Here is a 144179-nt window from a genome sequence, read left to right as displayed (position 1 = left end):
ATACCTTCTAAAAATTCAAAAAAAAAAGAAATATGAATATTTTCATCAAATCCATGGGGATGCAGAAAGGTAGAGGAAAAAAAAAAAAGGTGGCTAATTGTGGATCCAGGAGGGCAGATAATATTTCTAAAACCTTAAATGAATAGCATTTACCACTCCCTTGCCACCATCATGACAACTTACTCCCCTGTCTGGGAAGAAGACTTCTAGGCCTTTCCGAACACATCATGTTCCCATAAATCAGTGGCATCAACCGAGTCTGCTTAGACACATAACCTATTCCTATGATGATAACACGAGAAAAATATTGCAAAACTCAATGCATTATTTTTTAAGGGGTATTTATTTATTTGAGAGAGGGAGACAGAATAATGAAAATGAGCACAAGCAGGGAGAGGAGGGAGAAGCAGACTCCCCACAGAGCAGAGAGCACAATGTGGGACTCAATTTCAGGACCGTGGAATCATGACCTGAGCTGAAGGCAGACACTTAAAGGACTGAGCCAACCCAATGCATTATTGATGCACCTTGTCACAAATGTCAATTCAGTAATTACATTCTTTCTTGTTAAAAATTTGGGAAAGTGGGGCATCTGGGTGGCTCAGTACATAAAAATGGCTAACAGACACATGAAAAAATGGGCATCATTAGCCATCAGGGAGATTCAAATCAAAACCACATTGAGATACCACCTTGCACTAGTTAGAATGGCCAAAATCAACAAGACAGGAAACAATTGGAGAGGATGTGGAGAAAGGGGAACCCTCTTACACTGTTGGTGGGAATGCAAGCTGGTGCAGCCACTTTGGAAAACGGTGTGGAGATTCCTTAAGAAATTAAAAATAGAGCTTCCCTATGACCCTGCAATTGCACTACTGGGTACTTACCCCAAAGATACAGATGTGGTGAAAAGAAGGGCCATCTGTACCCCCAATGTTCATAGCAGCAATGGCCACAGTTGCCAAACTGTGGAAAGAGCCTAGATGACCTTCAAAAGACAAATGGATAAAGAAGATATGGTCCATATATACAATGGAGTATTATGCTTCCATCAGAAAGGATGATTACCCAACTTTTGTATCAACATGGACGGGACTGGAAGAGATTATGCTGAGTGAAATAAGTCAAGCGGAGAGAGTCAATTATCATATGTTCTCACTTACTTGTGGAGCATAAGGAATAACATGGAGGACATTGGTAGATGGGGAAGAGAAGTGAGTTGGGGGAATTGGAGGGGAAGACAAACCATGAGAGACTGTGGACTCTGAGAAACAAACTGAGAGCTTGGGAGGGCAGGAGGATGGGGGGTTGGGTGAGCCTGGTGGTGGGTATTAAGGAGGAAGGCATGTATTGCATGGAGCACTGGGTGAGGTCCAAATGAATTTTGGAACACAAAAAATATATAGGGGTGCCTGGATGGCTCAGTGGGTTAACCCTCTGCCTTTGGCTCAGGTCATGATCTCAGGATCCTTGATGGAGCCCCGCGTTGGGCTCTCTGCTCTGCGGGGAGCCTGTTCCTCTCCTCTCCCCACCTGCATCTCTACCTGCTTGTGATCTCTGTCTGTCAATAAATAAATAAAATCTTAAAAATATAGATGGATATATAAATAAAATTAAATTTAAAAAATAAATTAAAAATTTAAAAATTAAAAAAGATTTTTTAAAAATATGGAAAATATATGTTGTAAGAATGAAACAAAGTTTCTTAAAAACTATAAAAATAAATTTGAGGATTTTCTGATTCAAATGCATTGTGGGAATGCCTGTTATGTAATGGTGGGAATATTTGCCCCAAGATACTTGTAAGTACCATGACCCTAACGTAAGTAGTGATTCACTAGCTGTTTTTAACCACTTTCCGTAACACCCCTCCCATGTCTCTGCCAAGACCTGCTGTGGCCCGCCCTCAGCAGAAGATCCCTTTCTTAAAGCAAGAGGCTAAGAACATGACAAAGTGAGTAAGGATGAGGTCAGGGTCTCAAAATGGGATAAACACAATGAAGGCTTCCAAAGTGATGCCCTTAGCTGTGCAGGAAGGAGTATGGATAGAACCACAGCAATAGGACAGCTAATGGACAACAGCCCAACTACCTTGTACTCCCTCTTTGGTGCTTCACAACCCACTGAGGCTGGACATGATTTCACTGTAGGATTCAACACTGATTGTGGCCACAAATCAATCCTAAACAGCTCAGACCACCAAAATATAAATGCTCCAAGGATTCAGATCTCCCATCCAGACATCGTCCCCAGCCAGGTTGTCCTCGTATGGCTTCTTTTGCCCTCTGAGTATGGTTAATAACTATTCTGTGAACAAGAGAGCATGTGATACAATGCCCTGGGAATCTGAGAAAGCCAGGGATGGGTTCAGGCTTTGAGAAGGGAAGGTCTCATTTACATGAGAAAACTAAGTAATTTTTTATTAATGGATAAATGGGATTTTTAAAAGTTTCATTTGCCAGTTTTTGAAACTGACTCCTTCTACCATTTACAACTAGAATTTTAAATACAACTAGTATTTTATTACTAGACTCAAAAAAGCAACGAGTAAAAGTCAATTCCTTGTCCTCTGCTCTATTGTCTCTCAAATCACAACTGTGAAGGGGACAGTGACAACCGGACCCTGTGGACAAAGATGGACAAGACAAGAAGGAACCTGGAAGCTTTGTTCTATCACGAACCATTCAAAGGATTCAATTACTGTTGTAGACTGAATTGTGTCCCCCAGAAAATACATGTTGAAGTCCCAACATCCAGTACCTCACAGTGGAAGCTTATTTGGAAATAGGGTCATTGAGCTATAATTACTTAGGTGAAGATGAAGTTGTACTAGAGTGGGGTAGGTCCTTAATCCAGTGTGACTGGTCCTTATAGGACGAAGAAGAGACACGAGGAAAGATGCACATGTGAAGACACAGAGACACAGCGAGAGTGCCACGTACAAATGGAAGCAGAGGCTAGTGATACGGCTACAAGCCAGGGAACTCCAAGGCTGGTGTGCCATCACCAGAAGCAAGGACAGAACTGTGGAACAGACTCTCCCTCAGAGGCCCCAGAGGGCCCCAATGATGCCAGTGAATGGACTTCAGACTTCCAGAATCCAAAACTACATAGGAAGAGATTTCTGTTGTTTTAAGCTACCCAGTTTACAGGGCTTTGTTGCAGCCATGCTAGGAAACCAACACCAGTGCCTGCCATGGGAATGTTGTCTCCCCACCTGAGAAGGGCTGCTACTGCCTCTGGGTGGGGCCAGCAAGGCAAAAGAGGACCAAGAAACATAAAAGGAAAGAAACATAGTATGTTTCTTATGGAAGAAACATAAAAGGAAACAGGTAATGGTTAGAGTTGTCCTTCTAACTGAGGGAGTAGCACCCAGAAGACCATGGGAAGCTTCGCTGTATTTTTTGACTGTTCCTAGCATTTAGATGGCTTTTTATAAGGGGATGATGAAGGGGATTCATAAGTAAGATCATTTTACCTGCAAAGTGTTTTCTTTTGGGGGGTTCTTTTTTGTTTTGTTTTGTTTTACCTGTAAGATTTTTTTTAATTCTCTGTGATCTTCACAAGTATGGTTTGCCATTGTCCCCACCCTGATCCCCTAAGAAGAGTCATACGGGCAGATGAGTCATCTGAAACCCTGTACCTATGTGGCCTTGAGGTGCTTGTGTATATGTATATTTACCAACATGTTTGCATTTGGGGGCACCTGGGCAGCTCAGTCAGTTGGGTGACTGACTCTTGGTTTTGGCTCAGGTTATGATCTCAGGGTCAGGGAATGGAGCCCTGAACAGGGCTCCATGCTCAGCAGAAAGTCTGCTTGAGATTCTCTCTCCTGCCTCTCCCATTTATGCCTTGTGTGTGTGTGTGTGCGTGTGTGTGTGTGAAATAAATAAATAAATCTTTTTTTTTAAACCATGTTTTCATTTCTTATTTCATTCCATTATGCTAGTATACACCCGTTTTTTTTTGTTTTTTTTTTCATTTTATTTATTTTTTCAGTGTAACAGTATTCATTCTTTTTGCACAACACCCAGTGCTCCATGCAAAACGTGCCCTCCCCATTACCCACCACCTGTTCCCCCAACCTCCCACCCCTGACCCTTCAAAACCCTCAGGTTGCCCCAACCTCCCACCCCTGACCCTTCAAAACCCTCAGGTTGTTTTTCAGAGTCCATAGTCTCTTATGGTTCGCCTCGCCTCCCCAATGTCCATAGCCCGCTCCCCCTCTCCCAATCCCACCTCCCCCCAGCAACCCCCAGTTTGTTTTGTGAGATTAAGAGTCATTTATGGTTTGTCTCCCTCCCAATCCCATCTTGTTTCATTTACTCTTCTCCTATCCCCCTACCCCCCCCATGTTGCTTCTCCATGTCTTCATATCAGGGAGATCATATGATAGTTGTCTTTCTCCGATTGACTTATTTCACTAAGCATGATACGCTTTAGTTCCATCCACGTCATCGCAAATGGCATGATTTCATTTCTTTTGATGGCTGCATAGTATTCCATTGTGTATATATACCACATCTTCTTTATCCATTCATCTGTTGATGGACATCTAGGTTCTTTCCATAGTCTGGCTATTGTAGTATACACCCGTTTATTTTGATGGGAAAATGCTGGAATATGTTGATAGTGATGGGAAATGGTGGCTGGTTTACAGATAAATACTCGAGTTTTAGGAAGAAAAAAGGAATTAAAATCTCTGCCTCAGGATACAGGAGAGCAAGAGCTCCAATTCCCATAGGACACTGCTAAGTCTGTGGTTAGAGCACTTGTTATGTCTTCCTCTAACAATTACCTCAAACCAGTCAAGACAATTCTTGGCACTTTCTTGGTTGCTTTTCCCAGCTTTGAAATAAAATGTAATTTGCATTCCTTAAATATCTAAGCAGTGAGGAAGAGTAATGTGTCTCACAATTAATGAGTTGCATTTAAACGCAGAGAAGCAACTCTTGTCTCCAAGTCTAATAGATTGGGGAGGTCTTATAAATGAAATTGCTATTCAGCAAACATATGCCTTTGGCAGTCCCTATTTGTGGAAAGTCAGTGGGAAAAAAGAAAATGAGGAAAACCAGTTACTGCAATTCGTACACCAAGAAGGCTTGCATTTGGTCTATGAGGAGAAAATTCCCAGGCATAAATGAAAAATTGACACTTACCTGGTTTCACCACCATTTTTGCAGATGAATTTCACAAGAATCAAAGGGCAGAAGATAACAACAAGTGAGGGGAAAAGGGTACATGACAATCAGATAATTCCAGATAATTCTCTGGTTTGGGTTACTCTGCCCCATAAAAACTGTAGGGACATGGGCTTTCTAGTGAATGGGAGAGAGAACTTGCTAATGATTAGTTAAACCAGGTGACTGCACTGTTTTCACCATGCGTGGGTAGATGGCAACAACTCAGTTCTAACACTGGCTACCTATAGTTATCACCAGACTCCACAGGTTTAAGGGCCCAGCCCTCACAAGATGCCCCTTGTGCACCTTCCAGCTTCAAGTTCCATGGGTCCTCAGGCCACCCACATGTCTGACAAACTGGTTACAAATTGGGGGCCAGGGGTTTCCCATGATCCCCTTAAGTGCGATAATTCACCAGAACAAGTCAGAACACTGGAAAGTGCTAACTCGGAATTACAGCCTATTGTGAAGGACCCACATGGGTCTGGGTCTGGGATGGAGTGCAAAGCTTCCAGGGGAAGCAGGCACATCACCCTCGCAGCACATCCATGTTCACCAACCAGGAAGCTCCGCTGACCTTCAGCATGCAGAGTTTCTATGGGCATTTCTTTATACAGGCATGACTGATAGAGTCATTGACCATATGATTGAACTCAATCCCTAGGTGCCTCCCTTCCTCAGAGGGTGAGTTGATCCAAAGTTCCAACCTCCTAATCACGTGTTTGGTCTTTCTGGTGGAGCCATCTTGAAGCTATCGAAAGGCCATGATTCACTTTGTTGGCATAACAAAGACACTCCTGTGAACTCAGGAAGTTCCAGGGGGGATTAGAAGCTTTGTGCCAGGAACCAGGGACAAATAACAGATATATTCTTTTTTTTTTTTTAGACTTTTATTTATTTATTTGACAGAGAGGGATCACAAGTAGACAGAGAGGCAGGCAGAGAGAGAGAGAGAGGGAAGCAGGCTCCCTGCTGAGCAGAGAGTCCGACGCGGGACTCGATCTCAGGACCCCGAGACCTTGACCCGAGCCGAAGGCAGCAGCTTAACCCACTGAGCCACCCAGGCGCCCCCAGATATATTCTTTTTTACACCACACTCAGTTATTCCTCCATCTGATGTAAACATTTTGAAAACATAGTCCACTTGGCCTTCACAACATCTTCTCCCTTACTAAAATACAAAGTGGTTGCCATCTGTAGTAGCAAAGGGAAAGGGACAGGCAGAATCATTGAGCCTGGGCTCCATATCACCTCTCACTTAGGCTTCTCTGAGGACAGACCTAGAAGTGAATCCCTGAGGTTTTTCTATTTATGGTTGTATGGTTCTGGCAGAACCCAAAGGGAAGCAGTTAGTCCTCTTTACTAATCACAAAACTAATAGCAGCTAACATTTATTGAACATTGATTCTTTGCTAGGCATCATCCTTAGCACCTTGTATGCATTTAATCATTCAAGCCTCTCAACAATCTTATGAGATGTTAACCCACCCCCTCTCAATGGACATTTAGATTGTTTCCGGTGTTTTTCTTCACAAAAACAACATTACAATGAAAAACCAAGGGTGAATGCCAAGGTTTGGGTGTCATGATCCAAAACGCCACCCATTTATTATTATGCTTATTTTGTAAGTGAAGAAACCAAGGCATAGAGAAAATAAGTATTATGATTAAAACTTCAGAAAATATGGAAAGACATAAAATAAGTGAATATCTACCTCCCCCTCCAACCTTTAGGTCATCCATTAGAATTAACAACTATTAAAATTTTCTTGTGACTCCTTCCTTACTTTAAAAGTATCATTCTAGAGTGTTTTATTCATCAGGAAGAATATTACGATAGAGGATGATAGATAGCTGATGAATAGAGAGATAGATAGATAGACAGATAGATGATAGATAGATCGATCTTCTCTTTATAAAAATGGGATCATAGTAATGTGTGTGTATATATATATATATAATATATAAATCCCTTTTTTATTTGACTCTATTAACTGGTAATTTCTCCATATCAGCAATACACATTTGCTTTATTCTCTGTAATGACATATGATAATTTACTTAACCCATCATCTCTTGATGGACATTTAGACTGTTTCCAATTTTGTCTTAATAAAACTACATTACAGTGAAATACAAGAGTAAGCCCCAAGGTTTGGATCTCAGAAACCAGCATCCCATTTCTCCTCATCTCTCACCCAAGGATATGGTGGAACCACAGATGTCTTCATACTATTGGCCATGAGATAGCATTGGAGGCTATGCTCTAGAGTGTTTTAAGGATGCTCTGCAAGAAACATGCTGGATCTGTGTTTCTGGCCAGTGCAGGGATGCAGGCTCCAATCAGGGAGCTGTCCCTACTGCCCCCCCCCCAAAAAAAAGTAGAAGGCAAACCTTCCCAATACTGCAGACATCCCAGTGGTTGGCCAAAACACAGAATACTTAAACTGGAGCAAAGCCCAAAACCTAATACAGACATCATACGAGTAGAGAAGCATCCTGTAGAGGCAAAGGTAGGTGTTCCAGGGTCAGAGGCCAGTGCAACTCTGCCTTTCAGCAGTGAAGTGATCTGAACATTAGCTCCATTTTCTGATGTCTAAAAGGCAAGAAGGAATAATAACTTGCAGCATACACAGGAATAATCCATATGAAAATATTTCATAAAATATGATGAAATACCAGCCAGTGATATCTTTCAAATATCCCCTCCCCTGTACCCAAGTACCGGAGATGCTGGTTATGATCTTGTCTATCCAACACTTCACTCACGCACTTCACACCTGCAATCTGGTTCATCCTGTAATGGAGAAGGAGACTAAGCAAAATCATGCCCACTTTACAGATGGGAAAAGTGGGTCAAAGTAGAGAAGTATGTAAGGGACATGTCGATATAATTATAGTTGAAGGCACTTGACTAAGAAAACCAGCTGCCAGCTCAGGGCTCCTCTCAGCTATTCACAAACTTGTTTTCAAGCTGCTGGGGGCATCGGCATACTAACATAAAACCATGTTCTATCATCTCTAGTCTGAACTAAAAGATGTAGCAAAAAGTACCATCATTATCTTTATCTTTGCAAATCTACTTTTCCTTTTTCCTGTGCTGGCTTAATTCCCCCAGAAGCACCATTTTCATCCCATATCATTCGTTGCGGACACAAGGTCTCTGAATGGTAGAGTAACAGTAGAGCAAGCAACCTGATAGATGATGGTCCTATGTTCTTGCCTCTCCTGGCCAGGGTAGCCCATGGCTTGCCAGGAACCACACCCTGAAGCAGGAGGCTCCACGTCAGAGCAAATGAAGCCCCATCTCCATAACACAGGGTATGACCAAAGGATATTGTGTATTAATAGGCTGGATCCGTCTCTGGAGTAGATGAAGACCAGGGTGAGGAGGTGAAAGGATTAATAATGCTGGATGGTTCCCAGGCCCTTAGGATTATGATGAATGAGTCCTATAAAGCACTTAGCGAGACCCTTGCAGTGTAACTATACACACTTTCAATGCAGCAGCAAGAGAACAGACTCATATTTCCGAGAGCAGGTTTCTAGTCCAAGTCCTGCAACCTTATAGCTGCGAGACCTCAAGCCAGTCTCTTCACCTCTCTGGACCACAGTTACTTAACTGCAAAATAGGGGGAAGGATGTCTGACTTGCCTCGAAGGCTGTTGAGAGAATGAAACAAGTCACTCATGTGACAGTGTTTTGTGGAGTCTGAGATGGGCCATCAAGGTGGTTTCGGTGAGATGATGATAGTGATGATTGGTTGGTGGACAGTGTCTTTCCCAGACAGAGCACAAGAATCATGACCATATTCAATTTTAGTGAACAGGTTAGCCATGATGAGAATTTTGTGAAACAGATTGACTCTTCACGGGACTTTCTTTTCTGAAGATGAGACTGTGGTCATAAGCCCATGGTACACTTTTGTAGTGGGAAGAGATTGAAGTCCAGAATTCCCCATTTTTTCAAGGCCCCATCAAGAAGCAATGAGGAGTCTGACGCCATGTCCACTTGGCTAAAGGTTAGGTTAGTGTCCATGAACAACTAGTAAGTTTAGGCACGTGTTTGCATGCCTCTTTCCCAAATCAAATTTTCAGACAAGAGCAAGCACATTAAGGGTGGAATGGCCATAAACTCAAGCCAAATTTTCAATTAAAAGGACATGTCATTAGAACTGTTAGCTTTGAGGGATACCTGGGTGGCTCAGTCAGTTAAGCATCTGCCTTTGGCTCAGGTCATAAATCCCAGGGTCCTGGAATCAAGCACCCCATTGGGCTCCCTGCTCAGTGGTGGCTCTCTTTCTGCTTCTCCCACTCCTTCTGTGGCTCCCGCTGCTTGTGCTCCCACTCTCTCTCTCTGTCAAATAAATAAATAAAATATTTTTTTTACAAAACTGTTAGCTTTGAAAGGAGATTTGTAGACCCTAACTCCCTGGCTTGATATGCAAAATTTTGCAAATTTTAATGAAACTTGAGGAACTACAAGTACACTTATTTCCCGAAGTCTAGAAAGAAGATGAATATCCTTGGTCTAGGAAACAGCTACACACACCATGAATTTTCTGATTGTTCTTCCCTTTACAGAGATAGTAACCCCAAGGCATTAAAGCAATTTTCCTCTGTCAGAATAGAGCTTTGGGGGACAAGATGCCAACTGGTCCCAGGTGTTCAGTTCCTTGGGCCCGGGGTGGAGCCCATGGAGAGCAGGAGACAGCCACCACGGTGAGGTGAGTGAGTAAATTCATATGCGGCATCCCGCGGGGGAGCCAGGGCCAGGTTGGAAATAGATGTCAAACCAGGCTGTCAATCCTGACGCTTCGGCCAGAAAAGGAACAAGGGCAGAGGGCCAGAAAGGGAGGTCAGTCATTGAGGATAAATCCCAGCGTCATACCTGAGGGAGCGTCTTCACAATTGCCAGCACACATTTGCCAATATGATCCCGTTCACGTAAGTGAATTCAGACGATGTAACACTTGGCTAATGGCACAGCTCCAGAAATATGCTCATCTAAATATTTTTAGGGGACACCTGGGTGGTTCAGTCGGTTTAGCATCTGCCTTCAGCTCAGGTCATGATCCTGGAGTCCTGGGATGGAGTCCGTATCAGCCTGCCTGCTCAGCAGGGAGTCTGCTTCTCCCTCTGCCTGCTGCTCCCCCTGCTTGTGCTCTCCCTCTCTCTCGCTCTCAAATAAATAAACTCCCTTAAATAAATAAATAAATATTTTTTAAAGATATTATTTATTTACTTGACAGAGAGAGATCACAAGTAGGCAGAGAGGCAGGCAGAGAGAGAGAAGGAAGCAGGCTCCCTGATGAGCAGAGAGCCTGGGATCATGACCCGAGCCGAAGGCAGAGGCTTTAACCCACTGAGCCACCCAGGTGCCCCAATAAATAAATATTTTTAAATGCTTTCTTTAAAATTTGTAGCTCTACTCTTGACTATGGAATCAAAACATACGATGTGGGTCTAGCAATTATCTAATCAATCTCTCTACCTATTGACCGACTTCCCTCACTCATTCTAAGCAAATGAAGGTCTGGCCTCAAGTATTCCAAGAAAGGCAAACCCACAGCTTTCCCAGGTAACTTTCCTAGAAGTTTAACTGTGTTTACTGAAAGAAACTCCCTCTCCTGGCATCATGATTCTCTATTCTAAAATCACCACGCCAATGTTCTCTTCACCTCCTACGTTTCTCCTTGATCCCTGCTATATTTTCCTAATGACCCTTTTTCATGTAGCTTTTCTAATACACCAAGTTTGCTCTCTTATTTCCAGGGACATCATCAAAAAAAGAGATTATACACTTAGAAAATATATTTGCCAGGAGCTATGTAAATGGTCAAATCTAAACTTAATTTATTTATCAGGCAGGAAGACAGCAGCTCCCTGGCACCTTGCTCAGGACAGGTGTACAATTAAAACAGAAAGGTGCACTGTCCTTGGTCCAGCTGGATGCGAGCCATGGCATAAGCCAGGAAGGTGAACAATGGAGCCCTTCAAGACCTATAATGCATGCATCTTACAAAAAGGCTCAGCACTGAATCTCACCTTCCACCAGGTCATACTTCTGATGTCAGCCACTCAGAGGATGCCCCCTCTAGGTGCCCTGCTCAAAGAAGGAGCTGGAGATGCTGCCAAAAGAGACACTATCTTCCCTCCAAAAAATGGATCACAGCAGCATTTGTACATTGCTACAAGGACTGGGTCATTTCTCTAAGTCAGCTTAAGAAAACTCCTCTGGGGGTGCCTGGGTGGCTCAGTGGATTAACCATCAGACTCGGGCTCAGGTCCTAATCCCAGGGTTCTGGGATCAAGCCCTGCGTCGGGCTCTCTGCTCCACAAGGAGACTGCTTCTTTCTCTCTCTCTATCAGCTGCTCTACACACTTGTGCCCTCTTGCTCGCTCTCTCTCTCTCTCTGTCAAATAAATAAATAATATCTTCAAAAAAAGAAAAGAAAATTCCTCTGGTGCTAGAATGATTCTAGACTATGTATTTAGAAGAAGGAAGCTGCTTCCAGCCTCCCAACTGCTTTCCCAACTTCCCGACATCCCTTCCCCACAAACACACATGCAAATAGAAGGTCCCTGACCAATGTGTATTGGCCTCAGGAAGAAGTATGACACTCTCCGCAGCAGTGGTACCATTTGCATTTTGAATTATTTTATCAGAGCAAGAATTTGCTGAGTGCGGCATACACATGTCAAATATCCCTTGCAAGCGTTCCCTTTACTGTACAGACTGTGCAGATGCCTTTATCGAGGAGAGCACTAACAGAAGTAGTAATATTAGCAGTACTTCTAGCTAATAGCTACCACTTACTGGCTGCCTCCTACATCTTAGATACTGTTCTGAGCACTTCACCTACATAATTCCCAAACTTCACATCCACCCTTCGACTTAAAGTTTTTGCTGCCGCCTCTTCCACTGATGCAGAAATGGAAGCTCGGAGAAGCTTGAGCACACGCATCAGCAGTGTGACAGAGCCAGGATGAGAGCCCAGCTCCCTTTTGGTCCAAAGCCTGGGCTCCTCACACTGTACCACATCCAAGCCCTTCTCACAGTCAGAACAAGGTGGAAAAAGGAACGTGTGTTCCAAGTCCAACGTGTCAGTTAGCTAAATCTCTTTGGATATAATCTATGACCCAACGTACTTGGTTGAAATAGAGTTGGCTTCTTTTCTGACTTTCTTTTTTTCCTTGCAGACATTTTGGCTGTCTTCTCGGAGCGCTTTTACCTTTTCTTAATCCACATTTAGCATGTGAACATTTGCACACAGTAATAGTGCCCCTCATTTGCATGTTACCAAGGCACATGTCAAAATGCCCTTGGGTATATTATCTATCTTCCGTTGCTTGTTCTCTGCTTTGCCAGCTCCATGTCTTTCTTTTCCTTTTTTTTTTTTTCCCCAATTCAGTCGTGTAGAATAAATCATGCTCTTGTTCTAAACTGAAAGTTAATCTGCAGACAGAGGGTTAAGTCATACCGAATGTCAGGAAGACGGGTCCTCAGGAACCCTTCATCTCCTTCCTTTCACAGTATGTTATGAATGTGAAGGTGTGAAAGGTAGCCCCCAGAAGTCTGAGTTAAATTTTTTTAATTAAAAATAACAACAGAAGAGCTACTGTAAGTGGAGAAGATTACCAAGCTATAGTCTATGTTATTTAATAATAGACTCTGCGTCTCCAGGTTATTTTTCATTTTATGAAGTGACACACTTTATAAAATATTGATCTATTTAACATCCTACTTCCCTCTACCTGGAGAAAGCTTATCCTTTTCCTTGCCTAAACTTTCCCTCCCTGGGCTAACCTCACTCATTTTGGGGTGGAGGGGGCGGGGCACTCATGTCAGCTATCACTTCTCCCAGAAGTCTGTCAGCTTCCCAGGTCTGGGTTAGGAGACTCCTCTATGAGTCCCCAAAGCATTGTATCCTCCTCCCATCATGGCTCTTTGAGGGCTCACTCATGATCCTTGTCCTCTCTACTCCTACCCAAAACCTAGCAGATATGAATGTCCATGAAGATGAACCACCCATCTGATAATCCCAACAATGTGATCTTGAAATTCGTGGAACTCCCTAACTCCCTAACTCCCTAACTCCCAGCTCCCTAACTCCCTAACTCCTGCACTGGATTTGGACCACCCGTCCTCATAACACTCTCAGCTCTGTCATCATCCAAAAAGCTTAATCTCCAATATTCTACTCTCTGGCCCTATTTGCCTACCCTCTGAGCTTTCCCACTTCCCTATTCCTCCCATTTCACTTGTCTTCTGGTCTCACAGAGTGTTCCAGGTCCTTGGCTTTCCCATTGTTCACCCAGCAATGCTTTTCCTTCCCCGCCAATCCTACATTCCCAGATGGGTTTTCTGAGCTCTCCTCTGTCTGCTCACTTGCATCTCTCTGTCTCTACCATGTTGCTCAGGAAAATCTCAACCCGGAATCAATGCTCCAATCCCCTTCTCCATCCCCGTAGCCACCCATCAGCCGTACACTGCTGAAAAAATCCAGGATGTTCTCAGGGTTGGCTCTGCTACATATTCATGGCTTCAGAATTTATCTGAGCCTCCAGTATCACCCATCAAACCTTTGACTTGTTTTAGTCAGCAACCTCTTCCATTCCCCACAACAGTTACTCCAAATGTTTACCATTCTATTTGTTAACCCTTAAATTTCTTTCATTCAGTGAATGATCTTTCCTCATCCTTTGTCAGTGAAACCAAGATTATAAAATGGAATCTCCCTCATTTTTTTGCATGCCTATCTATTAATTTATTTACATCCATATCAGTTTTGATACCTTTCCTCCAACCTTAGGAGATGTGGTATCATTCCTCTCATCAGTGGTCAGTCTTACACTCTGGACCTTGCTCCTATCTCCCTGGACACTGTCTCCTCCAAAACCCTTCCCCATGAGTTATCCCCATACTCTCTCTCTCTCTCTTCCATTGGGGAAAATGAAAGAAACACAAGGCATCATCCAGGCCTCCAAATAATTTAAAATCTGCTTAGAGAGACAAGATTAAGAGACACTGGGCTGAATAATAAAGCAGATGGATAAAATCCTGAACCTAATATAGTCTCATGAATCTACCCAATCATAAAAAGCCAATACTGGAAGGGATCATAGGTTATATGATACACCTGTCCAAGGCAGGCATCCAACTAAATGAACCAAGAAAGATCGTTGTCTCACCTCCCATTAAAAACCTCCAGGGACAGAAACTCCAACAAGTTTCCATCCCACATTGGTAGTTGCAGTGCCCTTAAGCGCATTCAGAAGGGATATATTTTGATGGTGAGCCAACCCTTTCAACTTTCTCCTATTTCATAAAATGCCTCATTCAAAAAGACCACAAGGCAATCAACTAAAATTACTTTCTGGAAATGAATAATGTGAAACTCTGGGAAAGTACAGTCAGCCTCAGAACTATCGGAGTTACAATAGATCAATTTCTTTGGAGGATTTCATGGCCTTTGGGAGATAACCTAAAAGAGTAGGGTGACTTTTGCCTGGTAGCTGATGGTAACTTGAGCATTTGTAGACACACACACACACACAAACACACACACTCGCAAGCTTATAGCCCCGACCAGAATCTCTGATGCACCTCCCTCCCCCTGCTTTATCATTTCTCCTGAGGAAGCTCAGCCTGAAGCCTTGAAATTTGCCTGGCCTGCTTGGTGGAAGTCATCCAAGCCTATCCAGTGACTGACAGAGGCTTTGCATCAAGGTCATTAACCCTAGATGGTCAGCCAAAACCAATGCAGGAATCACTAAGCTGATGCTTTCCATTGGCTATGGAGCAACTCTCTTTTCCTCTAGCCTCTAGCATCACAAATAACCACAGATATGCCCTGGAGCTGCAGAGTGAGACCACTGCACAGAGGCAGCCAGAATCCTCTAAAGAAGATTCCTTCCAATGAATGTGAGGGCTTCTGTAATAGTCATTAGCAGAATAGAGCCATGTTCTAGAGTTCCTACTTATAAATGTTTTCCTATAATACAGCCAAACTTTATGTCCAAGATATATATTGCCCACATTTTCTACTCCAAGATATACAACCCCCAGATTTTTCTTCTTGGAAGGATTTAGTCACTGAATGTATGAAGGTTTTAAGCTATTGGAAAACAGTGCAGTATTGTATTTTAGAGAACAGGGAACCAGATTAAGAACAAGACTAAGAATCTAGACCTGTCTCTACCACTAATGGTATGACCATAAGCAAGTCCGAGTCATCTGTAACGATGACCACAAAATAGAGAAAAATTAAAGAACAAGGAGCATGGTGTGGGAAATTAGAAATAAAGATGCTAGATAGATAAGTAGATAGATAGACATATCTATATATATACATATATATGACATTATTACTGTTGCATATTTATAAAATGGACTTTATTTTTAATTTAAAATTTTAATGACAATTTATTCATTTCAAATCATTAGCTCCCCCCCCCCCCCATCAGCTTGAGAAACATCATGGCATGGAAGAAAAGGTACCATATGGGAAGTCCTTTCCCCTCATTTCAGCAAGAAATCCAAGGCCCAGAAAAGCTAAGTGACTTATCCAAGATCTCATGGCTTTTTTTTTTTTAAGATGTTATTTATTTATTAGAGAGATGGAGAGAGAGCACAAGTAGGCAGAGCAGCAAGCAGAGGGAGAGGGAGAAGCAGGCTCTCTGCTGAGCAGGAAGCCTGATGTGGGGCTCAATACCAGGACCCTGGGATCATGACCTGAGCCAAAGACAGAGACTTAACCAAATGAGCCACCCAGGTGCCCGATCTCATAGCTTTTAAGTGGCTGGGTCCAAATTCCAATCCAGGTCTTCTGATTCAAACAAGGTTCATTCTCTATAAAAGGAAAATGTTACAGGTTCTGCATGGTTTTTTAGTCATTCTCTCCAAACTATGGTCCTCCTAGAACATTCTTCCAAATTATAATACCACATGCATTTCATGAGCAAACTCTACCTCAAGTTTGAAGCCTCCCTAAAACCTTCCAAGCTCTACCTATTCTACCAGGTCCAGTGCTTCCAGCCTCCGTGCTGAACATACGTAATTCTGTAAAATTATCTGCATATATGACAACTATTCAAGGAGAATGGAACAGGAAGACTTGCTAGTAAATCAGCTGTAGTTTGATGATTTTGCTGGTAGTCCAGTATCTTATTAGAAATCTGTACTTTGCATTAGGTAGGACAGCTTTGGTGTGGTCTTCAAGAAAAATGGCCACTTTTCTAGACTATAATAGCTAGTTCTCCAGGGAAACAGTTTCAAACAAAATACTTCCATACAGAGGGGCACCTGGGTGGCTCAGTCAGTTAAGTGTTCAACTCTTGATTTCAGCAAGGGTCTTGATCTTGGGGTCATGGGATCAGGCCCTGGGTCACTGGGATCCCATTCAGTGAGAAGTCTGCTTCTCTCTCAACCTCTCCCTCTGCCCCTCCCCACCCACACACACTCTCTCTCTAAAATAAATAAATAAATAAATATTTTTTAAAAATACTTTTGTACAGATATAGCTCACCAACTTACTAAAGCTTACATGAAGTTCTTTGGAATATAATTACCTATTGAAAGAACGGGTTAGAGCAGTATTGTCTAGTACAAACATCATGCAAGTAATTTTAAATTTTCTGGTAGCCACAATTTTTTAAAGTATGAGGAAATAGGAGCGCCTGGATGGCTCAGTTGTTAAGGTCTGCCTTAGGCGCAGGTCTTGATCGCAGGGTCTTTGGATCGAGCCCCACATTAGGATCCCTGTTGGGCAAGAAGCCTGCTTCTCCCTCTCCCACTCCCCCTGCTTGTGTTCCCTCTCTTGCTGTGTCTCTCTCTATCAAATAAATACATAAATCTTTAAAAATAAAAAAAATCTTTAAAAATAAATAAAATATGAGGAAACAGAAGTGTCTGGCTGGCTCAGTTAGTAGAGCATAAGACTTGTGATCTCAGAGTCATGAGTTCAAGCCCCACATTGGGGGTAGAGTTTACTTAAAAAAAAAAATGTAGGGCACCTGGATGGCTCAGTTGGTTAGGCCACTGCCTTCGACTCAGGTCATGATTCCGGAGTCCTGGGATAGCGTCCCGCATTGGGCTCCCAGCTCTGCAGGGAGTCTGCTTCTCCTCTGAAACTTCTCCCCTCTTGTGTGGTCTCTCTCTCTCTCAAATAAATAAATAAAATCTTTAAAAAAATGTAAAAGGAAATAGATGAAGTTAATTTTAGTAATATATGTTATTTAATTCAATATATCCAAAACATTGTCATTTCAAAATGTAATCAATGTAAAAACTATTAACAAGATAGTTTATTCTTTTTATTTTCATACTAAGCCCTAGAAATCTGAACTAGCCACATTTAAAGTGCTCAGTAGCCACACCTTTCCAGGGGCTACTATACTAAACAGAGCAAGGTTAAAGATATCTACTCATCTAGAAGGATATTCGTGGTGTGTTTTTAGGGGGAAAAATGTAAGGAAGAGGATATTAGATAGTAAGAGCTCATGTTTAGGGGAAAAAAAGACCTAGGCATTTCAAGTATGTTTCTGGAGGCTTGTAGGAGCATGAGTTTATACAACAGGCTTTGTTGTATAAAACACTGGTTATTTCAAAAGGCTAGGATTTAAGGTGGCTGTGTTATAGACCAGCTGTTGCTAGCTATTTTACATACATCTTTGTATTGTTTCACTATTACAAAGATCTTACATTAATTTTGTAGTTTAGTTTTTCCTTAACCTAACTAGCAAAAGTTGGAGGGAGTATTTAAGGGAGTATTTAAGAAAAGGAGAATTTTAGTTGATACAGCAATCAGGGCACAAGCTTTCAGGGAAAAAGAAAATTTATATTTTACTCATCCCACATCATGGCAAAAACAAATCTCTTTGGAGATTGTGTAGAAAAATAGTAAGTTGTCATTCAACTCTTAGAATCAAAGAACGTTAGGGAAGCAGAAGTCACCTCTTCCTCTTGCCCCACCAAAGGAACTCTACTACCACACCTTGACGGGTAGACACATGGTGCCTAACCAGATACAGTCAGTGATAAAAAGTCACTCCTTTGCCAGAAATTCCCTTCCATCCCAACTGCCTATCCTCCTCACCAAGGTTCCACTCCGCATTCAAATGAAAGCTCCAAAACTTAAAGAGCGAATTAATAACAGGGCAGAGGTAATAAAATAAAGTTCCAGTCAGACCAAGGCTACAGGATACTCTGAGGGATGGGAGGCAGACAGTAGGGTATCAGTATAGTTCTGAAGGTAGGTAAGGATCACCAAGCCCAAGTCCATCCCAGGAGAGAGGGACCAGGAACAGGCTAGAGAAAGGAGTTCAAAGAAGTCTCAGGCTAGATCCCCAAGATCACCCTCACCACCACTCCTTGATAATTCTGCTGCCTTTCCTTGTAATTCACTAAATTACAGCATCATCTTTGCACAGTGCGAAGTGACATGGAAAACTGCGTCAAGAATCCTGAAAACGCTGACAAAAATGTCCCCTAAATGTACAAATGATGACTCAGATGATTCATGGAAACTAACCGGAAACAACAGTTGTTTAAATAACTGGTTCTTGATTCCATTTGTTTAGGAAAGCAGGCCCCTTAAAAACAAGATAGGATGTGAACCTTAAACTGCTCTAAAAAAAATCTTAATTAAAAAAAGATAGCATGATAGCCCTTTTCTCACTCTGCTGAAATTCTTTTCCATAGTCCTTTCTAGAGGATTATTCTCCATGTCTTGCTATAATCAACCAAAGAGACTTCCACTTACAAATCCATTCATCCAGGGGCCTTATCACATGATGAGCTGATGTCTTTCACTTTGGCTGACTCTCCTAACAAATGTGAAAGAAACTCCCACCATGGTGAACTTGTGAAACTCAGTTTCAGAGTTCTGAAGGAAATAAGTCAGCAGACCCTGGTGATTTAAAAAAAAAAAAAAAATGTCAGCTGTATGGAATCAAGGTCTAAAGAAAAGAAGCATGGAGAGAGAAGCCTACAGAAGATATGGATGAAGTGTGACAGGTGAAAATGCATAATGAGACAGGTAACAGACATATAGTTTGTTGCTCACAATTATAGCTCTCTCTGGCTATGTCTGTCTTCCAGAAAAAAAGAAAGAGAAATTGTACAAATAAAAACGTTATTCGATATATATTATTTAAGACCCCCACTTAGAGAAAGAGCATTATCATTGTCATTGGGGGTCTCGTGATCCCTGTCTTCCAATATCCCCTTCTGGTAGGGTCATTGAGGCAATTTAAATCTTTCATGATGTCAAAACTTGATGATAGCGTGACTTATTTCAGATAGCTCTAGATTCCCTTAGCAGCGCATTATGAATCCATCGCACATTAATCCATCCAAGGTCTTGAACATTTCTATAATCTCAGCCTGTGCAACATTTTAGAGAATAAATGTGCTCTAAAGCAAACCCTATAAAGGCTTTGCTTGTATTTATCCTTAAACCATCTCAAGCTTTAAGGGTTGCCTCTAAATTCTGTTATTGTGAAACTTGTTATCAACGCCATGTTTGTTCCCCTTCTAATCACTTTAATTTCTAGTGTACCAACCTCAATCTATATGTACAGGAGAGCCAGAAAACCCACCATACTGGACTATTCTTCTGCCTAGAAGGTTTGCACAGGGGATGATTTTCTGTTAGAAAGACTTCAAGAGCCTTAGCCTCAATTAAGTTTCCATTTCATGTCAACGTATCATGTCCATATGGAACTTTGAAGCAAGAATCAAAATAGAAGAGTGGTTACAAGAAAATAACACCTATTCAGTAAATTGCTTGCCAGACTAAGAGCATTAATCATCTGTCTACAGCTCTTTATCTTCTTAACTCCATTTGGCGGCAGGGCAGGTTTCTCTATCCTTCTAGGTTCTTTGGCTGGTCTATTAATTAAACTGGCATAAGACAGATTAACAGGGGAAATCAAATTTGATTACATACATACAGGAGTCCCATAAAAAATATGAGACCCAAGGACAAATCAGTCAGTTGAGAGTTACATGCCATCCTGAGCTAAGAAACGGACTAAGCACCTGAGTCTACAAAGGGAAGGAGAGTAATTCACGGAACAATAAGAAGATCAGACGTTAGGCCATTAAGTTGTTTGCCCTGCAATACAGAGGTATTTCAGATAAAAAGTTTTCTTAGGTAATAATTCTCTTTCTGGGCCAAGCCCTCTATATAAATTTTTTCAAGTAGTTAAGAGGAAGTTTAAAGCTTTTCTTGAGTCTACCATGTCTTGAATTCCTTCAGCTCAAAGTAATTCATAGGCCACAGTGGCATATTTGGGGGTCATATTTTGCTGCCCCCACCTCCTTCCCATCCTCTGGTTTAAGAAGAGGTGTCATTTCCCCCAGAAAGCCCCATGAGCTCCCAGGTTTATGTTGTATGCTCTCATGGATTCCCCTAGCAACTTCTCACTTGCTTTTTCATCACACCCCATTATACTATAATTTCCTCTTGTTACCTGTAGCAGGTCCCCTAACCCAGATCAAAGTCCATGGCAGTCTTGTTCTCAGACACATGCGTGGTACCTAGCACAGTACCTCAGACTGACAGTGTGATAAATGTATGAAGAATGCATGGATGATGGGGCACCTGGGTGGCTCAGTGGGTTAAGCCTCTGCCTTCATCTCAGGTCATGATCTCAGGGTCCTGGGATCGAGCCCAGCATCAGGCTCTCTGCTCAGCGGGGAGCCTGCTTCCCCCCTCTCTCTGCCTACTTGTGATCTCTCTCTCTGTCAAATAAATAAAATCTTAAAAAGAGTGCACAGATGAGCCACTTTATCATAAATAACAAACTTTTCACCTGCTGTAATGAAACTAGAAAATGTGTATCCTTGGTGGTTCCATAGCTAGACTGCGCCCATCCTTGGTGGTTCTATAACTAGATCGTGTGCAACGTTAGTGGTTCTCTAAGCCATATGTGGCCACAACCCACATGAACCTCCATTACAACTTCCACTCTTGCAGCACTTTAACACATTCCAGAAATTGATCAAACTTCATAATTCATTAATATAAATGAACATTTAATTGATGATTTCATGGGAAGGCAGGGAAGAAAGTCTACATTCTCACGACATATGCAAACCTTTCTATAAAATCCCCTTGATAGGGGCACCTGACTGGCTCAGTTGAAAAAGTATGTGACTCTTAATCTTGGGGTCATGAGTTCAAGCCCCATATTGGGTGTAGAGATTTCTTAAATAAATAAAAAACTTTAAAAAGAAATAAAATAATATCCCCTGGATACTTTTCTATTCTTTCCTATGAAATTCTCCTGGCACAGCCACTCTGCCCCCTGCTCTCCTCTTCGGCCACCTCTGAAGCTTCGGCAGCTCTGTGGACAAGCCTATCTCCTCGCCCACCCCTTCCTCACTGTCCTTCCAGCTCCACTTTTAGGTGGAAAGAGTCACTGTAACTTACTTCTATTCCATCATCACCCAGCCCAACACAAAAACACTTGATCTTGGGATCCACCCTCATTAGAAAACTGAACTAACTATACATAAAAATAAGTTCTTTTTCCCTAAATCCTTTTTTTTTTGTTTTTTTAAGATTTATTTATTTACTTATGTATTTATTTATTTGAGAGAGACAGAGAGAGAGTGGGCAGGGGGAGGGAGCAGAGGGAGAGGGAGAGAAGCAGACTTCCCACTGAGCACAGAGCCCAACACAGAACTTGATCTCATGACCCTGAGATCATGACCTGAGCTGAAATCAAGAGGGGGACGCTCAACCAACTGAGCCACCCAGGTGCCCCCCAAACCCTATTTTTAGATTACAAGCTTATACTGGGTTAGAGATCATGTCCACTTAACCAGCCAGACCAATTCTGTATCCAATCTACCTGATGCTGTCATCCAAGGGAAGGGTTCCTGCTTTCCCCTGGGGAAGCCTCAGCCCTCTTTTTAATGCCTTCCACCTGATTCAGTCAGACCCAACCAAGTGATCCAGCATAATCTCCTTGACTTAAAGTCACCTGATTATAGTCATTAACTATATCTGCTAAACACCTAGATCAGCGTTTGTTTGTTTTTTTCAGTGGTACCTATACCCAACTTGGGACTTGAACTCACAACTCTAAGATCAAGTGTCATTCGTTCTACTTACTGAGCCGGCCAGGCCCCCTGCAGAAAGATTTAGATCAGTGTTTGTTTGATTGAATAACTGGGGACTAGAGCCTAGCCAAGCTGACACATCAAAGAAGCCATCACACCATAGTAAAAATGAGAAGCAGCAGTATTGTCCCATATTCCATGCTAAACACACATGGTACTCCCTCTAACTTGTCCCAGCCACCCAAACGGATAATATTGTCTTCATTTCACACACACTCTTCATGTGTGTATTGGTTAAAATGCCATCATAAGGCAGTGGCTTGTACTTCGATTCATTTTACAGTTATTAGCCAACTGCTTTATATCAGTACAGACAGGATCACAAATGACAGAGAGGAATCCCTCCTCCAGCATCTAGCTGGGATGGACCTGGGAAAAGGCTCTCTGCTGGCGCCTCAGTATCCCTCCACCACCCGCCAGGGGGCGCACCTCTTGCCTCCTTTCACGGCTCTCCTGCAGGGAGTTCAGAGGCAGAAAATGAGTGCGGACCTGGAGTGCCATTTCTCAGGAGCAGCTGTACGGATACTTGGGACCTGAGACTCTTTGTCAGGGCCTGTCCTGTGCATGAATAGGATGTTTAGCACTATCCCTGGCCTGTACACACTAAATACCAATAGCACCCCACCCCTCCAGTGCAACAACCCTAAAATGTCTGCCAAATGTCTCTGGAATTGGCAGGGGTGGGGGAGGACACAGCAAAATCCAGTTGAGAACCACTGGTGTAGACCAAAAGTTCACACAGATGACTCCTATAAAGAAAGAGACCAATTCAAAAACGGAAGGCAGTAGTCTCTCTCCAGGACAGCAGTGACTCTTTTGGAATACACCTTCAGGCACCCTTCCTCTTTGCTGAGATAATATCTATTTATCCCTCAAACTCCCTATGCCCCACAAGTGTGGGAAGCACTTCCACAGGTCCCCTTTCTGAGGCATTCACTGCTTGGTTTCCCAGCCCGTGCCCCCACATACATGTTCCACTCCAGCATGAGCTGTGTCTTACCCAGGACCCTAGGTCTTCTCTGCACATGATGGTGCCTAAGACTCATGCTCAATTAGTGCCATTTTTACATAATGCTAACTTTTAAATTTTACTGATTGTTTTTGCCCCATGCCAGGCACAGGGTAATTCTTTCTTAAGAAAAAATGAAAGGGGGATGCCTGGGTGGCTCATTTGGTTAAGCTTCTGCCTTAGGCTCAGGTCATGATTCCAGGGTCCTGAGATCAAGTTCTGCATCAGGCTCCTTGCTCAGCAGAGAGCCTGCTTCTCCCTCTACCTGAGACTCCCTCTGCTTGTGATCTCTCTCCCTCTCTCTCTCTCTCTGACAAATAAATAAATAAAATCTTTTTAAAAAATGAATGAAAGTGTTCATTATAAGTGAGGAATGAATGAATGAGTGAATGTTGAGTGGGAAATGTAGAACAAGCTACACATTGTCAATCACAGTCAGAATTGTACTAATTATCTTAATACTGAGAGTATTCCTAAATATAATGTAAAGCCTAACAATTTCCGAAGTATGTAGCCTAGTGTGATATTGTGGGATTTATAATAAATACATATTTTGGTTTTTGTCTCTATAATAAGTATACTTTGGTTCCTTGCTCATAGTTCCCAAAACACTTGGAATTTTCTGAAAAGAAAAATGGGAGCATCTTTTTTTTTTTTTTTCTGAGAGAAAGAGAGAGAGAGCATGAGAGTATGGAGGGGTAGGGGATGGGGCACAGCTAGAGAGAGAAAGAGAGAGAGAGAATCCCAAGCAGGCTCCATACCCAGCAGGAGCCTGCCACAGGGCTCCATCTCACAGCCCTGATACTGCGACCTGGGCCAAAACGAAGAGTTGGATGCTTAACTGACTGAGACACTCATGCACCACGGAAGCATCTTTTGTTATAGTTGGTCTTTTCTCCTCAGTTCTTGAAATCCCTTCAGAGCCATAAAGGTAAAATCAGTGTCTTGTTATTCACAATGAAACTCTTTCCACGATGACTGAGTTTATGTTAGTGAGGTGAATTTTGTTTTCTGCTTGGTGGGGGAGGGTTCTTTCAAATATTTATTTAAATTCTAGTAAGTTAACATACAGTGTAATAGGAATGTTGAAAAGAAAGCCAGAGCTGGTGGCATCACAGTTCCAAACTTCAAGCACAAAAACAGAACAAGGATCAATGGAACAGAATGGAGAACCCAGAAATTGACCCTCAACTCTATGGTCAACTAATCTTTGACAAAGCAGTAAAGAATGTCCAGTGGAAAAAAGGCAGTCTCTTCAACAAACGGTGTTGGGAAAATTGGACAACCACATGCAGAAGAATGAAATTGGACGATTCCCTTACACCACACACAAAAATAGACTCAAAATGAATGAAAGACCTCAATGTGAGACAGGAATCCATCAAAATCCTTGAGGAGAACACAGGTAGCAACCATTTCAACCTCAGCCACAGCAAATTCTTCCTAGAAACATCTCCAAATGCAAGGGAAGCAAGGGCAAAAATGAACTAAGGGGACTTCATCAAGATAAAAAGCTTTTGCACAGCAAAGGAAACAGTCAACAAAACCAAAAGACAATGGACAGAATGAGAGAAGATATTTGCAAATGTCTTATCAGATAAGGGGCTAGTATCCAAAATCCATAAAAAACTTAGCAAACTCAACACCTGAAGAACAAAGAATCCAATCAAGAAGTGGGCAGAAGACATGAACAGACATTTCTGCAAAGAAGACGTCCAGATGGCCGACAGACACATGAAAAAGTGCTCCACATCACTCGGCATCAGGGAAATACAAATCAAAACTACAGTGAGATACCACCTCACACCAGTCAGAAGGGCTAAAATGAACAAGTCAGGAAACAACAGATGTTGGCGAGGATGTGGAGAAAAGGGAACCCTCTTACACTGTTGGTGGGAATGCGAGCTGGTTCAGCCACTCTGAAAAACAATATGGAGGTTCTTCAAAAAGTTGAAAACAGAGCTACCCTAAAACCCAGCAATCGTACTACTGGGATTTACCCTAAAGATACAAATGTAGTGATCCGAAGGGGCATGTGCACCCGAATGTTTATAGCAGAAATGTCCACAATAACCAAAATATGGAAAGAACCTAGATGTCCATCAACAGATGAATGGATAGAGAAGATTGGTATGCACACACACACACACAAACACACACAATGGAATACCACGCAGTCATCAAAAAGATGAAATCTTGCCATTTGCAATGATGTGGATGGAACTAGAGTGTATTATGCTGAGGGAAAGAAGTCAATTAGAGAAAGACAATGATCATATGATCTCTCTGATATGAGGAATTTGAGAAACAGGGCAGGGGGTCATGGGGGGAAGGGAGGGGAAAAAATGAAATAAGATGGGACAAGGGAGGAAGGAAAAACCATAAAAGACTCTTAAGCTCTGGAAACAAACTGAGGGTTGCTGGGTGGGCGGCTCGTTGTTGACATTGGGGAGTATGTGCTATGGTGAGTGCTGTGAATTGGGTAAGACTGATGATTCACAGATCTATACCCCTGAAGCAAATAATGCATTATACATTAATAAAATTAAAAAAAAAAAAAAACAGAGCTACCCTCCAATCCAGCAATTGCACCATTAGGTATTTATCCCAAAGATACAAATGAGGTGATCCAAACGGACACCTGTACTTCAATATTTATAGCAGCAATGTCCACAAGAGCCAACTATGGAAAGAGTCCAGATGTCCACTGACAGGTGAATGGATAAAGAAGATGTGAATATATATGAATATATATATAATGTATTATTATACATATATAATTATATGTTATGTTTATTATATTATATATTATACATATACAATTATATATAATGTATAATAATATATATAATTATATATAATGTATTATTTGTTTCATATATATCTGAAACAAAGATTATATATTAATTAAGTGAATTTAAGTTAAAATAAATTTAAAAAAAAACATACAGTGTAATATCGGCCTGGGAGGTAGAATTCAGTGATTCATCACTTATATATAACACCCAGGGCTCAGGATAACAAGTGCCCTCCTCAATACCCATCACTTGGGATGCCTGGGTGGCTCAGTGGGTTAAGCCTCTGCCTTCGGCTCAGGGCATGGTCTCAGGGTCCTGGAATCGAGCCCCACATTGGGCTCTCTGCTCAGCGGGGAGTCTGCTTCCTTTTCTCTCTCTGCCTGCCTCTCTGCCTACTTGTGATCTCTCTCTGCCAAATAAATAACACGGAGGACATGGAGAGATGGAGAGGAGAAGGGAGTTGAGGGAAATTGGAGGGGGAGATGAACCATGAAAGATGATGGACTCTGAAAAACAATCTGAGGGTTTTGAAGGGGCTGGGGGTAGGTGGTTGGATGAGCCTGGTGGTGGGTATTATGGAGGGCACGTATTGCATGGAGCACTGGGTATGGTGCATAAACAATGAATTCTGTTACACTGAAAAAAATTAAATAAATATAAATAAATAAATAAATAAATAAATAAATAAAATCTTTAAAAAAAATACCCATTACTCATCTAACCCATCTCCCCACCCACCTACCACCATCAATCCTCTGTTTGTTCTCTATCCTTAAGAGTCTCTTTAGGTCTCTCTCCGCCTCTCCCTTTTAAGGAAGTGACTTTTGGAATTAAGGATGGTGCTAGTTGCCTGGGGAGCCAACCTGAATAGAATATTAGAACATCCATTCTCACCTGCTGATTTCTGGGGAGGGGAGAGGGCCTGGAGGTTGAATCAATCTCCAAAGGCCAATGATTTGCCTGTGTAATGAAGCTTCCATAAGCCTTCCCCCAGAAAAGGACAGGGTTTGAAGAGCGTCCAGGTAGGCAAACCAGAATGTTTCCATGTGCCATCATACTGGGCCCGAATTCCAAAGGACAGAGGGTCATCCTATCCTATATATCTCTTCACCTGGCTGTTCATTCATATTTGTGTCCTTTGTAATAAACCAATAATCTAGCAAGCACATTAGTGTCCTAAGTCTCATGAGCCGGTGGCAAAATAATCAGACCCATGGAGGGGGTCAGATGTACAGGTAACACCCCGGACCTGAGACCGTCACCTGGAGTGGAGGACTAAGCCTTTAAGCTGTGGGATCTGACATTATCTCTAGGCAGATAGTTCCAGAATTGAGTTGTAGGACACCCAGCTGGTGTCCCAGAATTGCCTGGTGGTGTTGGCGGGAAACCCCACACATTGTCATTGTCCCCAGAACTGGAACTATGAAATGCATTTTACATTAAAACTTCACTGAACAAGATTTGTCCATCTATAATGATGCAAGGGGCCACTTCACATATTTCCATCTTGAGAGGTCATTATTAGGAACATTAATTACCACATTTCATCGATGGGGGAAGAGTTACATAATATTCAGTCCTTGTTGATACAATATCAGGTAAACAGCCTCTTCTGAGGCGAAAGACACGGCTTCAACACAAACTTCGTCACTTTGGAACCTTTGAACCATAGCAAGAGGGTCACCGAATTTTCCCTCCCCCAAAAATCAGTTCCTATGGGCCCAAAGAGACATTTTTATTTGGTACTTAGCCTGGCTTTTACACAAGGGACTAAAGTGTTATATTATTTGGGCCAAATCCATCAAAACTAATGAGGCCTCCTCACTTGATGGCTCTTCTTCTCCATCATGGACTATTATTGGCGATCTACAAGCCCTCCCCTTCTGAGAGCTGCCCAGGGGCTCAGCCACATAACTCGGGCATAACTGCCTCCCGGTCCTGAAACCAGCCCTGCATTTCTGTGCAGATGGCCATGCTGAGAATCAATTCATCAGATGGCTCCAAAGAGCTCAGTACAATTAAGACTATGCAATCTGGAAAAGTCCCAAGCCCAGACAATCCACCCGGCGCTCTGTGTTCTGGCCTTCCAAAAGTAATTGGCTCAGCCCTGTTCCTCCAGTGGAACAAGGAGTGACCTAGAAGGAGAGGGACAGGCATGCTCCTGTTCCGTACTCAGTGGCCATTCTCAAACTGCAGAAGGAGAGCAGATGGAGAAGTAGCCTCAAATGAATATTCATAAAAGGAAAATCAATTATCCACCTTATGAACCACCTGCCTTATCAACCCAACTTAGCACACAGCTGTGAGAGGCAGGGGGCGTAGACGCAGATCCCAGGTTCCACCTCGAAGGCATGCACAGAGTCCAAGGGCCCAGTGCCAAACCTGGAATTTTGGCACACCTGACCTGAAAAGATGGAATATGTTGGTTGGTGACCTTTAAAACAGGAACCAAAGCCATGGAAAGATGGCAGGGTATAATGGAAAGAGCAAAGCTTTCCAAGTCGGACTAGCCTAGGCTCCAATCCCAGTGCTGACCCTTCTTAACTCCTGCCCTTTCATTCTGACTCTACTGGACAGATTACCCAGACTCAGCCTCCCTGTCCTCACCTGCACAACAGGGAGAGACACCAACTTGTGTCGAGGGTGGGGAGAGAGGGCAGAGGGATCTCGTGAGATGGCAGAGGCAAGCCACCCAGGCATGGCAGGAATGAATGAATAACTCACAGTTCCTCCTGCCCCAAGGACACCGTGACGCAGGGGAGAGACTAGCTCTATGAGCATCAAGACCATGACCATTGGTTGTCTAGTGAGGGATGAAGATGTGTGATTCCTAGAAGTTCAGGGCTCCAACATAGGACTTTTTAGGGACCCAAGACCTATTTAAAGTATTTGATAAGAATATAAAATGTTTCTTGACTATTTTCAGTTGTTTTTTCAAATAATATAGCTTCTGCGCATAGATCCTTTATTCCTGCATCCAGAGCTATTACAAGGACAAGGCCACCAGGGTTTGCCGAGCATTAAAAAATGGAAAGGACCTCAAAATCATAAACTGTGGGGCGCCTGGGTGGCTCAATGGGTTAAGCCGCTGCCTCAGGCTCAGGTCATAATCCCAGGGTCCTGGGATCGAGCCCCATGTCGGACTCTCTGCTCAGCGGGGAGCCTGCTTCCCTTCCTCTCTCTCTCTCTCTCTCTCTCTCTGCCTGCCTCTCTGCCTACTTGTGATCTCTGTCAAATAAATAAATAAATAATTAAAAAATCATAAACTGTGCTTTCGAAAGCATTTTACAAAGTAGCAGAAATGAATGGAACCACAGAGCCAAGGGCAGGGGCCCCCATTTGTCCCAGGGCCCCTTTCTGAGCTCAGGATCTATAGCCCCACAATCACACCCCTGCCTCCGCCCCCTCTCCCCAGGGGAGGCAAAGAATGGTCTCCATCACCCCCAAGCAGGTATTCCCTGGCAATAACCTATCCCTAACCCTCTCAGGAAGCCATCACAAAGCGGATTCAGGCCTCCTACAATGAAAACTCCAGCTTTCAATCTAATTCCTTTAATGTGGAAAGTGGGAGGTGGGGGTAGGGAATAGCAGTTAAAAGGGGGGGCCCAGGGCACCTGGGTGGCTCAGTGGGTTAAAGCCTCTGCCTTCAGCTCAGGTCATGATCCCAGGGTCCTGGGATGGAGCCCCAAATCGTGCTCTCTGCTCAGCAGGGAGACTGCTTCCTCCTTTCTCACTGCCTGCCTCTCTGCCTACTTGTGATCTCTGTCAAATAAATAAGTAAAATCTTTTAAAAAGGAGAGGGGGGGTCCTATGAAGACAACGTCTATTCTTGAGTGCTTACGATTTGCCTCCAGGCTGTTTTTTGTTTGGGGGTGGGGGGTTGCCTGTCTTTTGTTTGTTTTCCCAGTTTGCTGATCTGAGTGTGTGTTTGAAAAAAGCAGGCAATAGAAGGAAGAAGCGAAAGGCTTTGTGGATTCATCACCCCACCAGATAAACGCCCTGACCTTGTGACACAGCAATGCCGAGAAAGAACTGAATCACTCTAATTCGGGGCTGCAAGCCGCTTCCCTTAGCCAAACCGTAACAGGGAGCAAGTCACCGGAGGCAGCTGGGCCCCTCCCTGCCTCTCAGACAGCCACATGGCCACTGCTCTGCAGTCCCTCCCCAGAGCCCTCCAACACGTAGAATTCTGCTAGGACCCCAGAATATCTCACCCTCCCCACAGGAAGCGGGACAAAAGCCTGACTCAATGTCCCACACAGGCGTCACCCTCTCCCAGCTTGTCCATGACAGTCACACCGCCACCGGTGACTGTGGCCGGCCCTCAGCTCCCCCGAGACAGAGGTGGACAGCTTCAAGCTGAAAAGGCAGCAAACAGGAGACCCCTCACTCATTCTCACTGCCTTGTCCACCTAACCAGAGGCGGGAAAGCGCACACACAGTCCAGCCCAGCATCAGAAGCTCTGCCCCGTCTCCATCAGCACCTCGGCCCGCACCTTGGTCATGAACTCACACAACCCCATGCTTGAGGCTGGGACAAAACGCAGAGTTCCCCTCCCACCGGAGTGGTGCGGGACTGCCAGAAAAGGTGGGGGCCGTCTAGGAGGAGGGGGAAAGAAACTGGAGGAAGAGAAGAGGGTTGGTTCATAAACCCCTGGTATTTCGAGTCAAGCCCCCAGGCAGGTCTTTTTTCTACAAGTTCACGACTATCCTCCTCCTCCTTAGCCTGACTGCTACGGGCTTTGAGAGGAGCCCTACAAGGAAAAGTGTAACTGTTTCCCTGCATTTGGCTCTCTAGACAGCCCTGTCTTCGTCTCGCGGCCCTAAGACCACACAGCCTGGCCTCTACGCCTTGCCACGATGTACTGGTCCCCCTCCTCCGTGCTCCTCTCCCTGGCCTTCTTGGCACCCAGGACCCTGCCTCTCCCCTGGCTTTTGCTCCTAGGTCCATATGTTTCTTGGGTCTGCTCACCCGGTCTGTCTCTCAACCTGTCTTAGTCCCCAGTCCCATGCACCAGAAACACCTGCAGAATTTTGGTGACAGGCCTCTCTCCAGAGCAGGAGAAGGAACCCAATAAGCCACTAAGCCGGCAGTGGTCATCATTGCCCTGGTTCTCATCTATGACATTTCCCTGCTGCTATTACTCCCTAGAAAAGAAGGTCATGAGGGCTGATTAAGATAAAGAGAAAAAAAGCAAAACAAATCCTCATGCATCCTGTTCCAGGGAGGGCCTCGTGAAGCAGGTGGAGCTTCCCCAGAGGCCTGCAGGCTCAGCCCGGCGTTCAGCAGCAGAGCCCGGCCCAGCAGCAGCGTCAGCGGGACCCTGGAGAATTCCATCAGGGAAGACAGATGTGCCCCTGGTGAGCGGGTTGGAGCTCAGCAAGTCGCTTTGTCCAGCTTTAAATCTCTGAGGTGTGACATCTTGGCGGACATGGAGATCTCCTGTATTTTCTTTCCTATAGCGACTCTGGACGCGACTGTAGCCGGGGACGCTGTATATATTCAGGCCCTGACAGCCCAGCAGAAGCCCCTTCCCCGCACAATGGGGGCATTCTCCATCGCCGCCTGCACCTGAGCCGGGGACAGAGCTGCCATTCAGGCCCCAGCAGGAAGCCGGGAAGGGGGCCCGCTTGTCTGCCCCAAAGTCGGGAGGAGGTGAGGATCCCAGCATCGCCTAGGTGCACCCGGGTGGGAAGTTGCAAGGTGAAGGGTCAGCTTCCAGTGCTGGCGCCAGCGTCGTGGAAGGCTGCACTGAGCCTCGTTCTCTCTTCCCCGACGGTCACTCCTGGAGAAGATGGAGGACGAGGTGTTGGGCCCCGTCCCCCACACACAAAACCAAGCCCGCGATTCTCTCCCAAACGTGATGTGATTGTCCGTACGATGACTCGGCCGGACATGGCACCGAAGGTGCTGGAAGCCGCTCCCCCTACCCCCACACCCTGACCTGTGTGGTCTTTCTTTCTCCTCTTTCCCTGCTCTCCCCGCCCGGATCCAGAGCTAGTACCTTCTACCAGGAGGAAATCCTTTCCCCATCCTCACGGCTTGGGGAAACCTCTTTTTTCCTTTCCTTTTTTAAAGATTTTATTTATTTACTTGACAGAGAAGCAGAGAACACAGGCAGGGGGAGTGGGAGAGGGAGGAGCAGGCTCCCCGCTCAGCAGGGAACCCGACATGGGGCTCAATCCCAGAACCCTGGGATCATGACCAGAGCCGAAGGCAGACGCTTTTCCGAATGAACCCCTCAGCAGCCCCTTGTGGAAACCTCTTCTCTTGTCGGAGTTGTAACCTCTGCCTGGAATGCCCTCCCCTCTCTCCCTGCCCTTTAGTCCAAGAAGAAATTCCCACTTCCAAGCTGAGCTTCTCAGACCCCCAGTTCCAGGCTTGCTGACCCCTCCCTGCCCCCACCGTGTAAGTCCCTCTCCTAAGGCACTATTTTTCGCCATTATTTGTTAACCTGCACCCTCCTTGGGGTGGTTTATTTTTGTCCTTCCGGACTGTCTTCATCTCTGTGCCCCATTCAGCACAATAAGCATTTTAAATGACTCGAACACACTGACCAAGACATGGTCTCAAATTCTTCAATTCTCTCCTTTGACCAGCATTGCTCAGCCAGAACTGCCTTCCTGTCCTGCTTCTCAGTCCAAGGGGGAAGTCAGGAAGATGCTCATCTCCCCGACTGTTTGCTGCCATCCCTCTCAATTTTTTTTAATATATTTTATTTATTTATTTGACAGAGAGAAAGCACAAGCAGGGGAAGCAGCAAGCAGAGGGAGATGGAGAGGGAGAGGCAGGCTCCCCGCTAAGCAGGAAACTCATCCCAAGGCTCCATCGCAGGACCCCAAGATCATGACCTGAGCTGAAGGCAGATGCTTCATCAACTGAGCCACCCAGGTCCCCCCACCCCTCTCACTTTAGATAACACCCTGGGATGGGCCACAGAAAAGAACCCTTTCTTTTTTAAAGATTTTATTTATTTATTTGACAGACGGAGATCATAGAGAAGCAGGCAGAGAGAGGAGGAAGCAGGCTCCCTGCCGAGCAGAGAACCCGATGCGGGGCTCCATCCCAGGACCCCGGGATCATGACCTGAGCCGAAGGTAGAGGCTTTAATCCACTAAGCCACCCAGGCGCCCCGAAAAGAACCCTTTTTAAACTCTACTGTGAAACCGGGTTTGCTGGCTCAACCTCCCTATAACACCAAGGGGCTGGATGACGCTCCAGGAAGAGCGGAGATCCCCCTGCACAGCAGAAGGGCCTAGAGCCTGACTTAGCAGGAATGTCATCCTCTGTTCTGTGGCCACCAGCCTGACCAGGCCAGCCCACTGCCGGCTCCACAAGCCAGAGACCAGCCCCTTCCCCCATGTGTTGTCAGGAGCCAGGAGCACCTCCAGGGGAGATGGGGGGCATCCCAGGACTGGGACAACAGACCAGTGGCAGCCATGGGAGTATGTTGCTTCATCTGATATTTTTTCCCTTGTGGCTTCTGTTAGCCAACTTCAGTAAGGTTGTGAAGTGCTTGGTGAAATTCCCTTGTGGCTTCTGTTAGACAACTTCAATAAGGTTGTGAAGTGCTTGGTCAAACAAACTAACACCCTTTACTTCTCTGCGGGACTTCTCAGTGCCTTTAACCTGTCAACAAGAGCTGTAAATTTCCAAGAGGCACTCTAGTCTTCAGGCTTCCCAGGCCCCTGTGACCACAAAGCCTCTTCCTGGAACATCACTCCAGGACAGTGCTCCTTGGCTTGTTATTTAGGAAACAATACTTTAAATTAAAGAAAATATAGTAGTTAAATATCACAGGGTACAGATGACCCCTTCTTCTGGAGTCTGTAAATGGTCACCATTTCCCTTCAGGGAAGCCATTATCAAAGAAGAGAGTCCAAACTAGGCTTTCTTCCCCCAAACTGCTGCCTAAAATGACTGTTCATTCCAACCCTAACTTTTTCCTAGATGTGTTCCCACTGCCTCAGCCTTACTACTCATGTCTCTGCTGATGTTCCCCGGCACTTACGTCTCAGGAAGAATTGGAGCCAAAAGTTAAAGGAGAGAGGTAAGGGGAGCCTGGGTGGCTCAGTGGATTAAGCCTCTGCCTTCGGCTCAGGTCATGATCTCAGGGTCCTGGGATCAGGTCATGATCTCAGGGTCCTGGGATCGAGCCCCAAATTGGGCTCTCTGCTCAGCAGGGAGCCTGCTTCCCCTTCTTTCTCTGCCTGCCTCTCTGCCTACTTGTAATCTCTGTCTGTCAAATAAATAAAATCTTTAAAAAAAAAAAAAAAAAGAGGGAGAGAGGGAGGTGAATGGTTAAACTTTTTTTTTAGGTTTTTGTCTGATTTTATGACTTACATACTAATTTACTCTTAATAGAGATTTCTGAGCCCATTTGTAGCTGCAGAGAAATTTTCAGGCATCACCTCAACTTCACACACCGCTGTCGAGGGAGCCCACTAAGGACTCCCATGGCCAGTTGGCGGAGTTAAAAACAGCCAGCCAGACCAGTTCAGCCAGAGAGCAAGCCACCTTGGGAAGAGGGCACGGCCTCCGCAAGGCCATAAGGGAGCCCGAAAAGCGTAGTCTGTGATCACAATCACTTCTACGCACCAGCGACAGATCCTGACATGTTGTGAAACCAGCCGTTACTGCTCAAAAGTGGATTTCATTTTGCAGAGACAAGGAATTAATATGCACGCTCGGTCTTTCCAAACTATCTATCAGGTATGGAGAGCCACTCTGGACACTTCGGTCCAGTAAAGCTCTGCCTAGGGACCTGACTAATAGCTTTACACTTTAGTTTGTGGATTAGATTCAAGGACAGTTGATCCCGCCACGCAGATGAGAATGTCAGAGGGCTCACCTCCCCACTGTCCCCTGAATCCAGTGGCGCACTTAATCCCGCCAAGTCAAATGCAAAGTAAATCGTACCAGCTGGGGAGAGGTAGATGAATTGGAGAAAAGAGCTTTGAAAATGAGGATTAATGTTACCAAGTTTCAATCTTAAAATCCTCATCTCCCCATACCCCACCCCCACCCCAGCGGCCTCCAGCTGCCCTCCTCCACACTCAGTAATCTCCCCACGTGTAGGGCAGTGCGGGGTTCCAGGGAAACACACACGCATCTCTGCAGAATGAAGACCCATCTGCTGAGCACTTAGGCTGAGAAGCCCCGTGTGGGCTCATCCTCATGCTAAGACAAGTCTTCCCATTTAGCAGATGATAACATCAAGACTCACAAAGGTTCACAACATATCCAAGGCGGCTCTCGCAGCATCTAAATCACAGGCAAGGCTAGCGATGGGGAAGAAAATGGACCTCCAACCTCCCTACATCTGAAATGCAGGGTGTCCACTCCCTCACCGGTAGGCTGCCATTGCAGAGTCTGAATATCGCTGAAAATGGAAAACATCATACTGGTTCCTGTTGTAAGCTCCCAACGATGATTATTCTCCTGCATCGAGGGCTCCCTCTTTGCCAAGCATAAGTCTACATAATTTACATCTATTACCCACCTCATCCTCACGACCACCCAACTTACAAGGTCTGAGTCCTGTCCCCCAACTTACAGAGGAGGAAGCAAAGGTCCATCAGGGTCAAATGCCTTTTCAGAAGTTTAAGAGCCAGAATTCAAAACCAGACAAGAGAGGCTGGCTGCAGGGCCCCCACCAAGTCTAAGCTTTTTACCACCTTAGTTCTTACCACCTGCCCTGCTGTGATTTCCCAGCACGTGGACTTCTTCCCCATTAGAATGATAGTTCCTTTGGTGTAGTAACCAAATTCCATTCATCTTGTATCTAAATATCCACGCACACATACAGACAACCTAAGCACTATCTGTGGCACATAGTAAGTACTTAATAAATTTTTAATTTCTTCCAACAATTAACCCTACTCATTTTTTTTTTCTTGTTAGGTTCCCATCTGATAGATAAGAAGTCATATATTATTTTGGTCCCATTTTATAGGAAAGAGGTTAACTCATCTTTGCAAAGAGCTTTCAGAGTTCATCAAAAAATAAAAAGCAAGCTCACGTGGAACAAAATGCCAGAAGTTGTATCTGAACCCAACACTTCAAACCCTCGGGAGGAAGTTTAGGGGGAAAATTGGAGAAACCAATCTGAGATCATCTCCCCAGTGATCACCCACAAACTGCCTGCTGAAAGCCAAAGTCTAGGGAGATTCTCTCCTGCAAGGTTTTGACGGGGACCTGTTTCAATCCTGATGCCTCTAGAACCACCTGGGAAACATTAAAAATACACAGTGCCCAGGCGCTACCCCTGACACTGGCCCTGTCGGTCCAGGGAGGGCTCCAGCTCATCAGGATCTTTTCAAAACTCCCAGGTGCTTCTAACATGTAGTCAGAGATGAGCCCAGATACAGTGCACTCAAAGCAGAAAGGATTTGTCAGTAGAGAGACTGAAAGAACATTCCCAAACCACAGCCCAAAGGACTGAGCCTCACCTGGAAATGGGGTGTTGTGTTCTTATGAAGGCTCTCAGGGCACCTTCACAGCCCTGGAAAGGGCTTCTGCTCACAGCCCCTCTCTAGAGCACCTGGGAACAGCCTGCAGCAGGAACCCCAGGGCACACTCACAAGATAGCAACAATGTCTCCATCATCCATCACTGGACCCCTACAGTGGGAGGGCATGTTGTAGGCTCTCAACAAACATTGGAAAGTCTAGGGCAAAGGTGGTTGACCAGTTCTCAGAAACCCAACAGGAGGAGAATAACTCAGATGCTGAGACTGTGGATACTCCGAAAGCACTTGTGAGTACTTGTTTCAAATATTTCATCAGAGCGGCCAAGGGCTAACTGAGCTCTGCATTTTACTCACGTGGACCAGGATTGTCTGAAATGGTTTCATGTGCAATCCAACTTAAGCTTCAGAGTAACCCTAAAAAGCAGAAACTGGTATTAATTTGAATTTTACAGATGAGAAGACCACAGTTTATAAAGCAACTCCGCCAAGGTCAAACAACAAGTAAGTGATAAGCCTGCAGAGTCTGCGCGCCTCCCACTCCGCTGCCCCCTGGATTCGCTGGATAAGAGACACAGCCATGGAGAGAATTGGAGAAAGAGAGCACAGATGTCCACAGACTAGATCCTCTGTCCACCCCTCACACACACAAGAGTTGCAGGCAACAGCATGACCTTGTCGTGGTTTGAGGAGGAGACTTGTAAATTCTACCAGTCCTCCTAGATTAGGGAGACCAAGATGGGGTCATTGAGGTCACCCAGTTGATTCCCCCTCTCTAGGGAACCTCCAGCCATTCTGGGGATGTAGGAACCAAGCTCTAAACAAGGTTCTTGGGAAAAGGGTCCCTACCTTGCTGAGATCAGCGCCCTCTCTACCAGAGGAATCCACACCGCTGAGACCCCTTGACATTGGGTCCGTGGGCACACCCTGAGAACTCCACTTGGAATCGGCCGGGTCTGGCTCCACCCAAATCTTACACAAATTTCAAGAAGGAGCTCATGTCCCACTTTCTTCATGAACTTCCACTGACCACCCAGGTGTCTTTTCCCTGAGTGAGCATTTCATCTCTTCTTACTGGGTATTTGTGATAACTTGGTATCACTCATTAACTTCCCTCCATGTACGTCTTCCTCCCACACTGTGCTGTAATTCCCCGAAGGCAGCAACCATGGCCTGCATGTCCTTGAATTGCTCAAGGTTACCTAGCATAATACTTCTTGCAGAAAAGATACTTAAATAAATATGTGTTGATTAAGGCATAAACTTCAATAGTACAAGGCACTGGGAAGAACTCAGATCCGAGCTTTAACCCAAGTGCATTTGCAAGCTGCCTACTTAGAACAAGGTCATCCTTAAAGACATCTCTTAGTCAGGACTAATTGCAATGATACTATTTATATACATAAATCAATGTACAGAAAGCACCCAATAGATGCCTGAAACACAGTGTGCCCTCACTAAATGTTAGTTCCCTTTCCCAAAGCTCCCTACCTGAAACTGATGACACCGAAGTGCCAGCAGATGGGACCCAGGCCAAGTTGGCAAATGTACTTCACATCGCAAAGCCTGGAGATCCTGGTCCAGGAGGCTCGACTCTAAGACAAAGTATGAAAGACAAGTTGATTTGACTCTAAAGGGGCCTAAAATGAGGTTTGGGAGATGGTGAAATGCTAACCAATTGGAAATCAGAATTATATCAAGAACCACTTCCAACGCAAAGGTTGACCTCAGAAGGGTGCTGGAGATGAAATCTGTCACTTTGTCACCACTGAAAGGTGAGTGTTCAACCCTGAGGCATCACTGGCCCAGACATTCCTGGTTTAATATCCCAGGGCTAGAGGGCTGGCCTGTTCTAAACCCTGTGGCTGTTTATCACACAATGAAAATGTGCAACTTGGAATAAAAACAAAGCTGTGCATCTGTGGGAAGGAAGGTATGCGTAGTGTCTGTCCTTTGAAGTATCGTTAATGATTGAACAAGAACTCACAGCATATTCTTTCCAGAGCAGCTTCGAGACACTACAGTCTGGAGAAAAAGGCAGAACCTCTGCTGCTCCTATGGGCAGTTGATTTTTGTGCCCACCTGCCTCCTCCGAAGGACGGGAGTTAGCCTCCAGAATCTCCGGCTCACGGGCCAGAGGACAGTCCCCAGTGACACGCTGGCTTCTCCTCGAATGTACCCTGCCTTGCAGGTGCTTGCAAACACTGAACTGAGGGGATAAATATTCCTAAAGTGCTCATGCCCTATGCCCAGTGCTACGACCGTGACAGCTATGGTTCCATCATTACAGGTCAAGAAACCCAAGAACGGGAGAATAAACTAACAATTTACCAAGCACGGGTTAGCACCAAAGCTAGGCAGCCACAAGCAAGAATGAAAACGGCTAAAAGTGTTGAAAAGGGCATTTGCCCATGTCCAATGCAGGTCCCTCCGCTGAGTCTAACACTTCCTCCAGTGAAGTCTGGTCCCTTTACTTGAAGTCTTCCCAGTTTCTGCTGCTGGGAACTCATTGGAGCAGTTCTTCAAGCTCCCTGCCCATTTTATCCACCTTTCACAGATCACCTTTTTGCCAAGGCTTGAGTGACATGACATTCCCAAGATCAAAGAGCTAGCTGGTGGCGGAGCTGGAATGCAAGACTATTAGTCCCCAAAGGACCCTCTCAGTCCGTCACTCCCACCCTTCTTAAAGCACCGCCAACATGAGACTGCTGGGGGAGGGTTACAAGAGCGGGGACAGGTCGAAAAGACTGTGAACTTGTGTCCAATCCTGTGAGTCCGAATTCCCCCTCAGTGGCGTTAGACTGCCCCAGGAGACCACTCTGGCCCCCCTGAGCAGGTGGATGGCCCGTCACCATGACAACGCTGATAGCTCCTCCCCCTTCTCACTCGCATCCACCTCCTGTGACGGTCACCTGGCTTGCCTTCCAACATAGGTAACGAACGTGATGCCCGTCCCAACTGGTGAACACGGAGGCTAGGAAAGGTGGCATCTAAGCACGGGGCCAGCCCTCTCCTCACTGGGAAAGAGCCAACCAGACAATGAAAAGGGTCTCCACGGGACAACTGCGCATTTACACAACGGTCATTCGGGGGGAACATCGGTGCCAGATCCCAAACCTGTGACTGAGTCCAGCGCGTTTTCATTCCCTTCTGAGGCCGGGCCTGCTGCGTGGTTTCATTTAATTGTGTATTTTTATCTTTTGGTATCTGTGGCCAGATGCCTGTAGGCACTTAATGCCCTTTTCCATGAGTTCAAGCTAGAAAATGTACCTGCCATAGCAGTACTTGCTTCGCTGGGCTGCTGACTTATTTTAAGAACTCAGTCTTTCCTGTTGCTCTATTTTTCACTCTGGGGTGTACGCGCGGCAACACCCACCTTTGCAACGTGCGTCCGGGGCAGAGCCCTCCTCTGCGGTGAGAACGTAGCGCCACCTCGTGCCCGCGCGCTCCTCTGCAGCCGAGGTCAACCCCGCCGTAACCTTGACAGTTTCGTGCTCTTCCGGAGAGATTTCACACGCGCTCTTCCCTCCTCACGTAACAGAGCTTGCCTGGCAGTGTTCTACTTATCTTCTCTTAAAGATAAATAAGCTAAGACACAAGACTCCGGCGAGAAAGCTGAGTAAGTTTTCCACTTGCCAACTCGGTGTCGTACTTTCCAAGTTCGGCGGCTGTCATTTATAAATGATGGGCTAGCTCCGGAGCGAGAAGACTCATGCAAGTCCCAGGTGCCCAGATCACAACCGTGGAGGAAGACAGCCCTCCCGCGGGACCTGGTCCAATCGTCTTGGCGTTATTTAAGCCTTTCATACCAGCCTCCCAAGCTCTAGGTGCAGGATTTCCCCCCCAGCTTAGGACAGGGACTCATACACCAAGAGGTAGAAAGTCCATCCTCTGTGGGGACTAAAAGTAGAGATGGAACTGCTCCCTGTCCCCTAAACTCACTGTCCCCCTGCTTCCTCATCAGTGCAAGAACCAAGAACTGTCATCCTAATTCTACCCAATAGCCCTGCCCTTCAAAATCCCAACTCTTTTCAGATATATAGACCAGGTTTTTATCCTTGGTCCCAGGATAGATAACTCGGGGGGGGGGGGGAGGGGAGGGAACCTGTCCTGCACACCGGAAATGGTTAGTAGCATCTCTGACCAATACCCACTAAATGCCAGTAACATTCCTCTCCCCACCTATTATGGCAATCAACATATCTCCAGACATTGCCAAGTGCTCCCTACAGGTGCAAAATCACCCTGCTTGAGAGCCACTACTCCAGAAAGCAAGTACATCAGAATATAACAATAAAACTAATAACAACTCCTATGACTGCTACCAATTAAAAGGCATAAGGCTCTTGTATGCTAAGAGCCTTATGACAATATTCTATTTAATCTTCTGCAATCAAGAAGCCAGTCTGTGTTAACTCTCCAAGGAAATATTTACATTGCAGACTGAAGCTCAGAGAGGTTAGTAACATGGCCAACGTCACACAGCCAGTAGAAGAAGAGCTACCATTTAAAACCAGGCTTTTGTGACTCCAAAACCTGAGCCTGTCACCATCTCCAGATCCTGGGATCATAGATCACAAATTTTTCTGCAACATCTCAGTTCTCAGTTCTCAAGAGTCCTTCTAGAGTATGCTAACACTGTTCAATACTATATCCAGATTTATGTTTAAAGACATAAACATTGTAGCTATTATCTCTAGGAACACCAATCCTAAGTGTTAGTTAGAGGAGTTGTTGTTAGAGGGTCTGGGTCCAAGTTTAGACCCTGGGGCCAGTAACTGACTGTAAGGTCTTTATTTAGGGTCAATTATTTAAGCTCTCAAAGTCCCTGTTTATTCATCTACAAGACGAAAAGGATTAGTTCGATCAGGTTCTCAGCTGTGGCTGCACACTGAAAATATGTGCAGAGCTCGGCCCAGCCGAGCCCAATTTCTGGGGCTTGGGCAGTGACATTTTTTAAGCCCCAAGATAACTAATGTGCAGCCAGAATTGAGACCCCTGGCGCTAGATGAACTCTAAGATACTCAGGTTCTGTGTTTCTGCCTTTAGGCCCAACTCCCCTCAGGCTGGATGCCTTCTTTTCTCCCTTCCCACCAGGGTCATAAGACATACAAAGGCTCTTTGGGGAAGTTTCTTGGTCTCATGAGAACCCTTGAACAATTTCCTGAGAAGCCCTCACTGTCGCAACTGCCATCTGGTCCCTGAATTAACCATCTTCAATATCATTCTGCCCACCAAAACTGTGGACCCCCTCCCCACTGTCTTGTGGTTGCTGTGGGTTGGAAACTCTTCCAAAGGCCTGCAGGGGGCAGGGGAGGGAAAATGACAGAAGACAGCTGTGTCAATGAAAGACTATCCTCTTCCCAGCCTTGTTGAGTGCTTGCCCTGTCCGACTTGAGTAAGGTTAATTCTAATCCCTGTCTTTCACGAGTGAGAGAATCTCCCCTTTCTGGACATGACTCACCACTCCTGTATCAGCTCCCAAAGGAGAGTGACAACATCTCACTCTGCAGGTGCCTGCGAGGAGCTCTGGCCACAGAACGGTGGCTTTGGGCCCTCTGAGCTTTATCCCCTCCTCTGCCTCCTGTCACCCAGCCTCCTGTGAGGGACCCTCTCACCACAGGGGCTTCGCACACTACTTCTAGGTACAACTGGTAATAAAAGAAATGTGTATCCATGAAGTACTCCCCAGATGCCAAGTTCGTCTATTTTCATCGGGTTTCACCTATTTTTCCCAGGTGCCCACATGAGAGGTTATTAGTGTTCACGTTATTTTATTATCATCATCACCACCACCATCATCATCATCACCATCATCATCATCACCATCATCATCACCATCATCATCATCATCATCATCATATCATTACCACCACCATCATCATCATCACCATCATCATCATCATCATCATCATCATCACCATCATCATCATCACCATCATCATCATCATCATCACCATCATCATCATCACCATCATCATCATCATCATCACCATCATCACCATCATCATCATCATCATTACCATCATCATCCTCATCATCATCATCATTACCATCATCATCATCACCATCATCATCATCACCCCGTTTTACATGTGAGGGACCCGAGCTGTCTATATTCACTGTTCCTGCTCCCCAGCCGTGGTCGCTGCGATTGCACCAATTATCCGAACGACGGTGGCGTCCCCCGCTGGCCCATGAGCTCAGCAAGGGCGAAGACCACCTCTGGGGTGGCTCACCACGCACCCGGCCCCTTGCCCGAGGGAAAGTAGGGCTGCAGAGACAGCGGAGAGGCAGCTTCCTGGGAAGAGGGCAGACTCTCAGGAGTGTGGGCCGTAAGGGACACAGAAGAGAGTCCTTAGGGAGGAGAAAGTGGTCAGTGGGGACAAAAGCTGCCAAGACACCAAGGTTTATCCACGCGGCGGGGGGAGGGGGGGCGGGAGGGCGGCGGAAGAGAGAGGCAAGTTGAGTGGGTGGGAGGTGAGGAAGGGGGGGACCAGGGCAGACAACTCACTGGGGTGGAGGGCTTTTATTTCCTATTCTTTGTTTTTTTTTTCTCTTTTTTTCCCCTATTCTTTCATCTGATGCTTTCTGTGGGAGAGACTGGAGCGTGTTAAAAGCTGATGGGAAGGGTCCAGCGGAGAGTGAGAGGCTGGGTGTTCCCGGAGTCGAGGGCAGAGCGGAGATGCCGGAGAGGAGAGAAGGGAGAGGAGGACGGCTGTCTCCGGGGCCAGGGACAGCTCCTCGGTCGCAACCCGAGAGAAGGCAAAAAAGCGGGCGGGGCCGCGCACCTCCCGGTGGGCAGCACCTGCAGGGGAGGCGCGGCCGCCGGGTGGACCAGACGCATCCGGGGCCGCACGACCCTTCAGCCCCTCGGCCCAGGTGAGGAACCGGAGCCTTGAGTGCACAGTGACTCCCGTGCCGCCAGCAGGGGGCACAGCCGGGCCGGGAACCAGGTCCCTCCGCCGCTCCAGCCCGAGCTCGCCCGGGGGGCAGCCTGCGGCCCCCTGCAGTTCCGCGGCAGGAGGCCGGGACCCGGGGTCTCCGCGTGTCTTCGGAACTGAGGTCTGCCAGACCCCAAAGGCCAAAATCTTTCCTGCGCCCGCCGGGCCCCTGCGTTTGATCAGGAAGAGAAAAGACGCGAGGCCCCGGGGACCCCACCGAATGGGACTTTCTTTGTCTGAGCTTGTAGACTCGTTCTGCAAGCCAGGTATGGAGGTGGCGGGACTAAGGGTACCTTTTCTCCGTCCTTCTCTTCAGTCCTCACCCTCCAGACTCCTCCCTCCCAGAGCAACCTAAACAGCACAGGTAGCCCCAGTGCTATCGCGAAGTGGCCGAGCACCTAACCCAATGCCGTCCGAGCGCGTCATCCCCGACTCAGAATTGCAGTCTTTCCATGGAGTCCACCCAAAAGCCCAGCAATCTAATTAGAAGACTACCCAAGAGAGGGCTTTCTGGTGCGGAATAGGATCAATATCCAGGAGATGAATTTTGTTACAATCATTTTAACAAGTGAGGGCATTTCATTGGGCCACAGAAGTCTGGCCAGCATTCACGACTGAGCTGCCGCCTACTTTCTGAGCTGTCCACCCTAAGACTTTTCCATCTGGGGCGGTGAGAAAGGTTGTGTGCCCTGAGTTACTGGGAAGGATGCTGCCGGCCCTCCCACCAAGGATCCAGCCAAAGGGGAGGAGAGGGTCAGCTGGGACCAGAGCATCCCAGGTTCTAAAGCCCTCCTGTCTGTGCCCCAGGTTCCTGCTGGCCTCCCCAGCCAACAGAAAGGGAGGTGGGGGGGGGGGGAAGTGGGGTGGAAAAGCTCAGACACCTGGGCCAGGTGGCCAGCTTCATGCAAATCTGTGTTGGGTTTATAAAGCAACATGAACAGCATCCCGCTTCGTGCCCCCTCTTCTTCTTTAACTTTGTTCTTCCCTCCGTCTGGGTTTCTGCTAGCCATGGGGTCCCATCCCCGACCTTCCACCTCTAGCTGGGTTGTGGGTGGGTGTAAGAAGGTACCAGATCAGAGGGAGGACCCTCCACCTACTTCCCTCCTTCCCTGTCCTGACGCACCACCACCACCCCACCCCACCACCCCTGGGGGCCACACTAAAGAAACTACCTTTATCTTGGACAAATTCAGGAAGCCCCTTTGCCCTCTCTTTCGGGTGGTGGTTTAGTTGGTTTGCACTTTGTTTTGTCTTTTGTTCTGTTTTGTTTTTTAACTTTCTTTGACCAGCCTTCACAGTAGGAAACAAAAACCATGGGAAGCCCCAAACCCTACAATGGCAATGAGGCTTCTGTGACCATTCTACTACACGGTGTGGCAAGCCCTTTCCCCTCCTGGACCAATGCTTCCCTGTCTTCAAAATGAACTGGAGCTAGATGAGCTTGTAAGCTCCTCCTGGCCCTTGCACGCTCACACCCTCTGACCTTGAGTTTGACTTTGAGACAGAACATGGCCTCCTCCCAGGAGGAGAGGGCTCTAGACAGTGATTCCAAAGAGAGGGTGAAAGAGGGTGGGAGCCCCTGTCCCAAGCCAATGGGAACGCAGTCCCTCCTGCTTCCTCCAGCCCTAGGGCTGCTGTAGACTCACCTGGAGAGAATGAGGGCCGGTTGAGCAAAGGAAACTGTGGCCTTAAACCGAAAAGAACATAGAACAGCCAAGGGACCCTGCTAAGACTTGTTTTCCATCTTGTCCTCTCCCTCCACCCAAACTGGACCCTACGATGCCTTCCCTCCCTATCATGTTTGTTTCTGGCGCTTCACAATTTCCTAGCACTTTCAAATTCACTGTTGGGTTGAATGCCCCAAACCGCTCTGAGATAGAGCCCAAATGATCACCTCCATTTCACAGGTGGTGAATGTGTAAGTGGGCCATGAAGCCCCATCAGGAGGGGATGGGGAGAAGGAGGAGGGGACGTAAGAGTCAATGGAAAGCCCTCCCAGACTTTTTCTTCTGAAGTCAAAAGCAGACTGAAGTCTTTACAGGATATTCACCCTGCTTAGCCCTCCCTCACCTTGTCCTTTCATCTTACAGCCTTTATCCTACAGCTCACAATTTAGAGTTGAGAGAAGGAAAGGCCCTATTTTTCTATCACATCTCGCCTCTTGCTGGGGATTCATCATTTGGTCTGGGGAACAGTGGGGATGAAGCAAGTGAAAATCGCTGGTGCGGTCTGCTAACCAGAGGCAGGCAGGGTCGAGAGAATAAAGGAAGCCTTGCTTCTGGCTTAACTGAATGCCTGATTTTGCATCTGTTACTGAGAAATTGTGTCCCCTCAAAATTCTCAGGTGCAAGCCCTAACCCCCAGGACTTCAGGGTGTGACCGATGTGAAGACAGAGTCTTCACAGAGGTGATCAAGTTAAAGGGAGGTGGGCCCTAATCCAAGAGGACTCATGTCCTTATTAAAGAGAGGGAATATGAAATGCCATGCACAGGGGGAATGTCCATACCTGTTCCCGATCCCGTTCCCTCGGTAAACCGTTCTTTCAACAAAAAAGAATGAGACACAGTTTGATGATCCCTGGTCATTAAAGAGCCGGGACAGAGCTTTACTTAGCCATCCTATCTCCAAAGTCTAGAGCAATGGGAGTACTCAATAAATACTGTTAAATCAATTAATTCATCCACAATCATAGCTTATTTAACTTAGGAGAAGCAAAGACACGCCCCATAACTTCCCAGTGGATACTAAATTTGATACAATGTGTCATGTAAACAATGGCTCGGAGGCTTTTTCCACATGTAAAAGACTGACTCAGAATAGAATCAGAACATTTCATTTTTGCGTTTTCCCTTCCAGCCCTTGTCTTTATGCATAACTTAATGCAGGTATGATTTAATGTTTTGTAATCATAAACACAGAACTTTGACATTGGGTTGCGGTTTGTTGTTTTTTTTTTAATGCTTGTCATATTGAAGGCGTTTTCCTCCAGCATTTCATAGTCTTTATCATTATCACTGATAATGGATGCATGAGGTCACTTGTTTTCAAACTGCCAGCTAAAGCAATTTTATTCCCAATGTCCCTGAACTAGAGGAAAGCAGGTAACCGGCAGGCTCCATAGCTCAGTGGTTAGAGCACTGGTCTTGTAAACCAGGGGTCGCGAGTTCGATCCTCGCTGGGGCCTCTTGTTGCTTTCTAAACTTTTTATTTCTTTTAAATACATCCTCCCCTTTACGGAATAGAAATTCCAAAAAGGAAAAACGATTTCTGAAAACGCTACTTCTAGCAGGATTAAAAAAATCACTCCTGAAATGCAAATGATGGGCGTCCTTCCAGTGCGTGAGAGGTGACCCGGAAGAGAAAATCCTGGACCTACAGAAAGAGCAGGAAAAAGAAAGATAAGTCGTCCTCGGCGACCCGGCGCTACCGGGACCTGCGACTCGGTTCTCGACAAAGGAGACGCGAGGCCCCACGGGCTCGTTTTCAACGCCCTGCAAGTCGAGCCCCAGCCCCGCACTAGAAGCTGGAGGGGCGTGCGCGGCGGCTTCCCGGGGCGGAGGGCGGGGCGCGCCTGGGGCGCTGCCGGGGGAGGCGGCGGGCGGGGCCAGCGCTGCGCCTGCAGTGACGCCGTACGGCCGGCGGGCGGCGCTACCGCACCGGCTCCCACTCGCCTACCGGAGACCCGCGAGCGCGAGTCCCGGCCGCCCGCCCCGCCCCGCCCCGCCCTGCCCTAGCGCGGCCAGCGTGGCCGGGGCGGAAGTGGGCGTGGTGGCCGCCACGTGGCAGCCGCGCCCCCGCGTCCAGCCCGGCTCGCAGGGCCTGCCCCTGCAGGGGAGGAGGGGCGCCTCCCGAAAGTAAACAGCCCCGGGCTGCTGGAAAGCGGGCACGTGCGGCCGCTCTACCTTCTCCACGGTTTCCCTGAATTAATTCCGCAGCGTAGCGGAACTGCGGCCACCAGAGTCTTTTCAGAACAGGCGGATTTTCCCCACCCCGGATTCCTTTTCCCGTATTTCGGGACCAGGGGCTGATCACGGACGATCTGCCACGTAGCCGCTAGCGTCCGCGGCCACGGAGGGTCTGCAACGGGGCTGATCTGGACTGGGCTGTCCGCACGAGTACGGTGCGCATCGGAGCTGGACGATACAGCACCGGGAGAACGTCAGTTCTCCCCTACCAGGAATTTTTGGTTACGTGCTGAAATAATATTGTGGATCTACTGGATTAAATAAAATACGTAATTACATTGATCTTACCTATTTTTTTCATGTGGCTACTGGAAACCTTTACATGACACCCATGGCTCCCCTTTGCAGCGTCCGGTTTCCGTTGGATGGTGCTGCTTCAGAGAGCCCACGTCCTGTGACCTTGAGTTCAAGTTAATTCTTAACCTGTACTCCACCAGGTAAACCTGGGTTCAGTCTTCACGTGTGGGTTTCCCAGAGCCAGCACTGTGTTTGGCAAGCAGTAAGGATAGCAATGGTTGAAGTGAAATTAAGTATCTTGCCAACATAATATCTTGCCCACAGGGGCAAGGAAATGTCTTTTTTTTCTCTTCTTTCTTTTCCTTTCTTTCTTTTCATTTCATTTTTCATTTTTCTTTTCTTTCTTCTCTCTATTCTTTCAAGATTTTATTTATTTATTTGACAGAGATCACAAGTAGGCAGAGAGGCAGGCAGAGAGAGAGGGGAAAGCAGGCTCCCCGCTAGCAGAGAGCCCAAGCTGGGTCCTGAGATCATGGCCTGAACTGAAGGGAGAGGCTTACCCCACTGAGCCACCCAGATGCCCCTCTTTTCTTTTCTTTCTTTATTTCATTTCTGATCTGCATATAGGTGACAGTGTTGCATTCAGGTTGTAGGACATAGTGATTCAACTTCTCTATGCTGGACTCAGCACAAGTGTAGCTACCATCTGTCACCATACACTATTGCACTATCATTGACTCTATTCCCTAAGCCGTGTCTTTTATTCCCATGATTTCTTCAGTAACTGGAAACCTGTACCTCCCACTCACCTTCACCCATTTTTGCCCATGCCCCCTCCCCCACCTCCCCTCCAGCAACCATCACTGCGTTCTCTGTATTTATAGGTCTGATTTTGCTTTTTGTTTATTCATTTGTTTTTTAGATTCCACACCTGAGTGAAATCAAATGGTGTTTGTCTTAAGAGAATGTATTTCTGAAGCTGAGTTCGCTTTGGGAACCATGCAACTAGACATTCTATCTTGGCTTGCAAGATTCCAGCTCTGGAACAGCACCCTCCTACTTTGGTTGGTTACTGGCCCTTCTGCAGTCAGGCCAGCTGCTGCTAGGGATGCTGTGGAGGTGAAATGCTCAGAGTGCTCCGAGGAGATGGGCCCCACTGGTGCAAAAACAAGACCTGTAGTGATCCCACAAGGGTCAGCACTTCAATGCCTGAATGCCTTTTTGTAAGATCATTTCAGATCCTCAAATACCATAATACCGAGCCTGCTTGCTTCGAGTTACTCAATCCTCAAGTAACATAGTAGGAAAAAGATGCCTTTGAAGCACCCCAGTCCTCTCCCTCCAGCAGGACCATTCCTTATGCCCCCCCCAACCCTCTCCCCAGCAGGCCTCTAAAAAGAGCAAGTACAAGCATGTATGCCTTTTTCTGAATTTCTCAAAACCTTAACCTCCGAGGAAGCCAAAACCATCTAGGCTATGACCTAAATGATTGTTCTCTCAGCACTGGCCCCTTTGTGACAGCTCACAGGCCTTGCCAGCCAATTTCTAGAAAAGAAAGACACTTTGCCAGAGGAGGATACACTGCTCCTTCCCTGCCCCCCACCCCCAAGCTTCCTGGCATTTCAGGGAGACCTGTTCAGTTCCCTCCCCTAGACCTGCCACCCTCCTGTTCAAAACCTGTGTACAGAAGGCAGCCTAGAACCTGAAGGACATGGTCCTTTGATGCATGAATTCTGAGCACCTTCCCCCCAGGGCTCAAAACACTTCCAGGTCAGACCCTAGTTTTGCCACATGTCCTCAAAGAAAGATTTTACAGAAAAAATGAGACAAGTGAGTTCAAATACTGTTCAAGAGGTCAGTCCAATCTCCCCAAACGAACCGGGATGTCCAGCCATCTTTTGACAAAAGGATCCAGGGTAGAATTCCTCCCGTCTTCATGTTGGTGTCTCATCTGAGAAGATGCTGAAAGTGTAAATATCAGGGCTGGTTGGATCCTGAAGATCATGCCTATCCTAGAGAGTGTTCATAAGAGTTACAAAGATGGGCAAAAGTAAAGAAAAACAAAAGCCATATGCTAGGCCAAAGGAAACAGCTGAAAAAATTATCTAAAAATGATCTTCAGAAAATGATGACCGGTGTTTGGCAGCTCTCTTAAAGGCAGAACAGGAGAACAAGGATGAGAAAGAGGCCTGATGTATTTCGATTAGGCTAGGTTACCTACCATTAAAGACTGCTAGAGAAAATGGAATCTGCTTCTTTGGGAATCTAAAAAAAAAGCTGTGCAGGGTATGTCCAACCGTATAGAAAGCAGCGATGACAGGACCTCTGAAAATCCTCAACACCCCTGGCATTTCACGTTTTTGTTCTTTTTTTTTTTAAATATTTTATTTATTTTATTTGACAGAGAGAGAGGTCACAAGTAGGCAGAGGCAGGCAGAGAGAGGAGAAACAGGCTCCCCACCAATGCGGGGCTCGATCCCAGGACCCTGAGATCATGACCTGAGCCGAAGGCAGAGGCTTAAACCACTGAGCCACCCAGGCGCCCCTCACGTTTTTGTTCTTAAACCAAACTGCCTACACCGTTCTGGATGATTTGCAGGATTTGGAGATCTTCCTAAAAACTGGGATGGTTTCCTCTCTCGGCTCTTTTGTTCCTCAAATACCTGTTTAAAAGCCACCGACCCTCACGGAGGGCCCCGCAGGGGGGCAGGCGCTCCAGACATTGAGAGGGGCTTTGGTTCAAGTCCAGCTGAAGGACTCCCTGTTCCCTCTCTACTGTGGTCTAGGGCGAGTAGCTTAACCGCACGAGACTCACTTTCCTCCTCTTCAACAGACATTACATGGCAACACATAACCAGCAAGGCTGTGAGGTTTCAGATAACGTATATAATCTTGGCACGTAAGAAGTACTCAAAATGTAGTTATGTTCATGACGCTATTGGCCAAGGCAAATTAGGGGAAGCTGGAGTTCCAGACCAGGACCTGCTCCTAGTCAGTCTGTGAGCTCCAGCCTGGGGCAAAGAAGACCGTTTTGTTTTTTGTTTGTTTGTTTTTAACTTATTTGTTTATTTATTTGTTTATTTTTCAGCATAACAGTATTTATTGTTTTTGCACCACACCCAGTGCTCCATGCAATACGTGCTGTTTTAAAGGGGATTTCCTGGGCGCCTGGGTGGCTCAGTGTGTTAAAGCCTCTGCCTTTGGCTCAGGTCATGATCCAAGGGTCCTGGGGCTCTCTGCTCAGTGGGGAGGGAGCCTGCTTCTTTCTCTTTCTCTCTACCTACTTGTGATCTCTGTCAGTCAAATAAATAAATAAAATCTTTAAAAAAAAAAATAAATAAAGGGGCTTTCCTTCCAGGCCTCCTCCTGGACCTGGGAAGAGGCAAGAGAGTGAAACAGGCTCTTAGGCAAACTGTTGAAGCGCACCAGATTTCTTAACGCCGAGAACCACCGAAAGATCAAAGGATACAGGACCGACGGAGCAAATATTGATTTATTACGTTACGTTGTAGGCATTTATGAACCAGGAGAGATGCGCAGTGGGAGTCCAAGGCTAACGACTGCCCGAGCTTAGCCCGGGCAGGCCATGTGGGATCCGCTGCCTCCGCAGAAGCAGAGAAGGAGCTCCTACCCATTCAGACAGCAAGATTCCTGCAGAGAGGACAACCGCTCCGGCCCTAAGTCAAGTTCCCTCTACCTGCCCCACCTCCAGCTCCGCCTCCCATTCAGCTAATGCCCACGTTCTGCAGCCCCATGAGCAGCTTCCACGCGGCGAGGTGGTTCTCCCCTGGCATGTGCCCTGGTCAGCCACCTTGACAGAAGGGGCAGAGGGAGACTTCTGCCAGCTCTCCTCAGCTGTGCTGAGGGCCCACCCCGGCCCCTGGGGGGTTTCGGGCTTGGCTTCCTCTTGCCCTGGGGGCCGGGGGACCACCCTCTGGCTCTCTTCTTGGTACCAGGCCTTTGAGACGCCTTCCTGCTGCTTGTGGGAGAAGCTGGCTTCTTGGAGGGGCCTTTCTGAGACGAGGCCCGCTCCCGGCTGGAGGCTAAAGTTGCATTGGAAAATTTTCTAGCAGCTTTCTCCGACTGCTCCTTTAGCAAGTCCAAGACTGTCTCTGGGAAACAAACATTTATTTAGTGAGAAACAGAAATCCTGGAAAGTAACCCTAAGGGAAACACCACCCAGGATACCCAGGACTACAGGAGGGTTCTTTAACATAAATTCTTTTCAGGAGAACGTGGCTGGCTCAGTCGTAGAGTATGTGACTCTTGATCTCGGGGTTAGAAGCTCAAGCCCCATGACTGGCCTTGACCTAAATATATTGCTTTTAATAAGTTCACTCCAGTGATCCATGGCTCTGGAATAGTTAGTCTCCCTCCTCTATCAGGCCTTCCTGAATCCCCACCCTGCCTCTGCCCACTCTAGGGCCCCTTCCGTCTCCTGGGCATCCTTCTCTACCAGAACCTCGGTGCTAGATTTATTTCTCCATTTGCCTGCACTACATTTAACTCTGGGCTCCTCCAGGTCAGGTTCACTGCTGTAGCCCCAGGGATTAGCACAGCGACCGCTGCAAACTCAGGGCTGAATGAACAGTGCCCGACGACGAACGGATGGATGGACAGAGGACCACGGCTGAAGCACACGTGCACACTCTGCAATGAGATGTAGAGACTGAGCCACAGTCACAGTCCCCATCCACAGCATAAGCCCTCGGCGGGAAACAGACCTCCCACCCTGGGAGGACTAGAGGGTGTTTGCAGAGGGCACCGTGCCAGCGCCTTGAGGCCAGGGCCTGAGCCTGGGACAGAGACAGACTCACGGGCGAGCGGCCTGAATGGGACACGCTTGCTCTTGGTTTTCACCGGCACTGGCTTGTACTTGCACTTGCCGGGCGGTGCTCGCCTGAAAACAGACAGAGAAAGTAAGGATACAAGATTCTGAGGATGGGACCAGGAAGTCCAGGTCATACATTTGCAAGATTTGGATTCAGCTCTCCTTTATCCAGGGGATGGGAGAAATGGAGCAGGAAACCGGAGGAGAAAGAACAGGGACACGGCAGGCTCTTGGGACAGAGTGTAGTGAGGGGTCAAGGGCACAGGCATGGTGACTAAATTGGGTTCAAACTCTGGGGACCACAGGCAAGTAAACCTTGCTAAGCATCAATTTCCACATAGATAAAATAGAAAAAGTAACAGTACCCATCCTTGCAGGAATAAATAAGAACTGTGGGGGGGGGGGTGCATGGCTGGCTCAGTCAAGGGACCAACTCTTGATTTCAGCTCAGGTCACAATCTCAGGGTCCTGGGATTGAGCCCCGCATCGGGCTCCCTGCTCATCCAGGAGTCTGCTCCAGGATTCTCTTGCTCCCTCTCCCTAGGCCCCTCCCCCAAAACACATGCATGCATGCACGCTCTCCCCCTCTCAAATAGATGAATAAATCTTAAAAAAATAAAAATAAGAGCTGTGTACTTGGCATATCATAAGTGACTGATAAGTCATTTGTAAAACTATTTTTGTAAAAGATTTTATTTATTTATTTGACAGAGAGAGATCACAAGTAGACAGAGAGGCAGGCAGAGAGAGAGAGAGGGAAGCAGGCTCCCTGCTGAGCAGAGAGCCTGATGCGGGACTCGATTCCAGGACCCTGAGATCATGACCTGAGCCGAAGGCAGCGGCTTAACCCACTGAGCCACCCAGGCGCCCTGTAAAACTATTTTTTATAAAGATTTAAAAAATGACACTCGGCACAGGGCCCAACACGTAACGAGTGCCCCCACAGATGATGATGATGGTGATGACGATGATGACGGTGATGGGTGATTCCCTTTAAAGAGAATCCCAGCAAGAACTCACGGCACAGTCCCCGGGGACTGCCAGCCTATTAGAATAAGAACTCCGTCACTGCTGTCTCCTGGGTGCATCTTCTGAAATAAAACAGCCCTGGAGACAAGGAGCACTCGCTATTCAGAGCAGACATGGAACCTTCCGGCCAGTCCCCACGGCCTCCTCCTCTGCCTCCCTTGCTCCAGCTCACCCTCATCCCAGGTGGGAAAAAAAAGTAATTTTCTTTATTTAATAGACACTCCCCTAGTGCTTAGGCGCCGCATGAATGCTTCGTACATATAACTCACCGAAACCTTGTGATAACCCCGTCTTACAGGGGGACACTGAGTCACACCAAGATTAAGAAACAGATACAAGGTCACACAGCTAGTTGGTAGCAAAGTCAAGTTTTAAGCCCAGGTTCCAAGGTCTGTAACTCTCAAGTGAGGGCAAGAAGAAAGGATGGAAGGAAGCGGGGGGAAAAAATCACACAAAATGAATCATTTGCTCCTCAAAAGCTGGCGTAGGTGCATTCAGAGCCAGCCAGGCCGGGTACGTAAGCAGAACAGTGTCTGGATCCAGATCCAGACCCTGGAGAAGCTTTGCAGGTCCGTCCGGCTCCACATGATGACCACCGAAGTGAAGGAGAGATGCTGAAATGACCCTGCTCCTCGGTGTCCCTGTCCTGGGCCCCCTCTTGCTAGCTGTCCCTCAGGTGACTAAGTTCCCTTGGCCAAGCTCAGCCAGCCTCCCCGTGGAGTGAGCGCGAGCCCGTCCCCCGGGGGGTTCTGCGAGCACTAAAGGAGAGACCACCTGCTCGGCACCCAGCACAGTGCCTGGCACACGGCGACAACTCGATGAGCGTCAGCCTGAGAGAAAGGTGAGCCCATAGGCATGTCTTCCATGTGGACAGGCTGTAGTTGTTTTATGGCTGCTCTTAGGAGAGAAGGGAGCTCCGTGATCCCCCAGCCAAACCAGGAAACTGTCAAAGGGCAGATAAAGTGATTCGCACAGGAAATCTCTGAGGGGAAAGAGCAGAGCTCCCCATCCGGCCATTGTCTGCTGCCTGAGGCACCTGAACTGGGTGCTGGGTTGGCAGTCCCCCAAGCACGGGAGACGTGCAAACCCGGGAGTGAAGCCAGTCCAGTCCCTAAGTTGCCCTTCGCAATCCCGCAGGTGCCATTCGGAGAGCGCCTCAGGCCCAGCCCCGGGAAGGAGCTTCTTCCAGGAACCCCGAGAACACGGAAACAGAGAGCCTGCTGCCCCAGGGAGCGGCAGCGGGCCAGGCCCCTGAGCCCTGACCCATGCACAGCAGCACCCAATGGCTGAATGTTGTCTGAACACCCCCCCACACCCACGAAAGGACCAGTGTAGCCGCACAAGGAACTGTCTTCAAGCTGATTTTGGGGGGAGACTTGCTTGATCTGGGGCAGAATCCAGAGATAAATCCACGCACTGCCCCAGGATCCGCTGCATCTCCCTCGCAGGAGAGTGAGGACCACACGCTCGACACCCTCACAGATCGGAAGCTGTCCTGTGGCCGCTGTCCGGGCAGTTGGTCAGCCTCTGAGAGAGGCTGGCGAAGAGCAGAGGTCAACGGTATGGAACCCGCCAGCTGAGTAAACACTGCCGCAGAATTCCAGCAAGGGTCAGGACGAGACACTAAGAAACCAGTTTAAGGTATTTGCCTAGACCCTCCTCCACTGTTGCTAGGGACGCAGGCTGGTGCAGCCGCTCTGGAAAACAGCATGGTGGTTCCTCAAGAAGTCGAAAACAGAGCTACCCTGTGACCCAGCAATCGCACTACTGGGTATTTACCCCAAAGATACAAATGTAGTGACCGGAGGGGCACGTGCACCTGAATGTTTACAGCAGCAATGTCCACAATAGCCAAACTATGGAAAGAGCCCGGATGTCCATCAAAGTTGAATGGATAAAGAAGATGTGGTGTTTATATATGATGGACTACTACTCAGCCATCAAAAAAATGAACTCTTGCCATCTGCAATGACGTGGATGGACTCGAGGATATTATGCTAAGAGAAATCACAGAAAGACAATTATCATATGATCTCACTCATATGTGGAATCTAAGAAACAAAACAGGAGCACAGGGGAAGGGAGGAAAAAATAAAACAAGACGAAATCAGACAGGAAGACAAACCTTAAGAGACTCTTAGCCCTAGGAAACAAACTGAGGGTTACCGGAGGGATGGGGTAACTGAGTGACGGGCATTCAGGAGGGCACGTGGTGTGATGAGCACTGGGTATTACGAAAAACTGATGAATCACTGAACTCTACCTCTGAAACTAATAATAGACTATAAGTTAATTAATTGAATTTAAATTTAATATGTTCAAAAAAGTTAAAAATTAAAACTTAATTAAAAAATAAATAAATTGTCCCAGATTTGGCCAGTAGGAGTCCTTCAAAGTTAGCACCTATAGAAGAAAATAATCACAATAATATTAAAAATAAATGCATAAATAAGATATTTGCCCAGGACCTTGAGATCTCAACCAAATCTGGGGGAGAGGGTAACAGCACTTACTCAGGTGGTCAGAACTATACACCCATTGTCAGATGATCCCAGACAGAAGTTTCCAGAAGCATATTAAAAAACAAAAATAAACAGGATCCACAGGTCTAGACTAGTCATCCAAGAATGGCTCAAGATCCTCATTTCCCACCACAAGAGACCATTTCCCAAATTTTTCATAATTCCTAGACACATTGCCCTCTACATTTATTTGCCCAATCTGCTTTTTATCTAAAGCAAAGATTTGCTTCATTGATAATTTCTGGTAATTCCTGGGGAGTCAGAGCTATTTTCATGGTCTGCCATGAAGATAAGGGCTGATACGGATGCACCTAAGAAGAAAATGAGACCAAAGCTCACCTCGATGGGTCCACAAATTTGTAAATCGATCCATGGGGCGCATAGGCGCTGGGGTAGGCGGTGGCCAGGAAGTAGAGCTCCCCTGAGGAAACAGGGACAGGCCATCAGCAGGATGGCAGAGACACAGAGCTGGATGCACAGAAAACCCTCGACATGGGATTAGAGCCCTGAAATGCAGTGAGCCGCAGGAAGGGAGCCTCAGGAAGGGAACCCCAGAACCCCGACTGACAGCTCGGCCCTCACTGGACTGTGAGCTCCTTAAGGAGAAAGCCCTTCTCTGACCCCCAAAGACGAGCTCAGAGTGCACCCAACAGACGTGCATTTCTGTTCACGTTCAGTGAACCAAACCGGCTTCCGCTTTATCATCTCTGCTCTAAGAAACTTCACCTTAACAAATCCCCATTTCCTCTCCCACCTCTTGACTACTACTAAGGATTCTCTGAGAAACCCTGAAATAGCCACTGACAGGTTAAGGACCATTTATCTGCCACTTTCTGTGGCCCCCTCTTGAGTCCACTGGCACCAACCCCCTCTGCCCGCCTCCGGCTCACTTCTCCTTCCATCTGCACATTCCTTCCTCGGTCCTTGGGTCCCTTGTTTCCCCTGACCCCCCCATTCTTCAGACAGTCCTCCTGGCCTTCTCCACACCTCCCAGAAATCACCTCTACCCATGGTCGAGCCCCCGTTTGAACACTCTCTGCTCACAGTCACTACCTCATTCCACCTCTTCTCACGGTTTCCTGTAAGGGACAGGAAAGGATGGGTTGACGAGCCCAACTTCCAAGCTGGAGCCTTCTGACTTTGAATCCTGACAACACCAGCTGCTAGCTGGGTTGTCTCAGGCAACCTCTCAATTTGTGTAACCCTCACATCATTAATTCATCTGTCAAATGGGGCTAATAATACCTCACGTGATTATCAGGGATTAAGTTTGAAAGGGATGGGGCGCCTGGGTGGCTCAGGTGGGTAAGCATCCCACTCTTGGTCTCCGCTCGGGTCATGATCTCAGGGTCCTGAGATGGAGCCTCACACGGGCCTCCGCACCAGCAGGGAGTCTACTTGAGGATTCTCTCCCTCCCTCTCCCTCTGCTTCTCAACCCCCCCCCAAATAAATAGATAAATCTTTTTTAAATTTTTTAAAAATTATGATCGGCATTACTCTCACCATCTAACTTCTTCACGCCCTAATACTTACGCCACTGCACTGAATGGAGCTCACTTGTTGTATGCTTTCCCTCAACCTCATGGAAGTAAATGTCTACGAAACTGCTAATTGGAAAAGCCTAGAACTTCAGACAGCTCGGAGTGATTCCCACAACCTTCTTCCTTGAATTAGTGGAAGACAGTGACCCATGTTTGTCCTGTGCAGAATGTGAGGCCTCCAGTCTTCATGGATCCCCCAGGCACAGTCTCCTAATAAACTCTGGATTTTGGGTCCTCACCAACTATATCGTCACCTTGCGCTGTAAGGGTTCTGAGGCATTAGGATGCACCCCACCCTAGAGCCGATTTACCTCGTCACCTTGCGCTGTAAGGGTTCTGAGGCATTAGGATGCACCCCACCCTAGAGCCGATTTACCTCGTCTGATTGGAAAACCCAGGCACTGTCCATTTGATAAAAAGAGGGGTCTACCAAGTGTCTGCATGTCCATGGGGTGACATCACGCAGGAGCCCCTCTAGACCATGCAAAGAATTCCTGCTCTAATTGAAAACCCCACACTGTGGCGTAGTCCCTCCATAACACCAGTTTATGTGAATTTTATGGCCTAAACACACCATAGACTTCCCATTGTATTTTTAGGGGAAAACAATGCTAGAAGTGAATTTCATCTGTCATGTCCAACTGACAATTTAAAAAATATATTTGAGGACCAAAAACAACTACCCCAAAAATCTGTAATATGCCATGCGAAACAGAAGGCACCCGACGTAAACTTAGTGCAAGCATTAGTACTTGGACCAGCCATCTTGGAAATGTGACTGACATTCAGAAATCCAACCCTTCGGGACCCACCCAGCAAGGGGCGGCCCCACCTCCTGCCCCACCCTCCGCAGTCACTTCTTTATGCCAGCTGTCAGCTAGAAAAACCTGGAAGTACACTGAAGAACTGGAGGTTCAACCAAAAAGGACATGTCTACAGCGTGGTGAGTGATAACAAAATGATGAAATACTCAGATCTAAAAATATGTCCTTAAGTGGGAAAGGCTAGGACAGGAGCAGAAAATGTGAATTACTTTATGCAAACACACCAGACCAAGGAACGTGGGAAGAAAATAACTTGCCTCGGTGCCTGGGTGGCTCAGTTGGTTAAGCATCTGCCTTTGACTTGGGTCATGATCCTGGGGTCCCAGAATCAAGTCCTACCTCAGGCTCCCTGCTCAGCGGGGAGTCTGCTTCTCCCTCTCCCTCTGCCCCTTTCCTGCTTATGCTCTCTCTCTCTCTCTCTCTCTCCCCTCTCCCCCTCAAATAAATATATAAAATCTTTAAAAGAAAAAAGAAAAGAACTAGTCTTGAAAACAGCCTTCCTCGCTTTAGGGCCATTTGGGGCAGTCTGGCTTGGGAACAACACCCTGGCAAGTCCACTTGATAAAATTCAGCCAAGGACACTCAGTTTTGTTGGCCAGACGTACTGACTGGTATTTAAAAGCTGCCTGTTTTCTCCTGTGAGAAGTCGACGGGAACAGCAAACCAAACCACCCAAGCCAAGGTTTCGGAGGCCTTCTGAGGAGGAGCAAGCGGCAGAAGACAGCAGCCCAGGATCCCCAGACAGACGCACCTCTGGGGCTCCAGCCTCCTGGGGGCCCCAGCCTGGAGGGGCTCTGGCAGGACAGATGCCCCACCAGGCCTCGGGCTTTCCCGTCATCCTCCTTCCACGGAGCACCGTCCTGGCAGCCTGTGGTTTCTCTCCCTTTTTACATGTTTGGACTTCCAATTTGGAACTCACTTGGACTTTCTCTATTGAGAACGCTTGAATTCTCTCGAATATCCTCCGTTCCTCTAAAACATTCATCTCAAACGATAAGCTAGGAAAAGGTCCAAGAGCTGACTGGATTTCCATACGTCTTGCTCAAGTGAAGGTCTGGCACAGTCACCCCATGACTCAGAACAGAAAGAAACCCCATACTGAGGAAACCTTCAAGGCTCTGATTCACCCTCACAGAGAAGCCCAGGTCTGGAAGGGGCCCTGAGAGACCCTGTCGTTCTCTTCCGAGACCCCAAGCATGGCTAGATGCAGTGACAAATACCAAAGAGATCACAGGCCCTGTCCTCACACACACACACACACACACACACACACACACACCAAAAAAAAAAAAAATTATCTTTCAAAATGTAACATAACTTAAGTAAAGCTGAAATTAAAAATCCATTTTCTGATTACAGATTTGAGGCAATTTAGCAGAGCGGAGTGTCTGTCTGTCTCTCATACACACACACACACACGCTTTGCTTTGCTGATGCCCTTAATAAACACCTCATCTGTCTAGCAAAGAGCCTCCCACCGAGCTGTCTACCCTTTAACAGCGATCTCTCATGGAAGAAGTTCTCCCTGGCTCACTCCCAGCACTGGCCTCACAGACGCCGGCAGGGTGAGGACAGGCCCAGTGAGGGGCTGATCACCAAAGGCGCTCCCTCCCAGGCAGCATCAGGAGGGTAAACACTCAGCGTCCACCACGTCTGCCCCACTACTGGCCCCATCCACGTTCCTGTGATCCCAGATCAGAATCCAGTCAGGGAGAGGAGGACATGAATCTCCTTCATGGTCAAAAGACTGAAAGACCAAAGTATAGACCCTGATTTGCCCCACACAGTGAGGTGTGGGCCTCGGTCAAGAAGGGGTAGGTTGGCATATTCCGTCTGTTGCCCCAATGGCGAAATAAGTATAATCATTACATTATGGGGACGCTGTAATTATTAAATAACATAATTATTAAATAACATAAAAAATGTAAAGTGCTTAGAACAGTATCCAGGACATGAAAGTTGACTACGGGGCCCCTGGGTGACTCAGTCAGTTAGGCATCCAGCTCTTGATTTTGGCTCAGGTCATGATCTCAGGGTTGTGATATCGGTCCCGAATTAGGACTCTGTGCTGAGTGTGGAGTCTGCTTAAAATTCTCTCTCTCTCTCTCCTCTCCCTCTGCCCCTCCCCACTGTACATCTTCCCTCTCTCTTAAAAAAAAAAAAAATTAAATAGTAGTAAAAATAGAAGTGTAGTTGTTATTTAAATAACAATAGTAAGAATAATTATTATAACAAATGTCAGTTCACAATGCCTGTGATGATTTAAGTTCCAAAAAGCAGAAACAGCATAACCCTGGACATTTGTTACCTGCTTCATCTTCAGCAAAAGAGATGATAAATTTGCTGTAGGTGCTGATCAGCCCTGGGAAGGCACAGGACGCAGTGTTGCCGAGGCAAATGTCCCGTTTCTTCCATTTCTTGGTTTTCCTATCTTCCTGCAAAGCCATAAGTCGACTAGATGAAAAATAAAACCTTTATTATAGGAATCCATACATTTTCACCCTGCAAGATATTCTTCCTCCTTCCCTAGGAGATCAACACCTAGCCTCTCGCAGGAATCAAAAAACTGCTTCAGAGATACCTGGGTCACCCGCTGTCCCTAGCTGGAGCAGCTCATCTTCTATCGTAAGAGGAGTCTGGGGCCCCGAGAAGGTTGCACCGCTACAAAAAACTAATCCAATTTCTATTAGTTTGTGACCTTTGGCTACGTCTTCAACAGCTACGCCTCAGTTCCCTCACCTGTAAAATGAATTTACCGCGGACCAAAGTTGCAAAGGTTAAGTACGATAATATACATGAATAGCTCCCCGGGGTGCCTGGGACACAGTAAGGACCCCAAAACTGGCAGCTGCTTTTGTTATTGTCTATGTAGTCATCTGTCTGACCTAAAAGCAGGTTTTTAGAATAAAAAGAAAGGGAAGATGGGTCAACTAGGGTGTCATAGGAAACTCTTTTTTTCATATGTAACATTTTATAGATTCAGAGATGCTCAATCCCAGTGATTCTAGTGCATGGACTTTGACTAAGAATCACTCACTATCAACCAAGTGATATGAAAGGAGATGGTGGGAACTGTGGGAAAAACAAAGAACCATTAAATCCCAAAGACCTGACAAGTGATGATAAAGGAACTGACCAATTACTGGCTGTTCCCCATCTCTAGAACCAAGTATTGCAGTATGAAAATACTATTATCCTTTCTGACGAAGATGGGGTAATTTGACCCTCACACCTTAAACAGTCAAAACCTAGACAATATAGAGTGACAATTTTTAAAAGACACTGGAAATCAGCCAATGAAGGACTACATTCCCTAAGACATGGGAAACAAACAAGGTAAACCCTGAAACTTTCCCAGCTTACTACCTTGAGAAAGTTTCCAGCACAAGGAAGGAAAACACAGGAAGAGCCAGCCGACTCCTTAAGCTGAAAAGGAGTCCAGGAAGACCTATGGAGGAAGAGTCTGCAGGACAGACTTTGGAGAGAAGAGTGGGGTGCAGAGAATAGGCCCCAGAGATCTGCAAAGTGTCTCCCTTGAGTATCCATCACTGCACTTAACAGCACATACATGTGAGGGAACCACCTAAATCAGGGGAAAGAATGAGAAAGGAAAGTACTTGGCACTTACTCAGGGTCAGGCATAGTGTAAGGATAATTCACAGGGCACTGGGAAGAGTTTCTAGCAAAGTCCTTCTTCAGTATTATCTAAACGAGAAGGAAAAAAGAGGATGGGGAAACAAAAACTATTTGAAAAAAATTATAGCCAAGATTTTTCCAGACTTGATGTAAGATTAAAACTCACAAATCCAATTAGTACAACCAAATCCAAGCACAAAAAAAATGACAAAAACTACACCAACATATATCATAATGAAATTCCACAAAACCAATGATAAAATCTCAAAAGTGGCCAGAGAAACCCTGACATGATAAATATGGAGGAACAAATATAAGGATGACAGCAGATTTCCCATTGGAATTAAGGCCAAGCAGAAGATAATGGACAGGGGCGCCTGGGTGGCTCAGTGGGTTAAAGCCTCTGCCTTCGGCTCAGGTCATGATCCCAGGGTCCTGGGATCGAGCCCCACATCGGGCTCTCTGCTCCGCAGGGAGCCTGCTTCCTCCTCTCTCTCTGCCTACCTCTCTGCCTAGTTGGATTTCTCTCTGTCGAATAAATAAAATATTAAAAAAAAAAAAAAAAAAAAAAGAAGATAATGGACAACATTTTTAAAGAATTAAAGAAAGAATATGTCAACATAGACTTCTATACTTAGAGAAAATATTTTTCAAAAAGGAAGGGGGAAAAAAAGACAGCAAAAGCAGAAAGAATTCATCACTAATGAATTCATTTTTCAAAAAATTGTAAAGAAAGTTATTCAAGCATCAAAAAAAATGACATCGCCAGAAGGAAATATGCACAAAGTAATGAGGAGTATTAAAAAATGGAAACTATATTTGTTTCTTACCACCACTGTAACATATCACCACAACCTGGTGGCTTAAAACAACCCACACTTATTCTCTTACAGTTTTGGAGGCCAAAATCCTGAAATGGTTTCCACTGGGTCAAAATCAAGATGTTGGCAGGGCTGTGCTCCCTTCAGAGGCTCTAGAAGAGAATCAATTTCCTTGCCTCTTCCAACTTCCAATGGTTGTCCTCATGTCTTGACTCATGGGCTCACCACACCGCTTCTGTTGTTACCCTGACTTCTATCTCTTCTGTCTTCAAATTTCCCTCTACCTTCTTCTTCCAATCATATTTGTGAGTATATTTAGGACCCACCCAGATAATCCAGGGTGATCTCCCAAATCAAACACAGTCTCTTTGTGACCACAATTAAACTAAATTATAGATTAATAGCACAAAGACCTCAGGAAAACTTCAGATATTTGGAAACTAACACACTTCAAACCAACTTGTGAGAAGGTACGTCCAAGCAAAATTAGAAAATATTTTTAACTGAATGAAAATGAAAACACAATATATCAAACTTTATGGGATCCTGTTAAAGCAGGACTTGAGAAGAAATTCAGAGTACTAAACTTATGTATTAGGAAAAAATGACAGTCTCGAGGCACCTGGGTGGCTCAGCTGCTTGGACATCCAATTCTTGCTTTCAGCTCAGGTCATGATCTTATAAGTTGTGGGATCAAAGCCCTGTGTAGGGCTTCTCACTCAGCAGGGAGTCTGCTTAAAAGATTCTCTTCCTCTGCCCCTTCCCCCCACTCCTCATTGCTGGCTCTCTGTCTCTCTAAAATAAATAAATCTCTTAAAAAAAAAAAAAAAAAAGGGTGCCTGGGAGGCTTAATGGGTAAAGCTTCTGCCTTTGGCTTGGGTCATGATCCCAGGGCCCTGGGATAGAGCCCTACATCAGGCTCTCTGCTCAGCAGGGAGCCTGCTTCCTCCTCTCTTTCCGCTTGCTTCTCTGCCTACCTGTGATCTCCCTCTGTCAAATAAATAAATAAAATCTTTAAATAAATAAAATAAAAAATAAAACAAAAACAAAAAAAGTAAAGAAAAAATGACAGTCTCAACTCAATGACCATAGTTTCCCTCCTGAAGTGGCATAATGGTATTCGAATATGGACTTGGATTAGCTGTAAATGTATATTGCAAACTCCAGGCAACCACTGAAAAAGAAAAGAAAGTGTAACTGACATGCTAAAAAAGGAAAGAAAATTGAATTATATAGAGTGCTCAGTTAAATCCACAAAAGTCAGAAAAAGAGTGGAAGACAAAAATAGAATAAAGAATAAAGAAAAAAAAAGAATAAAGGCAACAAATAGAAAGCAGTAATAAACATGGTAGATATGAATCCAACTATGTCCATAACCACGTGGAATGTTAATGGTCTAAATGCACCAATTAGAAGACAGAATAAATAATGGGGGGCCCCCTGGGTGGCTCAGTTGGTTAAACCTCAACTCTTGATTTTTGTCTCAGGTCGTAATCTCATGGTCCTGAGATCAGGCCCCCATGTCGGCCTAAACACAGCATGGAAGCTGCTTGTCCCTCTCCCTTCCCCTGCTCTAACTCTCTCTCTCAATCTCTCTCAAATAAATGAATAAATTTATTTTATTCATATAATAAAAAAAATAAAAATTTTTTAAAAGTTTTTTTTTTAGATTTTATTTATTTATTTGACAGAGAGAGATCACAAGTAGGCCAAGAGGCAGGCAGAGAGAAAGGAGGAAGCAGGCTCCCTGATCAGCAGAGAACCTGATGTGAGTCTGGATCCCAGGACCCTGGGATGATGACCTGAGCCAAAAGCAGAGGCTTAACCCACTGAGCCACCCAGGTGCCCTGAATAAATAAAATCTTTAACAAAAAAAGACCAAAGAAATCACCAGACAAGACACAACTATACATTTTCTATAAGAAAACTTTAGGCCTTAATGATTTCACCTAGAAGAAACATTTAAAGAAGAAATAATACCTATTTTAATAAACTCTTCTGGACAAGTGAAGAGGAAGAGACACTCTCCAGCTCATTCTAATAAACCCTGCATTATCCTGACGCCAAAATCTGGCAAACATATTCCAAGAAAGAAATCCCTTTCATGAACACAGATGCAAAATTTTCCAACAACATGTTAGCAAATCCAATCCAACAATATATTAAAAGGAAAATACATCATGACCAAATGGTATTTATTCCAGAAATGTAAGACTGCTTCAATGATTTAAAAAAAAAAAAGCAATCAATGTAATTCACTATATTAAAAACTAAAAATGAGAAAACCACATGATTCTCTCACAAGATGCAAAGATGCATTTGACAAAACGTAACATCCGTACTTAATACAAATTCTCAGTGAACTGGAATGGAAGGAAAACTTCTTCACCTGATAGACGGCATTTACAAGTACCTACACCTAACAGCACACTCACTGGTGAAAATGGAAACCTTCTAACCAACATTGTACTGAGGTTTAAGATGAAGCATTAAGTCAAGAGAGTAACAATAAAAGCCTTGAAATTCAGGAAAAGAAAAAGTAAAAGTATCTATATTCATAGACAGAATGATCTTCTTCATAGAAAATCCAATAGAATCTACACACACACACACACACAGGCCAATCAAGCTAATAAGAGTTTGACAAGGGGGCACCTTGGGGGGGCACCTAGGTGGCTCAGTCGTTGAGCATCTGCCTTTGGCTTAGGTCATGATCCTTGAGGTCCTGGGATCGAGCCCTGCATCAGGCTCCCTGCTCAGCAGGGAGCCTGCTTCTCCCTCTTCCTGTCCCCCTGCTTGTGTTCCCTCTCTCACTGTCTCTCTCTCTCAAATAAATAAATAAAATCTTAAAAAAAAAAAAAAAAAAAGGTTTGACAAGGTTGCTGGATACAAACTCAATACACACACACACACACACTGAAATATATATAATAAATGTGTAGTAAAAAACTGGAAATAGCCAAAACAGAAGAATACATGAATAACTGGTGTTCTATTCATGCACTTGAATATTACAAAGCAATAGAGAGAAGCTGATACATGTGACAACAGAGATTTCACTGATGTTACTGAATGAAAGAAACCATACACGTACAACAAAAGAATGCATATACACGAGTCCATTTAAATTAAGTTCCAGAAGCAAAATTAACGTGATGGGAGTGGTTACCTCTGGCCGACGTGTGTGTGTGAGAGAGAGAGAGAGAGAGAGAGAGGTGGTACTGACAGGCAACAGGCAAGAAAGAACCTGCCAAAGTGGTGGAAATGTTCTACATCTTAACATAGTTACAAGTGTACATATTGTAAAACTTTATCCAACTGTGCTCTTAGAGACTTTGTCTCACCACATGTAGTTTGTATCTCAATAAAAATGCTGAAGTGAAAGAAGATACCAATCCTTTCTTACCCACTCATGAAGTCCCCAAAGATGTAGAGGCCATTGAGATTTGGGGATTCACACCCACGGTAGATGTATCCTCCAGTGACTGACTTGCCCACTGCATGACCATAAGCATAGATTGGCAGAATGTCACCTGTCCCAGAACAAAGAGAGTGTCACAGCTAAAGCTTGAGACCTTCAGGTGCCTGGGTGGCTCAGTTGGTTAAGCATGCGACTCTTGATTTCGGCTCAGGTTATGATCTTGGGGTCCTGAGATCAAGCCCCCTGTCGGACTCCACTGAACATTGAGCCTATCCGGGATTCCTTCTCCCTCTCCTGTTGCTCTCCCCCACAACCCTGCTCAGGCATGCACATACTTTCTCTCTCTCTTAAAAAGAAAAAAAAAAAAATTTAGAGCTTCAATGAGGAAGATGGGGACATCAAATGTAGTTGCCTGATTGAGTGGAGAACGCTTTCTCTCTTGGTCTTTGGAAGGGCAGGCAGCCAAGAGAATCATGCTTATTTTTCTCAACACACCAACCACTATATTTGTGAGCTTCCCGTTTGACTGGCCTCTGCAAGCCGAGAGGAAGCCAAAGACTCCCCCACCTGTGAGGCAGTGACCTGAGAACCCACACACCTAAGTGTATTCCCTGGGTTGACATGGCAGGTACTCAGGCTTAAGGAGCTGAAAACCTTGTGAGGGTCTCTAAGACTCCTTTGCAACTTATGAGGGTCAAAACGATTCAGCACCACTGATTTTAAAAAACGCCTGAAAAGCACATCTTGATGGACTGTACCACCGGTGTGCATATGGAATGCCATCTCAGTGGGCTGGGCCACATGGGAATAAGTGAAAAACACAGAGCCACCAACTTTCCTCTGTTGGTGGTTCTCAAATTAGCCTAAAAACCCTGTGGGTAACTGATGTAAAATAGAGATTCCTTGGTCAATCCCAGTCCCCGAATCCAGCCGAGACCCGAATGCATCAGGTCAACAAGCACTAACCCAACGTATTTCCGGTGCCTGTGAATGGAAGGCCAACCTGGAAACTCGATCCCACAAAGACCCCAGAGTGACCCGCAGGACAGAACTCCCAGGTCACACTCCCCACCTCCACCTCCAACCCCCTCAGTTTGCCCCAGAAATCACCCAGAGAACTTCTGACTTACCCAAAGAGGCATTGTGACAAAGCTTCCTGTCGTAACACTCAAACCCTTCCTTGGCCCTCCAGCCGTAGTTCCCGCCTTTCACGATGATGTCAACTTCTTCAAACCTATTTTGTCCCACGTCCCCACAGAACATCCGGCCTCGGCCCCGGCGCGTGATGGGGTCCCCTCGGTCCACGGCACAGCGCCACATGTTTCTGACCCCATAGGCATACACCGCGGGGTGGGCCCCTGGCTCGGCCACGAACGGATTGTCCGGGGGCACTCGGTACGGTCTGCCGTCTGAGCCTGCCCTGTTCACGTTGATCCGTAACACCTTCCCCAGCAGGGAGCTTCTGAAAGAAAGAAGGCCGGGAAACAGGCACAGGATAAACAGGCAGAAATGGACTGCGGGATCGTTCGCGAGTTTTATTTGTTCTGTTTTCGAAGCCTCCCCGTACTGTTTTCCAGAGCAGCTGCACTATTTTGCATTCCCACCAACAGCATACGAAGTTCTCTGCATCTTCAGCAACACGTGCTGTCTTTTTGTGTTTGGGTTTTTTTTGGGGGGGGGGATGGAGGGAGATAAAGAGCCATCCTAATGGATGGGAGGTGACATCTCCTTGTAGTTTTGATTCACACTTCCCTGATGAGGACTGACACTGAGCATCTTTTCAGACACCTGTTGGACATTTGTTAACCGGATGAGTAAGTTCTGGAGATCTGCTGTACGTCTATCTGTCCCTATAATTAACAATACTGTATTTACACTTACAATTTTTTTTATGCTTAAATTTTTTAAGAGGGTAGAATTTGTGTTAAGTGTTCAAAATTTAAAACCAAATAAAATAATAAAATATAAGATAAAATAAAATAGCACGAGACCAGAGACTGCCCAGGAGGACCTACTGGTAGTCAATGCCAAAGAACTACTAAGAATCACATGGGAACGCAGGATTTTTTAAAGATATATACACGTGTATACAAGATCTATACATAAAGTCATGTCTGTACGAGACACATAGATAGACTTATGCAAAATGTTAAGACTTGGGTCGCCTGGGTGGCTCAGTCGTGAAGCGTCTGCCTGGGCTCAGGTCATGACCCCAGGATCCTGGGATGGATCCCACATCGGGCTCCCTGCTCGGCGGGAGGCCTGCTTCTCCCTTTCTCACAATACCTGCCTGTGTTCCCTCTCTCACTGTCTCTCTCTCTCAAATAAATAAATAAAAGCTTTAAAAACAAGAACAACAAAAAAAAAATGTTAAGACTTCCCAAGTTTTGGCTCAGGGAAAACTAGAAGTCAAAAGTCTGATGGGATCCTGGCCCATACGATCCTGAGCAAACAAGTTGCAGCTCCAATTTTTAAAATGTTTTGATGAGGGGTGCCTGGGTGGCTCAGTGGGTTAAAGCCTCTGCTTTCGGCTCAGGTCACGATCCCAGGGTCCTGGGATCGAGCCCCGCATCTGGCTCTCTGCTCAGCGGGGAGCCTGCTTCCCCCTCTCTCTGCTTGTCTCTCTGTCTACTTGTGATCTCTGTCTGTCAAGTAAATAAATAAAATCTTAAAATAAAAACAAAATGTTTTCGATGAGATCGTTTCTCTCAGGTTGCGTTTAACGCTATGAATTTTTTTTTTTTTTCATATGAAACACTCGTGAATGTGCCTATCATCCTTGTAGCGAGGCCATGCTTATCTTTTCTGGAGCATTCTGATTTTAGTATACGTGCTGCCAAAGTGGGCACTAAGACTATGAATTTTTAAAAGGAGTTGGTTTATTCTTCCTCACAGAGCACTGTGGTCACAGAAAGGACAGAGCTTTCAGGGGGCTCTGCCACTGACTGCGGCCTCTGGGCCTCAGTTTCCTCATTTGTAAAACAGGCTAGAGAAAGATGACCTTGCAGTGTAGTTGTGGTTGTAAGTGCTAAATGAGTTACCTTGACTGTAGCAGGTGACTCAATTCCCAACAGTAGGCATTTGACAAATGTTAGCTCTTGATTTTTTTTTTAAAGATTTCTTCATTTATTTGAGAGGGGAAGGGACAGAGGGAGAGAGACAAGCGGACTCCCCACCTGAGCTGAAATCAAGAGTCAGCCACTTAACCGACTGAGCCACCCAGGCACCCCCCATTAGCTCTTGACTACTTTAACTTCAATATTTTACTACCGGGGATAATGGCATTCAAGTGCTTGCTGTTACAAAGGGCATCAGGATCAAGGGCTTTTTCTAGGTCACTTACTTGCTCTGTGACCTTAGGCAAGCTACTTTACTCCTCTGTGCCTCTATCTTCCCATCAGTGAAATGACTATCGTAATACCTACACTTCATAGGAGTCCTCCCTTCCATCGAATCTCTGAAGTGACTCCCATACCAGGCACTATTTGAGGTGGTGGAGACACATCAAGTAACAAACGGATAAAAATCCCTGCCCTCATGGGATGTTAGAATTACGGTCTTGGGGCACCTGGGGGGCCCAGTCAGTTAACCATCCAACTCTTGGTTTCGGCTCAGATAGTGAGATCAAGCCCCACATCAGACTCTACGGTCAGCACAGAGTCTGCCCGAGTTTCTCCCTCTGTCCCTCCTGCTCTGTCTCGTCGCTCTCAAATAAATAAATAAACAGAATTACTTTCTTCAATATACACAAAGTATTCAAAACAGTACCTGACACACAGTAAGCATTCAACATATACATGTATTAACCACCTTCTCACACGTCTCCAGGGCCTCACACAGAGCCCGGAGCACGGCACTCAATAACATCACTGAGTTGAACTGAAATGCATAAGATCTTGGTGAGGTAAATAATGTCACGCTAGTACATACTGAACACTCTGAATTCATGTCCCCATAGCACTCTGAGAGTTACACTGAGCAACCACAGTATTACTTTCCAGAATACCCTGTGCCTAAAATTCACAGGACAGAAAACCAAATGTTTCTCCCACATGCCTCAACAGAGGGGGCTACGTCTTGCTGTACGTGATTTGGGTTTGACCCTCTGGAGACTCCATCTCAGCAAAAACATCCCAAGGGCTCACCCTAAAGGGACAGGGGCCCAGATCCACCCAGCTTACTTGTTCTGAGCATTTCCAAATTTGCCGAAGGGATCCCCAGCCTGTCCTCCATCCCCAGTGAATATGTACAAGTAGCCATCCACACCAAAAAGAAGTTGTCCGCCATTATGATTTGAGGCTGGTTCTTCTATCTCCAAGATGACTCTGGAAGGAAAAGAAACCGTGCATTAGGTTTTGATATGAGCTAAAACTGCATCCTCTTCGGACACCCAGAAATGACTGGTCCGAGCCAGCCAAGACCTGCTTCAGAGTGTCCAAGAATCACAAAGCTTGGAGCGCTAAGATGTCCCTTGTTCCCCAGTATGACTCCTTCAAGGATCATTTTTCTTTCCTGTCATGATTTCATGAGCTGTAGACACAGCCAGGGTAACAATCACCCTTTTCTGGGCCTTACTCTCTTGCTCTACCAGAACTCTTAACCCCTTCCTTTGGGCAACCCCACAAGAGTTAATCTGTCAGTTAGGTGTCCATTTCAACCCCCCAACCTCGCTCTTTGGGACAAGAGACACAAGGCAGAAAGAACAGGAAAAAAGACAGACTGGTAGGGTGGCAAGACCACGAGCTTGGAGTGACAGAATTAAGTCCTTCATCAGACCACGCATCTAGGGCTCTATGGCTTTGTGCCACAGCTTTCTGTAAGGATAATATCCATGTTCAAGGCAAAGGGCCTGGAATTCAATGATCACACAATAATCAGAGGCCACTATTCTATCTAATACGTTGATATTATCTATAATCATTTCTTAAACCCTGTGGCTGCAAGTCTGCCATCCCCCTACTGATGACTCCCTGGTCAGTATCATAAGCTAGTGTCTCTAAAACCGGAAACGTGTCCCTTTATCATCTCAGAGGACGCACTGGCATTATTTTGGAGCACAGCACAGACTCCCCCATTCTCATGAGCATGTCTCACCTTTCTGATCTGGGGTCAGCTTTGTTGGGATCAGCCTGAGAAAGCTTCATCTCACTTATCCGGATCTTTTCTACCTTCTTCTTGCCCAGACATGAATAGTAAATATAGAACTTCCTGTTGCGGCGGAATCTGGGATGAAAAGCCAACCCCAAGAAGCCTCTCTCATCCCCTACCCAGGGAGTAGTCAACACGATCTTCTTGAGGTCCAAGAAGGGTTGTTCCAGGCGGCTCCCATCAGGCAGGTAGACCCATACCACGCCCACCTGCTCGGCCACAAAGAAGCGATGGGTGCCGTCCCCAGCGTGGACCATGGAGACCGGGTTCTTCAGCCCATTGGCCACCTCGGTCAGGCAGAGCTGCAGGCAGCCCTGCTGGTCCTCGGCCACCACACCCAGGTTGCGGTTGAGATGGTCATTCCTCAGGACATTAGGGAAGCAATAGTCCTCGTCAGGAAGGTTGAGGAGGTGGCAGAAATGGGCACCGTCCTTTTCACGTGAGCCCTGCAGGCGACGGTCATTGGTCAGTAGGGAGATGGCAGAGTGACAGCTGGAATGGAATGCGGAGCAGTAGTCAGAGCAGAGGGCAGGGAGGTTGCGGAGGGGCGTCCGAGGGTTCTCAGCATCGTAGAGATGAGCCGCATAGGGCGAGCACTCCTAGGAAAGAAAAGGAAGCTTGATGGGTAGTCAGACTGGCCACGGTGGGGCTGGTTCCAATTTCTGAGCATGTGGGAGGAAAATGGTCTAGGAAGGAATCAGGATTCTGGAGTTTCTATGACCAACGACTGGTAAAGCTCTTTTCGGGGACCCCAATTTTCTGGCCAGTTAGCGCTCCTGGACGGCAAAAACGGGGAGCAGTCTTTCATGTTCACCATACCTTCTTTAGCATTTTAACTTCGTTCTTGACACTTTAAAGTTTTAGTAAGCGATGACTTTTTTTTAAAGAGTACTAATTTCAGGCCGCCTGGGTGATGCACCCGGTTAAGTGTCTGCCTTGGGCTCAGGTCATGATCCCGGTGTCCTGGGATCCAGCCCCACATCAGCTCCCTGCTGGGAAGGAGTCTGCTTTTCCCTTTCCCTCTACCCCACACCCACCCCGCTCACGTTCAGGAACGCTCATATAAATAAATACAATCTTTTTTTAAAAAAAGAGAGAGAACTAATTTCCCTACAATTCCCTTTATTATAAATGCTGTATCTATAAGACTTTATTTCTTTTTTTTTAAGATTTTATTTATTCATTTGAGAGAGAGAGACATAGCACAAGCAGGGGGAAAGTGAGAAGCAGACTCCTGCTGAGCTGGGAACCCGGACACAGGGCTTGGTCCCAGGACATGGAGATCCATGACCCTAGCCAAAGGCAGATGCCCAACCATCTGAGACACCCCGGTGCCCCCAAGACTTCTTTACCCAAATCTGAAGCACCGTGGCAAAAGTTTCACATTTGTTAAATCTGGATATTAGATACACAGTGTTAAGTATTTAATTTTCTGTGCTTTTCTGTATGTTTGAAATAGTTTACGATTCAAAACATAATCACCAACTGGACATGCGATGTACCACTCCCAGAGATTAGGCATCTAGCCATTTCTTCACTCACTTATAAAACTATTGAAGTGCTTCCTGTATACAAAGCACCACGCTGGGAGTTACACAAATTTGAGGCATGGCTATGGGGCCACAGTGCTCTTTACACAGACACACACAGGAGCCGTGTGCCAAGTACCTGCTACTCAGGGCTCCCGACACTACGACATTTTTTTAGGAGGAAAATAGAATATTGTGGGCAGATAACCAACTCCCGAGAGTAATGAAAGGCAGGCAACTGGGAATAAGTAATAAAGGCCATTTTTAAAGGGTGCACTTTGGGGCCTCAGACAGAGCCCACTGGCCCAAGAATCCCCTTTCCGATCACTGACTCCTCTCCCAGCAGTCGCCAGGGGGACCATCCCCGCCTACCTGTGTCCCCTACCACCTAACAAGGGAAGAGCTGCATTTCTCAGATGTGCCTGAGTTCACTCTTAATTCAGTCCTGATGGGAGGTTGCAGAGCAAGCTCCTAGCTATTAGAACAAAGGGAAGAAAGAATCCTTCTAGAAGATTCAGTGTCTCTCCTTGGATGGCCTGTTTCAGTTCAGTAAGCCTGTCAGAGCTGCTGACAGGAAGCAAAATGAACTGGTCTGAGTCTCACCCCGCTGGCCTGACCACTCTGGAGGAGTGGAAAGAAGAGGGTGGACAGACATTGGGACGAGCCACCAGGGAACAGAGGGGGCCGTGGAAATATAACCAGCATGGCACATGCTTAGGCAGAAATTTATCCGCACAATTGCTTCGACTCAATTATCTCAGGACAGCATTTCTCTATTTAAGGAAAGTAAAGCTCAGAAGAGTTTCCCCTGTGGTGCCAGACTGTTCTCTGCACAGAGGACAGGGAAGGGGGCAAGATGCACTGACGCTGTTCTAATGGGACGTGCACTTGGCCCGGGTCCGAAAACCATGGAGTAAATGGGTCGGTGCTGTTGGGACTCCGTCTTGGCGAGATATGATCCAAAGGGCAGAAGACTCAGAGCCTCTAGATTTGTGCCTCAGCACAGTCTGACCTTTGACAAGTTCTTTAAAACTCCGGACTCCTTGGAGCCCCTGGGTGGCTCAGTGGGTTAAGCCCCTGCCTCTGGCTCAGGTCATGATCTCAGGGTCTTGGGATCGGGCAGGGAGCCTGCTTCCCGCCCAACCCCCTCTGCCCTGCCTACTTGTGATCCCTGTCTGTCAAATAAATAAATAAAATCTTAAAAAAAAAACAAAAAACAAAAAGCTCCGGACTCCTTAACAGTAAAATCAGACCCTAATAACTTCCCACAGAATCACTGCTGGGAATACACCCCGTGCTCGAGGAAAGAAAGAGAAAGAGTCTATTTAAATAAATAGACTCGTGCAGGTTATTCTGATTCCTCAGATCCCTCCAAGAGGAGAGCTGCTGAATTTGACCTTCGGAAACTTCTCCCAGTAGGGAAAGCCGCGGGGAGGGGAGCCCTAGGGAGGGTGGAAACAAACGATCTTGGTGTTGCTCAGAAGAGCCCCAGCTTTGGCCCCCCACGGTTATCCCGGAGTTAATTCTCTGGTTCCCAGCTGAGGGGTGGTGCCTGAGGTAGGAGAGTACAGCCCCGGGGAGATGCCACCCAGGAGGCTGGCTTCTGCGTCGCAATCTGCGGTGCGCCCTGCCCGTGGGGAGAGGGGGCGGCCAGTGCGCTCGGAGCGGTGGCAGCGGGAGGGCCCAGCGGCTGCGCCGACAGGCTCTGCGGGGTCCCAGACCTCAGGTCTGCCTGGACTCCCCGCCTCTTCGCCCCCACCACCTCGTGAGCGCACCCCTTCCCGTGGTAGCCTCTCTCAGCGGCCCTCCTCCAGGGCGACTCTCCCCTGCACCCTGAACCCCTCTTCCCAGAGTTCCGTGATGGGCGATGCCTGCCAGGGATGTGGATTTTGGCCCTTGGAGAGCCAGCAGGAGCAGAACCTCTGTGAGTCACCGTCTCCCAGCGGCTTGAAGCCCTGTCAGCCCAGCTCCAGAATGCTGGGGAGAGCCCCCCGACTCTGCCACCACACTGTCATCACACTGTCATCACACCGGAGACCCCCTGGCACAAATGGGCCCCAGCAGGTGCCACCACTCCCTCCAAGTCCTCGGTAACCACCCCGGCTGGGCACTGCGCCCCGCTCCCAGGGCAGTGCAGGGGAACTCAAGGCAACGCTGCCCGGAGAGCTCCATGGGGGACACCCATCTCCGCCTTCGGGGTGAGAAAGCCCAAGGACCAGCAGACCCCAGGGGGAGACCTCTGGTCTCCTGGTGGAAACCAAACCCAGCACCCCTTCGCTTCCGTGTGCCCATCCAGAGACCAGAGCTCTCAGGTGAGGCAGCTGCCAGGGGAGCTTTCTAAAGGGCCGGTGGCCAAGGAGCTCCCCCAAGCCCCTCGCCCCAGGACCCACGCCACCAAGCCCAGCACCCGCACTTTGCCAAGCTGGCTCCCTCACTACTGTGCAGGGTTTCGCTCAGGCCTACCTGGCAGAGGATGTCCTTAATGTAGCCCCCACACAGCTCATGGCCCCCGAGGTCAAAGTAATCCATGATGTCCCTGTACCGAGCAGCGAGGCGGCGGTCCTTGTGCTGGTCACAGCAGCCGAAAGACTCGTAGTCTGAGCAAAACTCGAGGTGCACCGGGGGCTGGAAGGGGGGCCCGTAATCCAGGCACTGGGGGTGTCCCTGCAGCAAGCCCACCTGGCCCAACCAGAATGTGAGGCAGAGGTGGAAAATGCCAGAAGAGGTAGGGAGTCTGAGGGCCCAGCTGCTCAGAGCACCCCCAGGAGTGGATGTCCTCAGCATTTTGGGCTCTGGAAGACTCTGGTGGCAGGGTTGGCTCAGGTCCGATCCCCTGCTGCGCTCTAGTTCCCTCCCTCCCCCCACCCTGCACTCTCTACCCCCAGGGTGTTTTCTTCCTTCCTTCTATCCCCGCCCCCAAGGAGTTCCCTGAGGTGGTTTGTGAGCGGTGCCCGTTCTGAGGTGCGGGTAGCCAAGTGCCTCCTATGAGAACAGTGAGAGGTGTCCCTGTCCCCTCCAATCCCGCCTAAACATGAAGCTGGTGCGAGTTCTGACCCCTACCGCCGAGTGATTGGGGTGCATGGCCGCTTAGGAAAAGGTTCGGTGGTGTCAATGGCAGGTCTGCTGGGATTCATGAAAACTGCTAAGAATTCCTCGGGGTAGGGGCGGGAGGGCAGGAAATTCACACTTCGTTTACAGTTTCTTCACAAGCCTGAGCTGCTGTGAGTCTCCCGGAGAGTACGCAACGGATTCTGTACTCCCAGGGGATGGAGTGTGCAAGGGGAAGATGCGGACCTTCCCGTAGTGCTGAATGGCACCTCCGGGACTCCGGCAGGGATCTGAGAACAGGGAGAGGCAGTAGGGGGAGGCAGGGGGAGGCAGGGGGAGCCAGTAGGAGGCGGCTCGGGGAGCCATAGGGTCCCCGTGATCTGGAGAGGGCCATCCTTGCAGTGGTAGGAAGAGAGGACATGCCATAAATCCTACATCCACAGCAGGAGCAAGAAGAAAGGAGGGAGCGTGGCCTGGGGGAAACAAGGAGTCAGCAATGGGGGCTACTGGACAGCGTCCTCAGGAATCACAGAACATCTGGGTCTTTATTTGTGCCAACTCTACGCTCTAGGCTTGCTCTGGGGGCACACCTCTGCACTTAGGATACGTTTCAACATTACCATTTAAAAATGTGTTTCACTTTATACCTGTTCCTTGCACATAACAAGGCTTGGATCAATATTTCTTAAACGAGGGGCACCTGGGTGGCTCAGTTGCTTAAGCAGCTGACTCCTGATTTCAGTTCAGGTCATGATCTCAGGGTTGTGAGAATGAGACCCACACCAGGCTTAGCGCTGGGCATAGAGTCTGTGTGACATTCTCTCTCTCCCTCTCCCTCTGCCCTTCACCCTTCTCTCAAAAAATAAATCTTAAATATATATATATATATAATGTATTATATATTACACATTATATTATATATTACACATTATATTATATATATTATGTTATATAATATATATATTTGGAATGAGTGGATGAAGGACATGGAGTCCCAAATTCAAACAACCCCAAACCCAGACAGAGGCCTGAACCTGGGCATAAGCCTGCAGAGGCATCACCAGAGTTCACTTTCCTTCTGGTACCTTCCATGGCTCTACTCCACCCTGAAATTTCCTTATGGGCAAAAATTGCCCTTTGAAATGAAGATGAAATCAAAATTCTTCTCAGCCTAGATGGGCTTCATGGAGGGTTCCTGCTCACCACCCTGAAGAGCCTTTCCAGGGTGTCCTCAGGAGGGCACAAGGAGCCCCAGTCTAGTCAAGTGTGTGCTCACATTGCTGTGGCTTACGAAGGCCCGGTGGCGCCTAAAATACAAACAAACATCATTCTTATAACTAAGGGAAAAGTCAGGAGGAGGGAGTCGTTAAGAATATTTGACAACACATCTCTGCTTTCCTATTTGAACTGTTCAGTAACATCCCTAGTTGAATACTGGTTTTTTGTTTTTTTTTTAAAGATTTTATTTTATTTATTTATTTATTTGACAGAGAGAGAGATCACAAGTAGGCAGAGAGGCAGGCAGAGAGAGAGGAGGAAGCAGGCTCCCTGCGGAGCAGAGAGCCCGATGCGGGGCTCGATCCCAGGACCCTGAGATCATGACCTGAGCCGAAGGCAGCGGCTCAATCCACTGAGCCACCCAGGCGCCCCTGAATACTGGTTTTTAAACATAATACCGCACCCATGAGTCACTGGGGACTGGCTGTTTCCACAGGGCTGTTTGCTGGAAGGTTAGATAATGTCATCGCTCTGGAAGCCTTGGGCGGGAGGAGTGACAAACAGGATGGGCAACTGCAGCCAGCGGACTCAAGCACCACGACCTTCTGGGAAATGGGAGGTACAGCCTGACCCCATGAGGCGTAGAATCAGCGCATCCTCTCATTCCATGTGGGACCTGAAAGTACTTTTAGATCTTTTATTGACATTTATGTCTCAGTTTTGCCTTTGCCACAAAATATACTGAGTTCAAAAGGAATGCCTGCTTCTCGGAAAATAATTCTTAATGACTGTGTCTAAAGAATTATAGTGGGGACGCCTGGGTGGCCCAGGGGTTTCAGTGTCTGCCTTTGGCTCAGGTTGTGATCCCCAAGGGGCCAGTAAAAATCTTTAAAAAATAATAATAATAAATAAAGAAGTTTAGCTCAGTTTGTTGAGTGCCCAACTTTTGGCTTCAGCTCAGGTTATGATCTCATGGGTCATGGGATCAAGCCCCGAGACCTGGTCCATGCTCAGAAGGGGACTTTGCTTGTCTTTCTCCCTCTGCTTCTCCCCCTACTCGTGCGCGCACACACATACTCTCTCTCTCAATAAATAAGTAAACTTTAAAAAACAAAACAAAAAACCTTGGACATAATAATTCCTATCCACCCAGGACATATAAATTCAAATCAGATCTTAGTATTTTAGGCAAAGAGGGATTTTAAAATTACCAAGAGAAGATCAGCTAGTAGGTCCCACCAGACACATTGGCACATAAATTTCTGATTATTAAAAGATGCAGCATTTCAGATGGGACAACATAATATTTTCAATATAATTATATGTGTGATTATATAATAATTATGCAATTATTAATTTATCATCAATATGCTATTATCATGCACAAAGCATTATGCTGAATGAGGAATGTTTGACAGAAAATGGATGCACAAAATACACTTTTTCAAGCAGTTTATGCTCTGAGAAGAAAGGACCAAATAACACTAGGCAGACGATATGAAGGTAACAATGAGGAACAAACTTGCCACTAGGAACCCCAGGAGGGAGAGAGGGCATCAGGCTGGAGTGGCTAAGAAAACCCTCAGGAGGGTTAAGCAGGGTGCTCAGACGAGGCACAGACGGAGAAGACCAGGAAACAAGTTTTGACTGTTACGTGAGCTTCAGAGCTAAGTCTGAACTACAAGTTGGAACCAGACCGAGTATCGGAAATCACCTGTGCTCCAGTCTTGGAAGCAAAGGGAACTTTTTAAAAACTACTGTATTCATTGGGGCGCCTGGGTGGCTCAGTGGGTTAAGCCGCTGCCTTCGGCTCAGGTCATGATCTCGGGGTCCTGGGACCGAGTCCCGCATCAGGCTCTCTGCTCAGCAGGGAGCCTGCTTCCCTCTCTCTCTCTGTGCCTGCCTATCTACTAGTGATCTCTCTGTGTTAAATAAATAAATAAAATCTTAAAAAAAAATACTGTATTCGTTTGCTGGGACTGTTGTAACAAAGTATCACAAACTGGGGCTAAAACAGCAGGTGCCTCACACTTCTGAAGCCGAGAAGACAGAGGTCAAGGTGACAGCAGGGTTGGTTCCTCTCAGGGCCACGAAGAATCTGTTTACCGGTAATCTCGAACCTTCCTCCGCCTGAGGGTACGATACCCCAATTTCTGTCCTTGTGTTCACATGGAATTCTGTTTGTGTGTGTCTGTGTCCAGATTTTCCCTTTTCTGAGGACACAGTTGTTTTGGATTAGGCCCACCTTAATGACCTTACTTTAGCTTATCTCTGTAAAGACCCTAACTCCAAACAAGGTCCCTACTGTGAAAGACTGGAGCTTAGGATTTCACCATATCTTTTTGGGGATACACAGTTCAACCCATTTCAACCCAACACACTATTTCATATAGCAAGGGCGCTTTTTAAAATTTTTTTAGTAATCTTTACACCCAACTTCGGGCTCAGAGTCATGACCCGAGATCAAAGTTGCCTATTCTCTTCCAGCTCAGCCCGCCAGGCACCCCTGGCAAGTGCCTTTCAAAAATATCATTGGAAGGTTCAGGTTTGGTGTTTATTTTAGCATCATGTCATGGAATAAGGCAGAAAAAGTAGATAAAGAAATGTTCTAGCTCAGTCCCTTCCAGATAGTTCACAGTTTTCTCTTGGTTTAATCTCTCTTCTCACCGTATGGAAATGAACAGGTGTGTTTGAGATTAGGGAATGTATTATTAACTCTTCATTTGTATTACAGTTTATAAAGTATTTTCTAATCACCTTTGAACTTCACAAAAATTCTCTGAGGTAAAGGGGGAGATGCTGTATTCCCAATGTACAGACAAGTGAATTACCTCAGAGATGCTCCATGAAATGTTTAGGGTCCTGCTTTGGGTGAATGGGAAAAACGGCAATAAAATTTAGGTATTCTGGAACAACTGGGTGCTTAGTCGTCTAAGAGGTTAAGTGTCTGACTCCTGATTTCGGCTCACGTTGTGGGATCGAGCCCCGCATTGGGCTCCACACTGAGCACGGAGTCTGCTTGTCCCTCTCCCTCTGCAACTCCCCCTGCTTGCATGCTCTCTCACTCTCTAAAATAAATTATTTTAAAAAATATAAATAAAAAAATTAAATTTAGTTGTTCTGGAATGTAGCCCAGACCTTGTTCATTCCATCACGATGTATCAAAACACGAGAGCACAGCAATCACTTCTACTTGTTTATCTTCATTTAGAAAAGACGTGCGCCAGACGCAGCCAGTCAAATGAAGAGTGTTAACGGAAGGAAGACCTGGGCATGTTGGTAAGATTATGTGAATTCTTGGTACAGGCATAAGGGGAGCTTTAAGCAGACAGCTGGCAACTGTCATCGTGGGGCTGACGGGACAGAATTCAGGATCTGCCTCTATTCGCTGAGTTAAAGCATACATCTGTATCTGCGTGGACCCACAGAGAAGGTTCTTTGTAGGACTGAAGAGGAGCAGACTTTTATTTGGTGTATCATTATTTCTTTGGGGAGTATGACTCTTGGATGGAGGAAGAGTTTCACACATCAGTTTTTAAACTTTCTTTTTTCTTTTTAACTTGACTCCACGCCCACCATGGGGCTCAAACTCACAATTCCTAGATAGGGAGTCACATGCTCTAAGCACAGAGCCAGCCGGGCACCCCAAATAGATTAATTTTTTTTTAAAATTTTATTTATTCACTTGACAGACAGAGATCACAAGTATGCAGAGAGGCAGGCCAAGAGAGAGGGAGAAGCAGGTTCCCCACGGAGCAGAGAGCCTGATGCGGGGCTCGATCCCAGGACCCCAGGATCATGACCTGAGCCAAAGGCAGAGGCTTTAACCCACTGAGCCACCCGGGCGCCCCTCAAATAGATTAATTTTAAAAATTAACTTAGTCAGATGTTAGTCATGGGATTTGTAGACCACATCCATCAAGGGTCTGCTTATTTCCTTTTGCAATATTAAAAATACATTCTAATCCAAACCAGCCAAAAAACCCCCTTATGCTATAAATATGGATAAATAGCTAGATCCGAAAAGGCCACATTTACTCCTTCATTAAAGAACAGTTTTGTTTTGTGTTCCTTTTTCAGTTTCTTTTCCCTTTTTTTGTTCATAATAATAAATGTTACCATTTATTGAGAAAAACACTACATCAAGACTCATGCTTACTATTTTTCAGATCACCCCATTTTATAGAATAAGCCTGATGCTCAGTTAGGTGAGGTGCTTTGTTGAATCCAGACCTTTCTGGCTCCATAAAGCTTATTGATTTTTCTGGTTTTACTTCTTTTTGGTAAGTGTCATTGATAAAATTTACACACCACATAAAAAACTCAGTTAAAGCACACAATTAAGTGCTTTTTAGTCTATTCAACAGAGGGAATTATGAAACCATCACCCCAAGCTGGGGTATTTTTCATCACCCCCAAAAGAAACCCTGTACCCTTTGGTTATCACTCCCACCTTATCTTCCCATCCACCTCCCTTCCCCTCCCCTAGGCAATCTCTAATGTACTTTCTTCCATTTCTGTAGACTTGCCTACTCTGGACATTTCATATAAATGGAATCTATACTGTTTGGTCCTTTTCATTGTTCAAAGTAGCCTGAAGTGCACCAAATGCGATAAATCACAATCCTTCCCCTGGGAGCAGGGTAAAGGAAGAGGTAGAGGTAGGGTAGAGGGAGAGAAGCAGACGCCTCCACTAAGTGCGGAGCCCCATGAGGGGCTTGATCTCACGACCCTGAGATCATGACTTGAGCCAAAATCAAGAGCTAAACACTCAACCTACAGAGTCACCAAGGCGTCCTCTACTATATTCTTTATGATGGCAAACCTAAGGTGGATCATTCAGAATCTTAAAGAGGGGCGCCTGGGTGGCTCAGTGGGTTAAGCCTCTGCCTTCAGCTCAGATTAAATCTCAGGGTCCTGGGATCGAGCCCCGCATCAGGCTCTCCGCTCCACGGGAGCCTGCTTCCTCCTCTCTGCCTACTTGTGATCTCTGTCTGTCAAATAAATCAATAAAAAAAAATCTTAAAAGACGAATATAAATTCACTTAACAATACTACAAGTTATGTTTTATCATACAATAGTCAGAAGCAAATTATTTGCAAATGGCAGTGACTGCTATACAGCTGTATTCTCTATACATTAAACAAATGTATTTCTTATGTGGAGGTTATTCCATTATAAATATTATATTTCACAGTACAAAAAAGGAAAAATATGTACTTACAAAGAACAAAGGCACTGAGACTGTTTCTTTAAATATAATTATAATAAAAGAAAATACAGAAAAATATAAAAATAACTTCTTGGCAGCCATATAAACTCCCTCCTAGAAACACCAAACAAATAATACATTCAACAATTACCCACCGAGCTACTATTCTGTAGCTACTCATCTGAAATAACTAGTATTCAATATCAGAGTCCTGGATTTACAATACTGTGATTTTTCACTGACTTCTTTATCCGCTTAATTTTTTTCCTTAAGACTTGATCATCTTGTTTGGAAATAAACCGAAAATATCTGCAATCTAAAAAACAAAATAAACAAAGAGTTTTAATACTTACCAATGCTTCAAGTATATTTCTACATTTTAAAAAATTTTGCTTCAGCTCTGGCACAGTAATGATTATGAAAATGAGGGGATTTGTATGAGGTATACCAGTATGAGCACATTCTGAGAGCTGTCGCCGGTGAAATGTATGCTTCCTACATATGAAAATGTTTCTGACCCGTCATAATTCGAGCACATACTTCATCTGGCTTTCCACCTTGCCTCCCAAACCCTAGTTAAGGTGCTATGTGTATTATCACATACTCATGTATTAAATACGCCTTCTCCAAAAGCAAATTACAATCGCTTCCCTTTCAAGGTTGGCTTGAACAACAGCCCTAGAGGCATCTGTAACAGTAAGAGTTCTCTGTAAGAAAACCCTGAGGTGAAGGATTAGAATAAACTCACAGGTCAGAAGAGATCAGAACTTGGCTAGTCATTTCAGCACCCAGCAAGCAGTGGGGCGGTGGCCATGAGCTCTGAGAAAGGGGCCTCGTGCTCAGCCAGTTCTTCTACCTGCTTATCATAGGCTTACAGTGCTAAGCAGATCACTGGTTAAATACTTCACACATGAATCAAATCTCTGTTAAAAAACCGTAAACTAGATATTACAAGTCTTTTTTTATTTGATAAATGAGACCATAAATCACCTAAGAAAAACTAATTTCATCAGATCTCGGCATGTATCTAACCATCCGTTATCTTTGGGAAATTGCTAGGAAACATATTGCACCTACAGTAACCATTTTATCGTCCCTGAAAACAGTGTGCCAGAATGACTACTATTTTGTTGGCTGGGATGCAGCGGTGTCTGCGGTGTTAAAAACCTGTATTTCTAAACATATTCCTAAACATTTACCACTTCAGCAAAAACAAAATACTTTGTACACAGACCTCTGCTTCTATCTAGAATACTGAAAGATGGAAAGAATTTTGCCCCCACCCTAACACAGAGAAAAAGCCACTTCAACTACAACTACAGTAAACTCCTACCTCCTCACGAGCCACCTGACGTGGAGTCGAGGGGACAGGGCCTGGCTTGCCTTAGCAGAGACGGGAAGACGGGTAGCTACCACACCCAACTCTTACGCATGGAGCAAAGGCAGACCATGACCGGAATTTGAATCCTGTGATATAATGAGCATAACCAGCTCAACTCCTGACCAGACTGACGGAAGCCCAACACTAAAGCCCGAAACAAGAGATGGATCCCGTTTCAGGCATGGTTATGCCTGATGTTCAGAGAGTACTTCTGAATTTATCAAGCACTTCGATGTGACACTCACTTGATGCTCACAACCATCCCGTAAGCAACAAGGACATGTGGTAACAAAGCCCACTCAGAGAAGGCTCCCAAAGGTTAACTGTTTGACCTAAGTGACAGGGCAAGGTGACAGAACTGGAAAATCAGCCCAGGTTTTCAGACTCTGCTCAAACACAGACGCCTTTAGGTATCTGTACTAGATGCCTCTATACTCATAAGGAAGTAGGAAGTCACAGTCTGAATCACATTTTTGTTCCTTGTTGTGCGTTCAGAAATCTTATGATTGCTTTCACTTTTATTTGTCCCTTTCTTCTGAGAAACTGGTACTTTATTAACCTTAGGCACCATCTGAAACACTCACTGAGAATACTAATTCCAAAACAGTATGGACATTCCAAAACATATCTAAAGCCAAGCTGAAGATGCTCTTTAGGATACTCTGAGTTCTCTAGCAACAGACTGCTTACTTGTGAACACGGAAACATTCGCTTCATCGCTGGACAGACCCAGCTGTGGTCCCATCTCTGTCCTCACAGGGCAGTGGCACAAAGCAGTAAGTTTTTACAGTCAAGAGAGACCACAGAAATAAGATCAATTTCCCTTTCTTTTAAGAGGATTTTTAAATAAGTTACAGGAGGTATACTTTTTTTTTTTTTTAAGATTTTATTTATTTGACAGAGAGAGAGAGAGAGAGATCACAAGTAGGCAGAGAGGCAGGCAGAGAGAGAGGGGGAAGCAGGCTCCCTGCTGAGCAGAGAGCCCGATGCGGGGCTTGATCCCAGGACCCTGAGATCATGACCTGAGCTGAAGGCAGAGGCTTAACCCACTGAGCCACCCAGGCGCCCCGGGAGGTATACTTTTTTATAAGGAGAAATGTTTCATCCTTATAGGAAGAGACAACTAAACATAATAGCAATTATACAACAATGAAATCACCAGAGAATATTCTTCTCTTTCTAATACTGTAAGGTAGACAATGTCAGTTGCTGTGAAAACAGTCCGCATCCTCTATCTTAATTGGCTCCTAAAGATACTCAGGTTACAGCATTAAAAACCAATCACCACAATCAACAAGATTAAATCGCTACTTCTAGTTGATGGACAATCGCGACAAGCACATCAGCTGGCCCCAACTCAACATTCATTTTCCCATTCACCAGTTATTTCTCCAGCCTCTAACGTCCTTGGGCACTATACCCAGTAACCTGTGGCACGAATCAATGGTCACACTCTGTAATTTCAAAATCTAAAAGCTATGCCTAGATAAGAAGAAAACAAACCTTCGTACCTTTTCCTAACAATATTCCAGCTACCAAAGCTTTCTCACAGGCCAATGTTTTATCCTCTTTCCAGTCGCTTTTCGCCCAAAAGGAGCTGAAGTGAAAGTCTGGCCACCAGTTTTTCCTGGAGTTCCACTCTTCTTGAACCCAGACAAGGTGATTCCTAGAAAAGAAAAATGTCAAACGGGAAGGTCAGTGATGGGAGGTGGACCATACTGCCAGAATTTGAACATAAGAAAGCCCTTTGTCACACAGCTGGGAAGATGGTGGACATTCAGACTGAGGCTGCCTACCAAAGCAGCCAACCCTCTCTCAAAATGAGAAAGGGGTCCTGCTTGGAGCAATGGGCAAGGAGAAGCGCCTGTGGTACTACAAAAACATCAGCCTGGGCTTCAAGACGCCCAAGAAGGCCACTGAGGGCACCTACACTGACAAGAAATGTCCCTATACATGGGCAGATCCTGGCTGGTGCGGTGACTGACCAAGATGAAGCTGAGAAGACCACTGTCATCTGCTGAGACCACCTCCACTACACGCAAAAGTACTTCTTCAAGAAACACCACAAGAACATGTCCATGCACCTGTCCCCCCACTTCAGGGATGTCCAGATTGGTGACATGGTCACAGTGGGCAAGTGCCAGCCCTTGAGAAAGACTGTGTGGTTCAACGTGCTCCATGTCATAAAGGCCACTGGCACCAAGAAGCAATTCCAGAAACTCTGAGATTGGAATCTGTCCACACCCCCAAAGAAAATAGTTATTCTCCCAGTCACACACACACACACACACACACACACACACACACACACACACACACAAAAGTCTGTGGAAGATGACAAGGAAGATGTTCTCAAAGTACTTTCTAGTGTGGCCATCCATGGTATAGCACATGCATGAAAGCAAATCCTTTTTAGTTCTCTTTGATTTCTGCTTTCCATTTAATTAAACAGCCAGTATGGTATACACAGTGGTTAACAGCACACCTCCTGAACTCAAAATCCTGGATTTGAATCTCCAATCTCCCATTTACTCTGTGATCCTGGGCAAGTTGCTTAATCTCTCTGAGCCTCAATTTCCGTGAAGCTATTAATGGTCCCCATCTCAAAGCATTGTCATTAAACTGGCCCAGGAGTATAGTGGTGTCCTATAAAGACCTTTGCATATTGTCTGGTACTTTCTAAATGTTCAATGAGTGTTAGCTATGATGATTATTACTTAAAAATTACTATAAAACCTTACTTTATATGCTACAAATTACTACTCAAATTAAGATGACATTATTATACAAATATGTGAACACACAGGTTTGACAGTTGAACCCAGACAATGCTAAGTGTTTGTCAATAACTTAATTGAGCAAATATTTATTAGCACCCATGTGTGCCCTGCGGCAGAACTTCTAGAATTAAAAAAATGAATAGTACACTTCTTTGCCTTCACAAATCTTGTGGTTAGTTGGGGGTTTTATGCTGCCGTCGATGTGAAAAGTGGTTCACAGTTATCACACCAAAAACACTTTATAATCAGCCCTCTTCTGTCTCTAAGGTCAAGTCAGATCTGAAGCGTGATACAAGTTCCCATCGATGCTAAAGCTTCTAACCAACTAAAATGGATATGATAAACAAATGAACCTTAACGTTGTCACAAAGTTAATCCCTTCTTCTCACAACTAGGACCACTCCTGTTTTCACTTGAAATGTGGCAATCATGATCACAGGAATAGTTTCGGATATCCAGCTCACAGCGGACTTAACAAACACTTGCTGATGAACACAACCTATGATATCTTACAAGGCCTGTAAAGCCCCACTGAAAATTACTGAGAAACAGCTGGGAGAAAAGCTGCTTCCTATGAGATTTTACAAGATGACGACACAGATCACCAAGAGCTTCATGAAGAGTCCAGCAAAGAGTGGGGGTGGCCACCGTTTGCCATCATTTCCAACTTGAAAATGTACGTCTTCCCCAATACCGCGGTGGTAAGGTACGGCACTTTTTTTGACAGCATAAAAAATCTTGACAGTATTTTTGTATGTTTCACTTGGGAATGTATTTTCTTGCTTCTGATGTACTCAGAACAGCTGAAGACACAGTTTAAGAAATCAAAAAACATAAGCAAAGAACTTTAAACAGTAAAAGGTATCAGCTAAAATACTGGGAAATTATACTGATCTGGGGCGCCTGGGTGGCTCAGTGGGTTAAGCCTCTGCCTTCGACTCAGGTCATGATCCCAGGGTCCTGGGATCGAGCCCCGCATCCCGCTCTCTGCTCAGCAGGGAGCCTGCTTCCTCCTCTCTCTCTGCCTGCCTCTCTCCCTACTTGTGATCTGTCTGTCAAATAAATAAATAAAATCTTTAAAAAAAATTTTTTTTACTGATCTGATCCAGTAATAAACACTGTGTCTTTTACTTACCCCATTAAAGTCTGTCTCAGATATTTTGCCAAGTATTTCCAAGCAGTTATATTTTTAGTGCATCCAGCAAAATCTAAGACTCCAAATAAGACCTCTAATCCCAGTTTACGGTGGTCTTCTTTTTCTGTAATGGGCACAATTAGAATTTACACAAGGTATTGAGGTGCACAGGTTAAAAATATATATTTGGTTGATAAAATACTACTAAGTTGTAAGCCTTCTAGTTTGGTTAGCAGTTTAAAATAATTCATTATGCTCATACTGTCCAGTAAATTATTGAATTCTTACCTATTTCAGTATTTTGAAATTTATACTCTTCAGTAAATTACTGAAAAATTCAGTAATTTAGTTCCGGCTAATGAAGTCAGAGTGGTGGATCTGATTTCTAAATGGGCTACATTCTACTGAGGGATGACACTATTTAAAGAACCTGCCCTCTCTTCTAACAGATGAGGGACTAACGTAGCCCCAGTACCTACTGGACTTAAGCTGACTTCCTTCTATGAAGAAGTATGTGCTTTTCTATACCAAGATGAAATGCAGTAAAGATTAAAATGAGGTGAATTATACAAATTAAAGCCATTTCTCTTGTGCTATTACCTAATATTCTACAGCAGAAGTCAGCACACTTTTCTTATAAAGGGACAAAAAGGGGAGCCTGGGTGGCTCAGTGGGTTAAAGCCTCTGCCTTCGGCTCAGGTCATGATCTCAGGGTCCTGGGATTCAGCCCCGCATCGGGCTCTCTGCTCAGCAGGGAGCCTGTTTCCCTTCTTCTCTCTCTGCCTGCCTCTCTGCCTACTTGTAAGCTCTGTCAAAGGAATAAATAAAATCTTTAAAATAAATAAATACAGGGACAAACAGTAAGTACTTAAGCTTTGTGAGCTGTATGGTCTTTGTCACAACTATACAACTATACAACTCTGCTGTTGTAGTACAAAAGCCATAGACAACACAAAAGTGCTCCAAGAGAACTTGATTTACAAAAACAGGTGGGGGTGGATTTGGCCCACCGGCCATAGTTTGCTAGTCTATAGCTTGTCTGCACAAAGAGATAGAAAACAAAAACTATTTACCTGATTTTCTCAGTAATCTATGGAATTCTAACATCAATTTATGAGATGGTACAATCTGATACAAAATCTGGAAGAAAAAATAATCTTGTAATTTGTATATATTACAAAGGCATTTCTTTACTCTTAAGCAACCTCTATACTCAATGTGAGCTCGAACTCACAACCCCAAGATTAAGAGTCGCACACTCCACTGACTGAACCAGCCAGGTGTCCCAGCTAATGTATTTTTTAAAAGAAGACCGGCGGCGCCTGCGTGGCTCAGTTGGTTAAGCGTCTGCCTTCGGCTCAGGTCATGATCCCAGGGTCCTGGGATCGAACCCCACATTGGGCTCTTGGCTCAGCAGAAGCCTGCTTCTTCCTCTCCCTGCCACTCCCCCTGCTTGTTCTCTCTGTCAAATAAATAAAATCTTTTAAAAAAGAAAAAAACAAATAAATAAATAAAAGGAGACTGAAAGGTAAGAATTTTTCTTGGGGCCCCGTTGGTTAGGCGTCTGACTACTGATTTCAGCTCTGGTCATGATCTCAGGGTTATGAGATTGAACCCACATTACACTCCACGCAATGAAAGATTCTCTCTCCCCTCACCCCCTCTCTCCTTCTATAAATAAATAAATAAATAGACAAATAAATAGTTTTGCTTTTTTAAAGATTTTATTTATTTATTTGACAGAGAGAGAGAGATCACAAGTAGGCAGAGAGACAGACAAAGAGAGTGGAGGAAGCAGGCTCCCCACTGAGCCCAATGCGGGGCTTGATCCCAGGACCCTAAGATCATGACCTGAGCCGAAGGCAGAGGCTTTAACCCACTGAGCCACCCAGGTGCCCCAATAAATTGTTTTTAATACATTCAAGTGTACACTTAAAATAAGTGATTTACTGTATGTAAATGAAATTCCAATAAAGCTGATTTTCAAAAAGTATCAAAGCAGAATTTTCCTGAAAGGGTGACAAAGGGTTTCCAAAATACTGATCCTCTGCCCTCAGCCTAACTTGGGGAGAGTAGTGGGGGAATGGCAGAGGAGGGTCACCCAAGCCTCACATGTCCACCTCAGGGCACACACAATCATTTGCTATGAATGCTAGAATTTCAAAGTTGGAAAGCATGACCTAAGGATGTTTCAAAACTTACTTTTTTTTCTCAATCTCTACACCCAACATCGGGCTCAAATTCATGACCCTGAGATCAGGAGTTGCATGCTCCACCAACTGAGCGAGCCGGGCACCGCAGGATGTTTTAAAGTAGATCCCCAACCGTGTTCAAACATTGAAATAAACATTTTATACCTTAAGCACACTTATCAGTTTCTCTCTTGGTGCCTTTTCTCTCTTCAGAAAGTTATATAAGTAGATATGAGCATTTGGATTTGATGGGAACTTTTCATCATAGGCATAATTGGTGAGCACCTCTCGGGCTCCATCTCGATCCCCATAGAATTCCAGCATCTATATAAAATAAGTCAAAATGTCTTAGCTAAATCCTGTAAGACAGCTGTACGAAGATAATGCACAACTTAACTCTGTTGATGGGAACAAAAATGAATTAAAATGATGAATAGTACTTACTGTAAAGGAAAAATAGTAATGTCAGTGGCTGCTCTCACCAGTGTACGTCATGACCTCTATGGAACACAGATCACGTACACCAAAGGCCTATGTGGGTTCCCACTTCTTCCTTATCACATTTTTGTTACTGAAAAATGCAGCAACTTCAACCTAGGAACTATTCCTATCCGAAACAAAGTCTTCCAAGGAGGGCATACGAACAACTGAAAAAGACCATATGATGCAACTAACCTCAGTGCCCAACATAGCTTCAGCCACAAAGGGAGCACGTGAGAACTACAATTCCTTTCCTTTCGTTCCCACCCATATGCGGCCTGTGGTTTCAGAGATCATCTTTTGACAACATAATTATCATGTTAGCATCCAGGAAACTCTCAGAAAGCCAGTTATTTTGAAGATTTATTCCTAGTGCCCATGCCAAGGCTCCCTGCCCTTTCACACTGACTTTGAGATGACATGGCATGGCTCCCTAATGAACTTCCTAAAAGCCATTAGTCTTCATCCCATCCCACATGTTGTGACCCACTTTCAGATTTTTGTCCCCTGGTCTTCTCTATCCCACCAAATCGTAAAGTATCTCTCTGCTTTTCTTCTAACTTCAGTAAGAGTAATATAAATTTAACATTTACAAACTACACTCCTCTTTATTTTATAAATATTTGACCACGACACATTATCCAGTGATGGGGGGAGTAACATTTACAGTATATTAGTAAAATAAAAATTCTTCAGACCAGAAAGAGACATATTCTCTCTTTTTAATTTTTACAAACTTTTCCTTTATTTATTTTAAGATTTTGTTTTAAGCACTCTCTATACCCAACGCAGGGCTCAAATTCACAATCTGGAGATCAAGAGTTGCATGCTCCACTGACTGAGCCAGCCAGGCACCCCTCCTTTTTTAAAAAACAATTTTCTCCATTTAGTTACCACCTGATCAATAAAAATAAGGCTCGTGACAAAATGACACTAATAAAAGTTTGTGAGAAGGCTACTTGCCTCTACGTAACTCTTCACAAAAGGGTCCCAAACTCCAGGAGTTTGAATCAATGCACCAAGGTTTACAGATGTCTTGCAGCTGTGGCTAAGCATACTCTGGGACGCTGTGTTGTAAGCATAATCATCTTCATCTGTCCAGAGATAACAGATTCTTAAAAGTCATTCAGTACTGAGGGCTTTGTTCATAGTAATAGCAATCAATAAGCTATCCACAAGAAAAGTTCAGGCCCTGATGGCTTTGCTAGTAGATTCTAAGAAAGAATTTTAAAGAATAATTTATATTTAAATTATTTATTATTATTAAATAGTAAACATGTAAAGAATAATACTAATTCTTCACAAACTCTCCCTGTCCCCCACCCCCTAAAAGACAGAATGGGAGGAAGTGCACCCATGTGGAACTTTAAGAATGAATCTAAGTGGTAGCTACACAGATACTTGTTTTATTTTATTATTATTTTTTTAAAGATTTTATTTATTTATTTGATGGAGAGAGAGATCACAAGTAAGCAGAGAGGGGGAAGCAGGCTTCCTGCTGAGCAGAGATCCCGATGTGGGGCTCGATCCCAGGACCCTAAGATCATGACCTGAGTCGAAGGCAGAGGCTTAACCCACTGAGCCACCCAGGCGCCCCTCAACAAGCATTTTTTATTTTTTATTTTTTTAGATTTTTATTTATTTATTTGACAGAGAGAGAGATCACAAGTAGGCAGAGAGGCAGGCAGAGAGAGAGGAGGAAGCAGGCTCCCCGAAGAGCAGAGAGCCCGATGCGGGGCTCGATCCCAGGACCCTGAAATCATGACCTGAGCCGAAGGCAGCGGCTTAATCCACTGAGCCACCCAGGCGACCCAACAAGCATTTTTTAAAAGAAATATTATACCAGGAGTTACGGCAAGGTTAACAAAAGACATAAGATAGGTACGTGACCTCAGAAGACTGATTAGTCCAGAAGAACACAGACAACATAAAACAGGTATGAAAAAACTTAGGACAATTAATCAAAGAGCAAGCGGTAAAGATCTGATAAACATACATTGCACATGCAGCTGACACGAGCCCCGCAGGGCAGATGGCATTCCAGATGGGCGGCAAGCTTATCATGATGAAGACAGTATTTCAGAATTGTCCCGGGAGAGATCCTACTCAGAAAGAGGGGAAGGAATTTTTAAGATTCGGGAACCTACACATCCACGACACAAAGGAAATACTGCTTATCACAGCAGAATAGTAAGGAACCACTGCTTATACCTGAGCCAATATACGCGGGAAGTGAGATTTGGATGAAGGATGAGAAAATTAAAAGGGTTAATCCTAGAGAAGCTATGGAGAAAAACTATACTGCTATTCAACATAGTACTAGAGGTCCTATAGCCTCAGCAATCAGACAACAAAAGGAAATAAAAGGCATCTGGATCAGTAAAGAAGTCAAACTCTCACTCTTGGCAGATGACGTGATACTCTATGTGGAAAACCCAAAAGACTCCACCCCAAAATTGCTAGAATTCGTACAGGAATTCAGCAAAGTGGCAGGATATAAAATCAATGCACAGAAATCAGTTGCATTTCTTTCTTTTTTTTAAGATTTATTTTTTATTTATTTATTCGACACAGAGAGAGAGAGATCACAAGTAGACAGAGAGGCAGGCAGAGAGAGAGAGAGAGGGAAGCAGGCTCCATGCTGAGCAGAAAGCCTGATGCAGGACTTGATCCCAGGACCCTGAGATCATGACCTGAGCCGAAGGCCGCGGCTTAACCCACTGAGCCACCCAGGCACCCCCAGTTGCATTTCTATACACTAACAATAGGAGAGAAGAAAGTGGAATTAAGGAGTCAATTCCATTTACAACTGTAAATGCACCAAAAACTGTAAGATACCTAGGAATAAACCTAACCAAAGAGGCAAAGCATCTGTACTCAGAAAACTATAGACCATTCATGAAAGAAATTGAGGAAGACACAAAGAAATGGAAAAACATTCCATGCTCATGGACTGGAAGAACAAATATTATTAAAATGTCTATGCTAACTAGAGTAATCTATACATTCAATGCAAATCCTTCAATCCCTATCAAAATACCATCAACTTTTTTCACAGAGCTGGAACAAATAATCCTAAAAATTGTATGGAACTAGAAAGGACCCCAAATAGCCAAAGGAATGTTGAAAAAAAGAAAACCAAAGTTGATGGCATCACAATTCTGGATTTTAAGCTCTATTACAAAGCTATAATCATCAAGACAGCATGGTATTGTCACAAAAACAGACACAGAGATCAATGGAACAGAATGGAGAACCCAGAATGGCATTGGTCCAGAAATGGACCCTCAACTCTATGGTCAACTAATCTTCAACAAAGCAGCAAAGAGCATCCAACGGAAAAAAGACAGTCTGTTCAACAGATGGTGTTTATATTTAAACATGCATAAGAATAAAACTAGACCATTTCCTTACACCAATAGACTCGAAATGGATGAAAGACAAAAATATGAGAGAAGAATCCATCAAAATCGTAGAGGAGGGGCACCTGGGTGGCTCAGTACGTTAAGCCTCTGCCTTCAGCTCAGGTCATGGTCTCAGGGTCCTGGGATCGAGCCCCGCATCAGCCTCTTTGCTTGGCAGGGAGCTTGCTTCCCCCACCCCCTCTGCCTGCCTCTCTGCCTACGTGCGAGCTCTGTCAAATAAATAAATAAAATCTTTAAAAAAAAAAGAAAAAATCATAGAGAAAAACACAAGCAGTAACCTCTGTGACCTCAGCTGCAGCAACTTCTTCCTACAAACACCGTCAAAGGCAAGGAAACAGGCAAAAATAACTCCTGGGACTTCATCAAGATAAAAAGCTTTTGTGCAGCAAACAGTCGACAAAACCAAAAGACAACCAACAAAATGCGAGAAGATATTTGTAAATGACTTATCAGATAAAGGGATAATATCCAAAATCTATAAAGAACTTAGCTAACTCAACACGCAAAGAACAAATAATCCAATCAAGAAATGGGCAGAAGACATGAACAGACATTTCTCCAAAGACGACATCCAGATGGCCAACAGACACATGAAAAAGTGCTCCACGTCACTTGGAATCAAGGAAATACAAATCAAAACCACAACGCATACCACCTCACACCAGTCAGAATGGCTCAAAGCCAGGGAACAACAGATGTTGGTGAGGATGCAGAGAAAGGGGAGCCCTCCTACACTGTTGGTGGGAATGCAGGCTGATGCAGCCACTCTGGAAAACAGCATGAAAGTTCCTCAAGAAGTTGAAAATAGGGGGGCGCCTGGGTGGCTCAGTGGGTTAAAGACTCTGCCTTTGGATCAGGTCAGGATCCCAGGGTGCTGGGATCGAGCCCCGCATCGGGCTCTCTGCTCAGCAGGGAGTCTGCTTCCCTTCCTCTCTCTCTGCCTAATTGTGATTTCTGTCTGTCAAATAAATAAAATATTAAAAAAAAAAAAAGAAGTTGAAAACAGAGCTTCCTTATGACCCAGCAATCACACTACTAAGTACCTACCCCAAAGATACAAATATAGTGATCTGTAGGGGCACGTGCACCCCAGTGTTTATAGCAGCAATGTCCACAATAGCCAAACTATGGAAAGAGCCCAGAAGTCCATCAACAGATGAATGGATAAGAAGATACACACATGCGCGCACACACAGGAATACTATGCAGCCATCAAAAAATGAAATCTTGCCATTTGCAATGATGTGGATGGAACTAGCAGGTACTATGCTAAGAGAAATAAGTCAATCACAGAAAGACAATTATCATATGATCTCACTCATGTGTGGAATCTAAGAAACAAAACAGAAGATAACAGGGTAAGGGAAAGAAAAACAAAACAAAGATCAGAAAGGGAGACAAACTGTAAGAGACTTTTAATCATAGGAAACAAATTGGTTTCAGCTTGTTCAAACAGGGTTGCTGGAGGGGAGGAGGGTGAGGGAAGAGGGTAACTGGGTGATACACTATATGTTAATTAATTGAATTTAAGTTAAAAAAAATATCTTGACTGTCCCCGTGATTTGGTGTCAAGGACACACGTACATTCCTCTTCACTTACCAAGTGTAGACAATTCCAACTTCTTTTTAGACCAAGTATAATACTGCAAAAGCCCTTTATAGGCCTGAATAAGGTTGATTAACACTTCCTGGGAAGACGACTTTTCACCGTATCTCCATGTCTCTGCATGACTGAGATTTCTGTTTGCATCTTCAAGCATTCCATGATGCACAAGGTATAAAGCATGTTGTAAGGAGATCTGCAATGGTAAGAAAAAGCAGAGACAAACAAGTCATTAGATAGTCATTAATCCAAAAACTCAGTGAATACAGATGCTGGGCTAAGACCCTGGTAGCACACAAATGATGTAAAAACATTGTCTCTGTCATCAAAAATGTCAATTTAGCAAAGAGGAAAGATACATGAAACAATTAACACTATGGAAATGAGCTAAATTATATACAGTCACAGAAGACAGTGTAATCTAGTGAAACAAACAGGGGCTTTCAAGACAGATGGTCCTGGTTCAGATGCTACCTAAAGCTACATAAAGCTGAGTATGATACTTGCCCTTTGTGAGTCTGACAGGTTACATGGAACAATTATTAACCCTTCAGAGGGCTGTTATGAGAATTAAATAAGATATTTGCATACCACCTAGTACCTACTTTGGTCCATAGCAGGATTATTCTATACATGTCATACAAGCTCAGAGAAAACATCTTAAGAAGGAGCATTAAAGAATGGCATTGGTTCAGATGGAAAAGTCACTGCCTGATACAGAAACCGTAAGAATAAATACACAAAGGATGAGCATCCCAGGTAGGGAGGACACTAAAGAGGGGAATAATGGGAAGTACAAGTGAGCAGAGTCAGAGTTCAAGGCCTTCATCACAAACTATCACAATGATTTCTCAGCTGGTCTCTCCACTCCTGCCCCCACTACAATCCTCTTCCATGTGGCTGCCAACGAAATCTCATTTGTGTAAAACCCCTCAATGACTCCCACTGCCTACAGAATAAAATCTAAGCTCCCTGGGGATGACACAGAGGCCCCGCCTGACTTCCCCGGGCTTCTACCCAAGTGACAACCAAAACACTGGCAGGGCTACCAAACTCTCGTCAACCCTGCCAATCCCACCCATCCTCTCCCCTAATACTCCCAGTGAACACCCACTTGCTTTTTCAGCCTCTTCTGAAGCATCACTTCCTTCCCTGACTCATTTACTCCCAGCACTCTCATATTTCGGAGAGCTGACCATTCCCCTCCTTTGCCTTCCCACTGTATCTGGCGTTTCTACTCTGACAGGAGTAATTTATTCCATGTACATGCCTGTCTCCCTCTGCGGCAAGGTCTAAGTCTAGCACATTATCTGGAAAATAGCAGTAAGTGGTTTTCTTAAATTATTAACAAGAAATGATTTTACTGCCTATCCTAATTATCACCCTCAGACTCTGGAGTGTGAAATAGGTTTCTTTCAGGTTTCCTCACTTCAACTGAATAGATTCTCTGGGTTTAAAAGAACCCAACCAATAATTTAGTTAAAATTTGACCCTCCTATTATGTAAGACGGAATGGGGAGTAATTGCTTAATGGGTACAGGATTTACATCTGGATGATGACAAAGTTTTGGAAATGCTGGTAATGGTTGCACAACACTGTGAATATTATTAATGCCATTGAATTGTACACTTACACTGGTTAAAATAACATATTTTATGTTTTACATATTTTACTGCAATAAAAAAATTAGAAAGAAGGAAAAATCAAGGGGCGCCTGAGTGGCTCAGTGGATTAAGCCGCTGCCTTCGGCTCAGGTCATGGTCTCAGGGTCCTGGGATCGAGTCCCGCATCGGGCTCTCTGCTCCACAGGGAGCCTGCTTCCCCCTCTCTCTGTCTGCTGCTCTACTTGTGATCTCTCTCTCTCTCTCTGTCAAATAAATAAATAAAATATTTTAAAAAAAAAATCTGGAGAGGAAGTTCCACCTACACATTAGGAATACTAACACATTTTTATGAATGGAATGACAGTTAATATTGCTAAAATGTTCATATTACCCAAAGCCATCTATGAAGCCAATGTAATCCTGTCAACAATCCAGCGGCATTTTCAGACGAGATCGGGCACGTTCAGGGTGGTATGGCCATAGACACCCAGTGGCATTTTCAAAAAAACAGGAAAAAAAAAATCCTAAAATTTGTATGGAACCACAAAAGTCCCCAAATAGCCAGAGCAATCCTGAGAAAGAACAAAGCAGGAGGCATCACACTTTCTAGCTCAAACTATATTATAAAGCTATAGTAATTTAAGTGGTATCGTGCTTGCATAAAAACAAACACACGGACTAACTGAACAGAATCAAAAGCCCAGAAATTAAACCACATATCTATGGCCAACTAATATTTGACAAGGAAGCCAAGAATACTTAAGAGAGAAAAGATGGTCTTTTCAATAAAAGGTGATGGGAAAATCGGGATATTCTCAGAATAATGAAATCGGTCCTCTATCTTATACCACTCACAAAAACTAACTCAAAATGAATTAAAGATTTTAATGTTAAGACATGAAACCATAAAACTCCAAGAAGAAAACTTAGGAAAAAGGTCCCTGACATCAGTCCAGGCAATGACTTTTTTGGATATGACACCAAAACTACAAGCAACCAAAGCAAAAATCAACATATGGGACCATATTAACCTAAAAGGCTTCTGTACAGCAAGAGAAACAACCAACAAAATGAAAAGGTGGTCTACGGACTGAGAGAAAATATTTGCAAGTCACATAACTGATATGGGGTTAATATCCAAAATAAATAAGAACTCATACAATTCCATAGCAAAAAAAACCCAGGAGTGCCTGGCTGGCTCAGTCAGAGGGGTATAAGACTCTTGATCTCAAGGTTTTGAGTTCAAGCTCTATGATGGGCATAGAGATAAATAAATAAAACCCAAATATATCTATAAATATAAATACACACACACACACACACACACACACATTTATTTTAAACATCCAGTTACAAAAATAGGCAGAGGACTTGAATAGACATTTCTCCAAAGACACACAATTGGTCAACAAGTACATAAAAAGGTGTTCAACATCACCAGCCTTTAGGGAAATGCAAATCAAAAACAGAATGAGCTATCATCTTACGTTTACCAGAATGGCTATTACCAAAACAAGAGATAACAAATGCTGGCTAAAATGTGGAGAAAATAGGGGCGCCTGGGTGGCTCAGTGGGTTAAAGCCTCTGCCTTTACAGGGAGCCTGCTTCCTCCTCTCTCTCTCTGCCTGCCTCTCTGCCTAGTTGTGATCTCTATCTGTCAAATAAATAAATAAAATCTTTTAAAAAATAAATAAATAAATAAATAAATAAAATGTGGAGAAAATGGAACCCATGTACCCTATTGATAAGAATATAAATACAGCCACTATGGAAAACAGGAGAGAGGTTTCTCAAAAAAACCTAAAAGTAGAACTACATACGATGTAGCAATTCCACTTCTGGGTCTACATCCAAAAGAAATGAAATCACTATCTTAGAGATTTCCATACTCCCACGTTCACTGTAATGTTATTCACAATGGCCAAGACATGGAAACAGCTATGTGTCCATCTCATAGATGAATACATACAATAACACATATGTCTGCATAAATACATAGGCACGATGGGTTACTATTCAGTTAAAAAAAAAGGTAGGAAATCCTGCCATTTTTGGTTAACACGTGGTGGATGGACTCTGAGGGCATTATGTCGAGTGAAATAAGTCAGAGAAAACACAAATACTGTATGTTCTCACCACTCACATGTGGAATCTAAAACCATCAAACTCAGAGAGACTAGAATGGTGGCTGAGGGGTGGAGGACATGGTGAGATGTAAGTCAAAGGGTACAAACTTTCAGTGAGAAGATGAATACGTTCCAGGGATCTAATGAATGGGATGGTAACCATCATCATAACACTGGATTGGATACTTTTAAAGTTGCTAGGAGAGTAGAGCTTTAATGTTCTCACCATAGCAACGACAAAAAATGGTACTATGTAGGATGAAGGATGTGTTAACTAACCTAATGCGGTAAACATTTAACAATAAAAACATGGGTCAGGGGCGCCTGGGTGGCTCAGTGGGTTAAAGCCTCTGCCTTCGGCTCAGGTCATGGTCTCAAGGTCCTGGGATGGAGCCCTGCATCGGGCTCTCTGCTCTGTGCGGAGCCTGCTTCCGCCTCTCTCTGCCTGCCTCGCTGCCTACTTGTGATCTCTGCCTGTCAAATAAATAAATAAAATCTTTCAAAATAAAAAAAAAAACAATAAAAACATGGGTCAAATCATCACACTGTAAGCCTTAAACTCATACAATGTTATATATTGATTATTATCTTCATAAGGCTGGGGAAAAGCTCGTTCCCACACATTCAAATTCCCAATGTATTTTAATTTTACCTCTTTCCTTTTTCCAAAACCACCAATTCCTAGAGAATGACTTAATAAGCAAATGACAAAATGACTAAAGCTAAAAGGTTAGGATTTGGCCCATCACCATAATGAAGCATGAGGGCCATTGTTCAAGGACCGGTTTTGGCCCCCCCAGATACACAAAGAGAAGGTATTTTCTCTCAGAGAACAAGGTACGTAGCAGGAAATGGAGAAGCAAATGGTTTTCACAGCACTTCCTTTCATCCTCTTTTATCTTTCCAGGTGTTCTACCCTTTTCCATACCTTTTACGTTATCGCCTACCTTATTACGGAGACAAACAATTTCTTTGAAAAATGAACACTGCAAATGTAAATTCACAAAACCTGCATTCTCACCTTTAGGTAATTCATGACACCAATGTTTTTCATCCTGTCAGCAAAGGTATTGAAAGTCTCCATGTTGCTTTTGGGATGATAAAATAGAATTTCACTTCCAAGCTTCCAAATAATCTGTCAAAACAGAAATTACTAATAAAATTGTAAAATCCTTGCCTTAAAAAATTTCTGTCTACGAATGTTATATTTTTCTCTGCTTACAACCAGTAATTCATTTCCCTAGATACCACTACTGTCGACATTTTGCAGTTTCTCATTTCACCCAGTAAAACTATTATATCTTATGCAGTAAAGCTTCTTCCATCCATTAAATTAAAATACCAGATGGCTATACAAGTGCAATTTTAAAGTTTGTAGTCTAAAGAAGGTAAGAAGTTAAGACCCATATTGAAGATAGAATTTTTAATTAGTATGGGGGCAAGAATATTTAAGCCAGAAAACCTGGTTTCTATTAACACTGGCTTCTCCACTGCTCTTGGTCTCATCTTTATTATCCACAAAATGAGAGCAACGGACTAGATGTTTCCTGAGATCCATCAAGCTCAATAACTTTTGGCTATATTTAATCTATATTTAGAACTCCAACTTAAAATTCATTATCAGCTACAGTCAAATTTTAATAAAATATATTTTCTCCCCTAAGCACCAAAACGGCGGTGACAGAACTTGGAGCCTTTCTTTTTCATGGAACTGAGTCTCTGTTTCTCTTACCCCAATTTAAAGTATTTCATTTCTTAAAAAAAGATTTTATTTATTTATTAGGGGGGGCATGCACACAAAGCAGCGGGGCAGGGAAGAGGAAGGGGGAGTAGGAGACTCCTTGCTGAGCAGGGAGCCTGATAGGGGGCTTGATCCCAGGACTCTGGGATCATGACCTGAGCCAAAGGCAGGTACTCAACCAACTGAGCCACCCAGGTGCCCCAAGAATCTGTATTTTCAACAAATGCCCCAGCTGACTCAGGAAGAGGCAGACAGGGGCACCTAGGTGGCTCAGCTGGATAAGTGGCTGACTTTGGCTCAGGCTGTGATCTCGGGGCCATGGGATGGAGCCCCCTGTGGGGCGCAGCATCAGCAGAGAGTCTACTTCTCCCTCTCCCTCTGGCCCGTCCCCCATTCATCTCTCTCCCTCTTTCTCTCAGATAAATAAATGTCTTTTAAAAAGAGGCAGACAAGTGTCTGAAAACCAATGATTAAAATCCTTCATTTTATAATACAAATTTTCAATGGAAAGAACATATAACTTGTCCAGTGGTTTATGGATACACATAGCTTTGTCCATAAACTAAATTTTCAACCAATAGTTAAATTTTCTTTGATCAGATTTTTTTGGGGGCTCTACTAAATATCTAAATGGTGTAATGCTTACTGTATTAGTAAAAGCTACTTGAGATATTCATGTGAAGTTATTTATGGATAAACCGTATTTTACTGAACAAATTTAAAAGTGTATATGCCAAGCCCTGTTCTAGACCCCTCCCCTCATGAGATTTACATTCTACTGTAGAGAGACAGATAATAACCAAGAAACAGAATTATTAAATTGCAAGTATTGTGGGAAAAGAACAGAGCAGGCAAAGGGGATCGGGAGTGACAGCTGGAAAGTGGAGGGGCGTGGCATGGAGTTGCCATTTTAAACAGTCACGGCAGGCCTCACTGAAAATGAGACTTGATGGATATCAAAGTGATATCTGAAGAAAGACCTTCCCAAGTAAGGCAAAGGCAATCAAGCAAAAGTACATACGGCCCCGTTCAAGCAAGAACAAGGAGCTAGTGAGGGTGGAGGAAAAAAACAAACCAAGTATCTGAGTAACAGGAAATGAGGTTAGAGAGGTCAAAGGGGGAAAGGGAGTGCACAGACCATACAGAACTTGCAGGCAGTCATAAGGACGTCAGCTGTTACTCTGTGTGAGATGGAAGTCATTGTAGTTTTCAGCACAAAAGTGACATGACCTGACCTATGTTTTAAAAGGATCATGCTGTGGGGGCGCCTGGGTGGCTCAGTGGGTTAAAGCCTCTGCCTTCGGCTCAGGTCATATCTCGGGGTCCTGGGATCGAGCCCCGCATCAGGCTCTCTGCTCAGTGGGGAGCCTGCTTCCTCCTCTCTGCCTGCCTCTCTGCCTGCTTGAGCTCTCTCTGTCAAATAAATAAATAAAATCTTTTAAAAAAAAATAAATGAGGGCGCCTGGGTGGCTCAGTGGATTAAGCCGCTGCCTTCGGCTCAGGTCATGATCTCAGGGTCCTGGGATCGAGCCCCGCATCGGGCTCTCTGCTCCGCAGGGAGCCTGCTTCTCTCTCTCTCTGCCTACCTCTCTCTCTGTCAAATGAATAAATAAAATCTTTAAAAAAATAAATAAATAAATAAATAAATAAATAAATGAAAAAAAGGATCATGCTGCATCCTTAGTCACTGGGGAAATACAGATCAAAACCACAATGAGATACCACTCCACAATCACTAGGACAGTTATAATCAGAAAGACAAACAACAACAAAAGTTGGCAAGGATGTGCAGAAATAGGGACCCTCACAGACTGTAGGGGGAATGTGAAATGGTGCAGCTACTTTGGAAAACAGTCTGTTAGTTCCTTAAGAGGTTAAACACAGTCACCATATGACCAGCCCTCCACTCCTAGGAACATACCCAAGAGAAATTTCAACAAACATCCCTAACAAAAACACATACACGAATGTTCATAGCAGCATTATTCATAATAACCCAAAGTGCAAACAACCGATAAATACATAAAGCGTGATGGAATATTATTTCGCGATAAAAAAGGAATGAAGTACTGGGGCGCCTGGATGGCTCAGTCAGTGGAGCTTCCAACCCGATTTCCACTTGGGTCATGATCTCAGGGTCATGAGATTGAGCGTGCACTGGGCTCTGTGCTGAGCCCTGAGTCTGCATGCCCCTCTTCTTCCCCCCTCTGCCATTTTCCCTTGCACACACGCGCTCTCTAGCTCTCTCAGAAATAAATTAAAAAAAAAAAGAAAAAAAGGAATGAGGTCCTAATACATACCACAATAAGGCTAAACTTGAAAACATTGGAGGAAAGAAGTCATGCGCAAAGGCCATATATGATAAAATTCACTTACATGGAATATCCAGAAGATAAAGTAGATTAGCGCTTGCCAAGGGCTGGGGAGTGGGGTGAGGAGGGGTAGAACAGCAAGTGACTGCAAGTGGGCACAGGGTTGTTTTGGGGGTGGCGGGGGCAAAAATGTCTGAAATTTAGACTGTGGTAAAGGCTGCCCATCTCCACGGATACGTGAAATAATACCGAATTGTATCATTTAAATACGTGAACTGTATGGTGTGTTAATTATAAAACTTTTTTGTAAAGGATCACTCTGGTCACTATGTTGAAAAGAGACTCGGGGGTGCAGGAGGGCAAGCAGTCATCTAAATGAGGGGACGGACAGTGGCTTGGATCAATGTGCGGCAATGTAGGTGTTGGGTAGTATTCAGACTGAATTTTTTTTTTTAATATTTTATTTATTTGACAGAGAGAAATCACAACTAGGCAGAGAGGCAGACAGAGAGAGAGGAGGAAGCAGGCTCCCTGCGGAGCAGAGAGCCCGACGTGGGGCTCGATCCCACTGGGATCATGACCTGAGCCAAAGGCAGAGGCTTTAACCCACTGAGCCACCCAGGCGCCCCTGGACTGAATTTTTTTTTAAGATTTTATTTATTTGAGAGAGAGCATGCACGAGAGCCCATGAGTTGGGGAGGGGCAGAGGGAAAGGGACAAGCAGAGTCAGGGAGCCTGACATGGGGGCTGAATCCCAGGTCCCCGGGATCATGACCTGAACCGAAGTCAGACACTTAACCAACTGAGCCACCTAAGCACCCCTCAGACTGAATTTTGAATGTAGAGCCACCAGGATTTTTTCACGGTTTGGATATGGGGTATGAAAGAAAGAGCACTTCAGAGTCTGGCCTCAGTGATTAGATACGTAAAATAACCATCACCTGCAATGAGGAAAATGAGGTTTGATGGTGAAGAACAGAAGATCCATTTTAGGTATGTTAGTGTGATAGGGCTGTTGGACAGCCGAGTGGTGATGGGGAACAGACAGCTGGAAACAGGAACGTGGACGTGAAAAGATGTCAGGGCCACAGATACACAAATGGGAATCATCCATCAGAGAGACTAAATGTAAGGCCATGAAACTGAATGAGCTCATCAGGAGTGAGTTCAGATAAAGAAGAGGACGAAGGACCGAGTTCTGGGGAACTCCCAAGTCCAAAGGCCAGGAAGAAGAGACGCCTTCGCAGGAGGCGGGGAAGGCCATCGAGGCAAGAGAAAACCAAGAAGACTGCAGTGTCCTGGTAGCCAGATGAAGACAGTTTATCACACAGGAGGGAGCGATCTACTGTCTCAAATCCCGCTGACAGAGCAGGTTATACGAGCACTGAGAACTGTGCACTATTGACCTTGACAAGATACTGTGGAAGAAACGGTGATGCTGGCTGTCGGGGGTGCCTAACTGGAGAGGGTTTAGGGAGAACCGGTGTACACATTCTTTCAAGGAGTTCTGCTGAAAGCGGAAGTGGAAAACCGGGGCACACCTGTGAAGGAAGCGGGGCGGTCAAGAGACAACTTTAAGAGGGCAGAAATACCATGTTTGTAGGATAGGGACCATCATCCCACAGAGAGGGGGAAATAATGACACCGGGAAAGAAGGAAGAATACTGGAAGGAAGGAAGGAAGGAAGGAAAGAAGGAAGGAAGAGCGGGGAATCGGAAGAGTTCAAACTATTCTGAGTAGCCTTTAAAATCCTAGTAAGTAAAAAGAAGTGCGAGAAACAACGTCCCAATGCAAACTCTCCACCCAAAACTACTTTAAGTAACTACTAGAAAAATCAATTTGAGATCCTGTAAAGGCTTTTCAGGATGGAGCTGCACAGGCAGAAAGGCCCCGGGTCTCTGATGGTCTCCAGCAGATTTGCACGTCCCTTAGTCACTTACCTCGGGAGCGGCCTGCCTCTTGTGGCTGTCCGAGTCCTCCAGGATCTGGAGGTAACTGTGCATGTACTGGGCAGCTTGCTGCCACCGGTGCTTCAGCAGCGCTTCCTGGATAAAACTCAAACAAGCACTTGTTGTCTGGGCAAAATCCTTCTCCTTTTTTCCTCCCGTTGCTATAGATTAAAAAGAGAAGAGTCTTTACCCACAGCGATCCCAATTCAAGTTTAAAAAACTGATTTCGGATTAGCAGGTTTCTTTTTTTTTTTAAGAGAGTTCTTTCCCTTGTTATTTCTAGTAGTCTTTTTTTTCCCCCCAAAGATTTATTTAGTTATTTGGCAGAGAGTGAGAGCATACGCACATAAGCAAGGGGGAAGGGCAGAGGGAGAGGGAGAAGCAGACTCCCCAATGAGTGGAGCTTGATGCAGGGCTCAATCCCTGGATCCCAAAATCATGACCCGAGCTGAAGGCATTTGCTTAACCCACTAAGCCACCCAGGCACCCTGATAGGCAGAAGTTTTAACAAGTGGAACCGTAGTTATTACTTAACCCAGCCCATCCCTCGTATCAAAGCTAGCTTCACTTGAAACAAACGCTCCCACATCCAGCTCTGAGCTCAGCGGGGAGTGGGCTTGGGATTCTCTCTCCTTCTACCTCCCCTTTCCCCAGTTGGTGCTTGCTCTCTCTCACTCAAGTAAATAAATAAATCTTTTTATTAAAAAAAAGTGTAAAAGGATCTGACAATTCTTTATAATAGAGCACCATGCAATTTCTTCATAAGTGTTTCAAGAATTCCAAAACCTGATACATCACTATAATTACACTCTATCTAGTGCCATTTACTTACTTATGTAACTAAGATTTCTCAGAATTATATCAATGAAAACAAAGCAGAACTGAAGCCAAATCTTTTCTTTTTTTTTTTTTTTTAAGATTTTTATTTATTTATTTGACAGAGAGATCACAAGTAGGCAGAGAGACAGGCAGAGAGAGAAGGGGAAGCAGGCTCCCTGCTAAGCAGAGAGCCAGATGTGAGGCTCGATCCCAGGACCCTGAGATCATGACCTGAGCCAAAGGCAGAGGCTCAACCCATTAAGCCATCATGTGCCCCTAAATCTTTTCTCATTCTGGAAGTACATAATATTCCTTCACAGATTTACGAAATAATTGGAAAAAAGGGATCACCGTATTTATCAAACCGAAGAAGAAATTAAAATTTACTTTCAAATTTTAACACAACTTTTATTTATTTTTAGACTTTATTTATTTAAGAGGGAGAGAGAGAATGTGCCCACAAGCAGGGGGAGCAGCAGAGGAAGAGGGAGAGAAGCAAGCTCCTCACTTGAGCAGAAGCCCAACACAGGGCTGATCCCAGAACCCTGGGATCATGACCCAAGCCAAAGCAGATGCCTAACTGAGTAAGCGACCCAGGCACCCCCCCCACCACAACTTTCTTTAGATTTTATTTATTTGAGAGATAATTTTTTAAAAGATTTTATTTAGGGCGCCTGGGTGGCTCAGTGGGTTAAAGCCTCTGCCTTCGGCTCAGGTCATGATCTCAGGGTCCTGGGATCGAGCCCCACATGGGGCTTTCTGCTCTGCAGGGAGCCTGCTTCCTCCTCTCTCTCTGCCTGCCTCTCTGCCTAGTTGTGATTTCTCTCTGTCAAATAAATAAAATATTTTAAAAAAAAAAGTTTTATTTACATTTTCAAGACAGAGCAAAAAAGAGCGGGGGGTGGGTTGGCAGAAGGGGAACCAGACTCCCCACTGAGCAGGGAGCCAGACTTGGGGCTCAATCCCAGGAATGCCAAGATCACGACCTAAACCAAAGTCGGATGGACCGACTGAGTCACCCAGGTGCTCCTGAGAGAGAGTATTTTAATACGACTTTTAATACTTATGTTATTTTCATCAGCTGTGTATAGCTACTAATTACGATGTGCCACTCCAGATTAATCTAATACTTAAAGCCTTAAAATTCATTAAGATGAATTTTAATACTTAAAGCCTTACAGAATATTAACAAAAAAATAATTAAATGTAGATATACAGTTTTATCACAAAGATGAGAGTATGAAAGGAAAATAAACAGTATAAACTCTCCATCAATTAAAATATTTTTCATAAATATTTTTAAGTGGATGATGAAAAGCATATCACGTTCCCATGCTGTTTAGATTCCACTGGATATATCAGTAAAAGAAGTAAACTAATTTCATTTAAAAATACCAATCTAAGTTAGAAATTATATCTTTTGCTACTATTAAACTTCCAATATGATTTTTTGATGGCATCTTAAAACCAGGCAAGGCAATACATAATTAAAAAAAAAAAAGGAAAAGCGCGCAAAGAAGTTTGAAGACCATTGCTCTACACTAGTGCTTCTCAAACTCAAACTCAAAAACACATCACCTGGGGATCCTGATGCTTGCTATCCAGTGTGGTCCTGGAAAGAAGAGCCTTTAGGATCCCTGGGGATCTTACCAGGAATGCAGAACACTATGCCACCCTAGCTCTCTAGAAGCTGCATTTAGCAAGACCTACAAACAAGCTGCCCAGGACCAGCAGCAACAGCAGGGAGGTAGTCTGGAAAACTGACAGAGCACTTCTTCTCTAAAACCTCATTTATCCACATGAAGGAGAACTGACCTCAGGCCACGCTCCCACCTACCCCCTCAAGTTTTCTCCACTCAGACTGGAAATGGACTTCCCCTCTGCCTTCCAACTTAGCCTAGTTACCTCAGGAATATCTCTCACTTCATTCTTTTATGAGCAAAAGATCATCCTATTTGCTGCTGATACACTTTCAAAAATAACTGCCTAGGAAGAGAAATTTTGACATGGAATAAGGTACAGTAAAGAGCCAGTACCATCAACCCATCTCTAATGCCCTTGAAAGAACGTGGAAACTTGTCAGTCAACAAATACATTTAAGACTTATTTATTTGACAGAGAGACAGACAGCACAAGCGGTGGGGTGGGGTGGGGGGGCAGAGGAGGGAGAAACAGGATCTCCCCTGAGCAGGGAGCCCAATGTGGAACTCGATTCTAGGACCCTGGAATCAAGACCTGAGCCAAAGGCAGGCATTTAGCTGATTGAGCCACATGGGTGCCCTCAGCAAGTATTTTTTGAGCACTATTTTGAATCAAGTACGATTCCAAGTACTCAATTCTTCTAGGTACTCAACATATAGTTTTAATCCAGATTGGCCCCTGCTTTCAAAGTTTGTAGTGTAGGGGGCATACTCTTCAGAACCCTGAAAGATATCTACTAGGAAGAAAAAAAAAAAACTGCTAGGCAATTTTGTTTTCCTATTATGGTTATTGATTACTACAATGTCAATAATACCTGAAATTATTTTCTCATTGCAGACATGAAGTATTTGGGGTTTAACAGGCTATCCATAACTTATGAAACATTTCTAAGCATATAAATTCTGGTCTTAAACCTATCTGCTTTAGACTGATACAAGCTCTCTATAGAACCCTGATGACAGAAACATGCCCAACTATGTCTTAACTAGCAGGAACTTTAGTTACTAGTTCCCTACAATGGGGGAAAACGGCACTCCCTCTGCAGGCCATCCATTCAAACCTTGTTTGAACCCCGTGCATTCACTAGCAAAAATAAAATGAGAGGAAAGAAAGTTATTTTTCCAACACTCACTATGCGTGAGACTCTGTGCTAGGCACTTTACATATATTATCTCATTTAAAAAATGTATTTCAGTTATTGGAAGTATAAGCTCTGAGATCCGACAGACCTGGGTTGAACTCCTGAGACCAACATACAGAGTTTAACTTCTTTGAAATTCATTTCCCTCATCTCTAAAATGTCCACCACATGGATTTGAGGACGAATTTCCTGAGATGATTAAATGAGATAATATTTACACTAAAAGATAAAGAAACAGGAGTAAGTTCTAGGAGCTAAAGAATCTCAGTCAAGGGGAAAGAGGGCTAGGCTAGGAGAGATGTATTTGAAGGCAATAAGCGTCAATTCTAATATATTTCCACAACTACACCATCCAACATGCCCATACAGATAACCACTTCTTTTATATATTCTTACAGGAAAGATATCCCACAAGAATCCTTGCTTATATTTACTTGTTTATACTTATATTTATATGGGGAAATATTCTTTTTTGGAAACCTATTATAGATTAATTCTATTAGGAATAATTTCAATGCAATTCTTTTTTTTTTTTTTTTAGATTTTATTTATTTGACAGAGAGAGAGACAAGGAGAGAGGGAATACAAGCAGGGGGAGTGAGAGAGGGAAAAGCAGGCTTCCCACTGGGAAGGGAGCCCGATGCAGGGCTCAATCCTAGGACCCTGGAATCATGACCTGAGGCAAAAGCAGACACTTAACAACTGAGCCACCCAGGCGCCCCAAATAGTGCCTTTTTAAAGAGTATTTTCTTGGCTCAGTTTATATTTTAAAAGCATCAAGGTAAAAGAGGCTACAACTGAGCCACCCAGGAGCCTCATAATTTCAGTGCAATTCAACACAAACTTCTTAAAAACACTTCCTACGTATGTGCTCCTCAATGGCCATATCTTCATCTATGTATCTCCAATACTTGGCCAATGCTAGGCATATCAGTGCCTAGTAAGTATTGTTAGAGGGAAAAAAAAAGTGTATCTACCATAATACGGACTGTTACTAGTTCAAAGGAAAAGTAGCAAAAAAAAAGGTATTTTTTTTTTTTAAGATTTTATTTATTTATTTGACAGATAGAGATCACAAGTAGGCAGAGAGGCAGGCAGAGAGAGAGTGGAGGAAACAGGCTTCCCGCTGAGCAGAGAGCCTGATGTGGGGCTCGATCCCAGGACCCTGGGATCATGACCTGAGCCAAAGGCAGAGGCTTTAACCCACTGAGCCACCCAGGCGCCCCAAAAGTATTCTTTTTATTATTTTTTTGCTTACAGCCTCAAAAACCCACATATAGTCCCATCTTGAAAACTGAATAAAGCAACTTGATTATTCACTTTGTATCCATATTGAATCTTATCATCTCCTTGCATTAAAGTTAAAATGGCTGTACACTATTTTACTTACCAATAGTCCCTATATGATTTTGGAGCCAAGGAAAAGACATTCCTGTACCAGAGAATACACACGATTCCTCCTGGTCATCCTCTGTCTTGGACCCTATCAATTCTTCACTGAAATCACTCATACCTGTTCCAAATTGAGAATATCAGTTATTTTCTGTACATCTTATTCCACAGTCTTCTTAGTTATATAGAAATACTGCTGCCTTTTTATCTAATAAATAACATTTGATCAGTGAAATTAATTCTACCAGGCAGCTTCTTTAAAGTAAGAAATAAAATTATATCAGCAACAGCCAAAATAAATGATCTTCTAAAAAAATTTTTAATATTAAAAAAAATTTTTAATATTTACTCCTGTTACAAGAACATACAAAGATAGCTAAGATACTGCTTCTTAATTAAAAAAAAAAAAAACTCAAGTCTAGAGGAAGAAACAGCAAAATGACACATAATAAAACAATACAAGCATAGTAATAGGAGTAGTAGTTAATACTTATCAATCCCTTTCTACACACCAAGGATATAAATTATCTTTTCTTTTTTTAAGATTTTATTTATTTACTTGACAGAGAGAGAGATCACAAGTAAGCAGAGAGGCAGGCAGAGAGAGAGGGTGAAGCAGGCTCCCCACTGAGCAGAGAGAGCCTGATGTGAGGCTTGATCCCAGGACCCTGGGATCATGACCTGAGCCAAAGACAGAGGCTTAACCCACTGAGCCACTAGGCGCCCCTAAATTATCTCTTTTAATCCTTATAAATATCCTAAGAAAAGTACTATTATTTTCTTCCACTTTCATGTTGAAAAAACTGAGGGGCTTAACTAAATTACGTAACCTGACTCAACGTCCTAAGAAAGGTGAGGACAATATTCTGGGAACTAGAACATCAAACTACTTGGCATGAACAGAGTCTCGGGTCTGCGGAGAGGCGGTCAGAAGACAGACCGGATGATGGGAAACGAATCTAAAAAGACAGCCACACACCCAGCTGAGTGTGGACTTCATCCTCAAGATGCTCAGGGTCCTTGTCCCTCATCCCCCACGTCCAACTGATTATTAGGTCCTGTTGATACTACTTGTTGGAATTACTCCAATTTCCCCTCTTCTCCGCAGTCCTAACCACTACCCTAGTTCAGGACATCTTCAAACTGTGTCTCCACCACTTCATTAGCGTTCCAACTAGTTATCCCGCCTCCAACTGTGCTATTCCACATCACAGCCAGAGTACACCCTTTAAAGGCAGATTCTGGGGTTTAAGAGCATGGGTTTGAAGTTAAATTTGCATCCAACACCCATGTGTTTTAACGAGCCCTTACACAAGCTCTCCCTTCCCAAATTCTCAAGAACTGAGTTGGTGCCGTGCAGTTGCCGCGGTAACCATCAGTGCTTCTTCGCCCCTTCCGCCTCGTTCTCAGAAATAAAGGTTTCAGAACATCAGGAGAAAGTATCAGCAGAACATGGGTGAATCCTACCACAGACCTTCAGGTTCTACTTTGAATGCTGGCAATGACTGATGATCAGAAGAAGCGGCCCAATCCCTCCAGCAGGTCTGAACACAATTTCGTAACTGAGGAACCGCACGAGCAACCCGCCACCGGAAGCGAAGTTAAGAGACGCCTTCGTACGAGCATGCGCAAAGTCCGCCGGCGCTTTTTGGCTGCACGCAGGCGCGGCTCCGCCCCTAACTCCTCCTTCCGCGGCGGAGGCGACGACATGCGCGGTCGACCCCGGAAGTGACGGCCGCTTCCCCGTTTTGGGGTTGGTCGCGGTTTTGGGTGGGAAGATGCGCGGCTTTAAAGGCGAGTGGAGACCGGGACGAGGGTGTGGTGGCTGGATAAGGTGAGCAGTCAAAAAAACATGTCACTTTAGAGAATATGAAAGAATGGCACTTTAGTAATTCACGGTACAAAACCTTCAAATGTTTGCTTAGCTCCAGGGCGCACTGCGCAAGCCTCAGGGGCGTGGCTGGTGGTCCTGACCAAAATAAATCTGCCGAACCTCTTAATTGCTTCCTCGAAATCTTTTTTTTCTCTTTGACAAAGTTTTAGCTTTGAGTTTAAGGGATTTGACCACACACACCGCCCCCCCCCCCCCAAATTTGGGCAACAGTGTCTTATTCCCTCGCAGAAGAGGTGGCTCTGGGGACATACTGGGGTCACGTTTCATGAGGAATATTGATGAACTCACATGAAAGAGGAATCAAAAGTAAGACGATTAAATGTGAAAAAGGGAGAATTGAGGAGTTCTGGGGAAGATGACCCTGAAGAAGCAGAGACTCATGGGAACACGATATGTATCTCCGCATTTTGGAGGTTTGGTCTGTTGAAGGGTCAGACCGTTTTCCCATTGCATCAGAGAACAGAACTCGGACCGAGGAGTAAAAGTGAAAAGGAGGTAGCTTTAAAGTCATCGCGAAGATTTCGTTCATACCTAAGGCTGCACAAATAGTGGCATAGGCTCCCACAGGAATCTCTGGGTTTCCCCTCCCCCTGAAAGTGAACCACTTAGACAGAATCAGAGTATTGTAGAACTGATTAAAGGATGTAGTAAGAATTTCTACAGGAATTTCTTAAAATGCCAGAAGTACGTGATTCTGCGTTTTCCTCGCGAACACCATGCAGTTAGGTTTGAGCTTGCAAGAAAGCTCCAGGGATGCCTGGCTGGCTCAGCTGGTAGAACATTCGACTCTTGATCTTAGTGTGGTGAGTTTGAGCCCTCTATTGGCATACAGATTACTTTAAAAAAAAAAAAAAAGGAAAGAAAAAAGTTTCAATGGCTGTTCTTTGTGTTGTAACCCATTTGCCTCACTTAAGCCTGTCCTCTACAGCAAGGCTGATCTAGGTGATGCGGTCCAGCAAGGCACACAAACGAAATAACTTGGCCATAATCTTCTAGTCTAGAGGCTTGATCTGGCTACATTTCTTCCTTTGCCATGAAGTTGTTAACCTTGAAAGTAAAAGAACTTATTATTTTACCAGCAAAATGTGTTTATTCAGGAATAGCAGAAGATCACTTCTCGGCCTTTTGGCTAAGATCAAATGTAAGAATAGTGGAGGAATTGCAATTTGGGACAAGAGAGTTATAGCAAAAGCCACAGCCAAGTCTAGAAAACAAAGGAGAGGACCACTCATATATAGGAGAGGGGAGAGTTGGGAGGAGCCCTTATAAACAAGAAGTCCATTGGAGTAAACTGAGACTTTGAAGTGTGGTGGCTTTTCATTGGCTGAGTTGTGACAGTTTTTCATTGACTGGACCTTTACTGGGCAAGGAGAAAATCCTCCTTTTTCCTACTGGGATAGTGAAGTGGGTTTCTTCCTGTTGGGAATGCAAGATATCTCCTCCTGTTGGGTCTGCAAAGGGCTGCAATGAGAGGTAGGGCCTGAGTTCCCCTTTCTGGCCTCCCAGCTCCACCTAAAAGAGGTTTCCTTTCTTTTTTTTTTTTTTTTAAAGATTTTATTTATTTATTTGACAGAGAGAGATCACAAGTAGGCAGAGAGGCAGGCAGAGAGAGTGAGAGGGAAGCAGGCTCCCTTCAGAGTGGAGAGCCAGACGTGGGACTCGATCCCAGGACCCTGAGATCATGACCTGAGCCAAAGGCAGCGGCTTAACCCACTGAGCCACCCAGGCGCCTGAGGTTTCCTTTCTTGAATTTCACAAGGTATAATTTCACTCAAGCCAACCCAGAACTGATTTTGTAAAACTACAAATCTATGCTCTCACAAAAGTGGAAAAAAATTTTATTTAACATCCTCAGACAACTTGAGGTAACTGTAGATAAAGTTAAGAATGAATCTTTTTTTAAAAAAAGATAGATTTATTTTAGAGAGAGCAAGTGTGCACTTGAGATGGGGGAGGGGCAGAGTGGGGAGGTTGTTTAGACAACCAAACAGTTGGAAAGAAAGACATCACCATAAATAGTCTATACTATATCACAGCTCATAATACGAACAAGATTTAAAAAAAAAAAAAGAGTGTGGCAAAAACGAAAACATAAAGACAGCTTACATAATAACAGAGAGAAAAATATTATCTAACTACAAACTCCCCAAAATACATAGGCTAGGATCCCACCCCAGACTTAGATTGAGAAGAAAAATAAAAAGCTATATCCTCAAACGCATGCCTTCATTTTCTTGCCCAGTTCAAGCAGTCTTACTGGCGAGAAAGGCCACGTGAAGAAAGAGTTCCTGACAGATGAAACAGCCCATGGAGAGAAGCCACATGAAGCCAACAGTCTGCATCTTAATTCCATACATATGAGACAGGCTTTCCCAGACCCTGAGACCCAGATCAGTCAACTGCTGAATGCAACGGCAGGCGTGAGTCTAGTTGCAACCACGTGAAGGAGGAGTAAACTATTCTCACCAAACTCTGTGCAAATTCCTGACTCACAATGTGGGCAATGAAACGGTGGTTGTTTTAAGCCACTAAATTCTGAAGTAGATTATTATGTAGCAATAGATAACTAAAACACTGATACCGTTCATGTGCATCTTCCATATTTCTTCATCAGTCCAGTTAGAGATTACCAATTTATTTATTCTGTGATCAGAAAAAAAACTTTGTCAGATGTCAATATTGTGAAAATTGTTGGGACTTACTTTGTCCCGTGATATGATCTGTCTTGATAATTGTCCCCTGGGCAGTGAAAAAGCATGTGTTCTGCCATTGTTGCACATTGTATTCTGTCAATGTCAGTGAGGTTAAGGTAGTCGATAGTTTGGTTCAGATCTTCTGTATCATCACTGACTTCTTATACAGTGGTACTCTTAATTACTGTAATAGGGGAGTTAAAATTGCATATACTGTGGATTCGTTTCTTCCTTTAGTTTTGTCAGTTTTCCTCTATGTATTTTGAAGTGTTAATATTGAGCACATTAATATCAATGGCTCTTACATCTTCCTGATGAAGTAACCATTTTATCATTATGAAAAATCGTCTGTCGCTGATAAACCCTTATCTTTTTTAAAAAAAAATTTTATTTATTTATTTGACACAGAGAGACAGAGCACAAGTAGGCAGAGAGGCAGGCAGAGTCGCCGGGGGGGTAGGGGAGCAGAATCCCTGCTGAGCAGAGAGCCAGATGTGGAGCTCGGTCTCAGGACCCTGAGATCAGGACCTGAGCCGAACGTAGAGGCTTTAACCCACTGAGCCACCCAGGTGCCCCAATAAGCCCTTATCTTTAAATGAAATTTCTTACATTAATGCAGTCACTGCAGCTTTCTTAGCTGTTTGTATGTTCTATATTTTTCCATCTTTCAACTTATGTGTGTGTTTTTAATGTGATTCCCTTATAGACAGTAATTAGTTGGATCTTCCTATTTTTATTCCAGTCTGACAATCTTCACCTTTTATTTGGTGTGTTTTGTCCACTTATATTAATTGTAATCATTTATATTGTTGAATTTAAGTCTATCATTTTGATATTTGTTTCCAGTTTGTCCCATTAGTTTTGTGTTCCTCTGCTCTCACTTAATTGCCAATTTTTTTGGATTAATCAAATGTTTTAGTATTCCATTTGAATCCCTCTGTGGCTTTTAACTATCTTTTTGTGTTATTGTTTTAGCAATATTTTTAGGAATTATGATAAGCATTCTTAAATTATTAATCTAATTAGAGTTAAAATTGTGGTACTTCACATAAAATAAGGAGTCTTACCTTATATAATTCTATTTACCACCACCCTTAAGTCCTTTGTGTCTCATTGTCTTATATGTTACATCTATACTCATTATCATTTTTGCTTTAAACAGTCACAGGTACTTTAAAGAAATGAAGAGATATGTATTGCCATATATATACATATATATATATATATATGCCTTTTATATTTACTTATGTTTACTATTTTCAGTGCTTTCATTCCTTCTAATAGATTATCTTCAAATAGCTGCCAGAAATCCTTCCCATTCCTGCCTGCCTGCATGTACATGTAGCTTCTCCCATTAAGAGGCAGGGTTGAGAAGGGCCTGAGTGGTACAGCTGGTTAAGCATCCAACTCTTGGTTTCAGTTCATGTCATGATCTCTGGGTCATCAGATTGAGGCTCATATTGGGCTCCACATTCAGTGCAGACTCTGCTTGGAACTCTCTCTCTCCCTCTGCCTCTCCTGGCCGCATGTGCTCTCTCTCTTAAATAAATAAATCTTTTTTTTTTAAAGATTTATTTATTTATTTGACAGAGATCACAAGCAGGCAGAGAGGCAGGCAGAGAGAGAGGGGGAAGCAGGTTCCCTGCTGAGCAGAGAGCCTGATGTGGGGCTCGATCCCAGGACCCAGGATCATGACCTGAGCCGAAGGCAGAGGCTTTAACCCACTGAGCAACCCAGGCGCCCCTTAAATAAATAAATCTTAAAAAAAAAAAAAAATACGTGCCAAAAAAAAAAAAAGAGGTAGAGTCTAGGGGTGTCTGAGTGGCTCAGTGAGTTAATGGTCTGACTCTTGATTTCAGCTCAGGTCATGATCTAAGGGTTGTGAGAGTGAGCCCTGTACCCAGTGTGGAGCCTGCTTAAGATTCTCTCTCTTCCCATCCTTCTGCTCCTCCTCACTCCCTCTCTTTAAAAAAAAAAATAAATAAAGAGGTAGAGTCTATTTCTCCATTCCTTGAATTTGGGTGGGTCTTTTGATTTGCTCTGATGATAAAATGTGCCAAAAGTGATGCTGTGGCAGCTCTAGAAACAGACTTCAAGAAGCCTTGCGTTTTGTACTTTTATCTTCCAGAAATCCAGCCAGAAAGTAGATAAGTTTGAGCTAGATTACTGAATAACAAGAAACGTTTGGAAAGAAAAAGAGCTGTCCCAGCCATTTCAGCCAGCACATCTGTCACCAGACATGTGAATGAAACTATTTGGGACATTTCAACCTGAGCCAACTTCCCATCTGAATGCAGCCACCTGAGTGACCTAGGCCAGTAACACCCAACTCTGAAGAATCAGCCAGTTAAGCCTAGCTAAGGCACAGAATTGGGAGAAATAATAAATGTCCTTTTAAACGACTAAATTCATTACACAGTAGAGGAAATTAAAACACGATATATCTCAGCTTCCGTCGGGTATGTCATCGTCTTTAGTCCTGAAGAAATTTTTTAACATCGCTTACGCTACAGGTCTGTGGTATTGAATTTTCTGTTTTCATTTACCTAAAAATGTCTATTGTGCCTTCGGTCTTAAAGGATATTTTTTTCTGGTTATAAAATTTTGAATTGGCAATTTTGTCTTCCATTTTCTTTTACTTTAAGCCCTTCTATTGTCTTTTGATTTTGCTCCTTTTTTAAAAGTAAATTCTACCCCCACTCAAACTAACAACCCTGAGATCGAGTTAACATGCTTTTCCAAATGAGCCAGCCAGGTACCTTTCTTTTGATCTCTAGTTTCTGATGAGAAGTCTGCTATCATTCTTATTCTTTTTGCTCATGCGTAATGTATCACTTTTCTTTGGCTGCCTTCAAGACTTTGTTTTTCACTGTTTGATTTTCAGTTTGACTATACTGTGTCCAAGTATGGGTCTTGTTTTTGTTCTCTATATGTTCTACTTGATATTCACTGAATTTCCTATATGTGTATAATTTTTTCACTAAATTTGCATTATTTTCAGCCATTATTGCCTCAAGTATTTTTTTTTTCCATGCAATTATCCCTCTGCTCTCCTTCTGGGATTCCAATTAGATGTATGTCAGTTCACTTGATGTTGATAGGTTACTGAGTCTTTGTTTGTTTTTTTCTTTCTGATCTTTAAACCAGATAATTGTTACTAATCTGTCTTCCAATTAACTTTTTGTTATTTTTACAGTGTTCAGTCTGCTGATAAGCCTATCTAGTGAATTTTTCCATTTTAATTACTGTATTTCTGAGTTCTTGGAATTTTTTTTTCTTTAAAAAGTTTCACTTATACGCCGACATCCCTTATCTGTTCATTCATTATGACTATGTCTTCCTTTAAGTCCTTGAAAATATTTATGAATGTTATTTAATTTTTTTCCCTAATCCCCAAATCTGGGTCATCTCACAGAAATTTCTTTATAGACTACTTTTTTCATATGGTTTCCATTTTCCTATTTCTTTGTATGTTTGATAATAAATAATTATATATTAGATAGTTGTAGAGAATACATTATAGGGAGTCTGTTTTTTGTTGTCTTCCTTTAAAGGGTATTATATTTGTGCATAATGAAAATTAATTACTGGTGGGTCCTTTTGTTTTGTTAGCCTTGTTACTATTATTAGCAGCATGTGTCCATTTTGGTTTTATACTTGGCCCTAGCATGTGTCTCTTACTTCTTGCATAGTTCCTTCTCTTAGGGCTTGGTTCTGGATTCTCAGTCGAGTGCCCGAAGTATTAGTGTGGTTGCTGCTCTTGGGTTGGGCTGGAAATCCAATGTCTCTTAGCATGGCATGATTTTTAGTATCACTCTTCAGGCTTCCTCCTGCAGCAGGCAAACTTCCTGGCACATGCACGTGCGCATGAATGCGAGCGCGCACACACACACACGCCACAGCTTAGGTATTCTAACCCACAAGATTCCAGCCGTTTCAGAAACTTTGACCTCTGATTACTTTATCCTCTTCTCAGGCCAGCTACTATTTTACTTGAGTTTCACCTCCCTAATTATGGAATTTACCTTGTGTGTTTTGTTCTTAGATATGACAATCATGACCTGCTTATTTATCAATGCCTGAAAATATTTGCTCTAAGTAGTTTGTCTAGTTTTATACTCTTTTGTGGCAAAAAGTAAGTCTAATGCAGTTACTCTATCATGATTCAAAATAAAAATACTACATTCCTTGTATCCTTGTTCATCATAGTGATAGACACCCACTTAGGCCAAATTAAACATAGAAACCTTGTAATGTAATGTCTCACAGATTGAACGAAAATTTCATTGTCAGTGGAGTCCAAAATCAACTTAAAAAGTACGTTTCGAAATAGGTCTCTGAAAAATAAACTGGCCAAAACTTGCAAGGCAATCAGACGGAACTGACCATATATTTTACCCCTACCTTTATGAGTATGAGATCTACAGTCAGCAAAAAATAAAAATTGAGGGGCACCTGGGTGTCTCAGTGGATTAAGGCCTCTGCCTTCAGCTCAGGTCATGATCCCAGGGTCCTGGGATTGAGCCCCGCATCAGGCTCTCGATCTCTGTCTGTCAAATGAATAAATAAAATCGTTAATAAAAAAAAATTTAAAAAATAATAAAAGTTGATGTTAGATTTATAAAATGTTCTTACAATCCAGTAGACAGCCTCTTATGATACTTTCATATGTTAGATGATAGTTGTGAAATTATTACACATATTGGGACACCTGGGTGGCTCAGTCTGTTAAGCATCTGCCTTCAACTCAAGTCATGATCCCAGGGTCCTAGGATCCAGCCCCATGTCAGGCTCCCTGCTCAGCAGGGAGCCTGCTTCTCCCTCTTCTCTGTTCCTTCCCCCATGTGCATGTGTGTGTGTGCACATTCTCTCTCTCTCCCCCTTCCAAATAAATAAATAAAATCTTTAAAAAATTATTACACATAATAGTGAGCACATTCGACTCATGGAGTAAGACATTATTCCCACCTATGTTGAAAACTGTCATTATCTGTATGCCAAAAATTAGATACACCTCAAAATTCTCTAGAAAAGACATTTCTTAAATCTTATCAAAATAACTTCACTAGGTTTTTTTTCACCTCTGACATGACAGTGTCAGGCTTTCTAGTCCTAAACATACATCTTTTACGAGGAGGAGACATTGGTCTCAGAAAATACCAGCTCCTTCATCTCATTTCATAAACCCATTCTAGCCATAAAAAAGAAAAATTGGGACACCTGGGTGTCTCAGTTGGTTAAGCCTCTGCCTTTGGCTCAGGTCATATCTCAGGGTCCTGGGATCAAGTCCCGAATCAGGTTTCCTACTCAGCAGGGGAGCCTGCTTCTCCCTCTGCCTGCCACTCCCCCTGCTTGTACTCTGTCTTGCTTTGGCAAGTAAATAGATAAAATCTTTAAAAAATTATTTGTGCATATTTTCTGCTGATTTTTTTTAAACTTTTCATCTATGGTGGGGATCAGCAGCTTTTTCTGTGAAGAGTTAATACTTATTTTATGACTTTTCGGGGGATACAGTTTCTGTCACCACTCTTCAACTGTGCTGTTGCAGGACAAAAGCAGCCATAGGTAAATATAGACAAATGAGCTTATCTGTGTTCAAGTAAAACCTTATTCACAAAAACAGGTGGCAAACTGGATTTGGCCTGTAGGCCACAGTTTGCCAACTGTTGCTTTAGAGTACTTCTTGAAGTCTAGTCTCACAACAGATTTGGCTGTGATACACACATACACACACACACACACATTATATACATGTATATATACTTTTTGAAGTATATTATATTTTATATTTATATTATATTTATATAAATATATTTATATTAAATATCAAATATCTACTAAATTATTACATATAATATATATCAATATATATAAAGTATATATTAAATATTTATATTATATTTTAAAGTACATTGTATGTGTATATATATATATACTTTTTAAAAATACATACTCGTACTAGTGTTAATTTTTGCATCCAAAAAGAGACCTACTAAAAAACAATTACTGATACCATCATACACCTCAGTCCTTATGACTGTCATGGACTAGATCGTTAGTGCTTCATCTGAGTACTTTAAATAGTCAGTAGATGTTCCTGCTGAGAAGTAATTGTACTGTTCTATTGTGGAGAAGCTTGGTTATAACTGTGTAAATGAGATTAGCCATTATGAAGATGATATACATTTATTATGATTATTAATCCTAATACATCTTCATGTGTCATCTCAATCTATATGCTCCCAAGTTTTAATTAAGAAGCATGTTCTTGGGGTACCTGGATGGCTCAGTTAGTTAAGTGTCCAACTCTTGGTTTTGGGTCAAGTCATGATCTCACATCCTGGGATTGAGCCCTGTGTCAGCCTTCACACTCAGTGGGGAATCTACTTCCCCTCCCCTCCTTCTGCCCCTCCATCTAGCTCATGCACTCTCTCTTTCTCCAAAGTAAATAAATACAATCTTTTAAAAAAAAATAACAACATGTTCTTTCATTAAGAAAAAAACCTTCTACATCCATTCCAAATAATTCAACATGTGCCCATGATTTGACTGTTAACACAAAGAAAAACAATACAGATTATTCAGATCTAAATTGAAGATAAGACAGTGTAGAAGAGGGAACAAGTGTGAGAAGGTGGAAATAGAACAATATACAACCCTTCTTGGAAGAAGAAAAATACGAATTCAATTCAGAAATATGAGATGTCTGTGAAGGTGGTCTTACCTTTAACGACAACCAAAATGTTGAGCATAGTCACTCAGATCTGTAGGGACTCTTTATTTTTAGGTTGATGTTATAATCTTTCTTTTAGCAGATGAAACTACAAAACACAAAATAGAGAATTTTTGGAAACATGGGTGCATTTTTTTAAAGATTATATTTTATTTATTTATTTGTCAGAGAGAGAGAGAGAGAGCGAGAGCAAGCACAGGCAGACAGAGAGGCAGGCAGAGACAGAGAGAGAGAAGCAGGCTCCCCGCCGAGCACGGAGCCCGATGTGGGACTCGATCCCAGGACGCCGGGATCATGACCCGAGCCGAAAGCAGCCGCTTAACCAACTGAGCCACCCAGGCGTCCCTAAAGATTATATTTTTAAGTCACCTCTGCACCCAAGGTAGAGCTCAAATTCACAACCTCAAGATCAAGAGTCACATGCTCCACCAACTGAGCCAGCCAGGTGCCCAAACATGGGTGCTTTTTAACTGATCAGATTTTTTTTAATGTTTTTTTTTAAGTTTTTTTATTTTATATATTTGACAGAGAGAGAGAGAGATCACAAGTGGGCAGAGAGGCAGGAAGAAGCAGGCTTCCTGCTGAGCAGAAAGCCTGATGTGTGTGGGGCTCGATCCCAGGACCCTGAGATCATGACCTGAGCGGAAGGCAGAGGCTTAAAGGCGCCCCTAACTGATCAGATTTTAACAAAAGTCTTAAGCAGTGCATCTTAACTAGGAGGATGGTACCATTCTTACCAAGGGGAGTTTGGGAGTGCATGGGGGCAATTTTTTATTCTGTTGCCATGACTAAAAATGCTACTGAAATTTCATGGCTAGGCTCAAGGTTGTATATCCTGCAGCTGGTTGGACTGTCCCACCCAAAATGCCAAGAGAGTCTAGCAAGAAACATTGTCTAAACTAGTAACATGCTCTGGTCCCTTACTTCCCCATAATTGTGTTTTTCTACAATTTAAATGAAGGAATAAGGGCTCTTGTGCAGCCTCATTGTTGTATTACCCATATAAACATCATTCTTGGTTTCTTTATGTTCGTCAAGAACGGTTAACGTGTTTAAGATAATTATAAGAAATAAATTATAAAAAGGCACCTGGATGGCTCAAGTCGGACTTGTGATTTTGGCTCAGATCATGATCTCATGGGTCGTGAAATCCAGCTCTGCACTCAGTGGGGAGTCTGCTCAAGATTCTTTCTCTTCCTCTCCTCCCACTCATGCTCTTTCTCTCTCTAAAATAAATAAATCTTTTTTAAAAAATGATAAAAGCATGACTAGTGTAGGAGCTTAATGATGACCATAGTTTATGCTTTTCATTACAGATTTCAGATTCATCTGAAGAAGCAATGAAATTCTTAGATATTCCAACAGAAATCTCAACCTCTGACTCCAAAAACAAAATCTTGGGGGTTTTGAGATAACCACCATAATTCTTTCTCTTTTTGCAAAAGTTCCAAAAGAGCTTGGCCAAAAATTTTTATATCCTGTAACAGAATTTTAAGCTTTGCTTTTCTTTAAGTGTATGGCAAAATGTACAATTATATGGTGTGGATCTAATGTTAATTTTTAATCTCTGCTTTCTAGATCGTTGCTGTCTTTAAAGGTACCTAGTCTGAATTGAGATGTGCTGTAAGTATGAAATACACACCAGAATTCAAAGATTTCATCTGACATAAATGTAAAATGTCTCAATCATTTTATATTGATTACAAGTTAAATGATAATAATTTAGATCTACTGTTTTAAATAAAATGTATTATTAAAATTGATTTCATTTGCTTTGCTTTACCTTTTTTTTAAAGATTTTATTTATTTGAGAGAGAGAGAATGAGAGAGAGCATGAGAAGGGGGAGGGTCAGAGGGAGAAGCAGACTCCCTGATGAGCTGGGAGCCGGATGCAGGAAGCGATTCCAGGACTCAATCCTGGGACTCCAGAATCATGGCCTGAGCCGAAGGGAGTCACTTAACCCACTGAGCCACCCAGGCACCCCGACTTGTAGAAATTTTAAATTATACTTGTAGCTGGCATCATATTGCTACTGGACAACATATCCAGAGAATTCATGAGACATAAGGGAAATACCAGATTATGTTTAGATTCTCTGTTTAATCACTCTGGTTTAATGTCATTCATTCATCCTCTTATGTATTCCATACCATTTCATATCCCGTATAGATTTAAATAGAATGAGCTTTCATAGTTGCAGAGAACTCTTACCCCTTCTACATGCAATTGCTAGGTATTCACACTTGATTAGTCTTCATAATGGTATTTATGAGCCTGTTCCTGATTTTGTTCTGCCTGTATTATTTAAGATGCTGATTATTCAGGAGATTTGCTTTGTCTTGATGAGTGATCTTATGTAACAGGACTGCTGTGATTGTATGTTATCCCGAAGAATGTATTTTCTCCCCCTCAGTACTTAAGGTGTCCTCCAGGAGGCGCTTTTGACCTGCCAAGCACAACTCGGGAGGCTGTTACCTGCCCTGTGGATTTTTACTGAGAAGAGAAGTTTCTACGGAAGTTGGTATCAAAAAAGGTCTCCTTTGTGACGGTCACAAAGAAGTGGAGACTCTTGTGGTGCCATTAATCGGCTCTGTTGGCTGAGAGCCAGATATGTTGCTGTTTAATTATTTAAACAACAGAAAGGGGCTACCTTTTAGTATATTATCTGATTTGATTCTTGAAGAAACACTGTGGTTCTGATATCAACCCCAATTTTATAGATGAAGAATCTTAGACTCAAAAATCGATGACTTGCCTAGGGTCACGCAATTAGAAATCTCTTACCTAGGTTAGCGCTTCTGATTACTTCCTTTGCATTCGCTGTTGTCTTAGCAAGGAAGTAATTCATATTGAAAACTATACATGGATGAAGCCAGAGAGTCTACTTGGTAGATATTGGGTTGAACAGGCCCCACCCTGGAATCTGTTCTACATTTGTTTCAAAACATCAAATATTTGACTTCTGTGAAAATGGTGCCAGGGTAAATAAGGCAGAACCGGAAACCGGAACTTACATAGAAGTCTGTATACTAGTGGCCATTTCAGATGTTTGAGTTTCTCTCTCCGTACAATAGAAATTAGGATAATATTTGTCAGGACTAGACAAATAGTACATGCTGGTAGGTATAGTTGCTTTGTATATGACTCACTCCCAGTACAACCTACCCTTTGACATGCCTTGGACATGGCTTTTTGATTGTGGGGGAGAAGCAAACCCAACTGGCCGTGCCTAACACAGAACTCCATCCTCCTTGGCTTTCAGAACAGGATATTTGCTTAATTCCATTTCAGTTATGATCACTTTCCTTAAAGTCTGGTAGCTTTCTGTTTCTTAACTCTATTAAGTCTAAGTTCTTGGGCTTGATTTTCAAGTGCTTATATAATTTGACCTCCTCCAGCTGCCTGATTTATCTCCCACTACTCTTGACTAGGATCAATTCACTCTGGTAAGATTAGATCCCCTTACTGTCCTTTAAACATTCTGCTGTCTTTTCTCTCATGTCACTTTCTCTGCCTACCATTCCTTTCTTTTTAGAATCTAAATCCTACCTACTCACCAAGACCTAACTCAAATTCCACCACTATCATTTACTATCCTCCTTCTTTTAATTCTTTGGTGCTTAGTATTTGTACCTGTTTTGAATGTGAAAACGGATCTTCATTTTAGCAATAATTATGTGGCTGGATTCACTGTCTGCCTCCCATCCCCCACCCCATACTTAAAAGAAAAGTGACTGGCATTAACAAGAGGGATTTGTTTATCTTTTAGGAGTTTCCACTCTGAAGAATATAATAGGATCCAGAGTCCTCCTGCACCCTTGAGGATAGGAGCAGAGACTGGGCCTCCTTGGGCACAGGTATAACAAGTAGACCTATCTCCTGGACACTGTGCACAATGCAGGACACTGGACACAAAAAGTCGGAAATCTGGGAAGAGAGAACTCAGGGTGTCCAGCAGGAAATGATACTGTGCAAAAGCTGACCTGGCAAAATAAAACAAAAATGTGTTTGTTGCTCTTCTGACTCACTAAATTGTAACCAATCACAGTGTTTTTGTGTTTAAGACCTTTACAAGGATTTACCTGGTTTATGACTCTTCAGTTACCCTTAAGGATAACCATATAGTGCTCAATAAAGGCCATTACTCAAAATAAATTTATTTATTTCAGTCCGAGCCTTTCTTTCCAGTTTGCGAGCCAAAAAGTTAACACCCAAGAGAAAAGTTATCTGATGGAATGTCTCTCTGTAACTACCCTGCCCCATCGAGCTGGGGGGTGGAGGAGGATTGGGGGGAGTTGGGGTTGGGGGTTTGACAGGCTCAGGCAGCTTTACTCCCCCCACACCTGTATCTATCATCACATCTACGGGTGTAACCACTGAATAAAAGCAACACACTAAATCCAAAAAACAAACAAAAAAGATAACCTTATTTCATCTCTTTCTATCAATTACACTTTACTTTCTGTCAATTACTTTTCCCCATATGATTTTTTTACTTTATTGAGATATGAATGCTATTTCAAAATAAATACATTATATTTAAGTATTTAAATTTTCTCATTTTCTGAGTTCTCGCATATGCATATACCCTGAGACCATCACCACAAGGGAAGGAACATAACCAGCATCTTCAAGTTTCTTTACGTTCCTTGTCTCCCTGTCCTGTTTAAGTATGTGTTTTTTTGGTGTGGTTTATTTCACGCAGAATCTCCTTGCCATTGCTAGTATCAATAGCTCCTTATTATTTTTTTATTTTTTTTTTTAAGATTTTATTTATTTGACAGAGAGTGGGATCACAAGTAGGCAGAGAGGCAGGCAGAGAGAGAGAGGAGGAGGAAGCAGGCTCTCTGCCGAGCAGAGAGCCTGATGTGGGGCTCCATCCAAGAACCCTGAGATCATGACCTGAGCCGAAGGTAGAGGCTTTAACCCACCAAGCCACCCAGGCTCCCCACCTTATTATTATTATTATTTTTTTAAGATTTATTTATTTGACAGGGAAAGATCACAAGTAGGCAGAGAGGCAGGCAGAGAGAGGGGAAGGAAGCAGGCTCCCTGCTGAGCAGAGAACCCGATGCGGGGCTAGATCCCAGGACCCTGAGATCATGACCTGAGCCGAAGGCAGAGGCTTAACCACTGAGCCACCCAGGCGCCCCTTATTATTTTTTTTAAAAGATTTTATTTATTTAGAGAGAGAGCATGTGTGCAAGTCGGGGGAGAGAGGCAAAGGAGAGGGAGAATCCCAAGCAGACTTCTCACTGAGCACAGAGCCCCACACCAGGCTGGATTCTGGGACCTTGAGATCCTGACCTGAGCCAAAATCAGGAGTGAGCTGCTTAACCAACTGAGCCACCCAGGTACCTCAGTAGCCCCTTATTGATGAACAATATTCCAAAATTTAATACCTGCCAATGGAGAGCTGCCAATGGAGAGCTGGCTTTTTGGTTGGCTTGTTTGTTTTTACTATGACAAATGAAGCTAATATGAACATTTGTGAACAAGTCTTAGTGAGGAAATAAATTTTATTCTCTTGATTAAATACCCAGGAGTGGAAAAAATGGGTTCATATGGTAGATGTGGTTTCATTTTTAAGGAAATTGCCCCCAATTGCCAATTATTACCAGCAGTGTCAGGAGAAATCCAATTTTCCTCATCTTTGTCAACACTTGTGTGATTAGTCTTTTTATTTTAGTAATTCTAGTGGATCTTCAATGGTACTCATTGTGGTTTTGATTTGTATTTTCCTAATGATTAATGATAGTGGATATCTTGTCATATACATGTTTGCCATGTGTGTATCTTCTAAGGTGAAGTGTGTATTTAAACATTGTGCCCCCTTTTTTGAAGTTGGGTTGTCTTCTTATTTGTAAGTTATAAGAGTTATTTATATATTCTAGGCTTAATTCTTTTGGATATGTGTTTTGCAAAATTTCTCCTAGTCTGCAGTTTACCTTTCCATTTTCATTAATAGTGAATATAGAAGTGAGAGCAAAAGTTTTTGTTTTGATGAAGTCCAGTGTATTGATTTCTTTTCTTTTAGAGTTCATGTTTTTTGTATGTATTTAGAAATTTGCCAAACCAGAGGCACCTGAGAGGTTCAGTTGGTTAAGCGACTGCCTTTGGCTCAGATCATGATCGTGGAGTCCCAGGATCAAGTCCTGCCTTGGGCTCCCTGCTCAGGGGGAGTCTGCCTCTCCCCTTGACCCTTCCCCTTCTCATTCTCTCTCTCTCTCTCAAATAAATAAAATCTTTAAAAGAAAAAAAAATTTGCCAAACCCAAGGTCAAGAACATAGGAAATGTGGAAACATAGAAAGAACTATGCTTTCTTCTAGAAGTTTTGTAACTTTAGATTTTACATTTAGGTCTACGATGTATTACCAGTCAATTTTTGTATGTTATTTGGTAAGGGTTGAGGTTAATGGATTTTTGTCTGTTTCATTCCAGTTGGATCATTTACTGTCATAAAGTTGTTCATAATATTCCCTTGATATTTATTTATTTATTTATTATAAAGAGAGACAGAGAGAAGGAAAGAGGCAGAGGCAGAGGGAGAAGCAGAGCACATCAGATCCCCACGGAGCAGGGATCCCAATGTAGAGCTCCATCCCAGGAACCTGGGATCATGTTCTGAGCTGAAAGCAGACACTTAACCAAGGTGCCCCTCCCTCCATATTCTTTTAATGTCTGTACTATCTGCAGTGATGTCTTCTCTCTCATTTCTGGTATTGATAATTAGTGTCACATCTCTTTTTTTTTTTCTTCCTACTGAGTCTGATAGATTTTTTCTATTTTCTTTTTGTTTTGTTTTCTCTTCTTTTCTTCTTCTTTTTTTAAACCCCTGAGCTTATCTTTATTATTTCCTTTCTTCTGCTTTGCTTCCTTTCTTCTGCTGCTCTTCTTTTTCTAGTTTCTTAGGGTAGAAGCTGAGGTTGTTGATTAGAAACTTTTCTTGTTTCCTAACCCTCTAAAAGACTGTTATGATATCCCACAAATTTTGACATGTTGTGCTTTCACTTTTATTTGCTATGAAATACTTCCTAATTTCCAATTTGATTTCTTCTTTGACTCCTGAGTTATTTAAAAATTTGTTACTTAGGGGTTCCTGGGTGGCTCAGTTAGTTAGATACCTGACTCTTGATTTGGGCTCATGTCATAGTCTCAGGGTTATGGGATCAAGCCTCAAGTTAGACTTTGCACTCAGTGCAGAGTTTGCTTGTCCCTCTCCCTCCCCCAACTTGCACTCTTTCTCAAATAAATAAATAAGGTCTTAAAAAAATAAAAGTTTGTTACTTAATTTACAAAATTCAGAGATGTTCTAGATTTTTTTGTTGTTACTGATTTCTAAATTAATTCCATGTGGTAAGAAAACATACTTCACCTGTTTTGAAATTTTTAAAATGTATTGCTTTATGGTCCATGATCACGATAAATGTTCCATAGTCAAAAAGAATGTATATTCTGCTGTTATTGGGTGGAGTGTTCTATAGACATCAATTAAGTCAGCTGATGATGTTTAAGTCTTTTATAACCTTACTGACTTTCTAACTACTTGTTGTATTAATCATTGAGAAAGGGATACTGAAGTCTCCAACTATAATTATGAATTTGTGCAGTACTCCCATCTGTTTTTGCTTTCTGTATTTTGAAGCTTTCTTATTAGGTATATAAACATTTAAAATTGTTATATTCTCTTGATGAATTGATTTCCTTAAAATTATGAAATGTTTTCTTTTATCCTTGGTAAACATTCTTGACTGTGAAATATACTTCTCTGGAAACAAAACAAATGAACGAAGGCAAAGAAGAGAAGTAACTATTTAAAGGAGCGTGGAGGGAGAGATAGACAAATCAAGAAACTGAGTCTTAATTAGAGAGATCAAACTGGTGGTTTTGGGGGAGATGGGTTAAAAGGTGATGGGGATTAAGGAGTGCATGTGTGATAAACACCAGGTGATGTGTAGAATTATTGAATCACTATATTGTACACCTGAAATCAATATAACAATGTATGTTAAACAACTGGGATTAAAATAAAAACTTAAAAAGAAAAAGAAATCTACCTTGTCTGATTTTAATATGGCTATTCCAGCTTCCTTATGATTAGTGTTAGCTTGGTTTATCTTTTTTATTTAAAGTGTGTTTTCTTGTAGGAAGCTTATAGTTAAGCTTTGCTTTTTAGTTTTTTTTTGAAGATTTATTTATTTTTTAGTGAGAGTGGGGAGGGGCAGAGGGCAAGGGAGAGAGAGAGAATTTCAAGCAGACTCCCCTCTAAACGTGAAGCTCAGTGGGGGGGGGGGGGGCGCTCAATTTCACAACCCTGAGATCATGACCTGAGTCAAAATCAAGAGTCAGATGCTTAACTGAGCCACCTGGACACCCTGTGTTTTTCCTTTTTATTTTTATTTATTTATTTTTAAAATATCTTATTTATTTGTCAGAGAAAGTGAGAGCAAGCAGGAGAAACAACTGGTAGAGGGAGAAGCAGGCTTCCCACTGAACAAGGGCCTTGATGTTGAGCTCGATCCCAGGACCCTGGGATCATAACCTGAGCTGAAGGCAGACACTTAACCAACTGAGCCACCCAGGCTTACCAGTTTTGCCTTTTTAAAATTGAACCTGAAAATCTATGCCTTTAAAGGAATTTTTAGACCATTTACATTTAATGTAATTAATGATATGATTAGATTTAACTTTGTTGCCTTACCATTTTTCTTCCTGTTTGTATCTTCTGTTCTATGTTCCCCCTTTCCTCTTTTTCTGTCTCCCTTTGGATTAATTATGCATGTGTCATCTCCTCTGTTGACTTACTAGCTCTAACTCTGTGATTTTGTTGTTGTTTGTATTCCATAGTACCTTTAGCTTATACACACCTTTAGCTTATTACAGTGTACCTTCATGTGATATTTTATCACTTCTGTTATAGCTTCCATTTCTCCTCTTTTGCTTTCATGCAATTGTGGTCATACATTTTACTTGTATATATGTTATGAACCTCCCAGTATATTATTAATTTTGCTTTAAATAGTTAATTATCTTTTAAAGAGATTTTTCAAATAAGAAAAAAGTATTTTACATTATTTTATTGTGTGTACTTTAGATAGATATATATTTCATATTTGCCCACATATATACACTTTTTATATTCTTCCTTTGTTAGATTCAGATTTCCATCCAGTAATTTCTCTCTGCCTAAAGAGCTTCAACATTTCTTGCAGTATAGATATGGTAGTAATGAATTCTTTTAGCTTTTGTGTGTCTGAAAATATATTCCAACATCCTTTGTTTTGCATATTTAGAAATTTGCTTTTTGTGATGGGAATCTATTTTTTTGTAATAGTGTTACATATAATTCACATAACTAAACAATTAATCCATCTGAAGTGTATAATTCAATGGTTTTTCATATGTTCACAGAATTCTGCATTACCACAATCAATTTTAGAACATTTTTTTATCACCCCCAGAGAGAAATCCTCTACTCTTTGTCTGTCTCTTTCCAATACGCCTATCTCCTTAAACCCTAGACAACCAATAATCTACTTTCTGTCTCTATAGATTTTAAATATTCTGGTAATTTCATATAAATGGAGCCATATAATATATGGTCTTTTGTAGCTGGCTTTTTCATTCAGCACAATGTTTTCTTTTTTTTTTTTTTTTAAGATTTTATTTATTTATTTGACAGAGAGAGATCACAAGTAGGCAGAGAGGCAGGCAGAGAGAGAGAGAGTGAGGAGGAAGCAGGCTCCCTGCCGATCAGAGAGCCCGATGCGGGACTCGATCCCAGGACCCTGAGATCATGACCTGAGCCGAAGGCAGAGGCTTAAACCACTGAGCCACCCAGGCGCCCCAGCACAATGTTTTCAAGGGACATTTCTGTTTTAGCATATATCAATATTTCATTCCTTTTTTATTGCTGTTGTATTGATATATTACATTTTATTTATTCATTTATTAACTTGATGGACATTTGCTTTGTTTATAGCTTAGACTAGTATGAATAATGATTCTGTGAATATTTGTATATAAAGTTTTGTGTGGATATATATATATATATTAAGATTTTATTTATTTATTTGAGAGAGAGTGAGAGAGAGCATGTGCATGAGATGGAGAGGGGTTCTCTGCTGAGCAGGGAGCCCAGTGTGGTACTCAATCCCAGGACTCTGGTATCATGACCTGAGCCGAAGGGAGATGCTTAACTGACTGAGCCACCCAGGCTCCTGGATATATGTTTTTATTTCTATGGTTATTTTTCTAGGAGTGGAATTAATTGGTTGTATGTTATCTCTACGTTTAACCTCTTAAGGAATTGCCAGGTTGTTTTCCAAGGTGGCTTACATTTTTACCCTCCTGGCCATTGTATATTTTCTTTGGAGTAATGTCCATTCAAATAGTTTGCCTTGGATTAAAAAAAAATGGGTTGTCTTTTTATTATTTAAGAGTTCTTTATATTTTCTAGGTGCAAATCCCTTGTCAGACATAGGAATGGCAGGTATTTTCCTCCCTTCTGTGTGGTTATCTTTTCACTCTCTCTCTCTTTTTTAAAATATTTTATTTATTTATTTGACAGGGAGAGTGAGAGAGCAGAGGGAGCAAAGAGGGAGAGGGAGTTTGGAGAAGCAGGGTCCCCATTGAGCAAGGAGCCTGGTGTAGAGCTTGATCCCAGGACCTAGGATCATAACCTGAGCTAAAGGCAGACACTTAACTGACGGAGCCACCCAGGTGCCCCAATCTTTTCCCTCCTCATATCCTTTGAAGAACAGAAGTTTTGAGTTTGGTAAAGACCAATTTATCTATTTTTTCTTTGGTTGTTGTGCTTCTGATGTTGTATCTAAGAAATTGCCTACTCCCAAGATTTCTCCCTATGTTTTCCTCTAAGATTTTAACAGTTTTACCTCTTACATTTAGGTCTATGGTGCATTTTGAGTTAATTTCTGTTTGTAGTGAAAGGTGTGGTTCAATTTCATTCTTTTGCATAAAGATATCCAGCTGTCCCAGCATCATGTGTTGAAAGATTTCACCTCATCTTTGAAAAATATTTTCACTTGGTATACAACTCCAGAGTGTCATTTTTCCACCAGCCATTAAATATGTCAAACAGCTGGAGTTTTTTTTCTTTCCATTTCCCAATGAGAAGTCTTTTGTCACTTTATCCTTGCTCATCTGTACATAGTATGTTTTCTCTAAATGAGTTTCATTTTTTTTTCCATTGTCACTGGTTTTAAGCAATTTAACATGTCTTAGTGTTGTTTTCTTCACGTTTCTTGTGCTTGAGGTTTGTGGAGCTTCTTGATCTGTGAGTTTTCAGCAAATTTGGAATGCTTTTGTTATTTCTTCAAACATATTTCTGTTTTCCACTTCCTTCTGGGACCTCATTTACACATCTGTTGGACTGAAGTGTGCACATTGATGCCCAATTCATTTCTTTCAGTCTCTTTTCTCTCCATTTCTTTTTGGAGAGTTTATATTACCATGTCTTCAGGTTCAGTACTGTTTTCTTCTGCAGTGTCTAATCTGTTATTAATCCCATCCATTGTATTTTTCATTTCAACCATTTTTTTGTTCACCTAAGTTTAATTTGGGTCATTTTTATATACTCACTTTGCATGCTCATGCTTTTTTATAGCATCTTTAATATACAGAATAGAACTGTGTTAATATCCTTGTGTAATAATTCTTTCATCTGTGTCATTTGTGAAAGTTTCTTGTTGACTGATTTTTCTTTTCCTTATAGGTTGTATTTTCCTGGTTCTTTGATTGCCTTATAATTTTTTATTGGATTCCAGACATTGTGAATTTACCTTTTCAGTTCTGCACTTAAATATTCTTCAACTTTGTTCTTGAATGTAATTAATTAACTTGGAAGTATTTTTATATTTTCTTTTTAAAGCTTTCTTTGTTTGAGAGTGAGAGAGCTCGCAAATGAGCGGGGTAGTGGGAGAGGGGAAGGGAGAGAAGCAGACTCCCTGCTGAGTGTGGAGCCTGATGTGGGGCTGGATTTCACAACCCTGAGATAATGACCCTAGCCCAAACCAAGATTCAGATGCTTAACTGAGCCACCCAGGTGCCCCAAATATTTTGATATTTTCAAAGCTGTTTTAAAGCTTTGTTAGGGTAGCTTTTAGTTGTAAGCTGACAATTTCCCCTTTGCTGAACAATCTACCAGATACCCTGTTTATTATAGATTTTCCTCTCTGGCTGGTGGATCACAAACTATTCTTTCCTCCAACAGTTTTCTTACTACCCTCTCTGGTGATTCTTTCACTGCCCTCAAGCAGTTCTTTACACACAGGTGCTTATCATTGTTCAGTTGAAGACTTGACAGAACCCTCCGCTGTTCTCTGGAGCTCTGTGCAGTTGTCTTTCCCATGCACCTCTCTTTTCACCTGTTCTCTTCCCTGAAAATTCTAGCTGCCTTTACCTCCCCAAACTTTTTTTTTTTTTTTTTTTTTTTTTTTTAAAGATTTTATTTATTTATTTGACAGGTAGAGATCACAAGTAGGGAGAGAGGCAGGCAGAGAGAGAGAGGAGGAGGAAGCAGGCTCCCTGCCAAGCAGAGAGCCCGATGCGGGGCTCGATCCCAGGACCCTGGGATCATGACCTGAGCGAAAGGCAGAGGCTTTAACCCACTGAGCCACCCAGGTGCCCCCCTCCCCAAACTTTTAAATCTTTCTCCTCAACTCAAGGAGATCACCTGTTTGCATGTCCTTTCTCTGGCTGTAGCCTGGAAAATTCATCCAGAGAGTAAGCTGAGGCAATCATAGCACTCCCCTCATTTGTTCCACTTTTCATAGAGACCACTGCTTGTTGTCCAACATCTAAAAATTATTGTTTCATATATTTTGCCCATTTTTTTCATATGTTTAACATGGGAAGGTAAATCTTGCCCCTGTTACTCCATCTCGCCTGGAAGCCATTGTCCTCAATAAACATTTTACACTATTCTCTGGACTCTGAGTGGCTTCATTGTTGGCAGTAGGCTGTGTTCTTTCTGGTAACTTCTGTATTACACCTTCTAGAAGTTTCTGGGCAGGCACCATGGAGTTTACAATTATATACGTTATTATTCTGTTTCCTCTTTGTTTCAAATGCTGTCGGGGCCAGCGTGACAAATCGACCAGGAAACGTGAGGGTAAGAGGATGGTGAAAAGAAGTTAAAGAGACAAAGAGATGGGGCAGGAGGAGCACTGAGGAGGATGTCCAACAGTGCCGACTTGATTCAGGGCAGTGAGGCATTCTATAGCCAACAGTAACTATCTTCAGCTGGTTACAAAAGACTTTGCTACGTGCACAAAAACCCTCCAGACCAGGCCAGTTTTGCCCACTTTAGATAAACACCTGTAGGCAATGGCTGATGTTAGTACAATTGTCTCGTAAGAAGTAAAACCTGAGAGTGATCTATGAGCTGTGCTGGAACAGCAAGGACCAGTTAAGAGCTTATGACCCCAACAGATTTGCTCTCATCTAACTAGTAAACATGTGGGAAGTCACGCTGGTGAGCGCACAACACACAGCACAGACCCTTTCTCAGTGCTACTCAACTTTTCCGTCCTAAGTCTTTTGTTAGGCTATTCAGACTTTAAAGGAGACACAAGTCAGGGCCTGGTTTGGTCCTCGTCTCAAGCCTTATCGCGGCCTCCCACAAAATGCATTTGTCTTTCCTTCTCAGGCAGACTGACAATTCTTTAAGGGCAAAAACCCTCCAAGTCTTATTTTTTATACCCCTCCCAGACACTTTTATTTTTTTGTTTTACTCAACCTTACCCAGTGAAAATTCCATTTGAGGTGTTAACAAATAATATACTTGGGATTCAAACTTATGTTAAGCATCAGGGCCACATACTCAAATGCTATTAATGATGAATGCTGATTCATCCACTATATATATATATATATATATATATATATACATATATGGGCAGAAAGAACCACCCTCATTGTGGTCAGCTGAGAATTTTTTTCTGTCCACTGAACTTGTTACTACTTCTTTAAGGCAATAATAATAATAACAACAATAACGATAATGCAGATAAATGAAAATCCCAGAAAATCAACAAACTAAGTAAGCAGTTCTTCAGCAACTGAGAGCTCTCACCCTTCATACAAAAGCATATCTGAATATTAGTCAAAGTAAATATTAGTAAAATAATATTGAATTAGATCATATTGTAATTTTGGCTTTTCCACTACTGAATTGTCATTAATTCTACCCCAAATAGAAATAAGAAAAATTAGAATTACTTTTATCTGCTTTATCTATTCTGGTAATACATAGGAAAAAAATATACTGCAATTTCATTCACTCCCTCTATAATAAATATGCCCTCAACCAACAATAAATGTATTCCAGATTCTGTTCCAGGTGTTGAGGATGCTGCTGAGGGGAAGACACAAAATGCCTTGTTCTTATAGCATGTTCCTCTTGGTGCTATTTACATATGGAGGCTCCCTGTAGGTTAATGGTATAAAATATTTATACTATGTGAGTTATCATCAGTTGATCTCACAAATCTTTTGTTGAGTACCTCATACATTTCAGACACTTTTCTATGCATTTCTACTATAGCAATGAACAAAGTAAATTCCTTGCTTCCCTAAAACTTATATTTGGGGTGGGGGAAGGCAGTCGGATAGATAAATGTAAGGCTGGCGGAAGTACTCTAAAGAAAAACGAAGCTGGATGGTGAACTCAATATTCATGGAAGGAGCTCTATTTTATGGAGAGTGATAAAGAAAGGCTCTCTAATAAGAAGTGGACTTGCTACAGACACTTGATAAAGTGAGGGAACTAGTCCAGTGACTGTCTGGGCAAACTGTTCCAGGTTAATGAATTGCAAATACAAATGCTCTGATGCAAGAGTGGGGCTTAGTGAGTTTGAGTAGAACCGACTGAGCAAGACGAGGGTGTTAGGAAGTGGGGGTAAAAGGGATTAGCGAGGTCAGATCAAGCAAGACAATGTAGTCCTTCCTAAAGACAGTGCTGTCCGTGCGTTTTACTTGGAAGTGGAAAGCTGTGGGAAGGTTTTGAGCAGAGGTGAGAGATGACCATGTCATCTCATCATCTCTCATCTATGTCATGAAATGATCACTCTGCTCGCTGTTGACACAGTAGACCTTGGGAGGCAAAGGCAGAATAGTCGGAAGCTAATGTAATCTTCTAGGTGAGAGATGATGGTGGCCTGGCCATACAGTGTTCACACAGGAGATGGTGAGAGTGGTCAGATTCTGGATGTAGTTCCGATGCTTATGCTAAGTGAAACAGACAAAAAAAGAAGACATACTGTATGACTCCACTTATAACAAATACCAGAAATTATAAATCAATCGATAGCAACAGAAGGTTGTCTGGAGACAGGCAGGGAAGGATTACAAAGGAGCATGAGGACTCTTTTATTAGTGATGGATATAATTAATTATCTTAATCATAGTGATGGTCTCAGGGGTCAAAATGTATCAAACTGTACACTTTACTGTTTTTTTAAATTTTTGTTAAGGATTTTATTTATTTATTGGCAGAGAGAGAGAGAGAAAGAGAGAGAATGAATGCAAGAGAGCACAAGCAGGGGGAATGGCAGAGGAGGAGGGAGAAGTAGACTCCTTGCTGAGCAGGGAGCCCAATGTGGGGTGGGGCTTGATCCCAGGACCCTGAGATCATGACCTGAGCTGAAGGCAGACATGTAACTGACTGAGTCACCCAGACGCCCCCAAAGCGTACACTTCAAGAGTGTGCAGTTTATTATATGCAAGTTATTTATGCAGTTTATTATATATAATATGTCAATTACCTTCCAATAAAGCCATTAAAATAAAGAGAGCACAGGATTGTATGATAGATTGGATTTGGGTGTTAGAAAAAGGGTGCCAGGAAGTAAGTTTTTGACTTGAGCACCTGGACGATGGGAATTAAAATGGCATTTGTTGAGATATGGAAAGACTGACCAATGCAAAGTGCTCCAGCCACCAGCAGAACATTGCAGGTACTCCTCTCTGGGCTGATGTGTGGGCTTGTGGACTTTCTTTCCTTCTTTGCACATATAGATAATTCAGCTACACTGTGATTTAAAAGGATTTTGCTTCCCCTAGTCAGAAAGAAAGTACAAAAATTGCATGTTGCTTGATGGAGGCTTTACAGAGTTGTGATTAAATCAAAAGGGAGGATGAGGGGGCATCTGGATGGCTCAGTGGGTTAAGCCTCTGCCTTCGGCTCAGGTCATGATCTCAGGGTCCTGGGATCCAGCCCTGCATCAGGCTCTCTGGTCAGCGGAGAGCCTGCTTCCCCTCTCTCTGCCTACTTGTGATCTCTCTCTCTCTCAAATAAGTAAAAAAATAAAAGGGAGGACATTCCCCGGGGGTTTGAATCTGATCTCCATCTCTCACTAGATGTGGGAATGCCCCAATTTACTCATCTCAGATATGGAAGATAGTAATAGCATCCTCTATTGTTGTGAAGATTCCGTGAAGAAAGAGCTCAGTAAAAGCAACTTTCAATTTATTAGCTTTTCCCTACTTGCTATTTATTCTTTAGCAGTTTTTGTGTCAGTTGGCTTCCACTAATTTGTGGATTTCTTTAGTCAAGGGCCAGGTACCTTCTCTCTCTCTCTCTTTTTTTTAAAGATTTTATTTATTTGACAGAGAGAGCACAAGTAGGCAGAGCAGTAGAGGGAGAGGGAGAAGCATGCTCCCTGCTGAGCAGGGGGCCTGATGGGGGACTGGATCCCTGGACCCTGGGGTCATGACTTGAGTTGAAGGCAGATGCCAGATATGCACCTGGTATCTTGTCTTTTGACCCACGTCTTTCCCACACCATCCTAGTGTCTGGCATGCATAAATGATAGCATGAAGTGGAAGCTCAACACATTTGAATTAAACTACTTCTTCTCTTAGGGATAAAAGGCCCAAGAATCTTAAAATCTCAGCTGTGGTATACACTGCCAGCCCCTATCCCCCAAGGCTCAAAAAGAGACCAAGCCGGCCACCGACTCATTTTCCATCGCCAAACCCACCATTCCACTCATGCCCCTTCCAATCGAAGGGGATCGTAGAGGGGGCCCCCAAAGGACCCCTGGGAGCCCGAAGATGGAGCCCGAAGCCAAAGACTAACAGTGGCACCTCGTGGGAGGGATCTGGTAGTTCGGAAAAGGGGGCACCAAACCAAGAATGGGGGTGAGGGTGGCGGGGGGGTGGGTGCTGGTTCGGGCTGGACCAGAAATGAGAAGCTGCGAGGAGCCAGAAAAGGACCCCGTAGTGGGCTGGCGGGATGGGGGCTCAAAGGTCGCAGAGAGGGGTGAGCGACGAATGCCGCGGCGCGGAGGGCGAGTGCGAAGGGGCCGGGCGAGCGAGGGGACACTGGGCAACCGGCCGCGGGGCCCGCGAGCGCGAAAGCGCGCGAGGGAGAGAGGTCGGAGCGCACACCCCCTCCGGCCCTGCAGCTCCCCGCCGCGGCCGTGCTGACGTGTCGCCGGGAACGCCGCGGCCTCCGGCACCGCCCCGCCCCGCCGCGCGCCCCGCCCCGCCGCGCTCCGCCCTCGGCCCCGCCCGCCGGCGCCCGCCGGGCCTCGCTGCAGCCTCCGCGCCGCCGGCTCCCCCGCGGTGACCACAACATGGCTGCGGCGCCGGGGCTGCTCTTCTGGCTGCTCCTGCTCGGGCCGCCCTGGCGGGTGCCGGGCCAGCCGCACGCGGACACGAACCGGCGCTTCGCGGAGCACAAACTGTGCGCGGACGAGGAGTGCAGCAGTGAGTGGCAGGAGGGCGGCGGCGGCGGGGCCGCGCGGGGGCGGGAGCTGGGCAGCCCCGCGAGCCGGCTGGGGGCGCAGGCCGGGCGGGCGGGCGGGCGCGGCGCCGGGGTGGGCGAGTGCCGGTGCCCCGCGCGGTCCCCTCGGCTCTCGGCTCCCGCGGGCCCTGGCCAGGGGGCTGCGCCTCCCACTTGTTGCGGGCGTTTCCTTTCCTCCGCTGATCTGGCAGGGTTTGGGGTGACGGTGGCCCCCGCTTTCCCCAGGGACGGCTCGCAGCGTCCGTTCCCCGCCCGGCCCCGAGGGGAGACGGAGCAGTTGGGGTGCGCGCCGCGCGCCCTGGGCTCTCCGCGCTGCCGCGAGCGCTCTCCTGTCCCCGCCGCGGGGACCTGGGTGGGTGCAGTCGGGACGCAGACTCGCGGAGGGCTCGGCGGGTGCGTTCCCGGCCGCAGGCTGATGATGGGGTCGGGGAGGGCGCTGGCACTGCCCCTTCGCCCTACTCCTTCCCTCGGATTTGGGGCTTGTGCCGCCTTTTGACAGGGATTGGAGTTCGGGTTTGGGACGAGCCCGGAGCCCAGGCGTGCAGGGTATTCCAAGGTCTTCGCCTCGGCTCTGCCTCAGTCCTGTCATTGCTGTGCTTGGAAGTCTCCTTGCAAACACCCAGGCGGGGAGGGCACCTAAGGAAGGCTAGCATCTTTCGCTGTCGAAAGAGGCCAAGAATCTGCATAGGCCACCTGGGACCGGCAGCCTCCTCTTTGCGCAGGAAGCGGAATTGTGCCCCAGTCCTGGACTGGGGGCGGGGGATGGACTATGGGCGGTGAGGAGGACAGAGATCCCCGGAGTCAGATGAAGAGGATTCTTAAAGAAATCATAATATTTATTTATTTTCATAAACCCGACCAGCCTTAGCCTGAGTCACTTGTGTTGTTGGAGTCTCTTCCCTTGTGTTTGTGGGACCGGGATCATTCTTGGACCTCCGGAGGGTCTTGAATAACCTTGTAACTTAGTGATCACCGCGTTCGGAAACGGTTGTTCAAAAATTGTAGACAACAGGTATAGAAAAATGTTCATGCTGGAAAGGCCGTATACCTGCAGTTTAGCTATTTATATTCAAATTGGTGCTATTCAAAATCAAATTTCATAGTTGGGAGAGTTTGAATCTCCGCAAGGCTGTGCACAGGAAGCGAGGAGGCATCGCTGTGTTAAGCCATTCCTAGAGGTAACCCGGGGCTGAAACACGTCAACCAACACCACGAAAGCGGGACCACTTCCACACTTCTCCCCTTCAGTTTTCTCCGAGCAAACCCAGATGATGAGCAGGCAGGGTTGGCTAGGACCAAACGTTTGCCCCTCTTCACTTCCAAGCATCCCCATACTTGGATTCCTCAGAACCGGTTACCTGGAGAGTCACATCGCTGATGCTTCCCCAGTACAGAGACGCGGGGTTGGAAGGGCACTTACTTGTCGCAGAAGTTGAGAAATGGCATGTGTCCAGACAGACAGAACCAAAACACAAGGGGCAGCAGCCCCGCGTGTTGCATAAAGTATCTAGTAAGGGGTGTGTGTGTGTGTGTGTGTGTCTGTGTGTGAGAGAGAGAGGGAGAGATCTCCCTGTTCTCCTGTGTTTTTCAAAAAGTTGTTCCACAGTGTGTGGTGATGTTGTCATCCAATTTATTGTTACAACTTTTTAGTGATCTCTTCTAAGTGGGAAACAAACATTGCCATTTCCAGTTGCAATAGAATCCCCGATCTTTAAATTGTCCATCACCTTCAGCCTGGCCTTTCCCCCAGTTACATCTGAATTAGGTTGCTGACAGATGTGGATTTCAGCTTCAAAATCCACATCACTGCCCTCATATCTATCTGTTCGTCCCTCAGATATGTATTTAAAGATACATTTTATTTTTATTTATTTATTTTTTAAAAAGATTTTATTTATTTATGTGACATTCAGAGATCACAAGTAGGCGTAGAGAGGCAGTCAGAGAGGGAAGCAGGCTCTCTGCTGACCAGAGAGCCTGATGCAGGGCTCGATCCCAGGACCCTGGGATCATGACCTGAGCCGAAGGCAGAGGCTTTAACCCACTGAGCCACCCAGGCACCCCTAAAGATGCATTTTAATGTATTTATGGCTCAGTGGCTTTAAGGAAGTGTTTTCTTTCCATGTCACCTTTTTTTTTTTTTTTTTTTTTTTGGCTATTGTATCTAGTATCCATTTCATTTTGTATCAGATTTGGCCAACAAAAAGAAAAAAATGCTGCTTCTACTGTTTTCTAGATCAAGTGTGATTTAAGTCCTGCATTTTAAGACTGAAGGTAACTACTGCACAGTTCTCAGAGTTTTGCTTGTCCCAGCAACATGCGATGCCCACTTGTGATTTTGTCTATAGCCATAAATATAGAAGGTTATCTTTCTCTCGTGATGAAACCTTTGCAATGTTGGGTACAGTGAACATTACTTTCATAATAATTTGATGTTACCCCTTCATGTGATTGGACCAGTAATAGGATATGATGTCCTTTCCCGTTTACTTATGCACATACTGTAAGGGGAGAAGAGTGTGATGAAGTCAACAGTGTTTACTGCTGCATGGGAGTACTTACTGTCCCTTAACGACAGTGCCTTTTAGTGTTAGTTCAAGTTAATTGACCCCTTGGGGGTTCCTGGGTGCTCTCCCCCACCCCCATTACCTCTTCGTGTAGCCATGCTTCAGCCAGCAAACATCTGCCCTTGAATTCATTCAATTGTGCCATGAAGCTTTTTATGGCGGAAGAGCAGAGATTGAGGACAAGAAGGTTAGAAAGGGGACCAAGAGTTTCTTTTGACACCAGCTATGTGTGGCAGTGGACTCATTGCTTTTTGTTTATCTATAGGGAAAAACAGGGAAAGTCTCTGCTCGTCGGGGGATGATAAATAACGATAAAGCTCTAAAGATTTTAGATACTCAGAGCCTATGGATTGGGAGCGATTGATTCCAGAGAGTGTGGGAGAAACTTGGCTGTCGTTTACTGAATAGAGGACACCCTCCTATTGCCTGATAAATCAGAACGGACTGTGAAAGTTGAATCCTGATGCCTGTTCTTCTCTTTTTTTTTCCCCCTGTCTGTGCATACAGTGTTAATGTACCGGGGGGAGGCTCTAGAAGATTTTACAGGTCCGGATTGTCGTTTCGTGAGTTTTAAAAAAGGGGACCCAGTGTATGTGTACTATAAACTGGCAGGGAGACCACCTGAAGTTTGGGCCGGAAGTGTAAGTACAAATTTGACACACTTTATCTTCTTACTTTTTATTGGCTTGTTTAGCACTGTAGAAGGAAATAACTCTTTTCCTGGGGTCTTTGATGGAGTTCACTGGTCCTCTCTGCTAGACTGGGAAAGCAGAAGGTGGCTGTGTGTCCCCGGCAGGCATCAGACCTGGCCCCGGGAAGGGGCTCTGCTCTTATCCTTTAACAGAACCGAACTGCTTCTGGTTGCTGCTTCTCGGCAATAAGTCCCAGGCCGTATTGACTCTGAATGCTGCATCCATAGGAAAGGTTGTAGTGGCGAAACCTGAAAATTCTGACCTTCGTCGATTCAGGACAGAAGGGTGCATGAAGCATTAGACTTAATCCTGCAAACCTTGTGCAGAACAGTGTTTCTTTCACGTGTTCACATTTGAAGTTCACTGTATGTGTATTTTTTTCTAAGTTATTAATATTTGTGAAAGATTGGCAGCTCTGGGACCGGTTACCTAACCATACGTACTGTTACGAGTCTGTTAAAAAATCAAGATGTCTGTTTCGTTGTGTGTGTTTTGTTTCCTTGTTTTGTTTGCAACTTCTGGGTCGTCCTTTTCCTGTTCTTCAGACACCTGTTCCTGGACACCTGTTCCCCCACCTGCTGTCTCCCCAGGGGTTTTAGGGGGCCCTGAGGGCAGACATGGAAACCAATGACTCCATCACACTCTGATTTTTGTAAAAAAAAATTTTTTTTTCAAGTATAATTAACTTAGAGTGTTCTGTTAGTTTCAGGTGTACAGTTGAGGAACTCCACAATTCTGTGTGTTCCTCAGTGCTCATCACCATAACTGGACTCTTAATCCCCTTCGCCTGTTTCACTTCTTCCTCCACCCACCTCCCCTGTGGCATCCACCAGTTTGGTCTCTGTATTCAAGTGTCTGGTTTTGTCTCCTTTTCCCTTTGTTTTGTTTCTTAAATTTCACATACGAGTGAGATCATATGGCATTTATCTTTCTCCAACCGACTTATTTTTCTTAGCATTATACCCTCTAGGTCCATGCATGTGGGTGCACATGGCAAGATTTGGTTCTTTTTTATGGCTGAGTAATAGTCCGCTGTGTGGTGTGTGTGTGTGTGTGTGTGTGTGTGTGTGTGTACCACATCTTTATCCACTCATCAATTGGTGGACACTTGGGTTGCTTCCACCTTTTGGCTACTGTAAGATTTTATTTACTTATTTAGATAACGAGAGAGTGTACTTGTAGGGGCAGGGCGGAGGGGGAGGGAAAGGGACAAGCAGACTCTGCTGAGCATGGAGCCTTATGGGGCACTTGATCCCATGCCCCGGGGCTCAGTCCCATGACCCAGAGATCATGACCTCAGCCAAAGATCTTCCTCAGCCAAAATCAAGATCGGATGTTCAACCGACTGAGCCACCCAGGCACACCATTGACTGTTGTAAATAATACTCATGCTTTTGATGTTTTTAATGAGGAGATTCCCTAGGAGGGACCTAATTGAGAGGCTGATGAGTTCTTTTCCTTTCCTCTCTAAAAAGTGTGATGTGTGGACTGTTTATTTACTGAAAGTTGTAAGAGTTCTTG

At 44.1% G+C, this 144179-nt stretch overlaps 3 protein-coding genes, 1 long non-coding RNA gene, 1 other non-coding gene and 1 pseudogene across 8 annotated transcripts in view; 4 read left to right on the top strand and 2 right to left on the bottom strand.

Moving 5' to 3' along the window:
- Positions 1-46651: 46651 nt before the first annotated feature.
- Positions 46652-46724, top strand: TRNAT-UGU. Its single transcript has one exon. It is a non-coding gene; the product is annotated as a tRNA-Thr (tRNA).
- Positions 46725-51236: 4512 nt separating this feature from the next.
- HHIPL2 (HHIP like 2) lies at positions 51237-76909 on the bottom strand. The gene is made up of 9 exons (XM_045982081.1): positions 75509-76909; positions 71463-72115; positions 70550-70693; positions 67499-67830; positions 66354-66480; positions 60799-60944; positions 56464-56545; positions 52560-52642; positions 51237-51854 (listed from the first exon to the last, which is right to left on the bottom strand). Exons 1-9 carry the CDS (start codon positions 75827-75829, stop codon positions 51472-51474), a joined length of 2271 nt encoding a protein of 756 aa, XP_045838037.1. The 5' UTR covers positions 75830-76909; the 3' UTR covers positions 51237-51471.
- Positions 76910-77120: 211 nt separating this feature from the next.
- TAF1A (TATA-box binding protein associated factor, RNA polymerase I subunit A) lies at positions 77121-111885 on the bottom strand. Of its 2 annotated transcripts, XM_045982023.1 has the most exons (12): positions 111782-111885; positions 110306-110428; positions 105246-105415; positions 100274-100387; positions 95518-95716; positions 91456-91586; positions 90178-90336; positions 88894-88960; positions 87821-87944; positions 85417-85571; positions 82680-82840; positions 77121-77400 (listed from the first exon to the last, which is right to left on the bottom strand). In XM_045982023.1, the coding sequence occupies exons 2-11, from the start codon at positions 110424-110426 to the stop codon at positions 82728-82730; spliced, it is 1353 nt and encodes a 450-aa protein (XP_045837979.1). In that variant the 5' UTR covers positions 110427-110428; positions 111782-111885; the 3' UTR covers positions 77121-77400; positions 82680-82727. The 2 variants fall into 2 exon arrangements, with proteins under 2 accessions (XP_045837979.1, XP_045837980.1); XM_045982024.1 differs by lacking the exons at positions 77121-77400; positions 110306-110428; positions 111782-111885 and having other exon boundaries at positions 82372-82840; positions 100274-100405; positions 105246-105376.
- On the top strand, positions 85672-86130 carry LOC123927736 (annotated as a pseudogene).
- Positions 111886-112017: 132 nt separating the features above from the next.
- On the top strand, positions 112018-125644 carry LOC123928455. Its single transcript, XR_006815707.1, has 3 exons — positions 112018-112141; positions 123206-123250; positions 125398-125644. It is a non-coding gene; the product is annotated as an uncharacterized LOC123928455 (long non-coding RNA).
- A 13528-nt stretch (positions 125645-139172) lies between these two features.
- MIA3 (MIA SH3 domain ER export factor 3) overlaps positions 139173-144179 on the top strand; it is a 59461-nt gene continuing 54454 nt past the window's right edge. For 2 of the 3 annotated variants that reach the window (XM_045982715.1, XM_045982714.1), the window contains exons 1-2: positions 139174-139362; positions 142474-142607. In XM_045982715.1, the coding sequence (XP_045838671.1) occupies positions 139230-139362; positions 142474-142607 (267 nt within the window). In that variant the 5' untranslated portion in view covers positions 139174-139229. Of the gene's footprint in view, positions 139363-142473; positions 142608-144179 lie in introns of all 3 variants that reach the window. The other variant, XM_045982717.1, reaches the window with a different exon arrangement.

This window comes from Meles meles, chromosome 17 (assembly GCF_922984935.1).
Source record: "Meles meles chromosome 17, mMelMel3.1 paternal haplotype, whole genome shotgun sequence".
Classification (NCBI taxonomy): domain Eukaryota; kingdom Metazoa; phylum Chordata; class Mammalia; order Carnivora; family Mustelidae; genus Meles; species Meles meles.
The sequence above is the reverse complement of the archived record's forward strand: the minus strand, read 5'-3'. Positions and strand labels throughout refer to the sequence as shown.

Bases quoted from the DNA above. Each gene is read 5' to 3' on its own strand.
- HHIPL2 (XM_045982081.1), bottom strand. From the start codon at position 75,829: ATGCTGAGGACATCCACTCCTGGGGGTGCTCTGAGCAGCTGGGCCCTC. The intron at 60,945-66,353 runs GTAAGAAAGGAT...TTTTTCATCTAG, and splicing joins TTTGGGGACTTCATGAGTGG to TCGACTTATGGCTTTGCAGG. The intron at 51,855-52,559 runs GTGAGTCTGTCT...TTTGTTTCCCAG, and splicing joins CCCATTCAGGCCGCTCGCCC to AGACAGTCTTGGACTTGCTA.
- TAF1A (XM_045982023.1), bottom strand. From the start codon at position 110,426: ATGAGTGATTTCAGTGAAGAATTGATAGGGTCCAAGACAGAGGATGAC. The intron at 105,416-110,305 runs GTAAGTAAAATA...TTTAATCTATAG, and splicing joins AAATCATATAGGGACTATTG to CAACGGGAGGAAAAAAGGAG. The intron at 90,337-91,455 runs GCAAGTAGCCTT...TATTTTATATAG, and splicing joins TTGTGAAGAGTTACGTAGAG to ATGCTGGAATTCTATGGGGA.